Raw genomic sequence first — 144179 nt, forward strand, 5'->3', positions numbered from 1 at the left:
GTAATCTGTGTTGTGGACATACACACACAGTTTTAAAAGGAGACTGTACAGGTTTGAGCATTCTGTTTTAAAAATTTCTTCTAAACATTCACAGAAGCCACTGCACATTTAGACATGTTCGATGGTAGGCTTTCTATTGCAGTACAAAACAGAAGGCCCTTGAATAATACTAGACAGTTTCTTCAAGGCAGCTGTGAGCGTACTTTTGTGATAACTTTAAGTATAGCAAAAATTTTTACTTGTGTTCAAGATGTACAATTCGGGCTTGTGAAACACATTAGGTGCCAATAGGTCACTTGGGACATAAGTAAAACTTCTGTCTGTGAATACAGGTTACTGGGAAGATTTCACTAAGTTTTACATGACGAAGTACATAATACTAAGCTTAGGTGTGATGTTGCATGAGCAATTGCAAAAGTAAAGCTTTTAACTAGTTTGAACTAGTATGCTAAATGATTGGTGATCTCTTTTTGCACTGCCTCAACTTATGAACAAGATCCAAAACTAAGGAAGTATCCTCGAAACTTCTCAGAATAACTCCGAAGACACCCAAGCACTTCTTATGAGTTGCGAATACAAAAGCATTATAATGTCCAGTTGATCACCACTGAGTGATCCTTTGAGTTATGGACTCCTCGCGGGCAAGTAAGCGCGTTGAGACGCTTTCCTTGTTTTGATTTCACCTTACGGAGGCGCAGTTAGAATGCAAGCGATAGCTTGAAGGGACATGGAACACACGGATAACACAGGCTTCTGAGAGGGATAGTGACGAGGCATTGCAGCATAGCCCTCTCCCCTCACGCACCTGGCACGCTATCACAACAGCAGGAGTTCCCTTTTACCCGCTCTGCTCTGTTGAGGCGCGCTTGTGATGTGGCGTCGCAGCCAAAGGGAAATTCGTTGGGACCCACTCGTGGCACGGCAGCCAAAGGAAATTGACAAGACGCTGGCTTGTCAAGACAAGATGACAAGACGCTGGCTTGTCAAGACAAGATGACAAGACGCTGGCTTTTTCACTCATTGGGCCATTTGACGCCTTCGCATCAAAATTATGTGCATTCAAAACTTAGATGTGATTTCATGTTTGAGGGATAAGTACGTATTATCATGAAGGAGACATTAAAATCTTGGAAGTGCTAAAATTTCGGGAATGCATACATTTCTATGTTGTATTCATTAGTGCTCTAGACACAAAGTCTCAAACTGGCTCAAAATAGAGTCACATTTACAAGGACATTTGACTGTTGCAAGCTATCCACACCTTTAGCCATTATATCTTAAGTTCATCAGGGTGCGTCTATTCCTACCAGGAAAGAAAAATGTTGCTATATTCTGTGTATTATATTTATGCCATGCAATATGCTATGCAAATTTTCTTGTTTACGTGTGTTGCTTTTTTGCAATTGCTATTTAGCCGTTATGAACATTGAAGCTTGCAGATTTATGTCATGTGATGTGTAATATGTGCCCGATTCTGTATTTCCTACAACCATTAAATTAATCTTGGCCATTTCCAGTTATATAAATGCATAGTTATGTGTCAATTTTTCCACATGTTGTCTACTGTGTAAATTAGGAATACTGATTCTTGAGTTGCAGAGTTGAGTGATCTGTGACATAGGCTTGTTTCCCTCACTGACAAAGACAAAAAGTAAAAAAAAAAACAAGAGTGAGGCATTATTGGTACTTCACCTATATTTTCTACTCTTAAAGCTGAAAGACTTACTTTGCAAATTTATGGCCCTATCAAAACTAGCTTTGTGCTATGTACTTGGACTTCTCTTTTTATGCCATACATTAATGATTTTCCTTCGGTACTGAGGAGTTCACAAGTCTTAATGCACGCAGACAACACCACATTGATTTTTCTTTGTCTGTGAGGAACTGAACAGTGTTCTGTCATGGTTTATGAAGAATGTAGTAAGAATTTCCACGAAATGAATTCTTTCTTTTTACTGTAAAAAGAAGCAGGTGAATTATGTAAACTTATGCTTTTATCTAAATAATACAGAAGTACATTGCGCAGTTTTGCTTAAATATTTGGGGACAACATTCGACTCGGACATGCACTGGCAAATGCATATCAACAGGTTATCCTCCAAATTTGCAACGAGTTGCTTTGACACACATTTTTTATGCGCTATCTACTTTGCATTTATACAAAGTCACTGCATCGAGTCTTGAGGCAGCACATACAGTACATATCTGTTCACAGTGGCTCGTTTACAGAAATGGGTGAAAAGAACACTTCTTTTCTGAGTGTATTGATAGCAACCAGTCTCTATACTATAATGTTTGTGTGCTTCTTTTAGACTTAATTTACACTTCAAAACAGCTTAGCACATACATAGGGTAATCTTGGATAATTAAATATTGCCAATTACTATATTTATGCTGCCAGTGCGTAGCACAAGGGCTGCAGATATGTTTGAATGTGCCTTATGCCAGAAAGACACGTGGCAGAATATTGTTGAATTTGCAGGAGCGTTCACCTGAAGTTGTGTACGAAGTGATCTCAACATTAAAAGTAATTTTAATTTTCGGTTTAATTTGTTAGATTCTCAAAAAATTGTGTTTGCAAAACAATATCGCAGTTGTTTTATGAATGTTTGCAATTTTAACATTCTTTTGTGTTGTTTTCTTGTTGAAATATGAAACTGTTGCTTATCATATTGACACACGTACTTATCTTTATCGGGCGACTACGTTTGGCCGCCGAACAAATGTTATCGCGCAGCGCAGGACGCGCACGCATGTAAAAGAAGGTTCTGGAATGTTATCGATCCACTGTCTGTGACCGATACTTGTGTAATCGGATTGCATGTGTGAGCGACGCGAATGATGTGGAGCTTTGTGGAAGGCACGCGGGTCCCAGCGATTACTCTGGAACATTCGACGATTGGTCTATAAAAGCCGACGCGCTTGACCCGCTGATCAGATTTTCGACGATCGCCGACAGTGTTCGCCGCTATCGTTGAGCCATAAGTGTAGCCTGTTTTTGTGGGCACAGGTTCGCCCAATAAAAGGTAGGTTTGTCTTTCACAGTATTGCTACTGTGTTCTTCAACGTCACCACCACGTTACATCTGGTGGAGGTGCTTGTGCGTTCATGTACCGAACGCCCCCGCAAAGCCGCTAGCCAAGCCCAAAGCCCGAGGACAAAACCAACATCGCCCAAGACCAGCGTGCTAGCCGCCGACTGCAAGGTCTGCCCCCAGAGCACGGACTTCTACCTGAGACGAGCAGGAAGATTGCCACCAAGTCAACCCCAATGGCAGCCCCAGCGTCCCCCGTCGTGCTGCAGCAGCCCACGGAGCCCCCGACGTTCCGCGGTTCAACATTCGAGGACCCGGAAAGCTGACTGGAAACGTGTGAGAGGGTCGCTACGTTTAACAGCTGGAACAGTGACGACAAACTGCGACATGTCTTCTTCGCATTGGAAGACGCCGACAGGACGTGGTTCGAGCACCGCGAAGCCACCTTGACGACCTGGGACCTGTTCCGAAGAGGCTTCCTGCAGACATTCGCGAGCGTCGTACGGCGAGAACGAGCCCAAGTGCTATTGGAATCCCGGGTGCAGCTACCTAATGAGGCAACTGCGATCTTCACGGAAGAAATGAGCCACCTATTCCGCTACGCCGACCCGGAAATGTCCGAGGAAAAGAAAGTCCGGCTACTGATGCGTGGTGTAAAGGAGGAACTTTTCGCCGGTATGGTACGAAGCCCACCGAAGACTGTCGACGAGTTTCTGCGCGAGGCCACTAGCATCGAGAAGACACTCGAGATGCGAAAGCGGCAATTCGACCGCCGCACCAACTCTACAAACTATGCCAGAGTTCAATCACTGGCCTCCGACGACCTGCGCGAGGCTATCAGGGCAGTCGTACGAGAGGAGCTTCAGAAGATCTTCCCGTCGTCGTAGCCTCTATCGCTGACATCGTCAAAGATGAGGTTCCGCGGTCGCTTGGAGTTCCGGAGCTGCAACCTCAATTGCCGCAACCCCAGCCAGAAGCAATGACCTACGCCACCGTCGCACGCCGTCAAGGTCCTCCTCCGCGACCGCGCCAGGGCCCTGTAACGCCACAATTCCGTCGACCACCACCACCGCCGCCGCCAGCACGCCCACCCGTCGCCCAGCGCAGCTACCCGAGGAAGACAGACGTTTGGCGCGCTCCTGACCACCGCCCTCTCTGCTACTACTGCGGAGAAGCCGGTCACGTCTACCGACGATGCCCATACCGGGACTGCGAGGTTTCGCCGTCAACGCTCCGCGCCCGCAGCAAGGTGAACGCCCTCGCGATATCGCCGACTACCTCGCCGCTACTCAGTGGAGCTCTCGACGACCTTCGCGTTCGCCATCACCAGGCCGCTACCTGTAGCCGCAGTGCAGGCCATACACTGGCCCAGCCCGGGGCCGGTTAGCGAGCCCATATCCGGAAAACTAAAAGCAGAAACCGATGGAGGTGAGGTTGCTGTTCGTCGAACTGACGCAGATCCTCCGCCGCCGACGAAGACGCCGAAGAAAGTACCTCGACGACATAATGACACGCCGCCATCCCGGCGAAGTCTGGAAGCAAAGAATACGACGACGATAGACGACTTGACGACGCGGCGTTCCAGCTCCAGTTCAACACGACGCAGTCGTGATCCGACGCCAAGACCTAACTTCAACGCCAGGCAAAGAACCACCGGCCTCGACGTGCTTCTCCACGGCCACGCAGTTACCGCCTTAGTGGACACAGGGGCTGATTACTCCGTAATGAGTGGACACATCGCCGCCCAGTTGAAGAAGGTTAATGCTGCATGGGAGGGCCCTCAAATTCGGACCGCTGGAGGGCACCTCATCACGCCGACTGGAATATGCACGGCAAGAATAACCATTGATGACCGGACTTACCCTGCCACATTCGTTATCCTCCAACAGTGTTCACGAGACGTCGTTCTCGGTATGGACTTCCTGAACCAACACGGCGCAATCATCGACCTGAAGTCGAAGTCAATAACGCTGTCGGAAGATAAAGCGACACCGCCGGAGAGCCCTCGTAGTCGCCTCGCCTTGAGTGTGCTCGAAGATCAAGTGAGCACCCCGCCTCGCTCCAGCATTGTTATTTCAGTCGGCACCGAAACACCTGCTGACGTAGAAGGCGTCATCGAATGCGACCAACGTCTACTGCTAGACCGTGAAATTTGCGTCGCAAGAGGGATCGCTCGACTGCATGGAGGGAAAACTGAAGTGTTGTTGACAAACTTCAGCCAGGAGTTCAAGCACATCAACAAGGGCACGACGATCGCGTACATCGAGGAAATTCTGGAAACCAGTAATGCGTTTGTCCTCTCGGATTCCGCCGCACCTACCCCGTCGACGATGGTTCCCGAACCAGACTACGACATTAATCCAAGTCTCCCCGTGATTGAGCAACAGCAGCTCAGAAGTCTGCTCCGACGATACAAAGGCTGCTTTTCGACGTCATCGAGGATTCGACAAACACCAGTCGCCAAGCATCGCACAGTCGCCGAGGAGTGCCCTCGACCACTCCGCCAGAGCCCTAACCGAGTTTCGCCGCAAGAACGTGTAGCTATAAGAGAACAAGTCGATGGAATGCTCCGCAACGACATCATCCAGCCGTCGAAAAGCCCGTAGGCATCCCCTGTTGTCCTGGTAAAGAAAAAGGACGGAACCCTACGTTTCTGCGTCGATTATCGTCGTCTGAACAAGATCACGAAGAAGGACGTATATCCCCTCCCACGAATAGACGACGCATTGGATCGGCTCTGCAATGCTAAATACTTCTAGTGGATTGACCTCAGGCCTGGCTATTGGCAAATAGAACTCGACGAAAGAGATCGCGAAAAGACGCCTTCATCACCCCAGACGGCCTCTACGAGTTCAAGGTTATGCCATTCGGACTGTGCTCTGCGCCTGCAACGTTCCAGCGCGTCATGGACACGGTGTTAGCAGGATTGAAGTGGCAGACCTGTCTCGTTTACTTGGATGACGTCGTCGTCCTCGCCTGAAATTTCGACGATCACCTCAGGCGGCTTGCGACAGTACTAGAGGCCATCAAGTCGTCAGGGCTTACTCTGAAGCCGGAAGAATGCAGCTTCGCTTACGATGAGCTTCTGTTCCTAGACCACGTAATCATCAAATCTGGTGTCCGCCCAGACCAGCAAAAGACAACTGCTATCGCACAGTTCCCGCAACCCATCAAGAAGAAGGCAGTGCGTAGATTCCTTGGCATGTGTGCCTACTACAGGCGCTTTGTCGACTTTTCACGCATCGCCGAGCCGTTGACACGTCTAACTAAATGTGATGTTGAGTTCAAGTGGGAAACGCCGCAGGCCGACGCATTTGAAGAACTCAAACAGCGCATGCAGTCGCCGCCGGTACTTGCGCACTTCGACGAGTACGCCGATACAGAAATGCATACTGACGCCACTAGCCTAGGCCTCGGTGCCGTTCTAGTCCAGAAGAGAAACGGAATCGAACAGGTGATAGCTGACGCTAGCCGGTCGCTGTCAAAAGCGGAAGACAACTATTCTACGACCGAAAAGGAATGCCTCGCCATCGTTTAGGCTACAGCTAAATTTCGCCCTTGTCTTTATCGCAGGCCATTCAAAGTCGTCAGTGACCATCACGCGTTTTGTTGGCTAGCGAATATGAAGGATCCTTCAGGACGACTGGCGCGGTGCAGCTTCAGACTACAAGAATACGACATCACTGTAACCTACAAGTCCGGACGAAAACACTCCGATGCCGATTGCCTATCACGCGCCCCCATTGACCCGCCGCAGCAAGATGACGAGAATGACGATGCCTTCCTTGGAATGATAAGCGCGGAAGACTTCGCTGAACAGCAAAAGGTAGACGCGGAGCTAGAAGGCCTCGTCGAATATTTGGAAGGGCACACCGACGTTGTCCCCAGGGCATTTAAGCGCGGATCATCTTGCTTCACGCTTCAAAACAATCTACTCGTGAAGAAGAACTTCTCACCAGTCCGCGCCAACTACCTTCTTGTTGTCCCGTCAGGACTTGGTCCAGAAGTATTGCACGCCCTACATGACGATCCGACCGCTCGACACCTCGGATATTCCCGGACACTATCGAAGATACAAGACAAGTATTATTGGCCGCGCCTGACCGCCGACGTCGCCCGTTATGTCAGAACATGCCGAGACTGTCGGCGACGCAAGACACCGCCGACAAGGCCAGCCGGATTACTACAGCCAATCGAGCCTCCTTGCCGACCATTCCAGAAGACCGGGATGGACTTGCTGGGACCCTTTACTACGTCAACAACCGGAAATAAGTGGATCGTCGTGGCGACGGACTACCTCACCCGCTTCGCTGAAACTAAAGCACTGCCGAAAGGTAGCGCAGCCGAAGTGGCGAAATTCTTTGTCGAAAACATCCTGCTGCGACATGGCGCCCCAGAAGTCCTCATCACCGACAGAGGAACGGCCTTTACAGCGGAGCTCACCCAAGCGATTCTGAAATACAGTCAGACAAGGCATAGGAGGACAACGGCCTACCACCCGCAAACGAATGGTCTTACGGAGCGGCTGAATAAGACCCTCGCCGACACGCTAGCAATGTACGTCGACGTCGAACACAAGACCTGGGATGCCATCCTTCCGTACGTAACATTCGCTTACAACACGGCGGTGCAAGACCACGTCGTTCAAGCTGGTCTACGGCAGGAAGCCAACGACGACGCTCGACGCCACGCTGCCACACGTCACTGACGAGGAGAACCTTGACGTCGCTACCTATCTGCAGCGCGCCGAAGAAGCCCGACAGCCAACACTACAACCTCCGACGACGCTTCGTCGAGTACCAGCCCGGCGACCGTGTTTGGGTATGGACCCCGATACGCCGACGAGGACTCAGTGAGAAACTACTGCTACGCTATTTCGGACCCTACAAGGTCATCCGACGTATTGGCGCACTGGACTATGAGGCCGTGCCAGACGGCATTTCGCATTCACAGCGGCGCCGCGCACGATCTGATGTGGTCCACGTGGTGCGCCTTAAACCCTTTTATGGACGCTGACGAACTTCCTTATTTTGTTGTTTTCTTTGCTACGAGTGCTTCTTTTTTATTACTTTCGTTTGTTTGCAGCATCGGGCCGATGCTTCTTAAGAGGGGGGTGATGACACGTGTACTTATCTTTATCGGGCGACCACGTTTGGCCGCCTAACATATGTTATCGCGCAGCCCAGGACGCGCCTGCATGTAAAAGAAGGTTCTGGAATGTTATCGATGGTTCCATCCACTGTCCGTGACCGAAACTTGTGTAATCTGATTGCATGTGTGCGCGACGCGAATCATGTGGAGCTTTGTGGAAGGCACGCAGGTCCCAGCGATTAGTCTGGAACATTCGACGATTGATCTATAAAAGCCGACGCGTTTGACCCGCTGATCAGATTTTCAACGATCGCCGACCGTGTTCGCCGCTATCGTTCAGCCATAAGTGTAGCCTGTTTTTGTGGGCACAGGTTCGCCCAATAAAAGTTAGTTTTGTCTTTCACAGTATTGCTACTGTGTTCTTCAACGTCACCACCACGTGACAATATTGTTTTGTTTATATCCTAGATTCTCATTTGCCTTTACGGCTATGGTTTCAATCATGGTCAAACTGTGCTAAAAATACATACTGATTCTTGTAAAATTGTTCAACCTAAAGGTGCGCAATGAAAAAGTTCATTCATGCTCTTTCTGGATAGTCAGTGCATTCTGTTGCTTTGATTTGTACACATAATTTGCATCACAAGTGAATCCGGTTGTAAGATCTCTAGTTTCTAGATAATGAAAGCTGTATGATGTGACTGTAGATTGTTATGCACTGTTTTGTGGAAGCAGTTAACAATGGATAAACATTTCAGGATTCTAAGGTGTTGTGAATGTGCGAGGAAGATTGTCTGTAAACGATGCACACAGTCATCCACTTTTAAAGAAAACTCAAGTGGCCGTGCTCCAAGGAGCGTCAGATGCGGCCATTGCACAAACTGCTTGCATATGCATGTTGAGAGCCAAAGGTGAGGCATGTGGCTTGTCATCTGCTACTGTTCTGACACGTGTGAAACTCACGCATTGAAGCAATTCCTTCGATGCTTGACAGCACACTTCTATTAAAGATTAGTCTCGGACAACTTGTTCACCATTTCTAGCAGTTTGTTGTGCTGCTTTCCATAAAACACTCGGTGCTTTATGTAGGGCGATATGAAAGACTGACGTTTGTGTGCTGCAATGCAAGCAAAAGCTTTGATTCTAGTATCAGGTGAGGCTGTGCACATGCTGGCACAGTAGCAGATTGCACGCTAGACGTGCTCCCTCGGGCTCAGTGCACCTGCATAATTAGTACTAGTGGCCACATGTGGCGCACCGTAATTATGCGGGTACTCGCATGTTTCGGTTTATAGCTGATGCCCCTGTACATGTTCATCATAGCTGTACATGTTCATCATAGCTGTACATGTTTATCATAGCTGTACATGTTTATCATAGCTGCGCTCAAATCTCATTATTAGGGAGTATCGTAATCGTAGGCGAACGTTTCTTTACATACAGGGCAGAGGTGTAGCCAGGGAGTATGGGGGTGGCTTATGGGGCTTCAGCCCCCTCTCCACCAAAATTTTTTCGTGCTGTCATGCGCCGCCGACTAAAATGTCGCCGTAAATCATGCTGGATTTTGTCTAGGATGGTCCTTTTCACTTTCGAAACGACATTTTAGCGCGAACATAGCGAAATTGGGCTCGACTTCGCGGCAACGCCAATGTACCCGGAGTCACATATCGTAACGCAAGGAGCTCCATCCGAGCACGAAGTTTCAAAGGCGTTTTGATGACCAGCGGTCTTGTGGCGGCATCTCGCGGAGGCCGCGGAATCTAGGGAGCGCTTGGATTTCAATTCTCAAACTATATGGGTTCTTTATGGGTTCTTTAACTTTATAGTTCTCCTAAAATTTTTATGCGAAGGGTGCATTGACTTTGCAAAGCCATGCTTTAGGTTTCAAATTCCGGAACTTAGCGGGTTTAATGTTCTTATGAACATATCACGCCAAAGGTGCATTGAGTTTTATGAAGTCTTACGTCGGACCATACAATGAGACACACAAAATAAACACACTAGTTTGTAAAGTACGTAGCGTGGTACGTCGTGGTGGTTCATTTGTGCGGTTACGTCACGGAAAAGAATATCAGCATTTTTTCCACCTGCGCCAAAGCATCCATGTCAAGACACTAAAGCCAGCAAAGGTAACTACGTTCTTGTTCATTTTTCGACTTTGACTTTTATTCGCGAGTACACATGGAGCCTCTTCAATTTTCTCGTTCTCGCTACCCACGGGCTGCCCAGCCAGAGCGCATGCGTTTTTCTCGTGTTGATCCGACCACCGCGCGGCGCAATTCGGTGCGCGTTTGTTTGTCTGACCGAGTGGATTTTTGCTGGAAGAGTTTTGCACGCTTTCCGGCTAGCAGACAAGTAAAAGAAACAATGGTCGCTCGCCGCCATCAATGTCGGCACTCGACGGATTGCAACGCGTTCGTTGAGCGCAATCTGTCCGGAAAATCTTGTCTCTCCGGTGTACGATGACGATGAGTATGCGTATGGCTCTCTGTCAGCCAAGCGTCTCACACTTTCTTCGTTGTTATTTCGCTAGCCACATGAGGTGCCCAAAGTTCGCATTCGATTGTGGCCAACATGCTTTCCTGTGCGTCTTTTTTTCTTCACTTCGGTGCTCTGGCCCCACAAAGGAAAGAATGACATTGTTGCGGCGCAGCGAATTGCCGCATGGTGAAAGTTCGATTTCGTGACTTCTTTTGCGGAGGGTAAAGGGCCACGGGACGCTTCAGTTGCCGGGTACTCTTATTATATTATTGCGATACCAGATATATGGACCCTCCAGGCGTATTCCTGCCGTCGCCGTCGCCCTCATGTTCCGTGTTAAGTCCAAGGGCAATAACATCACGACCGCGCCCCGCATGCTGTATGAGCAAGTGATAGAGTAAGGGTGGAGAGGGGCGGCATGGGTGAGCCGACGATGGTGGCTCAGTCTAGTGTGCGCAAGGGACAAAATCGGGGAGGAAACCCGCCGCCTTCCGTCGAGGAAGATGCACCAGGGGGAGTGTAGGGAGAGGGTGGGGGCTCTGATCTTTGAATCGGTGGTTGCTCAACATGCGTATTTGCCTTGTTTGACGCATCATATGCGGTGACTTTTTCTTATACACAAAACCTCGCAACAAGATACTTAAATATACGTATAAGTCTCCAATAAATCTACGTGTCTATGTGCTGTGAACATTGTTTCCAGTGACACTTTTTCTTCCTTTATGAAGCTGTATCTTCGCATTTGTGCATTCCATTGTATCTTCGTATTTCTAATGCACGAAGGCGAGTCAAATGAAAGTGAGCCAACCCACCGTGCGCAATAATGGCTCGGTTCATTATCTATGAGCCATGCGCGTGGCACAGGGGCATCTCTCATTTATAAAAGGGACACGCAGGTGTGAGAATCAAGGTTCTTTATTGCTCTCATACACTGGGTTGAACGTGGTTGCGTGACTTAATGCTCACTCCAAAAGTTGCACAGGGGGTGTCGTGAGGTTTCTGACAAATGAAGCTGTTTCCCCAAAAGAAATTAGTCGCCGTATGGCTGCCGTGTAAGTTGAACATTGTATTTCATTGACGACTGTGCAGCGTTGGCGCAAACGGTTGAAAGGAGGACGTGAAACATGCCAGGACGATCCAAGATCGGGCCAGTGCCAGCGTGCAATCACCCCCAACACAGCTGCAAAGGCTGATTAGACAAGAACCGAGGATAAGCATCGATGAATTGTCAGGGCGTGACGATACGGGTCCATGAGTCACGATACGGGTCCATGAGTCACGATACGGGTCCCACCATAATTCATGAACATCTCGGCTATCGGCTCTTTTGTGCGCAATGGAAGACCGAGATTTTGAACCACCTCCAGAAGACGGAGAGGTTGGGCGTAGCCTTGACTCATTTAATCCGGCATCACGATGAGGGTGACGGCTTTTTGTCTGCATTTGCGACCAAGGACGAATGGTGCCACTTCTACGAGCCTGAAACACGACGGCAAAGTTTACAGTAGAAATAGTTAAATTCACCACCCCCAAGGAAAGCAAAGGCCGTCATTTCTGCCGGAAAGGTGTTGTTGACTTTTTTTTACGATCATCAGGGGACATTATTGATCGGATTTGCTAAACCTGGAGAGACTATCAATTGGTTCCGATATTGTGAAACGTTGGATTGGCTGCGTGTCACAGTCAAGAACAAACAACGCGGAAAATTGAGGAATGGGGTCATTTTGCTCCACGACAACACCCGTCCCCACGTCGCTGGTGTGGTTAATACAAAACGGGCAAAGTTCAAGTGGGAAACGCTGCAACATCTGCCATACAGCCCAGACTTGCCGCCTTGCGACTTCCACATTTTGGAGCATTCGAAAAAAAAACAGCTCAATGGCACCAGATTCGTGTAGGAGAATGACGTGAAAGAGCCAGGCGCAGACTTTTTGAAGAAGCAACCCAAGGAGTTTTATGGCACGGGAATCACGCGACTTGTTAGTCAGTGGGATATATGTCTAAATGCTCATGGAGACTATTTTGAAAGAAGTACCCCGTTTGTCATATATTCGCATTGGCTCACTTTCATTTGCTCGCCCTCGTATATGCTGCAGAACTCCTGCTTTTTATGGTGCTCGCTGTTGCGATTATAATGTCGGAGCAATTACAATACACAGCCGGTGACACTTCCTCCTGCGCAATACATTCTGACAAAGGACAGCGTCACTGACAATTTTCCGTGGTCGTTGCATATGTACAAAAATGTAAACATGGTTCTTGAATGACACAGAGTGAGAGAGATGCAACTGTGAGAAAGGCAGGGAGGCTAAAAAAGTTTTATTGAAACATATGTCATCAACATGTTCATTTTATGGCCCCTACATTTTTCATATCAACGGCATGCGCTGCTTTGGTGGTTTCAAAATGATATAGTTGTAAGTTCGTGTGATATTTTCTTTACTTATTAAGTACACAGAAAACATGGAAGCGTTGATATCAGTTATTTCAGGCAGAATTTTTGAGACAGAAATGTATGTTCTCTCATGAACAAATACATATTTTACTTGTCTTGACAGTGCGCAGCGTTGAAGAATTCACTTGCAGCATCTTTGGCAATGGCAACGCACTTATTAATGTTTAATGTATTTGATCGCTCGACAATTTCTCTCTGATACAGGGGGCAACAAAACATGCTTTCGAAATCACCTAAACATAGGCAAGCTGTATTAACAGAGATCTCGTCGGCCCTTTTTTTATTATAGATGCATGCATTCTAAACTTCATAACCACTTCCAAAAAAGCAAGTGCTTGCTACTGCAAACTTCTGCAACGTCATTCCAGCCACTTTGGTTCAGAAAATTGAAACAGAAGTGCTGAAGAGCAGGAGAACTGTATCCCTTGTTAGTATTAAACCTTAAGTGCGTTTTCAAAGTTTTACAGTAAGAAAACATAGTCTGAATATGATCTTCGTTACCCCATGCGATAACGTAATGAAAAATACAGGTTATTAGACCGAGGACCTACATATGCAGAGATCAGGGGCCCTATAACGTAAAATTATTCCAATATGTTTTTATTCCAATCTGCTGACGTCAAATTTGCGTAACCACGGACGCAAGCATCGGGCGGTAGCCCGCAGGGTTGTCTGAACAGACCAATCAACCGCTCTCCTCGTTCATAGGAGGTCACATTTGTTTGCTTGAAAAACGAATAAAATTGCCTACGCTGAGCGGTTTGTCTTATCTAATTGGCTGACAAGAGGCGAGGAACACACTCAAGTGGAGAGGGATTCAGTGGGGCTGAGCCAGCGCACTGAAAATCGATAACTGCATGAAGAGTGTGGTGTCGGCGTCTGCGATTGGTCCGCTTTCCTTTACTTAGCTTATGGTGGCTGGTCGAAAATCGCGGTGGCATGCAACGGAAGCTTAAGAGTGACGCTAGAACGGATTCTAAGCAAAGCAGAATTGTCATAACGAGGTTTTAAACGTACCGAGAGTGCTCGAAAATGGTACACGGTCACGCATAAAGCTTTATTATACGTAAATAAACCCATGATCTGCGGCAGGTACGAGTAGCCAATGCCTGAGCGATGGGCGGCAGCCAGCTTCCTTTCGGAACGGGGCAGCCTGCGGCTATTCAGGAGAAAATTCAGTTTTGTTCGGCATATCAATGCATCGTTAACGCGTACACGTCACTTTGACGCGTTGAGTTCTTGTGGTTTTGTGACGTCGCGTGACAGGCAGGCGCAGGTGAAGTTGGTGCAGGTGACCAATAGCCGAGGGCTAATGGCGAAAAGGCGTCGAATCAGAAGTAATAATTTTCGTTTGGTTCGGTGAAATAATCTATAAGCAGTGTCTGCACGTCATATCAGATGAGGAGCTATCGTGGTTTTTGTGACGTCGCGTGATAAGCAGGTGAAGCGGGTGTGGTCTAAAAAGTTTTTGACCAATCGGGGAGGGCTGATTGCGGAATTGTAATAAAAAAGTTTAGAATAGTTTTACGTTATAGGGCCCCAGGTTGGTGGAATTTGAGTTAACGTGATGGAGACATTCAAGGAATTATAGAACGGTTGCTTTTCATTTTAATCGTCTGCGCGTACACTCCTTTACTACGCCCAGGAGTACATTTCCCTTATTTTCTTTTGCTGGCGTACAAAGCCTGTAAACTTTGTTTCGTGGAATAAAAGAGCGCTTTGTTCCGTGCAATTTATTCGTAATCATATGCGCAAGTTGAATAACATAAGATTCTTGGAAGCACTGCAATCGTTGGAACACGTTTCCCTTAAAGTAGAGGCATGGCCAAGTTCGCAGACTTCAGGACGTACCGTACTGCACCCAGCATGACAGACCCATCCGTGGAGATCATGTCGTCCGTTGAGCAGTGCTGTATTTGAAGGGAAAGACTAAGTGTTACAAGGCATGAAGTCCAGGACGCTCAATACAATCGCACAAAAACACTGCCGTGCACGAGCTAATATCTGGCCTCTTGTTGGACAGCAAAGGCGTTACGCGGTCCCAGCAGCGAGATGCGGCAACGATGGTCACATGTACATGTCCATTATCACTGAAATAAACTTGTAATAAACTACAAGTTTATTAAGCACACTAGCTGTGCTTTGCAAGTTACAAGCACACTAGCGTTGCAACTGATATGCTTGTGCTGTGTCAAAAGGGAATTTAGCCCTAAGTAATGTAAGCCCAAGTGTTGCTTAGGGCTAAATTTACGTTGGGTGCACCACAAACGCAAACATCTGAGCAGGAACCCTAAGAGTGTACTGAGTTGCTTGGCTTTGATTGGAAATGCTTAGAAATGGACTAAGACTTAGGGAAGAAAACGCAGCACGCGCGCTTATTGCGCAGGCGTCTGCGCGAATAACGTCTACGGCGTCAAAATGTTTGTCACATATGCGAACGTGTTCCCAGTAAAATGGGAAGCGTATAATCTATAGTCTCGCCCGATGTAAGCCCGGAAGGTAGGTTTCGGTCCCGAGCATGCGGAACACGTCTGCATTGAAACGGGAACCGGATTCTGCTGCGACTGACAACGGCAATAACGGTGAGTCGTTTAACTTGGCTGCTTGAATCGTTATGGAATATTCGTCTCGTTAACTTATAGGCGGAGACAAGTTAACGAACTAGATCCTGCATTACATATGGGCAGTGAGGACCCTCCGTTGATGTTTTCGAAATATACCTTTAGTTGCGAGGCCGTCGTTACACACACGCGTAATCGCGGAAGAAAGAGAGAGCGATACCTCAATGCGCGTCACATTTTTCATGTTATTGTAACCGTGTCCGAGGCGACTAGGTAGTTTTGCAAAATATATATATATATATATATATATATATATATATATATATATATATATATATATATATATATATTCAACCTGTCTCGCCCAAAAGAACGAATAACCCTTTCGTAAAATGAAGTGAAAGAACTGAATGTAATGTATTAAACAGTTGCACGCGTGATAACCCATACATATTTCGTACTTGTCGGGTCCAAATATTCTTGCTGTTCAGTTTGGTTTACCTTAGGGCATTATTTTTGCGTTACTAAAGCGGTACATCACGTTCGCACAGAAAGATAGCGAATCAGTTCTATTAGCTTCATGTCTTTCAGGCATTTCCTTGTGGAAGCAGCAGCGTGATCCCTTCTAGTGTATAAATGAGTGCACAAATGCTCCCATTTATGATCTTAATAATACAGAAGTCTTGACATGCATTGTAGTTACGCAGACATCAATTTTATGGGCAGTAGTAATGCTTATTTAACATGTTGCTTATGCACCCTAGAACAAGCAGCATACATTTGCATGAGTTCTGCGGTCACAAACCATTACAATATAGGTCACACCTTTTTGCATTTTATATTGGAAAATTGTGCTTTTTCAATTTCTCATGTAGTCAAAATTCCTGTTCACGAAATGCAAGAAGGAGGACGGGACCAGTGTAAAGCAACACACTCCACGCACTAAAGAGAAGCTACTGCCTGCTATACTAAGGTCATTGTGTGGACTTTGGATGTGCTTGCTAGTCTTGAAATACATGCCATTTGTTTTATAAAGTGTAAGGAGGTTTATTCGACGAGTCCAACAAACGGGCACTAGCTCTGGACAGTACGTAGGGACAGCAACATGATGGCGTTCGAGCGCCGATCTCGTGCCCTCCGCTCTTGATGATGATTGGGATGTCATGCTCTTCCTTTCTTCATTACAATTGCCCCCGTCGAGAAAAGTGGAGACATCCTGGCGATATAACAGGTGGGGACAAGAGGGTCGAAGTACGGCTTGAGGCGGTCTACGTGAACAATATCACGTCCACGTCGACGGCGGTCGCCTTGCAGCGTAAGAGGTTCGATGACGTAGTTTACGGGGGAAGTACGCTCGACGACGCGGTAGGGACCATGATAATTTGGGAGTAGTGTGGACGACACGCCAGGGGCGCAAGGTGGTACAAACAGCCACACAAGTGCTCCAGGAGCGAATGTTATGGTAGGAGAGTGGTCATCATCGCGGGCGTTTCTCTGGCATTGTAGTAAAGCGCTTGGCTAGTTGTCGGCAATCCTGGGTACCGGACGGATCCTGGATACCGACACCTTCATAACCAGCATTCATGAAACGCCACATTGAGTATGTCTTTGTATGTTGCACAATTTTTTTGTTATGCTCACCCACTCCTTTCTGTAATGCCTTCGGGCCTTGAAAGTATCTTAAATAAAATAAAATTTAAAAAATCTTCAGCGTAACGGGCGGCTTCCGACACGGGCATGCACTCTGAGGCATCTGGTGCGTATGGCAGCAGCGTGTCGATAGTGTGCGTCTGCTGGCGACTGTACAGAAGGAATAAGGGGAAAAACCCGGTTGTGACTTGCGTAGCGGGGTTATACGCGTATGTGGCAAATGGAAGAACCAGGTCCCAATTTGGTTGATCATATGCAAGCAACATGTTTCGCCAGCATGTCGCCCAGTGTCCGATTAAACCGCTCAGTGAGACCGTTCGTCTGAGGTTGGTAGGCAGTACACGTCCGATGTACAATGTTGCACTGGTGGAGAAGTGCTTGAATTACATCGGAGAGGAATACGCGGCCACGGTCACTGAGGAGTTCGCGAGGAGGACCGTGTCGAAGGACAAAACGCTTGAGGATGAAAGAGGCGACGTCCTGTGCTGTCGCCATGGGAAGAGCAGCGGTTTTGGCGTATCGTGTAAGGTGGTTGACAGCAATGATAGCCCATCGGTTTCCCGCCGTGGTCAAAGGTCAAAGTCTATAAAGGTCAATTCCAATGCGGTCGAATGGGCGGTCTGGGCATGGAAGGGGCTGTAATGAACCTGCGGCAGGATGGGGTGGTTTTTTTCGTCGCTGACACTCGTGGCAACCGCGAATGAACTTATGAAAAGCGAAACATTCCGCGCCAGTAGTACCTATTGCGTAAACGTTCATAGGTCTGGAAGACACCGCCGTGAAGACACTGCAGGTCGGAGTGAAAGGAAGCGCACATGGTAGAGCGCAGCGTTCGGGGGATAACTAGGAGCCACTTCCTACCATCTGGCAAGTAGTTGCGCCGGTACAAGAGGCCATCACGGATGCGGAAGTGCAAAGCTTTGCGTCGCAGTGTTTGAGTGGTCGAAAGGGTGGGTGCCTCGGATAAAACGTCAAGAAACGAAGCGATCCAGGGAATGTGGCGCTGTGCAGAGGAGACGGTGGCGACTTCAAGAGCTGACAATGCGTGGTCTATAGTGGATATGGACGCAGTTTCGGTGGATCGTGGTGACCGCGACAGTGCGTCAGCATCGATCGGCATGCTTGCGTCCGGAACGATACGTAACGCGGACGTCAAACTCTTGAAGTCGAAGAGCCCAGCGGGCAAAGTGACCTGACGGATCCTTCAACGAAGACAACCAACATAATGCATGATGGTCCGTAACTACATCAAACTTACGGCCATATACGCAAGGGCGGAACTTGGCAAGCGCCCAGACTATTGCCAAGCATTTTTTCTCGGTGACGCTATAGTTTAACTCAGCCTTGATGAGCGTTCTGCTGGCGTATGCAACGACAAACTGTGCGAACCCAGGCTCTCGTTGTGCGAGAACAGACCGAGGCCGACACCGCTGGTGTCGGTGTGAACCTCAGTTGCGGCTGTAGGATCGTAGTGGCGCAGTATAGGTGGCGACGTCAGGAGACGGCGAAGGGTGGAGAAAGCCTCGTCACACTCAGAAGACCATGACGAGAGATTGGAGGCAATGCTTAAAAGTTGGGTCAAAGGCGCAATTATAGAGGCGAAGTTGCGCAGAAACCGACGAAAGTAGGAGCATAACCCTATGAAGCTTCGTAACTGCTTTAGAGTCGTAGGTTTGGGGATGTCGGTCACGGCACGTAGTTTAGCTGGGTCCGGAAGCACACCGTCCTTTGATACGACGTGACCGAGATTTGTAAGTTTTCGCGCAGCAAAGCGGCACTTCTTGAGATTTAGTTGCAGCTGAGCGGTTTTCAGACACGTCAGGACATGGCTGAGGCGTTCGAGATGGGTTGCGAAATCTGGTGCAAAGATAACAATGCCGTCGAGATAGCACAGACACATGTGCCACTTCAAATCCCGCAGAACCGAGTCCATCATGCGCTCGAAGGTGGCAGGCGCATTGCAGAGGCCGAAGGGCATTGCATTGAATTCATATAGACCGTCAGGCGTGACGAGGCTGTCTTTGAACGGTCGGCCTCTGCTAAACGCACCTGCCAATACCCGGAATGCAAATATCGCGACGAAAAAAACTCGGCACCTTGTAGGCAATCAAGGGCATCGTCAATTCTGGGTAAAGGGTACACGTCTTTTCGAGTGACCTTGTTTAGGCGCCGGTAATCCACGCAGAAGCGAATCGAGCCATCCTTTTTTTTTTAACGAGAACTACAGGGGATGCCCACGTACTTTGTGAAGGGCGAATAACGTTGCGTTTGAGCATATCGTCAACCTGGTCGGTAATAACTTGACGTTCCGCGGTGGAGACACGGCAAGGGCGTTGTCGAACTGGCGAATTGTAGCCAGTGTCGATGTAGTGAACAATGGTAGAAGTTCGGCCAAGTTGGGCAACATCGGAAGAGTCGCGGAACTGGTAGAGTAGCTGGAGAAGAGCAGAACGTTCAAATGGTGACAGTCCGTCTGCGATCGACGAATCGAATAGGTCGGCAGCTGGTACATCAGAAGGATTAAGAGCACTGACGACGTCGAGGTAGCGTCGAGCTGAATCTTGCTGCTCGGAAAAGATATGGCCGATATCAATGGGTTTCACGCGTCCAAGGGATTCACGTTTAAGCACTTTGATCAGATACGGAAGAGGATTTGTGAGGCAGAGAGTGCTTGTTCCATTAGAAATAGAGAGGGTCGAATAAGGCAAAAGAAGTGGCTTCCGACTTAGAAGGAGGCGTGATGGTTTAAAGAATGCAGCTTCATCACATATGCTGGTGCAGAACTTCTGTTACGACTATTTTGTGTGCGGCTTGATGAGCGGGGCTGTAGGAGTGGTCACACAACGTGAAGAGCTCAAGTTCAGATCTGGCACAATCAATAACGGCGTGATTATACGATAGAAAGTCCCAGCCAAGTATGATGTCGTGCGAGCAGGATGAAAGGACGATAAACTCAACAATGTAGTGCTCTTTAGCGATAATGCAGGCAGCTATAGGCTGAACAGGGTCTCCATTCGCTGTACGTAAGGGCACATCATCTCAAGAGGCGTGGTCACCTTCGGAAGCTTGCGGCAAATTGTGGCGTCTTTAACAGAAACGGCACCACCGATATCGACAAAAGCATATGCACGGGTGCCTCAGCATACGGGGCATCGGGGCTGCAGCATACGACACACCATGGGGCGGTGAGGGCTGTTGAAGCTGGTGGCGCTTTACTACCTCAGCGTAACTAAGAGGCACGGTGACAGGTTGGTGCTGAATGTGCACCGGCATGCCCTTGGAAATCTGCTCTTGAATGACGTGTCGAAGCACGGGAGCCAACAGGATCGGTCGCTGCAGTTGCTGCTGCTGTGGGAGCTCCTGACGCTGAGCAAACGGCAGGAGAGAACTGACGGGCCAGCTCCTCACGCACAAATTCTTTCATTTGTTCGAGAAGGTATGACTGGTCAGGCATCATGTCCAGTGCAGCGAGTGGTTGATTGTACGTCTGAGATGAACGTCGGGTGAGAGCCCGCTGCCTTCTCAATTTGTCATAACTGTGGTACATAGTTGCAACTTCAGACATTGCCAGGAGACTTCGCAAGAAGCATTTGAAAGACATCGTCGTTGACACCCTTCATAATATGCTGTATTCTCGCACTTTCGCTCATTGAGGCATGGGCGCGCCTGCAGAAATCGATTATGTCCTCAATATAGGAGGTAAAAGTTTCATTCGGTTCCTGTGCCCGTGTGCGCAGCCGTTGCTCGGAGCGTAACTTCCGCACGGCAGGACGACCGAAAACGGCTTATATTGCCTCCTTGAAAGCGGACCAGTTCTCAAATTCCGATTCGTGGTTCGTATACCACAGCTTCGCCACGCCAGCCAGGTATAAGTTCGTGGTACTCAACTTAGCGGCGTCATCCCACTTGTTGAATTCACCAACTTTTGCGTAAGACGACAGCCAGTTCTCGACGTCCTGTTCTTCCGTACCTGAAAATACCGGGGGGTCTGGCTGGCGAACCGGCCCGGGGCAAACGGCGGCCGGGACAGGTGGCGGCGGTTGGGCTGCGTCAGCTTGCATGGTCGAGTGCAACGTGCGGGATCGGAGTTCCAGGGTGCCGGCGATGTGCGTACCCAGCACGATCCACCAAATGTAAGGAGGTTTATTCGACGAGTCCAGCAAACGAGCGGTAGCTCGGAACAGTACGCAGGGAGAACAAGATGGTGGTGTTCGAGCGCCGATCTCGTGCCCTGCGCTCTTGATGATGATCGGGATGTCATGCGCTTCCTTTCTTCATTTCAAAAGGTTATAAACAGGGATAAGGTACCTCAAGAAGGCTGGCCAACGTTTCGATAGGAGGACCTATTTTCGTCAAAGGCGACCTCGTCATCCTCGTCATGTTAGTTTTAAAGGGTTAGTGCAGTGACGTCAGGTGCGGTTGTTGCCGGTGGCGGCTGGTTGTAAAGGGAGAGACTTCAAAGAGAATGAGCGCTGTCGCCTGACGTCTGTGAGCGTGGTTTCCAAGACGAAGGGACAAGAGCGGGAGAGTGGGAAGGCGGAGAGAAAAGAAAAGAAAGAAAAGGAGAGAAAGAAGAAAGGTGGAGGGACACCGAAAAAGAAAGGAAAGAAGAAGAAAAGAAAAAGAGGGGCATGGGAGGTGGGTGTTAGGTAAGTGAGAGGTTAGGGAGCATTCAGGGATGTCGTAGGCGGCATGTTTTTCTGGCTTTAGAAGAGCCGGTCAGGCGGTCAGTGCGCGAGTAACAAAAAAGACCCAAAAAGACATCAGTTGAAAGAGTGACTTTAGTAGCGTAGCAGAAATGCAGCGAGCAATCTTAAAGGATTTAAGGTGGCGACAAGGAGTCTGCGATGAAATGCATGGGGTAACTGGAAGGCAGTGGCATGGTCTTCTAAGGGAGGTTAGCCCCAGTAGTTCAACGTAGGTGTCGTTACGACGCTATACAGAAATGGAGATACCCTGTGTGGCTGAGGCGCCGAAAAAGGTATACTGGCGTCTGGTACTTTGGAATTTGTTGGTGAGGGTGTTTAAAAAATATAACAAAAAACAGACAAAAAAGAGGGGGAACCGAAACCGGTATAACAAATGGGTTGACGTGCGCAGAAGCAGACGGGGGCAGGTGTATTTGGGAAAGGCGGCTCGTACAGTTGATATAGCCGTAAGAACATGAAAGAGTGTATTAAATTGAGTAGTAGGCAGGAAAAAAATATTTTGAATTGGAGGAATAGGTGAGGTTAAGAATTAATGTTAGCTGGTGGCATAATGTGTTTTGTGCCTTGTTTGATGAAAGGAGAATTTGAGATTTAAGTTACCACGCTTAAACATTCTACGTTTCCACGTGCCAAATTAATTCCCGTCGGGTGTAGGCAGTTAAACTTGTGTACGAGGTATGATTCCATATATTTCCTTTCGCGAGGCTTTTTTAGAGCCTTGCTTTGTCGAATATATGACCATGTTCATTAAAGTGGCTAGCTACTGCTTTAGTTACATTGTGTTTTGTATCCGCGAGGTGGCCGTTCAGTCTTGTGTGAATTTGTTGTCCAGTCTCACCTATGTATTGTTTGCTGAAGCGGCACATTCTAGACAGCAGACTACGTTGCTTGATGTGCAGGTGAAACCCTAAGTTACCTTGTGTGAGTAATTCGACGTTGTGCTTTTTACTGTAGTAGCAGATTGAATATGTTTGCATGTAGAGCACCTGGGGCGGCCATAGGGCCGGTTCCCAACTTCACCCTTGTCCTTAGTTTGGTATGCACACGAATATCTGTGAAATGAGTGTTGCGTCTGTAGCCTACTCTGGGCGGGTCGGGAAAAATCTTACTAAGTTGCTGGTTACTGGTGAGAATTGGGTAGTACTTACTGAAAATGTTCACGTTTGGGAGTGCGTTTGAGAATTCAGTAGTAAGAAAGGGCGTTGTTGTTCTTGTGATCTCCGGGCGGGGCTTGAGGACCTCGGCTCGATCAAGTTTGGTTGCAGCGCTGTAGGCTTTTGAAGGTCACTGTTTGGGTGATTCCTGTTTCATAGCGTTTCTTTAAGGTGATCGAGTCTATCTATGTAGTCATGGTTTTCAACGCAAAGGCGACGTAGTCGTGCGGCTTGGCCTTTAAAGATGCCTTGTTTGCAATGTCTGTGATGGTGGCTCGTATATTCTAGGTACTGTTCTTTGGCGAAAGTTTCGTATACAGCGTTGCCTTTAGCGCCCCATTGTCAATGTACATTGTTGTGTCTACAAAGTTTATACGCTCAGTTAAAGATTCTGATGTGAATTTTATTGTTGGATGAAAATAGTTAAGATATGCTATATATTTATCCAGACTGTCTTGACCATGTCCTTATATGATGGATATGTCGTCTATGTATCATAGGTTTGTTTGGCGCTTGTCAGTGCAGCGTGATAGGAAATCTGTTTGTAGAATCCCCATAAATATGTTCGCGTAGGTTGGTGGAAAAGGCGTACCCATGCTTGTACCATGTATCTGTTGGTAGTAACTCTCCTCAAATTCGAAGTAGTTATGTGTTAGAACTAATTCAAGGAGGGACAAGTAGACTTCAAAAGAGTGTTGTGCATTGTGTTTCGACAGGGTTTGTTTTACAGAAGATAAACTGGGATTGGAATGTTGGTGCACTGGGCCAAGTCGTCTAGTGTTGCGAGAATTATGTTGTGGAGTAGTGCTAAATATTTAGTATTAATGTGCTCCATATTTCTCAGCAAGTGGGGCGTATCTTGTACAAACGACGGAAGTGCTCTTGGTAAGTCACCAAGGAAGTAGTCAAGGAACGTGGAGATGTTCTCTGTCGGGGTGTTGTTGTTAGGTACTATCGGGCGACCTGGGATAATAGCCGTGTTTGAAATGTTTGTTCAGTGGATGGAATTTTATGTATTTTTGGAAGAAGGTAGAAGCGCCCGGCAGTTTTGTTGCTTGGTTTAATAAATTTGTATTCTGACGGTGTTATCAATTCATCAGCCAAAAGTGATTTAAGCCTCTTGGTAATTATCACTGTGTAGGATAATGTCGGATCGTTATCTAGCTTACGGTAATGTTCTGGGTAGTTTAGTTGCCTGTAAGCCTCGTGCTTATATTTTTCTACTGGCCAAATAACTACACTTCTACCCTTATCTGCTTCTTTTATAACAATGTCATTCCGGAAACTAAGATTTGAAATGATGCGACTCTCCGGCGCAGTTATGTTTTTAAGTCGCTTAGGTGTCTTGGATTGGCTTATAAATTTTTTAGCGACAGTTTTAAGGTATATGTCAAGTTCGGTGGCTTGTTCTGGTTCGGGAGTCCAAGTGGATTGGGCTCGAAGTGATGTCTTCCCGGTGTCTGGTGTGTTGTTGTCTGCGAAAGAAATGTCTGATACACATTTGTCGGGAAAATTCTGAGAGGTCCTTGTGAAGCTCGAATTCATTTATTGCGTTTTTCGTGGGACAAAAGTATAGGCCCTTGCTGAGCACGCCTATATCATTTTTACGTAATGTTTTTGAAATGTCTAGAACATTGGACTGGTTTAATTTTGTGGAAGATCCCATCACGTCTGCTATTTGCGGGCAATGGGCAGTGATGTCGTGAATGATGTTGTGAAAACCATCATTGGCGATTTCTTTGTAGCAGATGATATAAATGCTTGTTCATATTTACGGTCCAGCATAACTGCTTTAAACATAAAAGAAAACATAACATCACAACAGTTAGGCTAATCTGTACTATATCTATTGTGTTACTCTTCGGCCCCAACAGTCTGCACCAAGCCCATCTTGGTCATCACAGGAGCCCCCATCTACACCAACAGCAAAGGCCTGGAGCCGGATTTGCAAGGCTTTTACACCACGAACAAACAAACGGATGCAGAAGTATTTGGATGAGATGTCAAGTGTACGGTGAACTGTGTCAAGACTGAAAAGTGCTTCAGCCATCATTCCGCCAGGACAGATATTGGACAAGTCATCGAGATAGCCCAACAAATACTTTGTAGACATTTTGCGTGTTCAAATGCACCTGCAACCTTTGAACAAGCACCGACGACGCTGGCCAAAAGAATTCCGTCAGTTTGCCCTTCCTTGATCAGCTTCCTGGCCATGCCAAATCGCATTTGTGCCAAGTATACATTTTTTCTACGAATGTAAACTTTTTGATTGCCCATTCTTCTTAGAGATCATTCTTCTTCCTCATGCAAATATAGAGGTCAATCAATTCTTCGCTCATACTTAATGACATGCAGGCACTGTCTAGCAGCATAACATGTCCGTAGCGTTAGTTCTAGTGTACGTTGCCATGTGCAGTTCCGCTCGTGAAATAGCTGGTGCAGCATCATGATGTGTTTTGTATTAATCTATGCATCATGTGCTTCGCAGAATTTTACTTTCCTTAATGTTTTTAGCCTTCAGTGCTTCGAGAGAAGAGTGGCTTTTTCTTGAATGCAAGCTTTCTCATTCCCGTATTTAATTCGTAGTCTCGTTTAGGATTGTATTCTCACTCGATAGCCCAGGCCTTTGCGCAAGCTACGCTGAAGGGATTTATTGCAGGATCTTGGGCCGCTGCCCTACTTGGTCGTGGTCGCCGTGTCACGTTTCTTGAATCTGGGATCCTGGTCACTTGTATTGGGAGCCAGTATCTCGAGGTAAGTATGTGCGCCTGCAGTCTACACAGCGACATAGATTCGTAATATATACGCACCATGATTGGTGATCTCCGTTCGTTCTTTCCTGCTGCGGCCGTGGGCAAATTGTGATTGTGGCCTTGCTTGGCTGCAATTTGGCATGCATGGCGACCAGTATATGCGCTTACATGGTCCGTCGTGCGTGAAGTTGATACCCGCATGGGTGAAAAGGCCTGCAAAAGTGGCTGCCTAAGGTGATGCTCACGAAACCGACCACGTTCATATTAAGACGAAATGGGACTACAAGTGTGAGCGCCACATTAGCGGCCCCCCGAAAGAAAAGAAACGTGCACTTTGGAAAGGAGTTAACGATAAATTGTCAGGTAGTCCATGCAGCTGATGCATGCACCACCAGGTTTGTTCGCCACGCAAGTCACTCAGCTTCAACGGTGACTGTAGGTGCAAACAGTTGGGCACGGTTCGATCTCCTTGCGCTGCTGGTTGTCGCTGTTTACCAGACCGCCGTGTGGTACGACGAAAGTGAGACGTTCACGAGCTCGCATTAATTATTACAGCGTATCTCGACATCCAAATTTATTTTATACTCGTGTGCCAGAAGGTGCAGTGCTTGTCTACTGGCAATAAAGTCGCACGTTCTATCCACTCAGTTGCGGTATGTTTGTATCGGCGTCAGTAGAGGCTCTGTGGTCTCCGGACAATTACAATGCACCAGCTACGTGACAGCCAACGCAATGAGTCATGCTGTAACGCCAGCAGAGCGAGCACGACGTGTGCCAGCGTGCGCTGTCGGCGGAAAGCGGCCATATTAGATTTTGCTATATATATTTTATATATAAAAAAAGTTCATTTCCGCTTCGTGTATGAGCAGCGCCATGTATCGTACACCTGCTTAAGTCCCATGCACTTCCGCTGCTTTTATTCCTACCACTGGGGAAGGTAGAGCAGAGCGTGAGCAGTGATAGTCGGCTTCTTCCGAAAGCTCGTAATTATTACAGAAACTTGAAAGCAGGGTTTCGCTCACGCCAGCCTGTTTAATAAGCTCCGTGAATAAATATACTCAATAGCAGTAGGAAGAAGCGCACTGATCCAAATGCCCTTCTTGATTGACGTCAGCTGTTGGCACATACAGCTGACGTCATTCGGCCAAGCAGCTGCGTATAGGAATGCGCCATATTACCAAATAAGGCGACCAGACAATTTTCAGGTGCAAGCTTCTGTTAAAAAGAGAGTCTTTGAGAGAAAGGTGACTTCGCGCTCCGCTTGCGAGCTCCACGCGCCGCGCACGATTGCAAAACTTGGCTGAGATGTTCACTGCAGCGTATCGCATCCGCGGAGACTATGTCTTCAAGCCCGAAGGGTGGTTAAGGACTCCTTTGAGGTTCAATCCTTGGGCCTGCTTTATTTTTATTATTCGTTATGTTTGGATCGCACCGCTGGTACGATCTGTTGGGAACTCGGCGCTGGCGCCCGTGGTTGTACCTGGGTCGCAAGCCCCAAGGGTAGCGTTGGCCTGGCGGCCTGGGGTACAACTGGAAGCATCCGAAGGTCCCGGCAAAGCATGAGTCGACTGGTAACAACAAAACAACTTGTTTATTTTAACATCGCAAAGAGTTGGCGGTCAGGTTGACCGAAGTAGAGAGACGGGAGAGCACTTTACTCAGCAGAAGAAATCGGAGCCCTCCTTTTGGCGTCCGGGGGCAGCTGTTTTTATACTCTCGCAGTTGAGGGCAAGAAGGAACCCCTCAAAAGACGAGCACGTGAATGTACAATGGGCTAATGGTGACGCACACTGTCGTAGCGCTGCCGTAGCACCATGTCGAGCACGATCTCGTAGCACCCTGTCGTAGCGCTGCCGTAGCACCATGTCGAGCACGATCTCGTAGCACCCTGTCGTAGCGCTGCCGGTCGGGCACAATGACTGTAATGAGAGGATGATCCCTGCTTTCGCATCGCCTGGTTCGGGCACAATGACTGGAATGAGAGGGTGATCCTTTGCGGTCGCATCGCCGCAGTCGCGCCTGGAAACACCTGGCGATGAGCGTTGCGGCGACGACGATCGGGCCAAAATGTCTGCCGCCCCGCCGCAGTCGCGCCGGCAAAACCACGTGTCGCAGGCGAAACGCAACAGACCGCCCCGCCGGGGGAAGGAGATCCCGATGGACAGGGGACTGCATCCGCTGTCCGGAGGGATGTCGCTCGATGATGCTCATAACCGAAGTCGGGCGTCCCTCGACGTTTCTTGAGCGCAGCGCACAGAGAAGGCCTCGTTCTCTCGTTCAGGTTCGCACGGGACACTGCAAAGTGACTTCGGGAGAGTTCACATTTTTGTTCTCGTTCCCGGCAAGCGTTAGAACTACGCTGAAACTCAACCGCTCAGTCAGCAAGCACGGCACAACCCTCACTAAGCCCTGCCAGGCTCTTTCCCCTTTTTATACCACTGCCTAGTTCCTTACAGTAGTCTAGCATCACTCAGAACGCGTCCACAAATTGAAAAATTGCACTAGAAAGCATATCATCACTTTGAAACACTAAACAAAAGCAATATGTTAAAAAAAATCCTGCCTCAGGAAGAAAAACATCAGTAACAAGCAATTTTGAGGCTGATTCCTACGTTAGGGGCTTCGACTTAAGCCATCGGCGTTACCGTTGAGACTCCCCTTTTTGTAACGCACCTCAAAGGAATATTGTTGTAAAGCGAGGCTCCAGCGCAGGAGGCGGCCATTTTTGGGAGAGATGGTCTGCAGCCATTGGAGAGGGCAGTGATCCGTCTCAATGATAAACCTCGAGCCGGCTAGATAGCATGACAATTTCTGAACGGCCCACACGAGACACGCACACTCTTTCTCGGTGGCGCTATACGCCTGCTCACGACTGGACAGCTTACGACTAGCATACAGGACGGGGTGTTCTACTTCTCCATTTTCCCGTTGGCACAGTACAACGCCCATGCCTCGCTCACTAGCATCGCACTGAACAACGAACCCTTTTGTATAGTCTGGCGATCGTAGCACAGGCTGGTTTGTTAGGGCACTCTTTAGGGCGCTAAAAGCTCTTTCCTTTGTCTCGTCCCAGACGACTGTTTGAGGCTCTGTTTTTCTTAGAGCATCCGTCAGGGGAGCCGCGATATCAGAGTACCTGGGAATGTACCTCTGATAGTAGCCGGCGACACCTAAGAACGACCGAATATCGGTCTTCGTGCGCGGTTGCCAAAAGTCTCGCACAGCGGCCACTTTTATCTCAGAGGGGCGGCGACGACCCTGACCAATCACGTGACCGAGGTAGACAACCTCGGCCTGTGCTAACTGGCACTTAGGAGCCTTTACTGTCAAGCCCGCTTCGCGCAGGCGGGTTAGCACTGCCCGCAAGTGTGCCATATGCTCAGACCAGGATGCGGAGAATATCGCTACGTCGTCTAGATACGGTAAAGCGAATTCTTGCTGTCCCCGCAACACTTTATCCATGAGGCTTGAAAAACAGTATGGCGCGTTCCTCAAACCAAAACTCAACACTTTAGGACGGAATGTTCCCATTGGTGAAATGAACGCCGCATACCTACTAGCCTCTTCTGTAAGTGGAACCTGCCAATAACCCCTGACAAGATCTAGGGTGGAAATAAACTGAGCGCTACTAACTTTCTCAAGGCGCTCCTCGATGTTAGGGATCGGATAAATTTGATCCTTAGTGATGGAATTAAGCCTGCGGTAGTCGACGGAAGGACGAGGTTCCTTGCCCGGTACCTCAACTAAAATCAAAGGGGAGGTATAATCACTCTCACCTGCCTCAATAACACCGAGCTGTAGCATTTTCTTTACCTCAGCCTCCATAATATCGCTCTGGCGGGGTGACACCCGATACGCCTTGGATCGTACTGGCTCTGGGGAGGTAAGTTCTATATCATGAGTAAGTACAGAAGTCCTACCAGGCCTCTCAGAGAACAGACCTTGAAACTCTTGTAATAGCTGGTGTAGTTCGGTTTTCTGCTCGGGCGACAGCGGTGCTTTACTGATAAGGTCACTAATGACTTGACCGGTGTCTTCCCTGTTCGTCACTGAGCCTAGTCCCGGAAGCTCGACCGGAAGCTCTTCAGGAACGTTTACCATCATGCACACCACTGCTTCCCTTTGTCTATAAGGTTTGAGCAGATTACAGTGGTAAACTTGCTGTGCTTTCCGCTTTCCTGGCAGACTTACCACGTAGTTAACGTCCGACAGTTTCTGAACAATTCGTGCTGGGCCCTCCCACTGCACGTCTAGTTTGTTGTTTAGCGATGTGCGCAATATCATGACCTCATCGCCCACCTCAAAACGACGGGCCCTGGCTGTCCGATCATAATAAACCTTGGCCCTCTGCTGGGCCTTTGTCATTGCTTCACCTGACAACTCCTGTGCCCTTCTTAAGCGTTCGAGGAGCTTAAGTACGTACTCCACCACGACTGGGTCGTCGCCCCTACCTTCCCACGATTCTCGAAGCATGCGAAGCGGAGATCGAAGCGAGCGACCGTACACCAGTTCAGCTGGCGAAAACCCCGTAGCCGCATGCGGCGCGGTCCTTAAAGCAAACATCACCCCAGGCAGACACAGCTCCCAGTCAGTTCGATGTTCAAAACACAACGCTCTCAACACGCGCTTCATGACGGAGTGGAGCTTCTCAACGGAATTCGACTGTGGGTGGTACACTGAGCTGTGTAACAGCTTTACCCCACACCTTTCGAGAAAAGTTGTCGTCAAAGCGCTAGTAAACACTGTGCCCTGATCTGATTGGATTTCCGCAGGGAAACCAACTCGCGCAAATATGGACAGTAGTGCATTAACTATCTCAACTGAGCTGAGTTCTTTAAGCGGCACTGCTTCAGGGAACTTTGTCGCTGGGCAGATCACAGTCAAAATGTGTCTGTACCCCGTGGCTGTTACCGGCAGAGGTCCCACAGTATCAATAACGAGCCGTCTAAAAGGCTCCGTAATGATAGGTACCAATTTCAACGGCGCCCTCGATTTGTCCCCTGGTTTGCCCACCCGCTGACAAGTGTCACATGTCCTCACGAAATGGTCTGCGTCCCGAAAACACCCTGGCCAATAGTACTCTTGCAAGAGACGGTCCTTAGTTTTCTTAACTCCTAGGTGTCCGGACCACGAACCCCCGTGTGACAAGCGCAACAGATCCTGACGATAGCATTGAGGCACGATCAGCTGATCGAACTCCACTCCTCGGCGGTCTAGATACTTCCGGTACAGGACTCCACCTCTTTCCACAAAACGCGCAGTTTTCCTGGCGATACCTTCTTTGACATTGCAGCGCACGTTTTCCAGGCTGCCATCCTTTTTTTGCTCGGCTATCAAAGCCGTCCGGCTGACTTTTAGCAACCTATCAAGTCCGTCTGACGTAGGCGCGATGAGCAAATCAGTAGATAGCTCTTCTCACTTTCCCGCGTCGGGCGTTTCCTCTCCAGTATCTGGCGCCTTTAACGTTACAGACTCAAGTTTATTCAGTTCGGGCGTGCTCTGAATATCAGCTTGCTGCGCCTCTGACCCTTTTTCGTTGTTTGATAACGTCGGCCCCGCAACTACCGCCTTTGCAGCGAGCTCCCGAACCTTCGACCTGGTTAAGGCCTGAACACTAGCTTCACCAAACAAAAGCCCCTTCTCGCGCAGGAGGTGATCGGACCTGTTTGAAAATAGGTACGGGTACTGGGGTGGCAGCATAGATGACACTGCCGCCTCCGTCTCAAGCGCTCCGAAAGGTCCTTCAATAAGCACTTTTGCTACCGGCAGACACACGCTATGAGCTTCCACGGCTTGCTTGATCCATGCGCACTCGCCCGTGAACATATGGGGTTCTACGTAAGACGGGTGAACTACATCCATCGTAGCTGCGGAATCGCGAAGCACTCGGCACTCTTTCCCGTTCACGAGGAGGTCTCGCATGTAAGGCTCGAGAAGCTTCATGTTCTCGTCAGTGCTGCCTATTGAAAAAAACACAACTTTTGGTGTTGTTTCCGGACACTGCGCCGAAAAGTGACCCGGCTTCTGGCACGTATAACAAACGCCCGCTCGCCTCATCTCGAACCGCTTTCTGCGTTTGGCTGCCGCCGTCTCTTTACGTCTGGTCGGACTGCTTTCACTCGCATCCGCACTACGCGTATCCCCCTTTAATCTCATGGGCGTGAATTTCGGCCTCTCAAACTTCGAGCCAAATTCACCCTTTTGACCGTCCTTAGCTCCGCGAGCCCGACGCGTCACAAACTCCTCGGCTAGCTCAGCGGCTTTAGCCACCGTACAAACGTCTGGCCTATCCAAGACCCAGTATCGCACGTTCTCCGGTAACCGACTATAAAACTGTTCTAGCCCGAAGCACTGCAGAACTTTATCGTGGTCACCAAACGCTTTCTCTTCTTTGAGCCACTCCTGCATGTTCGACATAAGCCTATACGCAAACTCTGTATATGACTCACTTTTGCCTTTCTCATTTTCCCGAAACTTCCGACGGAACGCCTCCGCAGACAGCCGGTACTTTTTTAGAAGACTCGATTTCACTGTGTCGAAATCCTCTGCCTCCTCTCTATCCAAGCGAGCGACTACGTCGGCCGCCTCGCCGGGTAACAAAGTGAGCAAGCGCTGTGGCCACGTTTCCCGAGAGAACCCCTGCTTCTCGCACGTTCGCTCAAAGTTAACCAGGAACAAACCAATGTCCTCTCCAAGCTTAAACGGCCGCATCAGGTCAGTCATTTTGAACAATACGCGTTCTCCTGCACCGTGTGCCTGACTTCCATTACGAGCGCGTTCCATCTCTATCTCGAGACGCTTCATTTCCAAAGCGTGTTCGCGCTCTTCTTTTTCTTTCTGCTCTTTAAGTTCGCGCTCCTGTTTCTCTTTTTGCTCTTTAAGTTCGCGCTCCTGTTTCTCTTTTTGCTCTTTAAGTTCGCGCTCCTGTCTTTTTGACCTCTCCTCAATAGTGTCAAGGCATTCCGACAGCTCGTCATCCTCAGCCTCTAACTCAAGAATAGCCTTTAGCAGTTCAGGTTTTCTGAGTTTGTCCGAGACATCCAGACCCAACTCTCTTGCAAGCTCCAACAATTTCGGTTTGCGCAACGACTTCAAATCCATGGCTGCTCTGAATGCTGCTTTCTCTACTGCTTACTATTGTCTTGCCGCAAACTAACCCGGCAGCAACGACAACCACAATTACCAGCTCTGTTTCTGACACTAACAAAAGCCTGGCAAAGCTCAGAAGAAGAAAGTCCCGCACTCACCAAACCTCGCAGGCAGGAATTCCGCGCAGTCGTTCCGCTGCAGGCAACCAGTCGTCACACAGGGCTCGTTGCACTGCTCCCGGATCGTCGTTGAGCTGCTCAGCATACAGTCAACTGCATCTCTTTGCTGCTGGCCTCCGTTGTCGCGATCTCACCGCTGGCAGACAGTTGTTTGAAGTCGGAGGCGATCTCACCGCTGCCAACCAGATGTTTGGATCGCACCGCTGGTACGATCTGTTGGGAACTCGGCGCTGACGCCCGTGGTTGTACCTGGGTCGCAAGCCCCAAGGGTAGCGTTGGCCTGGCGGCCTGGGGTACAACTGGAAGCATCCGAAGGTCCCGGCAAAGCATGAGTCGACTGGTAACAACAAAACAACTTGTTTATTTTAACATCGCAAAGAGTTGGCGGTCAGGTTGACCGAAGTAGAGAGACGGGAGAGCACTTTACTCAGCAGAAGAAATCGGAGCCCTCCTTTTGGCGTCCGGGGGCAGCTGTTTTTATACTCTCGCAGTTGAGGGCAAGAAGGAACCCCTCAAAAGACGAGCACGTGAATGTACAATGGGCTAATGGTGACGCACACTGTCGTAGCGCTGCCGTAGCACCATGTCGAGCACGATCTCGTAGCACCCTGTCGTAGCGCTGCCGTAGCACCATGTCGAGCACGATCTCGTAGCACCCTGTCGTAGCGCTGCCGGTCGGGCACAATGACTGTAATGAGAGGATGATCCCTGCTTTCGCATCGCCTGGTTCGGGCACAATGACTGGAATGAGAGGGTGATCCTTTGCGGTCGCATCGCCGCAGTCGCGCCTGGAAACACCTGGCGATGAGCGTTGCGGCGACGACGATCGGGCCAAAATGTCTGCCGCCCCGCCGCAGTCGCGCCGGCAAAACCACGTGTCGCAGGCGAAACGCAACAGTTAACAATGTTCCGTCTATCGAGCCTGTCGCACTCAGGAGCATTGGTATACACAGACGCCATAGCGCTGGTTTGGTCGCTGACACCTTAAGCGAATTCCAGAAAATTATCAACGGGTAACTAAGGAGAATCGAGTCGTTTCTTTTCGAGCAACAGGTTAACATTAGCAGTGTTAATAGGCCAGGATATGTGCTTTTTCATGCTAGACCATGAGAGTTAAACTACAACTTGTGCTTGTACACATATAGAGTTTGCTGCTCTAGCCTGCTTCGTTTTATAGCTACATTTGATTTCGATATCAGCTGGCAAACCAAAATTATCAACCTAAGGGATGTCACGCTCTGCCAGGGGCTCTTGAATGTTTCGATACGCATTTTCTGCGCAGTCTTTACAAACACTCTTTGCATTTCTGCGCAGCCACCTTTATACAGACTCATTGAACAACCACATTCACCATATATTCAAAACCGGCAGGAACCGATTACGGACTGAAACCTTCTCCTTCTTCTGTTGAGCTGGTTGCGTGTAATACACTCATACGGTAGCAGCTGAAATATGCTTGTGTTGTGCGGGACCCGTTTACTAAAAGCGATATTGAGGAATTTGAAAAGATTCAGAGTTGCACTTATGTTTATATATAACTCTTATTCATGCTACTACGATTATGTTTCTCCAATTCAACTAATGAGATAAAATAAGATCTCGTCATTAGATACTCGTAAGAATGTACGTGGAATAAAATTTCTGTGTACCTTGCTAAATTGTATTTTGAAATATCATCACTCGCCCACTTGCAGCCATCGTCAATGCAACCCACGAGACATTATCATCCTCCCAAGTTAGCGCCAATTTGTTCACGTACAAATTTCTTCAAAGAATCATTTTTTCCCGCAAGCAATGTCTCACTGGAACTCACTGCCTCATTAACTATTTAATGCAGATGACATACTTCAGTCTCTCGTACAATTTTCCAGCCCTTAGGCCCTGAACCACTTTTTATCGAAGTGGAGGAAGGTATTTGAGGTGAAAATAGGATGTTCCAGAAATACCTTGCCGAAAAAGTACTTGAATGCGTGCAGCAGAAGCGGAGTTATTGGCAATCAAACACGGACTCCGCTGTGCTCCCACTCCTTCTTCAGTGCCTTGCGCTGCGAAGGCTACGGTGTAGTGGGGCGCGCCCACAACGCTCCGCCTTCTAAATGTCACCGTGGCGCGGAGTTCAAATTTCAATTGTGATGTTAACATAGACGCCACGACTTCCGATTTTGTTGCCTACGACGCGCTAAACAAGCCAAGCGCGGTTGCCCTCAGCGAGCCACAGTGCGCCTAGCTAGTCGACTCGTGACGGCAAACTGCGGCGGCCACGGTAACGCTACGTAGCCGACCGCAGCTACCAATAGCAGCCGCGCATGGGAGTCTGTTTATTAGGATATGAAGCGTAAACCTGCCTCGTTAAGATAGCAAGGAGGCAGGCTTCAGTTGAAAAGAGAGCGTTCGAGAGAAAGGCGACTTCGCGATCCGCTTGCGAGCTCCACGCACCGCGTATGGCTGCAAAACTTTGCTGAGATGTTCGCAGCCGCACATGCTACCCGCAAGATATGTTATTTCATCAAGCCCGAGGGATGGTTTAGGGCCCCTTTAAAGTTAGCAAGTTCGTGTAATTACATAGTGCATTATGAAGCGTTGTTTACTGAAATAACATATCGAGCACTAGAGGCAATGAAATAGTTCCTTCGCGTGCGCAGACCTCTTGAGAGAGCGCGAATAAACGCTGCAGAGCCTGTAAAGTATGGCTATATAAGCGACATGGCCTGCTCCACTTCGCAACTTCTCATGTTTTTCTATACTATTCCTGGGGTGGTGAAGATTTGCCGTATTTTTTGTGCAATTATATGTTTAATTGGGGGCGCACTTGACGTTTTTGAAATATTTGAAAAATACTCGCATCGAAGTATAGTGACTATTCGATTCGTTATTCGGAAGTTTCGAATATTCGCACACTCCTAACTACTAGTCATGGTCGCGGTCACGAAGCGTCGCTGTCACCAGAGTGGGAGAGATACAAAGAAACGGACCGGCACATTGTAGGTTGCGCCGACATTGTTCATACGCCGATTATGATAGTCGACCTTTGTAGACCGTTGCAGATTATTTCGCGTACTCGGCCTACGTACGGAACACCTAGCGTCTGGCGTCCGCTACTATGTGCTCCCTGCTAGAGGGCCTTCAGTATGCGGCAGCTACGCTATGCGCCCATTGCAGGCGCTATATGCAACAACATATCATAGTTACTGCGGTCGTTTGATTACCAGAATAACACGCGTATCAACCTTAAAATCTGATATCTATGTATTTGAATGCCAATGTGTTGTATACAATAAAACACGCTGATTGCGCGTAAGAGTCGCTGATTGCGCAAACATGCGCAATCGATTGCGCATGTTTGCCGTGTATATAATCGTCAAATGTATACTAAATATTGGCATACACATTAACTCTGCTGTAACTTTGTAGCCAACGACTCTCTGCAATGGATAATAGACTGGTAGCACACCATTTCGCGAGATATGTAGTCGACTTCCTTACGTTCAAATGTTCCAGCATGGCATTCAACTGTTCCACAGTAACGGAGAACATCTCCTAAAGATAAGTAGAAACTGGGTGTTAAACATGAATCGACTCCACATTTTATAGAGACCACCACCAGACAGAAAATAAATCACTACTCATTGCTCTAGCGCCACCAAAGCATGTGTTGACAGTGCTCATGCTGCACATCTACAAGTAAGATGGGATTGGTAACTGGCTATAGCAAGGGCACATCTACTGGGACGATTGATCCCATAAAAAGAAATCCGAGCAGGACAGAAACATTGCAGAAATCCGTTGTGTTGTACTTCGCAAAACAACAACAACAACAACAACAATACACGAGAGGTCACACAGGTTTAGAGAAATGTGAGGATTCAAAATAAACGGTTCAATTTCCCTGTGGGACATTTGTAGGTTTATTTGAAACTTTCGGACATAATATGAATAAAATGTCGCGAGTTGGTCCTTTTAGGGATGTACAAAAATAAATGCTCCCCCAGTAGCAATGGGTAACAACAAAGCTTTAAATTATATTTACGTTGCAATGCTATCACCATAAGCAGAAAATGAAAAATAGGAATTTCAAGCTTTGTATAAGTAACAGGGAACCATTTCTTGCGCCTATGTTGTGATTAAAAATTGCTTCACAATATCTCAAATAACAATCGGGTGCTAAAAGTAGTATAAGGTATTCAGAACCACTTCCTGCAGAGAAACCACGTAGTTGCCTGTGTGCTCGAACCGAGAAGTGTGTTTTATAAGGTGATAGCTTTATCATCGCTTATGCTTGTACCTGGTTAGCCTTCAAAAGAATGCCATAGACTGTAGACTAATTTACTAATACAGTAATACGCCATTATTTCATCTCGAAAGCTTCGATGATTTCGCTAGTTTTCTTGCTTGTGTGTCGTGACCACACTGGACCAGCCTTTCCAAGGGGCCGTTATAGGGTCAGCACTGCGATATAATTGATACACACAAACTGCAGAGAAAGGCACAAAAGAAGAGAGAGTAAACTTTATAGAAAAGAGCACACGAGTGTAGGTAGCTCTTCCGCTGTGCCTTGAATCCAGGAGTCGAGCGGTCTTCCCTTACAAAAATGACTTTAGACTGTCTATAGAAAGTCTATAGACTTCTCATAGACGACCTTTCCTTCCTATAGATTTGGACTTTTGTTGATATAAAGTCTATAGACTGTCTATAGACGAAAGTCGATAAAGTTTCTATTTCTTTTTGTCTATTCGCAGTCTATAGACGGTCTATAGAAAAAAGTCGATAAGGTGTTTGTTTCCTTTTTGTCTGCTTCCCCTCTATGGACTACTTTTAGACGAACGTCGATACAGTGTCTATTTATTTTTGTCCATATACTTTGTATATAGACTTTCTGTAGACGAAAGTCGATAAGATTTCTATTTCTTTTTGTCTACTCGCAGTCTATAGACGGTCTATAGAAAAAATTCGATAGGGAGTTTGTTTCTTCTTTGTCTACTTCCCCTCTATATGGGCTACCTGTAGACGAAAGCCGATACAGTTTCTATTTATTTTTGTCCATACTTTGTCTGTTGACTCTCTATATTATGGACAATAGTCGACAAGGTTTCTATTTTTTTCTCTACTCCTGGTGTATTGAATGTCTATAGAAGAAAGTCGATAATATGTAATTCCGAGTTCCCATACCCCACGCCCTCTGCGAACGCGATGATATGGCACTGGTTCATGCACGACGGCACCGCAACCCCGGCGCGGCGGGCAAGCCGTGCAGACTGCTAGTCTGCGTTCGGCGCAGCTGCACCGAACGAGGATCGCGGCGGAGCAGGCACCGTCCGAGTCACCAAGGCCTTCCAGGCACCCGAAGGCCCTAAACCTGGCTGCTTCCCGGACGTACACTTCGCGAAGACCAGGTGGTGAAGGTCAGATGGTGAAGATGTGGCAAAGGGGGTGAATAAGTGGCGAAAGCCCGCAGACCAGGTGGTGAATTCACCACCTCTGAGTTGTCGTGGTCTTGCATGTCTATAGATTAACAATAGACAAACATCGTTAATCTGGGCCCAACCCGTGTACGCTGTAACGAAGCGCAGGTACCGGTGGATAATACATAGCTGCATTTGACATAAGCCACTAAAGTTGTATACTGCTGAGATTGCTATAGAGCCTATTTGTAGACTTTAGTATACACATAGTGTATACCTCCGCATTTGTTGACCACATATGATCTACGTAGTCACTCTCGGCAATACCAAGACAGTCTTCACAGTTGTCGCATCACTTTTGCGGCGGTAGAATAACGGAAGCAAAACGCCGATCCAATTGTTAAAATATATGTTATGAACGCCAGCTTCAGATAAAAGTGGATTCGAAACAGGCATCAAGCTAACAGCAAAGGCACTCGTAATGTTTGTAGCTGACAACGCGGACTTTGTGAATGTGCCATGAACCGATGTCGCGCATGTGGTGTTCGCGTTGTGTGTCGTCCGATTCTCGGATACTTTTCACATTGTCTTCATATCTCGGCTGCGTCACTAACATCGGGCGACTTTTGTTGCCTAATATCCTGCACTATAAACTCATCAACGTTTCTCATTCACTTAAAATAGGTGCCAAATTCTCTGAGCCCACCCAGTATTTCGCCGGCGGTATGCCTGCGCAGCCACGCATATGAGTACCTCAATGCTGTACTGATTGCTTTGACCTATCATCGGAACAGAAAATTAGCACTAACATACGTGCGGGCATCACATTTAGCGGTACGCTGGAAGATATGCTACAAATACGCTGTATTACTCATCGACGCTGACAATAATGCGTCTAAAACGTCTGAAGGGCACCGTAACGGCTTTTACAAACTGCGCATTCATGTTAGCGTTCCAGTCTGATACGATAGCCCACAGCGTTTGTCTTGCAACCTGCCAGCGCATATCCTTCGTCCACGAAAAAAATGCATAACGGAAAAGAAAAGCCACCCGTTCCGGCGCGCATGGCGCGCAGAGAGAGAGAAAGAGACAAAGAAAAAAATGAAGGAGGAAAAGGCGCTCACACTCCTCCGAGCGCGCACGCCCTCCGCGCGGAGCTCCTGCGCATGCTCGGAGTTCTTGCGCATGCGCGGCGGTGCGCCGTCTCAACGAGCGCGCCAGGCACGTAAACGGTTGTGCCGGTGTGCGGTGTCTCCCTGAACGTTGATGTCTGTGTATGCGTGTCTTCTTTGTGGCATCACAAGTCAACTACATTGAATGGTAAGCTTTATCAAAGACGTTTTGCGTCAATACCTCATGATTATGTGAGCGCATTTCGTAGCGCGAAGCGGCTGCACGTAGCGCAGGCGATTCGGGTATAGTGTCGGTTTGTCGTTGACCTGGTTTGATAACGCGCACCTGTTCTCGCTTCTACTATACGGAATGTTTTACGTCGAGCGATCGCTCGTGCTTGTTGATTTTATCATTATAGCTTAGGTGCGTAAAAAAGGAAGTACACCATGTTTTAACTTGATACTGAGCTACCACTAAGCGGATTGTGTGTGTTGGGCAGCCAGTGTGGTAGATCTCATTTAGTGGCGCTTGATCCGGCCGCGATGAATGCTGCACCGTATGTGTAGCGAAATTCTCGTGACACGCTTTACGCATATATCTCGAAATTGTGTTAGCATCAAGAATTTTCAAACAGACAGGCATAGTTGAATAACTGCTAGCGTACTAGGATGAAAGGCCGTGTTTGCGGGGCATGCATCAGCAGTGTGTGCGCTGCCGTTTTCGCATAGTTTAAAAGTAGCAGTATTTTTAAGTTTCCTGGCAACTAATCTAAATAATTTTGGGAAGTTACAGCAAGCAAAACACGAGACTTGAAGAAATATCTAGTAGAAATCTCTAGATTCACCCAATCTATATATACGCAACCACAAACGCTTTTGGAGCATGAAACCTGCGATAAGCTTAGTCACTTGCAGCTCCGCAACTTAGCCGAAAAAATTAGAGAACAATAAATTAGTCGCTCCGGGAACACCTTTACACGTTTCAAACTGAAGGCATTGCGTTTGACGGTAGTTGGAAGATTTGTTTTTTGTCTCTTTTTTAAACAATTTAGCAGCAGAAGTTATCTTTCGAGCTATATGAAAAGCGTTAAGCGGCTTCCGATGCTTCGGCGTTCTGTAGTTTACGTGCTCTTAATCACAAGGCAGCTGCTGGCGCAGATTCGCATTGTGCTAATCGTGCATGGTACGAAGCCATTGTCGTGCGTAATAAGTGTTCCGGTTTTCATTACTGTTGCATGTAGCGCCGTCGTCTTGGACAGACTGCATACAATATGCGCTGTACAAAAGAAAAAAAGAGCCAGATTATCAATTTGGTGGTCTTTTCTAAGTAGATAACGCACAGATTATTCAAATAATTCAGTGGGCATTGCATTTGTTCTACCCTTATCAACACACCTAAGAGATCGTAACATGTTTTAGTTGATAAGTAACCTGATCAGTACGCCCCAATTCATGTGCATTCTACTGAAAGTGTGGCAAATGTATTCATCTCGAAGTATGAGAAAAGAGACATTGCAGACTGTTCTAAGCGGAAGTAAATTGCAAATCTTAACGTGATTGTTCAAAACTGCAGTCAGTATGCTGAGCATGTTCGTTCGGCACGAGCATATTGTATTAACACCTGAAAAATGTGCACAGTCCAGCCGGGTATCTTTGTTTCAACAAGTATTATTATAGGAATCGTTTGGGATTCTCGCATTTCTTTTATTTTTATAAGTACACTGTGTGTCACATGAACCTGTCCTAAAACGAAACGTACCGTTGCTGGCACCGGCGACCATTACGGTTGTCTAACTGCTTATCATACTGTAGTATAACGAAACATCATAATGGTACTGATTAATATTCCCATGTAGTCTTTAGTCAGAGGTAAACAAAGTTAACTAGAGGCATAAGTGATGAGAGCAAATTATATTGAAAACTACTACTGAAGCGTAAAAATAACTAATTGTATAACTCATTGTATAGTTTTTCCTCACATTGTTGCATTTGCTTTACGTGTGTCTCTGTGTCTTCCGTGCTGTACTCGTGTGGCCATAAATTACGAACTTGCCGAAGCCCTTGTCAGCTTTATTAATCAAGGGATTCAAGTCAGTTGAATCTAACACTGCATGTCAAGTGACTGACGTGTTATTCGTTTTATCTAAATATTATGGACTGGCAGTACTTGGCAAGCATTAAACCACAATATTTTTTTATTACACTTTAGCTGCAGGCGTCATAGATTGCGAGAAAATTTTCATGAAAACAGCCAGGGAAGGCTTGGAAAAAGATCGGGAAATTTTAAAATGGCCACATAGGTATGCTGTCTTGTTATATGTCATACAATGTTTCCAGAGAATCTCTGAGTTAAATATATTTTTAAAACGTTTCACCTGATAAAAATTGAAGGAAATTGGTTCCATTTATTGAAAAATAAAAGAAAGTCAAGCTTACTGACAAGGGATTTCTTACTCAATATGTGTTTTTTTTTGCGTTAACTAAACGTCCTGAACCTCGATAGCCTAGAAAAAATTTTCATCTTTCAAAGCACCTTAAATAATTTACTGTAATAGAATTCATTCGAACTATACTATCAGTTCTGTTTCCTAGGAGGTGCATATCTGTCGTGCCATGACACAAAGTGCTCGTGTGGTATTTCGGGTGCTCATGTGGTATACCTAACTTGGAAACCTGTTAGCACGCCCAAGAGGCCTCATTACCTGTAACAAATTAAGTGACCATATCGATACAATCAGCCCATCTGCCTTCCGTTGAAGTTATGGCCAATCACCCATTCATTTAAAAGTATGAGAAAGACATTTAAATGTGTATTAAGCAAAATAAATTACAATCTTAGACATGATACTGTGAATATTCCAGTCACGTCTTCTGAAAATATCCCTCTGCACGGGCATACTTAACTACCAGCCAAAAAAATGTACAGACAGCCCAACTGGGTAACGTTTCAGCAATAAATATAGAGACCATTTGGGATAAGTACAATAATGCATCATATATGAACGTGTCATAAAAGGGAACATACTGTTGCTGGCACGAGCAGCAGTTGTGACTGTTTAATTGTTCACCATACCATGCAATAAAACATTCTATAAAGGTGCTGATTTGTATTGACAAGCAGCCATTAGTCATAGTTAAACCGCATTAAGTATTGACTTCGATGGTTTGAGCAAATATATTAAGCTGCTTAATGAACACACAAAGAATATACACTTGTTATTTTTGCCTCTTATTGCTGCATCTACTTATTTGCAGCATACACCTGCAGCACCTTTGGGACTAATGACACAAAGGTCAAGGCCAGCCTGGCGACCATGCTTGCCAAGGAGTAGTGTAAATATTTAATCTGTTTCCATAATAGCATACGACATGAATTTAAGGAATTCATCTATTATATCGAGCAATAAAAACGGTGAATGCATTGCTGGCGCATTTGTTTTATTTTTCGCACTGCATGATTCAGCACTATATAAATTCTTTCTGTTTGTGCAACATATATGAAAGTACAGCTGGTTCAGAAGCATTATTAATCTTCTAACGGTAATGCATAAGTGCAGATGAAAAGGAACAGGTGCACATGCATAAATACATTCAAAACTTTTTGCTACCGCATGTAAACAAAAATGTAAACTAACTTGTAGATAGCCGCTATGGAGTTATGGCCTTATACACTCTTTGTAGACTTGTCTATAAGATGTCTGTGTATATAGAGTGCCTATAGATTAAAAAAAATTCATATTTGTTAACAAATGTCTGCAGAATGTCATAGAAAAAAAGTGTATCGGACTATAAAGTTCTGTTTTTGTAGACTGAAGTCTATAGAATGTCTATAGACTATGTATATACATTTGTATATAGACATTCCATAGACTTCAGTCTACAAAAGTAGAACTGTATATATAGTTCTACTTTTGTAGACTGATGTGTATAAAATGTCTACGGACAAATCTCATCTGTAGACATTCTATAGACTTCAGTCTACAAAAGTAGAACTGTAAGCCTATACACTTGTCCATAGACAGTCTATAGACAGTCTATAGACTCAGACTTCTTATAGACTAGTCTATAAAAAGTGTATGGCCATAAGTCTCTAGACTGTCTATAGGCAGTGTATAGACAGTCTATAGACTCAGACTTTTTATAGACTAGTCTATAAAAAGTGTATGGCCATAAGTCTGTAGACCGTCTATAGACAGTCTATAGACTCAGACTTCTTATAGACTAGTCTATAAAAAGTGTATGGCCATAAGTCTATAGACAGTCTATATACAATCTATAGACTCAGACTTTTTATAGACTAGTCTATAAAAAGTATGGCTATAAGTCTATAGACTGTCTATAGACTGTGTATAGACAGTCTATAGACTCAGACTTTTTATGGACTAGTCTATAAAAAGTGTATGGCCATAAGTCTATAGACTGTCTATAGACTAGTCTAAAGAAATGTCTATAGACAGTCTATAGACTCAGACTTTTTATAGACTAGTCTATAAAAAGTGTATGTCCATAAATCTATAGACTGTCTATAGACTAGTCTAAAGAAATGTCTATAGACAGTCTATAGACTTCATAGACAAATGTCTATAGACTGTCTATGGACTTTCTATAAAAATTTTTGTAAGGGTTAGCCCTTCTCGCTCGGTCGACAAGCTGGTCCGTCAAGTCTGAGCTCGGCAGCGCTGCATTCCATTGCCGTGTGGTGGGATGTGTTAGGGGCGTGAGCTGCGGTGTGCTTGCGCAAGCCCATACCATGCGGCAAAGCGTTGCGCATTGATCGTAGTGTGGGCATTCATAGGAATACAGTGCAGGTGTGGCAGAGACTCAAATATGGATATGTGTTTGTTTGGAGTTTTTTTTTCATATTATGGCTTCCTCTCGCGTCAGAGCATTATGAGACGGCGGTAGTGTTCTTCGTGAAAGGCGATAGTACTCTATGTTGGAGGTGCGTGTAGGTTAATGGCATGAGCTCGGGTTAGGACTGCTCGGCGTAACCCTATCGCGGCTACCGGAGTGCATGCGCTCGGGCGTAGGCGTGTGCCTGCTCGTTGACGCGTAAAGACTCATGCCCCAGAGTACACACGATTTGTATGTATGGCGGGAGTTGGTGCGCCCCAATCAGAATGCCATGTGTGGCCCTGGAAATCTTGGCCCTGGAAACGTTTCTGCATGCCGTCTGAGAGTCCGTCCGAACTGTGATGCACTCCCAGTGTGGTCTCGTCGTGATGGCTAATGCTATCACGGCTAACGCTAGTTACTGTGCCTCTGCAGCGCTCGTTCCGGAAACCGACGACGCATTTATTTCGGTCCCGTGATTGTCGACTGCACTGGTGACAACTGTAGTGCTTATTTCGGTGCTCGCGGCGTCTACGTACAAGGCATTGCGGTGTTTCTCATACTTCCTCGCGAGCGCCTGCGCTCGGGCATGTCGCCATCCGATATGGAAGCTCGGGTGCATGTTTCTGGAAATTGGTGAGACGTGCACAGTTTCCTGTATTCGTGTTGGAATTTTTGTCAATGCGCTGGTCTCCCGTACGGAATGCCCAAGACGTTTCAAGACGCAGTGTCCAGCTGTTGTGCGTTGTAGCCTTTCCTTCTCGTTTACCAGGTTGGCCTCTGTGATTTCCCATGCGTTGCTGTACACCCCTCTCTCCTCGAGCCGAAAAGTAACATTTCCGGGTGGGAGTCCGAGCGCTTGCTTATACGCCTTGCGTATCAGCCGGTCGAGTACCTCCACTTCCGCATTGCTGAAATTTAAATATGGTGTCGAGTGCGCAATGCGACTCACGACAAGAGCCTGCACAAGTTGGATCAGGTCCAGTTCTTTGAGTCCCTTCTTCTGGTAATTCATTGCGCCATGCGCAAGATCTGGGTGGTTGTGTATGTTAGCTTCTGTACGGCACATCCTCCGCCCCCGTTCTTTTGTAATTAGAAGCCGAGGATACGAAGTCTGTCTTCCTTGGGAATTATTCTAGGACCTATTCGCAGGTGGGTGGTTGTTCCCTGGGTTGTTGATCGTCTTTGTGAGCGCTTCTCAATTGTGAGGAGCTCCAGCTTCTCCGGCGCGCATTGCAGTCTACATGTCTCCGCGTATCTTGCTACGACGTCCACTACCTCCTGAAATGCCCCTTGTTCTATGGACCGTCTGACCGTCCATATCTTGATGTCCAATGTGTACAAGGCAGTCACCAAAGTTGCTCAATAGTCTGGACTACTAGGTATGCGTTGATGATGAATTTGTTGTTTTACGGCGCAAGGGCCAATTATGACCAAAGAGCGCCAGGTCAGTGTTGATGCGTTTGCAGTGGGTAGATGAATTCCGTGAGTTATTGTGACGTAGCTGTAAAGGGGCCTAAAAGCGATCTCTGTAAAGTGCATAAAAGCTATATGTAATAAAATTATGGCAATCACTAATGAGTACTACTAAGAGCACAAAAGATACATTGTGATAGAATGATGATATTTTAAAGCACATGAAGGCAAACTTTTGCAAGGCGCACTGCTGCCTAAGAGAGCCTTTGAAACAGAAGAGCCTGAAGGCATGCGCTGTACAAAAATAAATTATCGCAGCGGCATCCTCTGGAGGGAGGATGTGCTACAAATTTGTAGTGCTAACAACATGTAAGACAACATCGTTTCAGAAACTTAGGACTGGTCTGGTGTCAAACAACGGTTTTGTACCAAGAAACATTGCAGGATGAAGGGGGATGTGCTGCCGGTATGCTAGCGGAAAGTTTTTTTCTCTCTGTTTCGGCTTCCCGACACTCCAGGAGGGCGTGGAGGACAGTGAGCCTTTTACCGCATCTACCACAAGATGGTGGCTCATTTACAGTTAGCAGAAAACTGTGTGTGGCATATGTGTGTCCTATTCTGAGACGACAGAATAGGACTTCTGTTCCACGGGTTTTTGTTGCGGAGTGCCGATAACCCAGTTTTGGCTTAATCAAGTGAAGCTTATTATTTGTTTCAGCATCCCATAAGCGCTGCCAGTGGCTTCTCAGTTTCTTTCGGATGAAAGACTTTAGGTCTAAGGCAGGTAGTGCACCGGTGGAATAGATATCTTGTGAAGCACTTGATGTGGCAATTTGGTCAGCCAGCATATTACCCTCAATGCCCCTTTGTCCAGGTACCCAGCATATTATGACTTGCTGCTGAGACATGTACGATATGCAAATAACGGAATAAAGCTCGATAAGTACAGGGTTTCAATGATTGCGGAGGAACATTAGGGCTTTTACGACGCTTAGAGAGTCGGTGTATATAATGGCTTTGTGCAACTTGGCTTTCTTGATTTGTTTAACAGCAGATAGAATTGCATAAGCTTCCGGGGTGAATATGCTTGTTTCCGGTTGCAGTCCATCGGACTCGGAGAAGGATGGTCCGATTGCAGCATAAAACACGCCGGCATGTGACTTAGTAGCGTCAATGTAAAACTCTATGCACGAGTACTTCGATTGAAGTTCCAAGAAGTTCATTCCAATAAGTGCCTCTTGGGCGTGTTTTGTCACCTCTACGAGTGATGTATCACATTCTAGGGGCTTCCACTAATACGGCGGCAATGGCTTAGCTGGGACCATCAGGTTTTGCTGAAGAATTGGAACTTGCATTTCCTCAGCAAGCTTTCTAATGCGCAGAGTGAATGGTTCTCTTGCTGCAGGTCGATTATTAAAGAGAATTGCAGATACCACGTCGTTTATGCTTACATAAGAGGGATGGTCGCGGTTCGCGTTCACTTTTAGAAATTACATGAAACTGGAGTATTACATTTGAAGATGAAGCGACCACTCATTAGCTTCAACGTAGAGACTCTCTACAGGACTTGTCCTGAAGGCACCGGTCGCCAAGCGGATACCTAAGTGGTGAACAGGGTCAAGAATCTTCAAAGAACTTGGGCTGGCAGATTGATATACTATGGCCCCATAGTCTAAGCGTGTGCGTATAAGACTTTTGTACACGTTCATCAGACACTTCCTGTCGCTGCCCCATGTTGTATGTGATAAAATTTTAAGAATGTTCATTGTTTTTAGACATTTCTCTTTTAGGTGCTTTAAGTGTGGAATAAAGGTCAGTTTTGAATCTGATATGATTCCTAAAAATTTGTGTTGTGTGACAACTGCTATGTGCTGTCCATGTAGTTCTACACTGGGCTCTGCAAATAGGCCTCTTTTTCGTGTACAAGGGACACATGAGCTTTTAACAGGATTCAGTTTAAAGCCGTTTTCCTCTCCCCATTTACACACTTTGTTCAAGCCAAGCTGGACATGTCGCTCACAAATAGAAAGGTCACATGACTTGAAACCTAATTGTACTCATCTACGTATACCGAATAAAACATGCTCTGCGGTATAGATAAACTCAAGGAATGCATTTTGATTATAAAAAGGGTACAGCTTAATACGCCTCCTTGCGGCACCCCAGTTTCTTGTGTAAATGACCTGGATAGAGCATTGCTCTCCCTAACGCGATATGTGCGGTTCGATAGGTAACTTTCAAGTACATTAACCATATTCCCTCGAATACCCATTTTTGAGAGGTCTCGCAAAATCCCATATCTATAAGTCGTGTCTTATGCCTTATCCATGTCTAAGAAAACAGAAAGAACTCCTTATGGATAAGGGCGTTGCGAATGTCTGCCTCAATGCGCACGAGCTGGTCAGTAGTCGACCTACCCTCTCTCAAGCCGCACTGATAAGGGTCGAGCATTTTATTCGATTCAAGGAAACGTAAAAGACGACGATTTATCATTTTCTCGAAGAGTTTGCATCAGCAACTTGTCAGTGCTATTGAACGGTAACTTGAAACGTCGGATGAGTCCTTGCCTTGTTTCAAGACCGGTACTACGATAGCTTCTTTCCATCAGGATGGGAGGTATCCAGCAGCCAAAACGGAGTTAAAAAATGCCAGAAATGTCATCTTTGTATCAGTGTGTAGGTTTTTAATCTGGTCATATATGATTTTGTCAACTCCAGGTGCAGAGATCATACACGAGCTCAACGCAGCTCTAAGCTCGGCAATATTAAAAGGACAGTTGTATGGTAGATTTGGTCTTCATCTACTGTTTATTGACTTAAGTTCTGCTATTTGCTTATATTTAAGGAATGTTTGTGAATAGTTTATGAAACTTGACACATGCACAAGATGTAATCCAAGGGCATCGGCCTGGTTTTCCAGGGTATTGCCTCGCTCATCAATCAAAGGTAATGGGTTGATCTGCTGCCCTCTTAGCCTTCTCAGCCCATCCCATACTTTAGCCTCCTGGGTATAGGAATTGATGCCTGAGAGAAACCTCTCCCAGCTTGCTCTTCTAGCCTGCCGTCTCGTGCACCGTCCTTGTGACTTGATGTGTTTAAATGCGATGCAATTTTCCGTCGTAGGATATTGGCGCAATCTGCCCCATGCCTTATTTTGTCTTTTTCGCGCATCCCTGCAGTCTTCATTACACCAAGGAACACGTTTCTTAGATGACTGACCATTTGTTTTTGGAATTAACTTTTCAGCTGCATCAATAATAAAAGCGTTAAAATATGCTACAGCATTGTCTATGCTAAGACCACGTATAAAATTTTGTGATAAATAAGTAGATTCCTTAAAACGCTTCCAATCAGCGGACTCAAGTTTCCAGCGAGGTACCTGTGAACGAATGTCGTGTCGTGTTAGTAAGTTTAAAGTTACCCGATAGTGGTCGTTCCCAAATGGATTTTCTATACTATTCCAATCTAAGTAAGAAAAAAGTATGGAAGATGCAAGCGCTAAATCAATCGAGGAGTACGAATTAAGCGCAATATTATAGTAGGTGAATTTTTTCCTAATAAATAGGCACACACCGGACGTAACAAGAAAGGATTCGATCAGTCAACCCCTCGAATCAGTCCTGGAATCTCCCCAGACGCTGTTATGAGCATCATAGTCCCCGACAATAAGAAACGGCTCACGAAGTTGATTAATAAGTTCGTAGAATTCTATTTTGCTCATGTCATAGTTTGGAGGTACCTAGAAGAGCAGACGGCTACTAAATTATTAAAAAGAATTGCGCGAACTGCAGTTGCCTCGAGGGACGTCCGAAGCGGCAAGTGTTGGCAAGCAACAGTTTTATTGACAATCATGGCTACACCGCCGGATGAGGTGTTGACCTCGTCACATTCTTTACAAAAAATAATGTGTTACCAGAGAAAATTTGTCTGTGTAGCTCTTAAGTGCGCTTCCTGAGCACACAGAACCTTTGGATTAAGTTTGTGTAGAAGTTCGGTTACGTCGTCAAGATTGTGGATGAGACTTCTCACATACCATTGCATAATTTGTGTATTTTGCGTGTATAGAGTTTGTTACTGTGTATTCTGGAAAGGAAAGGTTAGTTCACGGGCCCTTCGCAGGCGCCCTGATAGGAGTTTTGTCTTTTTTGGAGCAATGGAGAGAGCCTTGCCGCTCCTTAGGTGCTGATGGCGCCGTCTTGCTAGTGGTTGTGTCCATCGCCTTTTGCGAGGCGCTGGATACGCGCTCTTCCGAGCGCTTTGTTTGACGTGAAGGCCTCGGAAAGTTGGACGAGACCTTCGAGGCCAGCTGCCCGGAGGTGGATGGCCCCTTCTGCTGGGGTGATGGAGCAGCGCTAGCTGCAACCGCCGCGGGGGCAGGTGGCGTAACTGCCGACTCACTCCTTGTGGGTCGCACAGCCGCCGGAAGCCGTTGTGTCGCTGCCCCATGACGCGTCACATCGGCAAAGCTGCTCTTAGGCAGGTATGACACCTGCCCAAGCGCCTCCTTGAAAGATATGTTTTCTTTGACTTTGAATGTCACAATTCCTTTTTCTCTTTTCCAAGACAGTTGACATCACAGTTGACACAATGTGGAGTGTTCTGGCACGTTTCGGAGGAATGTTCATTGTCACTGCACTTGGCGCATGGTAGCCGGCCTCGACAGTTCTGTGAACTGTGCCGAACATTTGGCAGTTAAAGCATATAAGAGGATTGGGCACGTATGGCCTAACACGAAGTTTGATATAACCGGCCTCGATGGACTCGGGAAGGACACTCGAGCCGGAGGTATCAGGTGCTTCGTCTTGATCTCTTTACCATCTCGCCTCATCTTAATTCGTTTACCATTTATGATGTTCTGTTCACTGAAGCCCCCCAAGAGTTCAGCTTCAGTGAGCTCCAGCAGGTCATCGTCCGAGACAACGCCGCAGGTGGTGTTGATTGTACGGTGCGGGGTTACTGTTATTTGGGTCTGCCCAGATGACACTAGTTTCGGTAATTTATCATATAACTTCTGATCGCGGAGCTCTAAGAGGAGGTCACCGCTTGCCGTCCTCGACGCCTTGTAACCTGGACCAAAAATATCAGTCAAGGACTTTGAAACAAGCAACGGTGAAATGGTTCGCATTGGTTTGTCTCACTTTTCAGAGTGAATAACGTGAAAGCGGGGGAAGTTCTGGATTTGGCGTCAGAAAAACTGGAATAAATCTTCGGTGCGCCCACGTTTCTGAGGGCAATCAGGAAGGAGTGGAGGAAGAAGTTCCCATGAAAATATATAAGCATTCGGCAACAGCGCCGACCGCCCACCACGGAGCCGAACGAGGGGATGCGGCAGGGCTTGCATACAAGTCTGCACGACGCCAGTCGTACGCCGTCACTATAATCAAATATGGTGTACCTAAGGTTGGATAGCCACACGGGATAGCCCCTTGCCACCAAGGAGAAGGAAGTAAATGGAAGAGAGAAGAAGACAGGAAAGGTCAAAAAGTGAGAGATAAAGATGAACATTTTAGAAAAGAGGGACAGGAAAGGGCGACTGCCGATTTCCCTCAGGTGGGTCATTCTGGAGGTGCCGTCTACGTGAAGCCGAGGCCAAAGGGGTGTGTTGCCGCCGCCAAGGGGCGTAAAGGTCTCAACACCCAGCATTGGCTCAACCCCCAGGAACCCCTTTTCCCCGGACACGGCTAGGCCGCGCATGGCTACACGCGGGAGGGTCCAACCCTCGTGTGCTCGGGTACGTGGTGTCGCAACACCCCAAACGCCTGCTGACGCAGACGCCCGTGCGGGTTAGGTATGCGTTAATGGTCGAGATGCTCTAATGTTCGTTGCATCGTCATGATTACAGCTTTGTCTTCCGACACTCGCAATGCCGTCGTCACTATGGCATTGTCTTCATACAGTTGTCATGCACACGTTGCCACAAAAACCACGTGATGCCATCGTCATGCACCTTCGTCATCCGAATTTCGTCATGGCATCGTCGTCAAACTGTCATTTTACACCGTCAGTGCTTCACTTACATGATCACATTGTCATTGTGCTTTGTCGTCATAGAGCCGTTGTCGTTAAATCGACGTCATTCCTTCGTCATTCTACCGTACTTACGCTGTTGTCATTCAATCGTGGTTATCCCGGCATTGTCCTGTCATCGTGCTCATTGCGCCGTCGTTAGGCAGTCACTATGGTGCACCTGTTGTAATACTCTCGTCGTTATCCCATCTTAATCGTGCCATCGTCGTCAGTCCAGCTTCGTCATCCGATTCTCGTCACGCCATGTTCATCACACAGGCTCCATGATACAGTGGATAGAACGCCATCGTAGACACCCACTCGTCGTCACACTATTGTCCTTATCTTGTTTTTATGCGATCGTCGTCATTGTGTCGTCGTCATGCATTCGTTGTCTACCGTGGTCGTGATGCCCTCGTGGTCGTTGCATCGTTGTCATTCTAACTTCGTCATCAGCGTTAGGTCACGTTGAGTTAAGCCGTCACACTCTCACAGTTGTCATACCATTTTTTTCATGCCATCGTCAGCACACTGTCGCTTTACCATCGTCAGTATTTCAATGACGTGATTTTATGGACATCATACCACCTTCTTCGATCCAACGACTTTATACATTCGGCATATCATCGTAATCATGCCGTCATCATTCAATCGTTATTGTGCCTGCGTTGGCATGTCATCGTCGTCATTGCGTCATCGTCAAACAGTCGCTGTCATATACATCCTTTAATTGTCATACCGTCGCGGTGGTGCCATCCTCGTCATTTCAATTTAGGCATTCGGTTGTAATACCGCCGTCGTCACATAACCATCGTTATGAAGTCATCATCCCATTGTACTGAAGTCGTCGTCGTTGAAGCCCGGAACAGGAAGAAGACAATAGACTTTGAAAGATATCGAGATGGAGAAAATTACAGCTGTAATGAGTCTGCAATCTGTGGAGGCGAGTGTCTGCTAAAAGAGGCAGGAGCGTGCTGTTGTGGTTATGTGCCATAGTATGGAAACCACAGTCATCATCAACATGTGGACACAATTTTTTGCTGATCGCCCTTTGTGGGTATGTGCGAAAGTATCAGAATTATAATCATCAATACGCAGCAATAAGCACCAATACCTAGTTGCTGCTAGCACGAGAGAAGTGTGCGCGCGGTTGCGGCCAATAGTTAGAGCATTGGATTGCTCACTGATCTTTACTACGCTTTGGTTGCTGCGATGAGGGGCAGAGGTTCAAATCGAGCTGGTAGACACGCTTATTTTTTAAAAAGTGAATGCGAATCTATTCGGCGAGCGCCCGACCAACAGACCGATCGCCCGACTCAGGCAAAACTATGGAATCGTAGGTAAAGAAGCCTTCGCTTTGAAAACTATCATGGCCTAATAGTTACGCCACTGAGCTGCTGTGCTAAAAAACACTAATTCAGTCCGGCCATCGGTTAGGTATTTCTTCACAGCAGTATAGGCTGATCTCACCATATTTAGAAGTATTTAACGGAAAACTTGGTGCGTCGAGCGTACTTAGAATCTTCGCCTTCGCATTCGTCCCTTCGCCTTCGCATTCGTCCCTTCGCCTATTTGTTCTCCGGGATGGTGTATTATACCGCCACAATGTACGCCCCGACCGTCCTGCCCTAATCCTCGTCATTCCTAAGCACTTTCAAGAACTACACGATTTACCGATGGCAGGTCACCTTGGCGTCTCCCGCACCTACGACCGGTTTCGCCGACGCTTCTTCTGGCCAGGCCTTTCCTGCTCGGTCCGGAAATACGTTGCGGCCAGCGCCGAAAAGCACCATCGACACTCACTGCCGGATGCCTTCAACCGCTCGACATTCCTTCCGAGCCGTTCTTTCGCGTTGGCTTGTACTTACTTGGCCCTTTCCCTCTATCCACGTCTGGCAACAAGTGGGCCGCTGTTGCTACGGATTACGCCACGTGCTACATCACCAAAGCGCTTACAACAAGCTGCGCCACAGATGTCGCCGATTATCTTTTACGCGACGTGATTCTGCAGCATGGTGCTCCACACCAACTGCACACACACCGGGGTCGGACACTTCTTTCTAAAGTCATCGCCGACATGCTGCAGTCCTGCTCAACCAAGCACAAGTTGACTACGTTTTACCATCAACATACTATAAAGGAGATTTATTGGGGTTCGTAGCGACCGCCGGTTCTAGCATGCTCTGAGCAGTTCCCGAGCTCGAGCCTCTGCCGCGCGCTTGATGCTGCCGATGCTGCTGACTCTGTCCGCACGTTGGTTATCTTCCTTGCAATGGCCCCTCGCACTGTGCCCGTGCGTCGCTTCCAGGAGCCGGTGCAACGCCCTCCCCCTCCCGTCTCCTGGACCAACACTGCCGCCGCTAACCCGTGGCGTACGTCGGGGCCATTGCAGCTACCGTAGCATAAGTGACTAGTGTAGTCACGACATCCTGCTGGTGAACAGCCGGCAGCGCTTCCGCGACCTCTTCATGGATCACGTTACGGAGATGCGACGGCAAAGTGCTGGTAGACTCCTGAGTAACGGACACCAGAGATAGCTGTCGTGCGACTTCTTCGCGGACAAAATCCTTGATTTGGGTTATCAAGGAGGCTTGTTCTTGGCCGGTGGTCAGGCTGCAGAGTGACGCCGGATTCAGTGTGAGATGGCGCCTTGTCAGAGCTCGCTGCTTACGTAATTCGTCATAGCTCTGGCACAAGCTGATGACGTCGCCAACAGTGCGCGGGTCCTTGGCCAGAAGCATCTGGAACGCGTCATCATCGATTCTCTTCATGACGTGCTTGATCCTTTCCGCTTCCGTCATGGCAACGTTCACTAATCTAGAACGTCTTCGATATAGCTGGTGAATGTCTCACCCGTGTCCTGTGCGCGTGTACGCAAACGCTGCTCGGCTCGGAGTTTCCTGACGGTGGGTCGGTCAAATACTTCGGTAATCGACGTCTTAAACGCCGACCACGTTCGGATATCCCTCTCGTGATTTCTGAACCAGAGACCGGCCGCACCCGCGAGGTAGAATGATACGTAAGCCAGTTTGTCCGAGTCATTCCATTTGTTGTGAACTCTCACCCGTTCATAGGACAACACCCACTCTTCAACGTCGTTGTCGTCGGTTCCGCTGAAGATGGGAGACTTACGCTGGCGAACGGTGCCAGCGCAAGGGACGGGTGGCGATGGAAGAGTCTGCTGGTCGGCGTCCGGCAGGGCGGAGGGTAGCGTCCGAGAACGGAGTTCCAGGATGGTGGAATGGAACGTTACCCAGCACCTCCCCTACTTATAGAGGAGGTTTATTGGAGTTCGTAGCGACCGCCGGTTCTAGCATGCACCGAGCAGTTCCCGAGCTCGAGCCTCTGCCGCGCGCTTGATGCTGCCGATGCTGCTGACTCTGTCCGCACGTTGGTTATCTTCCTTACAATATACTAATGGTCTCACGAGGCGTCTGAATCGCACACTAAGAGACATGATTTCAAAGTACGTCTCGTCCGACCATAGTGATTGGGACCTTGCCTTACCTTCTGTTACTTTTGCATATAATTCTTCGCTTCACGACACTGCCGGTTATTCCGCGTCCTTTCTTTTTGTTCGGCCGAGAACCCAAATTTCGACTGGACGCAGCCCTTCCATCCGCCGCAGCAGAGGCCAGCGAGTATGCACTTGACGCCATCACCAGGCCAGCCCAAGCACGCGAAATTACCCGCGCTCGCTTCCTAACCTCGAAAGACAAGCAACGGCGTTTGTTCGATCGCCAACACAGAAACGTCCATTTTCGCCCGGATTTCTGGTTCTCCTATGGTCCCCGACTCGTCACGTTGGCCTGTTAGAAAAACTGTTAGAAACAGGCCCATGTCGAGCTCTGCGTGTCGTGACTCCAGTTACGTGCGAAATCGCCCCAGTCAGTACCAGTGCCTCATCTGCCCCGAATTCCACTGACGTTCTGCATGTCGCACACCTCAAACCGTATTACTCTGCTGTTATCATCGATATTTAGACGCCCCAGGACCGTGCTTCTGCCGCCGGGGATAATGATTCATGCATATTGCGTGTTTCTTGTGGACGATGCACGTGGACGCTCCGACGAAGACGACGAACGCTCTCTGGCTCTTGAGCTGTCGGCTCAACTGGCCAGCGCTGCAGTTATACTTTGTAAATATGCCTCGTAAATAGTTTCAAGTTCTGAATCCTTCGTTTGCGTAACAACATTCAGGGCGGTCGACAGGATGACGGGAGAGGCAGTCGGCGTCCTTGTGCAGACCGCGTGACTTATAGAAAACAGCAAATTAATATTCTTGCAGTACTGGCGCCCATTTACGCCATTGTCGAGTTGGCTCTTTAAGTGAGGAGAGGCAGCAGAAGGCGTAGTGATCGGTAACCACAGAAAATGTGCGGCCATACAAGTACGGGCGGAATTTGGCAACTACCCCAACTAACGCCAGGCACTCCCGTTCGTTAATTAAAAATTCGTCTCGGCGGGTGACAGAATTCGGCTGGCGTATGCAATTACGCGCTCTGCGTTACACTGTCATTGAAAAAGTACAGCCCCCCCCCTCCATGGCCAATGGCATCCATGTGAAGTTCAGGTGTGGCAGATGGATCATAATGAGCCAGCAATAGGGGAGCCGTGAGCAAGCGTACGAAGGCGGAGAAGCTTCGGTTTGAGCAGGGCCCCACGTGAAAGCAACGTCCTTCTTAAATAAATTTGTGAGCGGGCCAGCGGTGTTGACGAAATTCTTGATAAAACGGCGGAAATACGAGCATAGTCCAGCAACGCTGCCAAACTCAGCGGGGGAAGACGGAACAGGAAATTTCTGAAAAGCGCGAATCTTGTCAGGGTCAGGTTGAACGCCAGCGGCACTGACGAGATGGCCAAGAACGGTAACTTGACGGCTTCCAAAGTGGTACTTGGATGAGTTCAACTGCAAGCCGGTGCATCGGAAAACAGCAAGAGTAGCCGCTAGACTCGTGAAACTTAATGGAAGGGATTACGACATCGTCTAAATAACATTGACATGTGGACCTTTATAGCTTCGAAGTAAGAAGTCCATCCCTCTTTCGAAGGTTCCCGAGGCATAACAAAGGCCGAGCGGCATAACCTTGAATTGGTAGACTCCGTCAGGTGTTACAGATAGTTTTCTAACAGTTCATGTCGTCTACGAACATTTGCCAGTAGCCTGATCAGAGGTCTATCCATGAAAAGTAATTGGCTCCGTGCAAGCAGGCTAAGGCGCCATCAACATGCGGCAAGGGGTTGACATCCTTGCGTTCGATTTGGTTGAGCTTTCTATTGTCCACACAATAGAGCCAACTGCACTCCTTCTTTACAAGGACAACAGAAAGCGCCCACGGACTGCGAGATGACTTGATAACGCCCTTAGTCTTATAGACTTCTCGTTGTATGACTTCTCGTTCAGCATGTGAAACACGGTACGGCCGGCGGCGTATCAACATTGGCGTCTCTGGTGTAAATACGATGTGTGACCACCGATGTCTGGGCTAAAGGGTGGCCGTCCAGGTAAAAAATGTCGCGGTAAGTTTCCAAGCGACGGTGTAGGTCAGCAGCTTCTGCCGGGAGAACAGGTGCAATCATCTTACTAAGTCCGTCTGTCAGGGTCGGGTGAATCGGAGGTTCCTGTAGAGGGTGGCGGAATTTCAGCGTCAAGAGGAGATATCCGGCAATAGTTCACAGGCGAGATGTCACCCAAATACATGCCTCTGGGAAGAATTTGGGTCGAGCAGGAAAAAATTAAAGAGAGGGAGCGAAGTCTGACTGCCTGCAACAGTTAGCACGGTATGGAGAACGGCCAATTTTCTTTCAAGCAGTATGTCAGCGGTGGGACATAGTACACAGACGCCGTCAGGAACAGATGGCAACGACAGTATGGTTAGTTCCGTACGTAGCGGCTTGAGGCGACAGGTGCATGTCTTCGGGAGAGCATAACCGTGGTTGTTCGACTGATGGAGAAAAGCAGCCCTGGGGCAGTTCAAGCTGAATGACACCAGACGCGCAATCAAAGAGGGCTGAATGGGACGATAAAAAGTCTAAGCCAAGTATAACTAAGGCATTGCTCCAAAACGGCATACAAAACAGTCGTTAGGCGCCTCGCGATGACAATGCGATTGGTGCACAAACCAAGCACGGTAGGCGTTCCTCCGTCGGCGACGCGGATGGTGCGTGACGCAGCGGGTGTGAGAACTTTGTGCAGGCGTAGGCGCAGTTGGGCACTTATGACGGTTACGTGCGCGCTAGTGTCAATGAGCGGTGGGAGACTGACGCCATCAACTGAAACGCCCATCAAGTTCCGTTGGATCAGAGTGATCAGAGGGTCTTGCGGTCGAGCCGTCAATGCAGCGTCGCCTCCGGGAGCTGCGCCGCTTAGTTTTCTGGAGACGGGTGTCGTGGCTGCATGCGCAACGGTGGGCGACCAGCGTGCGGTGATAGGGACGATGGTCGACGAGCTGGTGGCGAACGGGATTGATGGCGTCGGAACGATGACGAGGGACTGTTTCAAGGAGCATGAGCGTGATTGTTTGGTTGTTGCGGTGCCAATGTAGGCTGGTAACGACGCTCGCTATAATAACTGGTGAATGGAGGTCGCAGAAAGGAGGCGACAGTAGTGTTGTTACAATGGCGACCAACGTGACCAATACGCCAGCAGAAAAAAACTGATTGGCTGATCGTCTGCGGCTCGCCACTCGGCTGGATTTCGGTAACGTGCAGGCTACCGCGGATCAGTCGATGGACCTGGAGCATGAGGCAGCTCTGAAGTGGCAACGGCACATACACAATAAACTCCAAGATTAGTGAGTTCTTCACGGACTATTGCCTGTACAAATGGTGCTGTAGGCAGGTTGTTCGGTTCTCTGGGAGGGGAAGAAAAGGCTGCAGGAGCCATGGCTTCAAGTGTTTGCCACACTATACGTGCCGGGTCATTTGATGATGATGGTCGTTGCACTGCTAGCCTGTCCACACAAGAGGATGTCGCACAGGTGTTGGGCAGACGTGCGAACGGCGTGGAATTGCGGCGGCTCTTGGCCTGCTCGAAGTGTTGACACTCTTTCATGATGCCCTGTACTGTTTCACAATTTTTGCACATGAGCAGGTTGAAAGCATCGTCAGCGACACAGTACAGTACATGCCCACCCTTGTCTGACTCAGCCATATCGCTGTCGGCCTTAAGGCACAGAACCAGCACATCCTGGATGTGAGAGAGATATGATTCTGTGGACTACTGACTACGGGCGGGCCGCTAGTTCTTTCGCAGCGGTGTTCTTCCGCCCGGCGCGACGGCAGAATAACTCCCTCAGCTTCTGCTTGCACGTGTCCCATTCGTTCAGCTGTTCCTCGTGGTTGTGCCACCGCTCCTTCGCCGTGCCTTGTAGGTAGAAGACCAAGTTAGCCAACATCATCGTCGGATCCCGTCTGTTGTGGGCACTTACACTCTCTTACGTGGCGATCCAGTCTTCCACGTCGAAGCGGTCGGTGCCACAGGACGTTCCTGGATCCCGGGGCAGAGCCAGCACGACCATCGGAGTTGTAGGCATTGACGTGGGCCGCGCCATGTCGGGAGCTGTTGAGTCCATCATGTCCAGTCCGAGGCTACGACCACTGCGAAACTCCGTTGCTGTTCCCGTGGGTACCCCGCACCTCTCACCAATTTGTTACGTTGCAGGCATCACATATAAAGATGTATTTGTCATATTTACAAGACAGACAACGGTGCATAAGCAAGATGGCTGTCGATACCGAGTCCGCCTTTACACGTCAAATCGTCTTCTCCTGACTGGCGCCGCTCTTGGTTGCGCCGTAACAATATGCTTAACGGCCGACCGTACTGCGTGTGCCTCAGTCGTAAAGGTGCTCGTTTCAATATGTAGAAGATAGGATACGGAAATAAATGGTCCGAGTGCTGCATAAGAGATACCAGCATGCGATCTTGATGTGTCAGTGTAGTACTCCGGGCATGAGTATTTCGCCTGATGCTCCAGGAAGTGCATTTTAATATGCGTTTCTGGGGCGTGCTTAATGACCTCAATAAATGATGTGTCACATTCTATGAACTACCACTGCCACGGCGGCAGCAACTATGCGAGACGCATGAGACGTTGTTCAAGGTGTGGAACATCCATTTCTTTGCTGACACTTCGCGCACGCAACGAGTAAAGCTCTCTTGCTGCAGGTCGATTCTGAAAAGGTGTGGTTCTGGTCAGGTCATCATTAGTAGTCGATATAAGGGATGTTCAGAGTTGGAATTTACTTCTAGAAAATACGTGACGCTGGAATATGTCCGTTGTACATAGAATGAGCACTCGTTTGCATCTACGTAGAGGCTTGCCACAGGACCTGTCCTAAAGGCGCCTGTGGCCATGCGGATGCCTATATGGTGGACGGGATCCAGCATCTTTTGGGCGCTCGGCGTACCAGACTGGTACATTATGGTACTGTAGCGTAATTGTGTACCAACGAGGCTCTTATAGAGGTTCATGAGGCATTTTTTATCAGAACCCCATGTTCATTGCGACAAAAGTTTAAGAATGTTCATTGTTTTGAAGCATTTGTTCTTAAGACACCTCATCATGGGTGGGATGATAGTAGGCTTTCTGTATAGTATTATGCCTAAGAGCTTGTATTCGGTGCTTACAGGCATGCGCTGTCCACGCAGTTCTACGTCAGGATCAGCGTTCAATCCTCTCTTTCGTGTTAAACGAACACAAAAGCTTTATTCGGGCCCAGCTTAAAGCCGTTTTCATCAGCACATTTAAAGACTTTGTTCAGACCAAGCTGAAGCTTTCCGTCACCAGACGGCCAGGTTGCACGATCTAAATCCTTTCTGCACGTCGTCTGCGTAACCGAATAAAACATACTGCATGGAATGGGCGACTGCAAAGGCTTCATCTTTACAGTGAAAAGCGTAGAACTAGGTACTCCAATAAGCTAACCCCACCTTGCTGGATAAAAGGTATGGACAGGGCATTGCCAATTCTCAGTCGAAAAGTACGGTTAGACCGAGAGCATTCTATAACACTAAGCATGCTTTGCCGCATACCCATACGGACTAGTCCCGTAATATACCAACGCGCCACGTCGTGTCGTAGGCCTTTTCCATGTCGAGGAATACGGACAAGAACAATTACTTATGAGCAAAAGCGTTACGGACATTTGCCTTAATGCGTACTACAGGTTTTCCCGCTCAGTTTAGTCCAACCACCAATGAAAATAATCCAGGCGCCTGCCAAGTACCAATAATTTAATGCATGCGCTGCCACATTTAATCCCAGAGCCATCCGAATTAGTCCGCGTGCCAACTGATTTAATCCTTGCGCCAGCCGTTTTAATGCAAGTGCCACAGATTTTAATCCGAATTTCAATCAATTTAATGATGTTGGAAATTGATTGAGGAACGAATAATTCTCGCAAAAGGAGGTCGTAACAGGCGCTATGAATGCCGTCTATTGCCGTCAATAGGCGCTATGCCGTCTATTGGTGTCAGCTCAGTTTCCACGCTACCAGTGTCGTCATGGCTGCTTCAGAAGCACTTCCGTGTGGTATATCACTCATTTACTCATTTGTGAGTCGCATTTCCGAGTGACCAGATTGACTCACATAAGTGAGTCACAACCTTAATGCACATTAAGCTAGTTGGGTTGCGATCCTGACATGCGATTTCCGTCCTATCTTCATGAATATCGACCGGCATGGTTCGCAAGGGTAAAAATTTGCTCACCATTACTCAGGCACTTGACACAATCACTAGGTGACTCATTATAGCTCACTAAGTTTTTATCCTGCGTGCACTCCTATGCTTCTAACATTCATATTAAACGATATAGTTCTGAAAGTGCAGCAGCTCATTCTTGAGTGACATAATCAGCTCACTAGTGACTCACTCGAAGTCACCGCCGTCGCACCTCTCCTAACCTGCCTGCTAAGCATATCAAACGAAATGACTTCCAAAGCTGAAAACCTGCTCACTATCACCCACTCAAATGACGTGACCGCTAGTGACTCTCTTGACTGCACCGCGCATCTCGCGCATGCACTCTCCTAACCTGACGACATGTATTTCAAACAAAGTGGCTTATGTAGGGTAACAACCGGCTCACTATCACTCAGTCAAACGAGGTGATCACTAGTGACTCGCGTAACGTCACCGCGGTTCTCACCTACGCATGCATTGTCCGGATCTGCTGGCATGCATATAAAACGAAATCGCTCTCAAAGAGCAACAACCTGCCCACCACTATCACAAAGTCAGTTGAAGTGTTCACTAGTAACTCGCGTGACGTCACCACGGTTCTCAACCAATCATGCACTCTACTAAGCTACCGACATGCATTTCAAACCAAATTGGCTTCAAAGAGTAACAACTTGCTCACTATCACTCAGTTCCATGATGTGATCACTAATGGTTCACGTGATTTCTCCACCCTCCTTACCCAACCATGCACTCTCCTAACCTGCCCACGTCCATATCAAGCAAAATGGCTTTCGAAGGGCAACAACCGGCTTACTATCACTCAGTCCCATGATGTGATCACTAGTGACTCACGTAACGGCACCACGCTTTTTACCTAACCATGCCTTCCCTTAACCTGCCGACATGCATATGAAACGAAATGGCTTTCAAAGAGTAGCAACCTGCTCACTATCACAAAGTCAAATGAGGTGATCGCTAGTGACTTGCGTGACGTCACCATGGTTCTGATGCACGCATGAACTGTCCCGACCTTCCGACATGCATATCAAACAAAATGGCTTTCAACGAGTAATAACCGGCTCACTACCACTCAGTCCTCTGATGTGATCACTTGTGACTCACGTGACGTCACCACGCTTTTTATCGAGCGATGCAGTATCCTAACCCTCCGACATACATATACAATGAAATGGCTTTCAAAGAGCAACATCCTGCTCATTCTCGCGAAGTTGAATGAGGTGATCACTAGTGACTCACGTGATGTCACCACAGTCGTATGCGAGCACCATGCCGACACCTACATAAAAAGAAATTCGTTTGAAAGAGCAGGTAGCTGCTCACTATCGCTCATGAACATGACATGATCACTAGTGACTCACGCTTCATTGTTCCGAGTAACTCGCGCAAGGTACCGTGCTAGAGAAGAGGCGAGTCGACAGGCGCATTCCGTATTACCTTGGTGACTTACATGACGTCACCTTGAAGAATACCTAGCACGCACTCAAGTAATGGCGGTATTGATGTTAGAATAATATTTTTAAAGGGCGAGATATACACATTTATTCACACCTTTTTCTTGCAAATGAATGAACTGGTCGTAATAGAACTATTCTTCTATTATGAACAAGAACTTTTTTAAGCTACCGACTTGATAACAAAATATATTGCATAGACTTACACTTTGATGATTATCGCGCGTTAGTCAAATATTAATGGAAAGCTGAAGAGTAGCTGAATCTTGGATGCTTGAGATTCAGTGCGCGTTCTTGCAAAGCTTAAAGAGGGAGTGCTCGAAGGAGAACCTGCAAACTAGAGTCGTGATGTGTTTAATGGGGCATCTCGCTCAACACCAGATGTACAAAAATCCTGATCTCCTGATCGAAACGATGTAATTTATTCGATGCGGTATTTGATTTAACAAGAGACCAGGGCACTTCTTGGATGGGTTATTAGAAACAAAAAGAAAACGACTACATGGTTTCCTGTCTGAGCGCAGCCTGAAAGAGAGAAAAGTGCCTATCGAATGCCGCGCAATCCACGCGTTGAACAAGTGGCATTGCGTCTTGTGCAGCATTCAGGAGCAACGAACACGTGTGATCCTTTTGTGTGACCCTTTGTGGAGTCACCAACACTGCGTCGCGCCGCTCACTGAGGTACTTTTATTGCGAAAGCAATACTGCTCGCACTTTCGGCTCATCGGTGGTCGTGGTGCCTTATTACACAGCTGCGCGTCACGTGACCATGTGACGTCACGCCAAACCGAGAGACGGGGCCCCAGCTCGCGACATCGATGGTGGAGGCGAAGCCTTGCGCTCCGCTGCTGCGGCGCCACCGAGAGAGGGCGCTCGCTGGTGTAACGTCACGCTAGGAGGATAAATGGGGCTACAGCTCGGCTCCTCGCAGTGGTCGGCGCGGTGCCTTGCGCTATGTCGGATGATGTGTAGCCATAAATTTAACAAAGGGAAACCATGTCCACACCATCAGCCGAACCAAGGCTGGGCCTTCGTTCGGCTGATGGTGTGGACATGGTTGCCCTTTTCCAGGCTTAGCTTGGTTGAAGGGAAGCTGAAAGCTTTTCCAGAAAAAATGAGTGAAGAGCAGTACGCCGTGGTTTTCAACCTTCTGAATTCGGATATCGCATCGAAATTGAGCGAAAGAAAGCGCAAACATATTTTATTTCGACGAAAAGTGCAGCAGCAGACACGCCCAGCTCGCGCGCCTCGTTTCCGCCTGTGATTGGTCGGGCGCCTCGTGACGACAACAATTGTGTTCGTCCGGACCGACTGCTGCCGCTACACACGAAGCACGGTACATAGTAGTTTGGTGGTGTTTTGCTGAGACGGTCATGGAAATTTTCGAGAGCTTGCGTTTCTCTGAGGAGTTCGGCGTTAAGTCCAAACTCTACGAGAGCGATTTTGCGCGCGACGGTGACGGGCGCCGGCTTCGAGCGACAAAACGGGCCTTCACTTGAACAAATCGCTCGGTGTTGTCGCTCGATCGCTCGTTTCTGGAAATCTGGAACTCGTCGCTCGTCGCCCGGAAATGCTATGAGCGACAAGCCAATTGTGCGAAGCCGAAACTGAATGTACATAACTCAAATACTACTGTTTGTCGCACGGAACGAGCAAACTATTGAATTTTACACGTGCAAGAATAAGAACCTAGTGCAAGACCTTCAGAAATATATTATGCTCCTTCTTCAGTAAAATACATCAACTTAAATTGATAAAGCATGCGTCACGCTTCGGCGCGTATATTGCTGCCCTCATACGGCAAAGTCGTCGCTCAAAGCCGTCGCTCGCGTGGAGTTCGGCTTGCAGACGACGAGTGAACGCGACAGCCATCGCCTCGCTTGTAGCGCTGTCGCTGTCGCGTGCAAGATCACTTGTAAGGGGTTTATACTTGTACATACTACACGTACGTACATACTTGTACGTACTACATGTACAAGCCGATTGGGAAGAGCCGGCCTCTCCAAGAAGCAAAAAATGCTGGTGCAAGCACTGCTTTCCACGCGAACGAAGGCGAAGTGTAAGCATCTCCTTGTGTTGGAAATGTTCTTTGGCGAGTATGTTTTTTGCTGAGCTGCATTCAGCGTTCCGGTGAGTACGTTTCCGGGCAAACAACTGTAATGTTAGGTTCCTGCATGCCTCCTCGTAGAACGTAAGCGGTGATGCGATATTCAGCATTTGTGCGCTGTCCCAAAGCTGTCGGCAATCTACGCAGTCGGTTTAAACGCGGGAAAAGTTTACCGGCTGTTGTAGCAGGTGTAGTATAGAACCTTCATCTGCGCGCCATCCGCACGCTACTCGTACCGGCGAATTCCGTCGGCTACGTGAGATGGTCGGTTTCTTGTGTGTGCGAGAGAGGGGGGAGCGCAGCGTCTTGGCGTGAGCAGGCTTTCCAACACATGCAAACTTTACGCTTGCACTGCGTTATGGTAGCTGCATGCAGGCTGTTTCACAACACACGTGCGAATAGAAAATTCGCGGCGCTTAGCATGAAACCTGCGTCAAGGGTGGGCGATAAACATGCACCTTCCGTTCAGCGTGCTAACTATTTTTTTATGAGAACCAAAAGCACGCATTACTGATAAACTCCGGTAGTAATCGTCACGATAGTAGTTAGAGCACAACACTGTTGTTCTTGAGCGCCTGAAGTTGTTTCGCTTCACAGCAGCCTCCCACTTAGCTGAAAGCTTCTCGTCTTGCAGGAACTAACGGAACATTGGAACGTCGTCGCGGCCGCTGGTGTTCGTGCAAGCGTAGGCTGCACAGAACGCCGGCATGATCGGCCTACAAGTTCAGTTGATGCTGCGCACGTCAACTACCACTCCTATATACAAACAAATGAAGGAATGTAGGGTTGAGCGAAGCAGATTAGGACGGCACGCACGCAGAAATAAGCCCGGTCAGGCACGGTCGCGGAGACTGCGAAGGAGCGGAACACCAGTGTTGACGTCACTAAGCCGCGGTTTCCGGTCTCCGCTCGCATCGTCAGCGTCAGCAGCAGCGCGCGTCGCTCCTAAGTGAAAAATCCCCCCCCAAAATTTTACCTCATGGTTTATAAGGTTCCCGCATCCGTATATGGGCGTCTTATTGAATTGGACAGACTCTTTAACTTCCCTTTAAGCCTGGAAGATTGCGAAAGCAATCTTCCAGGCTTAACCAAGCTAAGCCTTCAGCCAATTGTTTAATTTGACATTTCAGCTTGGAGGAAACTTCCTCAATCGGATAAAAAAAACGACTGTATAGAAGCAGGCGTTTGATGGAATGATTCGAGCTGACCAGATTTGCCTATTCCGCGCGCTTGTGAGCGGAAGCGTTGTCGAAAATAAAGACCGCCTCTGTATACGGCTCGGCAAAGTGAACCTGGACAGAAACGTCGGCGAGAAAGTCATTGAATACGATCCAGTGGACCCTTTCGACAATTCACCAGTGCAGCACGCCGTTTACCCACATGCATGCGATGATGTTAATATTCGCTCCTTTCGTCGAAGTCGTCATCTGGAGCACTGCCTTGCTTTTTTCCGCGCCGCCAAATTTTCTTGATCACGATATATTGTAATTTGTTTTGTCAACGTAAAAGCGGCAAACCCGGGGCCCATTGGCTTGCAAACATTGCGCATACTCTTTCGCTTCTTCACGTCGGAGCGGTTGCGGTCCACCGGCTTCTAGTTCGCTAATTTTATGGAGTAGGTGTGTGCGTCGAGGAGGCGGTTAACTGAACTGGTGCTGATTGTGAGGCCACGTATTTCTTTTTCAACCGTTCGCTTTAACTGTTTCAGCGTGAACACTAGGTTTTCGTCGACAGTTCGTTTCCATCGCGACGACGTCGGCACCACACTTTCTAACGGAGCGTTCCGTCTTCAGAGACACTTCCTGTTCTGTCGCTGAAATTGACCTTGCAATTTTTAAGTTTATGCCCAGCGTTTCGGCGAGTTGTTTTAAATCTCTGAAGCGACTAGAGGCATCGACGATGCTTTCTCGGTCGACATCAGGCACCCTGTTGTTTTTCTTTCGCGGCACATTTCGATCCTTGAAAGCAGGACCCCGCCTTCGCTCAACGCTCCCCTGTTCGTCTGCAGGAGGCCCATGTTCCATGGTGGTGAGCTGAGGCATAGATCAAGCACGGCAATAGCACCGGGAGCACAAAACAAAAGGTCAGACCGCCACTACTACAAAGGTGCTGTGGACACCGTCTGCTAAGTCCGCTAGGTTACGAGACGGTATCGTCTGCTTTTCAAGCGGAAAGTTGAACGTGCTCGCAGAGGATAGATAAATTGTGGAATTACTAAGAAAAATCTGTGCTCTTTATGATTACATTAGGGGAAGTATTTCTGAATCACATACAGCAGTACAACGAAAAGGAAAGCTAAAGCAGACAACTTACCGTCTGCGTCACCGCAGGCGAAACTGCACATGTCATTCACCCGCGATGGTAGTCAATCAAAAACAGAGTTAGCATATGGCGTTCACGGCGCCTCTGTAATAGTGGCGCTCTGACCGTTTGTTTTGTGCTCCCGGTGCTACTGCTGGCTTGTTCTTTACCGGAGCTGACCACCATGTAAGATGGGACTTCTTTACCATAATGAGCAGGTCGTTACTCTTTGAAAGCCATTTTGTTTGATATGCATGTCGGCAGGTCAGGAGAGTGCATGGTTCGGTAAAAAGCGTGGTGGCGTCACATGAATCATTGTTGATCACATCATAGGTCTGAGTGATAATGAGCGTGTTGTTACCCTTTGGAAGCCATTTCGTTTGATAATCACGTAAGAAGCCTGGCGACGTCACGTGAGTGACTTGTGATCACTTGATTTGATTTTGGGATAGTGAGCAGGCTGTCACTCTTTGAAAGCGATTTCGTTTGATATGCATACCGACAGCTCGGGACAATGCATGCGTGGATGAGAACCGTGGTGACGTCACGTTAGTCACTACTGATCATCTCATTCGACTTTGTGATAATGAGCAGGTTGTTACTCATTGAAAGCTATCTTGTTTGATGTGCATGTCTGCAGGTTAGGGGAGTGCATGGTAGGGTAAAAAGCGCGGTGACGTCTCTTGAGTCACTAGTGATCACATCATGGGATAGTGAGCAGGTCGTTGCTCTTTGAAAGCGATTTCGTTGGATATGCATGTTGGCAGGTCGGGACAGTGCTTGCGTGCGTGAGAACCGTGGTGTGGTTACGCGAGTCACTAGTGACCATCTAATTTGACTTTATTATAGCAAGCAGGATGTTACTCTTTCAAAGCCATTTCGATGGATATGCATTAGGTAGTATGGTTGGGTAAGAACACTAATGATGTCACATGAGTAACTAGTGGCCACCTAATTTGACTGAGTGATCTTGAGCCGGTTGTTACCCATTGTAAGCCACCTCCTTTGATATGCATGTCGGTAGGTTAACAGATTGCATGGGTGAGAAGCGTGGTGACGTCACGAGAGTCACTAGTGGTCACGTCATTTTAGTGAGTGATAGCGAGCAGGTTTCCAGCTCTGAAAATAATTTCGTTTGATATGCTTAGTAGGCAGGTTAGGAGAGGTGCGTCGGCGGTGACTTCCAGTGAGTCACTAGTTTGCTAATCATGTCACTCAAGAATAAGCTTCTACACTCTCGAAACCATTTCGTTTGATATACATGTTGGAAGCATAGGAGTGCATGCAAAATAAAAACTTAGTGAGCTATAATGAGTCACTTAGTGATTGTATGAAGTGCTTGAGTAATGGTGAGCAAGTTTTTACCCTTGCGAACCATGCGGATCGATATTCATCAAGATAGGGACGGAAATCGCATGTCAGAATCGCAACCGAAGTAGCGTAATGTGCGTCACGATTGTGACTCATTTATGTGAGTCACCCTTGTCACTAGGATACGCGACTCGAAAAGGAGGAAATGAGCGATTTACCACGCGGAACTGTTTCTAAAGCAGCCATGACGATGCTGGTAGCGTGGAAACTGTGCTGACACCTATACAGTGATGACATCAATGAATAAAAGGCATTCATGATGCCTGTTACGACCTCTCTTGTAATAAATTTCGTTGCTGAATCAATTTGCAACAGGATTAAATTGATCGGCACTGGGATTAAAATGTATGGCACTTGGATTAAAATGGCTGGCGCAGTGAATAAGTCAGTTGGCGCGCGAATAAATTCGGATGGCGCTGGAATTCATTCTGGCGGCACCTGGATTAAATTATTGGTATTAAGATTAAAAATGCTGGCGCTCAGATTAAATTGGCTGGCACGAGGATTATTTTGAATGGCTATTGGATTAAACTGAGCGGGAAAACTTGTAGATCGTAGGTTGCTGACCGGCCTTCTCTAACGGCACACTGAATGGATCCAGCAATTTGTTTGGTTCGAGAGAACGTAGGAGACCGCAGGCAGTCATATTTTCGAATAGCCTGCAAAGGCAACTTGTGAACACTCTTGCGCGATAGCTCGTCCCTGCAGAAGGTTCATTTACGTGCTTCAGAACCGGAACAATTGCTTCTTTCATTGTAATTGGCAGGTACCTAGCTGCCGATATTCTATTAAAGAGTGTGCGTAGAGTCATTTTGGTGTCCGTGTGGAGGTTTTTGACCGTACCGCACATTAGTTTTTCAGGTCCCGGAGCAGAGCTGTGACACTTCTTTAAGGAGGTTCTTAAATCAGCAATGAAAAAGGGCGACTGTAGGGTTCGGTCAATATGCACTGATTACCCAATAATATGCGTTCTAGTTGTTCTTTGCGTTTAAGGAATGACTGTGTATGGTTTATACACAGTCATTGCTCGAAGTGCTCTCCGAGAGCGTTAGTCTCTACTTCCGAGCTATTTTTATGGTCACTTACCAGAGGCTTAATTGCCCTTTTAACCATTCCACACTATTGTTTCCTGTGTACAGGAATTAATTCCCGAGAGAAACTTCTCCCAGCTGTCACTGGTCGCTAGTCGTCGCGCTTTTCGCCCTTGTCATTTATTCTGTTAAGTCGATTAAATTTTCCACATGAGGGTATCGACGCAGTATAGACCAAGCTTCATTTTATGTATTTCCCGTATCTCAGCAATCTTCATTCCACCAAGAAACACGTGTCTTACTTCAATAGCCGTTTGTTTGCGGAATGAACTTTTCTGTTGCATATATAATAAAAGGTCTAAAATATGCCATGGCGCCATCTATACTACAACTGTGTGTAAAATCCTTTGATAAATACATGAATTCTTTAAAATTATCCCAATGGGCGGAGGCCAGCTTCCATCGAGGGGCATGCGGAGGAGAGTCGTGCTGCCTCATCAGGCTATAGGAAAATGGAAAATGGTCGTTTGCAAAAGGACTGGCGATAGGATTCCCTACTGCCAGCAAAAAGTATAGAAGATACAAACGATAAGTCGATAGATGAGCAGCTATTGTCAGGGAGATTACAATAGGTTCGTTCTTTCTGAGCCAGAGTTTATCAGAAAATTTTCTATAAGGCGACCTCTCGCGTCGCACCGGGAGTCTTGCCAAAGAGTGTTGTGAGCGTTTATATCCCCTGCAAGTATGTATAACCCTGGAAACTGGTCAATGAGGTCGTAGAAATCTTTCTGAATGAGGTTATAAGTAGGACTCACATTTAAAGAGCAGACACTAACCAATATATTCAGGAGAATTGCCCTTAGTGATAATGCTTCGAGGGGCGTCTGTCACCATAGGATGAGGCGTTAGCCTCGTGACGGTATTTGTGAAATGTGGTATAGTGCCAGAGAAAGCTTTTCAAGCCAACGTTTTATTTGCTCACAAGTTTCGATGAGGGCGAAATGCGAGAACGCCCGTGTACTTAGATTTAGATGGACTTTCAAGAACCCCTGGTGATCCAAATTCGCAGATCCCCCACTACGGCGTGTTTCATAATCGTATCGTGGTTTTGACACGTAAAACCTCATAATTAAATTTTGAGGCTATCCAACGGATTTAATTTATGTGTATAGGTCATTACTGGGCTTGTCATACTTACTGCACCCAGTGACATGCAGAAGGCGCTAGATTATTGTGTAACTTTGACGCAAAAATTCGCTTTTGAAAACATCGAGGTCGCAGACAGACAGACAGACAGACAAGAAACTTTAATTGGTCCTAAGGGACTACGTTGTCGTAGTCGCGGGCCGCACCTGCGCCGGGGGCGGAAGACCGTGATCTTCAGCCCTGTCTCAGGCCCTTTGGACAGCCCGAAGCTGGACTTGAAGGTCGTTGCTCTTGACGGCTTCATCCCAATCTTCTTGCCGGTTTAAAGGCGAGTTGCGCAACGCAGAACATTGCCACAGCATGTGGTTCAAGGTCGACCGTTCCTCGCCGCAGTCTGGGCAGCGGGGATCCACACCCGGAGTATAGTGGCTCAGCCTCGAGCGAGACGGAAAGGAGCCCGTATGCAGCATTCTCAGCACCGAGGCTTGGGGTCTGCCCAGCTTCGGATGAGGAGCCGGATACTGTCTGCATCCCAGTTGGTAATGAGTGATCTCGTGGAAAGTAAGCAACGGGTCCGTGGTTCGGTCGACCCCCTGCGAAGCCGGGCCCCTCGGACTGGCGCGGTTGATGAGACCTCGCGCCTGGTCGTGGGCCAGCTCATTAGGGTTGATCGAGCCGGGGGAGACGTTCCGGCCCATGTGAGCCGGGAACCAAGTGATGACATGACGGGCCGTGCCAGTCTTGCAGGTCCTCAGCACCGCCGCAGCCTCGACCGAGACCGAGCCGGCGAGAAAGGCCATCGCCGCCGACCTGGAGTCCGTGAAGATCTGCGTGCGCCCAGGTTCGCACAAAGCCAGCGCCACTGCGACTTGCTCTGGGACAGACGCCGTCGAGCGTTGGATAGACGCCGCATTCAGGATCTTGCCCCTGGGGGTCATCCACCGTGGCCACGTACGAGTTTGATCCGGGATACCGCGCCGCGTCTACAAAGGACGCGAGCTCTGGGGTTTGCAGGGCAGTCTTGATGAGTGCTCGGGCTCTGGCTGCGCGCCGGGCCTCGTTGTGTCGTGGATGAACATTCCTCGGGAAGGGGGAGACTCGAAAGGTTTCCCTTTCACTCTGGCAAAGCGGGACGACGCACGACTCCTCGGCCATGGCTGCCAGACCCGTCATCTCGAGTATTCGGCGGCCGGCCTTGGTGGTAGAGAGGCGAACGATCTGTGCCGTTTTCTGCGCTTCGACGACTTCGCTCAGGGTGTTGTGGACCCCGAGTTGCATCAACTTCTCCGTGCTGGTCGTCATGGGGATGCCGAGGACTCGTTTAATACCCTTCCTCATGAGTGCGTCGATCTTGTTCTCCTCCGAACGTGACCAGTTTAACGCAGAAGCCACGTAGTTGATATGGCTCATGAGGAAGGCGTGGTAGATCCTTATGAGGTTGGCTTCGCTGATGCCCCCCTCCTGCTGTTCACTCGCGAAACAAGTCTGAGCATGTTCTCCGTCGTCGCACTCAGGCGCGCGATCGTTTGCGCGTTGCTGCCCTTTGCATTGAGGACCAGTCCCAGCACCCTGAGAGAATCCACCCTCTGGATGCGCTGACCTGTCTTCGTTCTGAGTTCGATCGGTACTTGGTCCAGCGTCGTGTCGAACTTGCGGCCTTTTCTGTCGGATCGATACAGCAAGAGTTCCCACTTAGTCGGCGAGAGGACCAGTCCCGTGCCCTCGAGGAATTCTTCCGTGACTTGCAAGGCCTCTTGCAGGGCCCGCTTCACCGCTGCGTCCGACCCACCGCCGCACCATACGGTGATGTCGTCCGCGTAGATAGCGTGAATGAGCTTGACGGCCCCGATTCGAGTCGGACTGATAGGTCTCTCATGGAGATGTTGAAGAGCAGTGGAGATAACACCGCACCCTGCGGCGTGCCGCAGGCTCCCAGCGTGTATCCGTCCGACTTGATCTGGCCCAATTTGATCGTGGCCTTGCTATCCCTTAGGAAAGAGCTCACGTACGCGTGAAAGCGTTCGCTGAGGTTCAATCTCGTCACAGAGTCGAGGACGTGCTTGTGCTTGACCGTGTCGAAGGCCTTGGCGATGTCCAGGGAAAGATGCCTCGGATGTCTCTCGTGACCACGTCGACTATCTGCCTCTTGATCGGCAGCATGACCTCTTGAGTGGACAGCGAGGGTCTGAAGCCGACCATATTCGGCGGGATGAGGTGTCGTTCCTCGACATGCCTCGATATTCTGTTGTGGATGACATGCTCCGCCACCTTGCCCACGCAAGACGTGAGCGAAATGGGTCGCAGGCTGTCTATGGCTGGTGTCCTGCCCGGCTTCGGAATTAGGATCACCGAGGCTTCCTTCCAGGCATCCGGTACCATGCCGGCCTCCCAGACATCGTTTATTTCTTTGGTGAGCAGTTCGATCGAGCCTTCGTCTAAATTTCGAAGTGGTCTGTTCGAGATTCCATCCGGCCCGGCCGCCGATCTTCCGTTGAGGCCTTGAAGGGCCGCTCTGACTTCCGAGGCGGAGAAGGGCGCGTCGAGCTCCTCGTCCGCCTTGACGCCATAGGCCGGGTAATCTTCTGGCCCGGACTGCCCAATGGGGAGGTAGCGACGCGCGACTTCGTCCATCACTTCGTTCATAGATGCGCCTTCGCTATTAAGCTTGTGGACCAGCCTATCGATAGCCAGAGTGTGGTTTCTCTTAGACTGGGTGTCGTCCAATAACTGCTTGAGGAGGTTCCACTTGCCTCCTGCACGCATCTGGCCGTCGACGGACGCGCATACTTCGTTCTATTGCTGCTGGCCGAGCTCTTTGCAGTGCCATTCGATCTCGCGGTTGAGGGCGGCAATCCTCCTCCGAAGGTTGCGATTCAGTTTCTGCGTCTTCCATCTGGCCGTGAGGGAATTCTTGGCTTCGAGCAGGTGCGCCAATCGAGCGTCCATGCGATCAAGCTTGAGGCCCGTTTCGACGGTCCTGGTGACCGCAGCTACATCCTTCTTGAGCTGCGCTACGAGGTCCGCAAACGACTCGTATTTTTCGTGGTCGTCCTTCTTTCTCTTTCGGAAGGCGTCCCAGTCGACTATTTCGAAGGCCCTCTGCGGGGCCGCGCTGACCAGTAGGGAGATTTCCACGATGTAGTGGTCACTTCCCAGGATCTCTTGTAAGTTGTGCCACTCCGCTCCCGGCGCGTTCTTGACGAAGGCCAGGTCTGGGGTGGTGTCTCTCGAGACCGAGTTTCCCATGCGCGTGGGGTAATGGGGGTCGGTCATCAGTTCTAGGGAGCTGTCATTCGCTGCCTGCAGGAGTCTGCAGCCTTTGGGAATGCTTCTCACGTAGCCCCAAGCTTCGTGCGGCGCGTTGAAATCTCCAGCCATAACGAGCGGGGTCTCCTTCGCCTTGGACGATGCCTTGGTTGTTAGGCTGTAGAAGGTCTGCCGGTTGTCCCTAGGCGAGCAGTACACATTGATACTTGATGATGACTTGAGTACACATCATGAGTACACATGATGACTTCGAGCGTACCGGAATCTTGGAAAAACGCTAACATACTCCTAATCCATAAGAAAGGGGACGCCAAAGACCTGAAAAATGATAGACCGATCAGTTTACTGTCCGTTGCCTACAAAGTATTTACTAAGGTAATAGCAAATAAAATCAGGAACACCTTAGACTTCCGTCAACCAAAGGACCAGGCAGGATTCCGTAAAGGCTACTCAACAATAGACCATATTCACACTATCAATCAGGTGATAGAAAAATGTGCGGAATATAACCAACCTTTATATATAGCTTTCATTGATTACGAGAAAGCGTTTGATTCAGTCGAAACCTCAGCAGTCATGGAGGCATTGCGGAATCAGGGTGTAGACGAGCCATATGTAAAAATACTGAAAGACATATATAGCGGCTCCACAGCCACCGTAGTCCTCCATAAAGAAAGCAACAAAATCTCTATAAAGAAAGGCGTCAGGCAGGGAGATACGATATCTCCGATGCTATTCACAGCGTGTTTACAGGAGGTATTCAGAGACCTGGATTGGGAAGAATTGGGGATAAGAGTTAATGGAGAATACCTTAGTAACTTGCGATTCGCTGATGATATTGCCTTGCTCAGTAACTCAGGGGACCAACTGCAATGCATGCTCACTGACCTAGAGAGGCAAAGCCGAAGGGTGGGTCTAAAAATTAATCTGCAGAAAACTAAAGTAATGTTTAACAGTCTCGGAAGGGAACAGCAGTTTTCAATAGGTAGTGAGGCATTGGATGTGGTAAGGGAATACATCTACTTAGGACAGGTAGTGACTGCGGATCCGGATCATGAGACTGAAATAATCAGAAGAATAAGAATGGGATGGGGTGCGTTTGGCAGGCATTCTCAGATCATGAACAGCAGGTTGCCATTATCCCTCAAGAGAAAAGTGTATGATAGCTGTGTCTTACCAGTACTCACCTACGGGGCAGAAACCTGGAGGCTTACGAAAAGGGTTCTACTCAAATTGAGGACGACGCAACGAGCTATGGAAAGAAGAATGATAGGTGTTACGTTAAGGGATAAGAAAAGAGCAGATTGGGTGAGGGAACAAACGCGAGTTAATGATATCTTAGTTGAAATGAAGAAAAAGAAATGGACATGGGCAGGACACGTAATGAGGAGGGAAGATAACCGATGGTCATTAAGAGTTACGGAATGGATTCCAAGGGAAGGAAAGCGTAGCAGAGGGCGGCAGAAAGTTAGGTGGGCGGATGAAATTAAGAAGTTTGCAGGGACAACATGGCCACAATTAGCACATGACCGGGGTAGTTGGAGAAGTATGGGAGAGGCCTTTGCCCTGCAGTGGGCATAACCAGGCTGCTGATGATGATGATGATGACACATTGATAACGTGGACGCTGTTCTTGAGCCAACTGTTTGGTATGATCTCGACGAGCAACGCTTCCAGCTTGGTGTTGCCAAGACGGAGATCGTGCTCCTGGAAGGCGCACTTATTTGCAATAAGTATCGCGATGCTGAGCCCGTTCTCCGCCAACGAGGAGACAGCTCGGTACCCCTGGAGGGAAATCGTTTCCATTCCCGTTTCCTGTAGCAAAATCACGCGGGGCCTCTCTTGCGGCTCCCGGGCCTTGATGAACTGCACCAGTTGAGGCTTGCGCCTCCGGAAGCTGGCGCAGTTCGACTGCCAGACGATGAGCTTACTATCCGGTCTGGCTATGGTTGGGCATGTTGGACTGGAGCTGGGCTGAGATGCCATATTGCTCGTCAGCCCACGACTGCTGGTTGTCTTGTAGCATTTCACTGGACACCGCCTCCGGCCTGGCGGCGTCGCCGCAGTGTACGTCACATCGCTTGGCAAGCTCGTTCTCAAGCAGTTGCACTCTGAGTAGAAGCGCCTGGTTACTCTGTACCAGCTCGGCAAAGGATTTTTGCATGCGGTCCAAGGACCTCTGCATGGCAGCCTCCGCCGTGCTCACATCCTCAACAGTACCCTGGGAGGAGGTGACTCTGCGCTTGACCACTCTTGCTGTGGCCCCTTCTTCCGTAGACGTTTGCTTTGGCGCGGCCGCTTGAACGGCGCTGGCGTTTCGGAAGGCCTCAAAGTCGGCCTTCATTTTCCGGATTTCCTCCTTGAGACTGGCGTTTTCGTTAATCAACTGTGCGATCCTGGGATCATGCGCCCGCTCGCTCTCCTGTGCGGCGGCGTGTTGCGTCCGGCCCGTCTGCTTCGTCTGTTTCACCTTGTCGGCCCAGGTGGGACCTCCTGCGATGCGCACGTTGGACTTGGAGCGGCCCCTAGATTGAGAGCGCCCTCGTTGCATGGAGCGCTCATGTGAGCGGGAGCGCGTTCTAGATCGGGAAAGACTGCGCAAGCGGGAGCGCCCCCTCGAAGAGCTCCTCTTCCGTAGTGCTGACGTCAGTGTCTGGCTCATCTCGCGTGCCGCGTTGCCGCCCTTCTTGGCGTCTCCAGTTTTCTGCCGCCGGCGCCTTCGGCGTCTCTGCCTGACGACATACGGCGTTTGGAAGCGTTGCTCGCACTTACGATCAGCCGTTGCGTGAGGGCCTCCGCATATGCCGTATTTCGCCTCACACTGGTGGCCTTCAGTGGGGGACGCAGCTCCGCATCCCCTGCACTTCTTCACGCTCGGGGTCGGACATACAACGGCCCTGTGGCCCGGTTCCCCACAACCGTAGCACACATCAACTTGCCTTCTGTATAGAGAGCAGGGCAGCATGCCCGCTCCACACATGACAAAGTTCGGCACCCTCAGTCCGTCGAACAGGACGATAACCGTAGTGGCGGTCTTGATGCGACGCATCTCCAACGCGGTGGGGCACCGGCGGTGTACGATCATTGCGCGGACCTGAGCGTCGTTGAACTCAACGTCGACTCCTCTCACAACACCCTTGCATGTATTGTCCGAGGCGGCCATGTACGCGGCCACTTCAAAGACCCCTTCGCGCAGGTGTATCTGTTGAACCATCGCGTAAGCACGCGCGTTCCTTTCTTCTGGTGTTGAGACGACGTAGATGTTTTGCACGTTCTTTGGGCAGACGATGTCTTCGCCAACCTCGTTGGGTGAAAGCGCCGCCGCCATAGCCAGCGCCTGTGCCACTCTAATAGTGCTGATCTTGTTCACGTCGAGGCCACCCCTTGGCCTAACGATGACTCGAATATGGTCCCGTGGCAGTCTCGGGAGCCTTGAGGCTGCGGCTAGCTTCTTCAGCGCGTTCCGCTGGGCGGCCGTCCCGCTTCCCTGCTTTACCGGGCTCAGTGTCGACTTGCCTTGCCTTCTTAGTCTTGCCCGTTGCCGTGGTCCAGCCGGGGCACCTTGCTTCTTCGGATGTGATTTGTGCCCCCTCCACCATCTCGACTTCGGGCATGATGCCCCACCACCCCGGAGTTAGGCCAAGGCCTAGCCCGTACTCCTCACCAGCGTTAACCCGTTAGGGTTAGCTCCGCCCGGCGTGGCGAAAAGTTCAAGGTCGTATAAAAGTTCCAGAAAAGCACCTACCGATATAAATCCGGTATCGGCTTGATCCCCGCAACAAACTGCGTCGAATGATGCACAGTGTTCAAGCGTTTTCGCGGGCTGTACCATCGAAAACATTTGAGGAAACGGGAACCGATGTTTGCGCGTCCGCACTTCTCGGCGCCCCCTGGCGATCCTCATCGAGGTCGCAGAAATCCAGCAGGAGATAGGCATTCAGTGTGTCTGGAACAGTGTTTGAACGTCAGCATGAAAAAGTATTAAGCGTGAATAACTGTCGTCAATTTGTTCGTGCCTGCTACCCCATGAAACTCTACTGTACACGAAAGGGGCTTTGGTGGAAGGAAACGGAAGATTTTTTCAGAGAAGCTTGATAGTTTTGAAACAGCCGAGACGGGACGGTACTTACAGAGTTTTGAGCGAACAGAAACCTGGCGCCTTTAAAGATGCAACTTCGTAGACGCTCTTTGATGTCCTTTGTGTTCTGTAGAAAATTCGAACATTTCATCACCACATTGAATCTTAAATAGGATAGAGAGGCAACTGAAAGGAACTTTCTAAAGTTAGATTTGCAATAAGCGACAAGCCGTCCTTTAGTGGCTATAAATTGTCTTAAGTGGCAATCCATCTTCAAACATTTTGCCACAAGTGTCTCTTATATAATAACGTTCTATCACACCCGCAACACTCCTTACTACAGCAAAAATGAAATATGTATCTACAGTTCTTTTATTATTCGTTTGTATTGACGCGTGTACATAAGTTATTGTCTATTGGATATTTATCTCTCGTTATCGCGCCTGTTAAATTACTTTCTGCACGCTTGCGTGTCGTATGCTAACGCGAGTGTTTCTTCGTAGAAAGGAAGACAATGTTACGGTACGAGTGCTCCTACCGCGGAAGCGGAAATGTGATAATCTCAACTATGATACATATCACAGCTAAGGCAAATTATCGTACACACAGAGGAAAACAACACCCTCGTCTGAAATATTGCGAAGTTTGCTGAAGACCGCTGGCGACCTTTACGAACAGCAAAACTTCACTTGTCATGATTGTTGCTTTCATCATGTTACTATACGTTTTCGTACAATCTACCAAGGGTACCAATGTCGTTTTCGTATGTCAAATCTTTAGTTACCTTTTGGACCCCGGGATTTACGTAAGCGTAGCAAAGTCTGTATCCCAGGCACAACTTCTCAGCAATCTGAAACATACGAATAATATAAGCAATGAACTGCCACCTCGGGCCCCCTAGAGTGCTAAGGTCTATTAATACTTCAACGCGCCACGTGCTAAGTATACGCGCAAAAATGGTGAATGAATTATATCCGTTGTTGTTATCGTCCTCAAGTCGTTAAAATTTGTGCAGCCAATTTCTTCGGAATGTAAGTGCATGTCTGAGAGCTTGAGAAAGTACATTATAAGGGCTCTTTCTGGTAATGTAACTCTCTATTCAGCTCTAGAAAGCAAGAACAGCAAAGATATGTTGACATTTCTAGTATCGAACTTGAGTGAACAAGGTTATTGTTGTGCAGGGGCCGCTTGATTTTCAAACAAAAACGCATAATGTAATATTGGCAATGGCTGGGTTATCCAGAATCAGCTATGCTCATGTAGCGCGTTGTGGATGATCCTCTGAGAAAAAACATTTCAAGCACATTCGCTTTCAATAGGGAGCGGCGTTGAGAAGCAGAAATGAAATGGTTCTTGTCTACAATAGGCACCACCGCCCAAGTTGTGCTGTGGTGCTAAACTCCTGGTTTCAACAATAGAAAATTTGTCCTCCATGATAGACGACGAATAGGAGAGGTAGCAAACATAGATCAGTCATAAAAACAATGTTTGCGATAGTACTATACCCTACATTACTATCTTTAGTGAGCACTTTCAAACTTGCATTCTTACCGCGCCTCGAATATAGCTGTCAAACTGGTGGAAGGAATGGCGAGCGTCTTATGGTTACATGTAACTGGAAACATGTCTACATGTTTTGTCATGTACAGTTTGCCTGCGTTAAGACACCCTTACAAGGAATTCTTCTAATTCATGCCAATATAGAGAGTACGCAGCGAATAAACTTCGTTGCCTGGCCACTGCCTGTTATGAGACAAAAACGCAAGCCACCTAGATGTGCCACATCAAGTTATTGACCATACTCTACAGAGTGCTCAATTTTCGAAACACTAAAGAGAGAACATTAGGTTAATATATAATCGGTGATGGAAAACACACTATGGGTAAGTCTATGGGTTCAGACGCCGCGGTACACATGCTAATAGGTGACTTAATTCACGGCAGGGGTTCCTAATGGAAGGCTTGCAAGTGCTATACAGCGCGTTCTACGAATTCTTTAAGTAACATGTAAAAATAACAGTACGGTTCCTTCGGAGACATGCCGTCAGCGGTGGCGACCAAGGGGTGACGGTTTATAAGACGTAATGAGCGTCTAATTAACAAACACATTATTGATTAAATTTTAATCCTTTAGTGTCAGGGCGCTCATTGTAATTGAGAAATTGAGCCGAGCTCTCGCTACAAACCATTACAACTTTTCGGAGGCTGCAGCGAGCGCGAAATTGCGCTCCTCCAGGCGGGTATTTAACAGCAGGTATTTTAAGCCCTATATAGCACTCTGTTGCACTTTTAACACTTTTCCTAATTATGTGATGCTAAGGAGGTGTTCATGCCTTTTTTGGCGCCGGCTACTCTTTCTCTCGTAGAAATCCAAGTAATGAAGGCCACAGACATGAGAAGACTAATGAAATAATACTCGAACTTAAAGTCAGCTATTATAAATAATTCAAGCATTCAGTCTTAAACCATCTCACATTGTGAAGACAGAAAACAGAAAGTCCACTCACATATGCGCGATAAGTTCAGCGTAAAGTCCAGTCACACAATTACGCAAAAGAAAGGGTGCATAGGAAAACACGAAATGAGCTAACACGAAGGTACATGATTCAATGCATAGAATCGAAGAAAGTCAACTGAATGTTTTCGGAAAATATTGCTCTTAGCCAGAAATATCTGCAGCGCCATTGACGCTCGCCTTTCGAATCGATGTGTGGCTATGCACACAGCGTAATGTGGAAAACGACAGCCCAGGCGCTAACAGCACCGGTAACGCAGGTTTTCAGACAGTGCCCGACTTCAACCAGTGCTGTTCGCTGCGGACCTTTCCGGATCCACGGCCCTCATCCAATAGCCTTCTTTTGTGTTTGGGTTAAGATGGCTAAAATGGCTAAGCCGAAGGCTAAGATGCGCCAGCCACAAGGAAGTGTTCAGTGAAAATAAAAAATTAACGGGATGAAAGGAACAAAACCATCCTTTACGGTTTATTTAAAAGGATTGTTGTCTCAGAAAACCTAAAGACGTCTTCTTGGGAAACTAGTGCATGCTCTCATAAAATTAAATGTGGATGGAAAGGTTTTAGCGTTTTTGTAGTGTTCGTGAAAATAAATCTGTCTCTCCCTCTCGAAAGTTGCACATGTTATTGAAATGTGATTCACGATAATAGGTTCTTCGCATTGTTCACAGTCAGGTTTTTGTTCTCTCAGTAGGGAATTGTGGATCAGGCGTGTGTGTGTTCTATGCGAAGAAACATAAAATTACTTCGATGTATCCTTCTTGTGTCAAACGTTATCGAAGTTTCTGTGGAAGGTGTTGTTCGCACATGTGCTTTTGCAGACACAGGTGCTGTCGTTTCTGTTCTTAACGCAACTACTTGGAGTACGCTCCTAGAAAGTGGCGTATTTTGGGGCGTAGCCTCTAGCCGCTTGTACTGCCAGTGTCATTATTTAATGAGTTCCCCTCATCGTTGACTTCATCGTCCTTGTAGCCTGCTCTCACGACATCACACTTGTCTGAGATTTTCTCTCTTGTAACAACGCCTTTATCGACTGCGGCTGCGCTGAACTTGGGCTCTTCCGCTATATGATGAGTCCATCAACAACATTAATCAGTCTTTAGGCAAATTCTGCGTCAACAAAATCATACATATTTCTCCGACCACGTCAGTTCTTGCACCCGTACTCTGCAGCGACCTTTCCGACGAAATTGTATTCTTTGAGGCGCCAAACTTCTTTCTGACTCGGAAGGCTCTTTTTTGGCCTCATGCGACCGTCGACATTTTCACCAGTTCCTGTACCATCTTTGTTCCCAGTCCCCTTCCGTTTCCCATCAAGCTGATTCGGGGTGAATGTCTTGCATGCGTGCAACCCGTTGATTCCTGGGACATCTTAAACGTCCCCCGTGAGTCGTCTACCGACCTCGATGCGCTGAGTGGCCTTAACTTTTCCGGCGATCGGTTCATCTATCGCCAATGGACTCGCTGCTCCTCAACGATCTAAGCTTCTCCAGCTGATGTGCTAGTTCAGCAAATATTTCGACGTTGCTCAGACTGGTCTTGGCTGCATCTCAACTGCTCTTTACTACACCGACACTGGCTGTAGCTCAGCGCTGGGTCAACGACCGTACCGTGTTTCCGCCGAATAATGCCCCATTATTACAAATCATGTCGACGACATGCTACGGTGAGGCATAATCCGTCCGTCATATAGACCATGGGCTTCTCCCGTAGTTTTTGTTAATAAAGAAGAGGTGGTTCCGCCCACTTCTGCATGAATTACCGGCGCTTTAACACGATCACTGCAGAAGACGTATCGACGGTCTCCTTATTTGCTGACAAGGCGCCGAGTAATTTTGGTCTTTAGATATGCGCTCCGGGTGTGGGCAGTGATCCGTCGCAGACGTTGATCGTCCCAGGGCTTCCATCATTGAACCTGACCGGTTATACGAATTCAATGTCATGCCCTGTGGCCTTTGCAATGCGCCCGCTACCTTCGAGCGCATGATGGTCTAAGTGCAGCGTGGCTTAAAGTACCACATATGTCTCTGCTACTTGAACGACATAGTCGTCCTTGCTCCCGATTTTGCAACGCACCTGAAGCGCCTCAAATACGTCCCGATATGTCTAAAGGATGCTGCGCTGCAACTCAATCTCAAGAAATACCGCTTCGCTGCGCGGCAGCTGATGATTCTCGGCCACGTTGTGTCCAAGGACGGCATACTTCCCGACCTCGCTAAAGTCCATGCTGTCGCCGACTTTCCTAACCGGATGACGATCAAATATAAGGGCTCTGCTCCTACTTTTACCGGTTTGTTCGTAATTTCGTGTCTATCATGTCACCTCTGACACAACTCCTTCGCAGCGCCAGCGAGCTATGGTCGTGGTCTTCAGAGTGATACCCCCGTTCTCCATTATCCGCCGTCTCCTAACTTCTCCCCAATACTGCGACATTGCGACTCCATGGTTGCAAGTGAAGTGCCCATGGATTCCAGCGGTGTCGGTCTTGCTACTGTTCTTGCACCATGGGAAGCTGGTTTTCCAACTATGTCGTCGCATATGCCACTCGAACGCTCACGAAAGCATAACCAAACTACAGTGTTACCGAGAAAGAACGGTTGGCAATAGTTTGGGCGCTAGGCAAGTTTTGTCCTTATCTATATGGCCGTGCCTTGGACGTTGTCACAGACCACCTTGCGATGTCTTGGCTGTCTTTATTATATATTATATATTTATTGCGATGTCTTGGCTGTCTTTATATAGCCGCTATAGCTATACAAAATACTCAACCAAACTTATTTCTTTAAAATGTGCCGCATGTTTTTGAAGAAGCCGGATACGCGCATGTTTTTTTTTCTTCGAACACAAATGAATCAGTACAGAACTTCCGGAACCAGTTTCAACCGTTACAATTTTCATTTCGGAGCGTTCGCCTTAACCGTACGGAAGTGTGGGAACCGTAACTGAACACGAATTTTTGTTCGGTACCCTTCATAGTACCATGCAGCAAGTCGTGTTACATGGATATCAGACGCCAGCGGCTTTGTTATTACAGGCGCGCAAACGCCACATAGGTAAGGACAGTGTATTCGCACGAGCCGCTCTAACCATTCTGCTAATACGCTACGCAATAGCGACACCGCATAAACAGCAACTGCAAACCACGCGCACCATTAATCGATGCCCGTTAAGCCATTACTAATTACGTTACATAAAAGTGAGTAAACTTTATTCACCCGAAAATTAAAGCCTTAAGAACTGCTACTGCTCGAATAGAGCGAAGGTATCACGTATCAGAGTTACTTACGGAGCTTTGATAGACGTTTGCGAACGCCTGCACCATGGCTACACTACTCGCTTCTTATGTTCGGTTCCGAGTCGTACTGCATAGGAATATTCTTGCAGCCGCAGAGCACAGCGACCAAGCCGGCCGGTAGGATCCTTGAGTGAGGAAACCCAGCAGAGTGCGTGGTTACATGTGCGTGGTTACATGTGCGTGGTTACATGTGCGTGGTTACAGAGTGCGTGGTTTCTCCTTCGTTACAGAGAAGTGGGTGCCATACAAGTACGGGCAGAATTTCGAAACCGCCCAGACGACAGCCAGACATTCACGATCTGTAACATAATAGTTGCGGTCCGCTGCTGTGAGGAGGCGGCTAGCGTAGGCGCTAACACGAACTTGACCTTGTTAGCGCTGGGCTAAGACGGGTCCGATACCGTGACCACTGGCATCGGTACGCACCTCTGTAGGAAAGGACGGGTCAAAGTGGGCCAGTATAGGTGGCGTGGTGAGAATGTTGGTGAGGTGGGCGAATGCGGCAGTTTGAGCGGCGCCCCACGTAAACGGCGCGTCCTTCAGAAGTTCAGTAAGTGGTCGGGCACCGCTACAAAGTCTTTAACGAAGCGTCGGAAGTAGGAGCAGAGTCCTACAAAACTTCGGACGTCTCTGACAGACTGAGGTACAAGAAAAGACGTGACAGCAAGAATTTTCTCCGGGTCTCGTTGAATACCGCAAGCATCGACGAGGTGGCCCAGCACTGTAATTTGCCGACGACCGAAGTGACACCTCGATGAATTCAGTTGGAGCCCAGCCTCGCGCAAGACTCGAAGAACAGCTGATAAGCGCTCAAGGTGTGTCTCAAATGTAGGCGAATATACGAGAATGTCGCTAGGTACCAGAGGTATGTTGGCCATTTGAACACTTGAAGCAAAGAGTCCGTCATACGTTCGAACGTTGCTGGGGCGTTGCATAGACTGTATGGTATAACCTTGAATTGATATAGACCAAGGGGTGACGAACTCGCTCTTATCTTGGTCTTTTTTCTCCACAGAAATTTGCCAGTAAACAGACCGAAGGTCTATTGATGAAAGTAGTTATCACTGTGGAGGCAATTGAAGGCGTCGTCAGTGCTAGGCAGGGGGCTGACGTCTTTCTTGGTAATGCGGTTTAGATGGCGATAATCTACCCAGAAACGCCATGTGCCATCTTTCTTTTTTAACAAGCACCACGGGCGACGCCGAAGGGTTCGACAAAGGTTCAGCAATGCCTTTGGCAAGCATCTGGTTCACTTCATCTTGAATAACCTTACGCTCTGAAGCAGAAACTCGGTATGGCCGGCGATGAATAGGATTGGCATCACCAGTATTTATGTGATGGTTAACAATTGAAGTCTGGCCCAATTGGCGATTGTTGAGGTCGAAAATGTGGTAGGAAACCAAAAGGCGACACAGAGCTGCTGCTTGTTCAGGTAATAGGTCCGCAGCAATCATGTGACAAAATGTTGCGTCAGGGCAAATAACATTCTGCGTACATGGTGAAGACTCTGAGCAGGCGTCTACTAAAAACGTCGTGACGTGGTCATCCCCTATAGCACACAGCGTTGCAACCGATATGTATTGAGTAGAACTTCCTTTGTGAGGTCAAAATTGACGACGGGGAGGCATGTCCGGTTATCGGCGATGGTGACGACGGAGTGGGGCACAGTGATACTGCGCATCAAAAGAACATCAGGAACAGGTGTGGCAACCTATTCACCATCGGGCACAGAAAACATGATAGCAAATCGACGAAAGTCAAGGCTTTAGGCGGCAGGCGGACGAAGGCGGTCGTACTAAAGTCGTTCGGCAGTTCGGCGCGAATATGCGCGAGTAGAGGAAGTTCGAGGCAAAGGGTACCGGCAGAACAGTCCATCAAAGCTGAATGCGCCGTGAGAAAGTCGTTGCGAGGATTAGGTCATAGAGACAATTGGTCAGCGCTGTGAAAATAACAGGAACGTGGCGGTCGGCGATACTTACACGGGAGGTGCACATTCCAGTGACGTCAACAGTGCTGTCATCGGCCACGCGTACAGCTCGTGTAGTAGCAGGCGTGAGAATCTTCCTCAGCCAACGACGGAGGTTACAACTCATTATGGAAACCGGGGCTTTAGTACCTATTAACGCCGTCGAAGGGACACCGTCGACGTGAACATAAAGGAAGTTCTGGTTCGTTGGGAGATTTCGACGCGACGATAATGCAGCACTACCCCTAGGAGCTGCATGGACTAGTCTTCCGTCCCCGAGGGTCCATAATTGGTCGGAGACGAATAGCCGCGTGGTTGGCGCGACGGGGACTGATGGCGCTGAGGAGACGGCGAGCGAGCAGGACGACTGTCATCGACGGATAGGTGATAGGTAAAAGGCATACGACGAAGCAAGTAACGGCGCGGGTCGGCATATGGGCCAGGAGACGGGGAAAAGGAGCTCGAATACGGTGACGTCCAGGAGGTGCGGCAGTGGCGAGCGACGTGGCCAATGCGGAGGCAACGGAAGCAAATGGGCTTGTCGTCTGGAGTTCTCCACTCAGCAGGGTTGCGGTACCTAGAAGGGGAATACAGATCGCTGTGAGGTGTGGCTGTCGGCACCGGTCGGGCGTAAGGTCCGGAGATGGAGCAGGAAGCAGGAAAACCAAGGTTTGCAATTTCTTGCCGCACAACTGCCTGAATGAGACAGATCGCTGGAGCTGGTTGGTCAATGGTGGGGTCAAGTGGGCGTGGATGGAACGGCGCAGGACTTGCAGCCTCGAGCTCGCGCGAACAATACGTGTGACGTGCTCACTTGAGGGCGCTGAAGCGGGAAGATCGACGCAAGACAACGTCGAAGCCGTGTTAGGGAGCCAGGAAAATTGTGGAATGACGCGGCGGCTTTTGGCGAGCTCGAAGCGGCCGCATTCTTTGACAATGACGTCGATGGTGGACACAAAGTTGAAGGCCAACAAGTTGCGCGCGTCGTCCACGATACCTTTGAGTACGTGGACGACTTTGTCAACCTCGGCCGTTTTCTCGTAGACTTTCTGGCAAAGAGCGAGCTCGTCTTATATGTACGAGACATATGATTCAGTAGAAGATTGAACTTGGGTACCAAGCTCTTATGTAGCAGCCAGCTGCCGACCGGTTGGATTTCCAAAAAGTTCGCTGAGCTTCTCCTTGTAAGCATCCCAGCTAGAGATCTCGTCCTCGTGTGTCCGCAACCAGACACGAGGACTTCCGGCCAAGTAGAAAAGGACATTCGCTAGCATAATGGTAGGGTCCCAGCGGTTGTGTCGGCTAACACGCTGATAGAGGATGAACCAGTCCTCAACGTCGACATTATCTTGGCCGGAGAAAATGCCAGGATCGCGGGGATTGGTAACCGTGACGTATGTTGTTGACGGGGTCGCAGGAGTAGAAGCAGACGAGGTGTCGTCACTGGGAGCCATGGCTGAAAGTAGGACGGTGCGGCTGCTACGCAGCTCCGTGGCGAGGACGGGGAGCCACACCCTCCACCAAAATGTTACGTGAACGAAGGATTCATAAGTGGAGAGTATTTACAAAGCATAATTAGAAAGGATAACTGCAGCGCTGGCCAGTTCAGCCGACAGCTCGAGAGCCAGAAAGCGTTCGTCGTCTTCGTCGGGGCGCCCGCGTGCATCGTCCACAAGAAACAGGCAATATGCATGTATCAATATTGTTATGAATAGGTGACACGCGCAAAACAACCAACAAATCCACCAAGACAGTGGTAGGAGGGTAATTACACTTGTAGGTGAACCGGTGGAGACCAGCCTGAGATCTCTTTTTTCTTTGTCTTCATTGACTGTTCCTTTAAAAGGAAGCAATAGTCGTTCTGAATCTGTCGCTTTTTATATACTTAAGTGTACTTAAAAAGGAAACCACAGACACCCGAGTTACCTGAGGTTCTCAGATCCTCTAGCTTGTGCATATTCGCAATAATAAAATGAAGCTTGTCAGTGCAATGTTCTGTATAGGCTTCTACATTTTTGAAGCAAACAGCGACCACCAACATGGAGTTGTGTGTGCGTTGTGCGTGTGTTGTGTGCGTGTGCATGTGTATGTTGCGTGCGTGCTGAGTGCGTATGTGTTGTGTGCGTGAGGAAGGGCGTGTACAATATGCCCCATGGTGAGTGCTGATTGTTTCAAAGTGTATGCGGTGCCACTGACTGGCCACGTAGTAATATTCTGTGGTTACCTGAAACGAAATTTACATCTGGCTTGAATAAACATGATCTGGAAGTGGCCTCCCGCACGGTAGTCACATACACACACACTGCAGAGCTTTGTTGACCACTCTTCAAAAGAAATGCATTGTGCTTCACTGAGTTCTGTACAATCATGCTACTGCCATATGTATATTAAATCACCTCTGTTGTTTTTAGGTCAATCACAGCATGACACCTTGAGAGATGAAGCAGGATCCAGCGCCCAAGCAAACAGCACGGCCTTGCACCAAAAGTTTTCTCCGTAATCAGGTGTCTTCATGATTGACTTTTAAAGCAAAAGCCTTCATTAACCTAATGCTGAGGCCACTTCAACGTTTTTTTTCCCGCACCAATATGGTTTAGTATAAGCTGGCTCTCTTTCACTGTAGTAAGCAGTTCGCGCTGTTTCTGTTTCGTTTTCATGTGGCCTATTTACCTGTCAGTTTTTCTTGCTTTAAAATAAAACACTTTTCCATTTTTGTACGACACAAACTGTAGATTGCTTCGTTGTAGCAGCATTTACCACAGTGTTGGTGCTGCCACGTGCTCTTTGTCACGCATGAGTCAATAAAGTATCTGGTTCCTTGGTTTATCGAGAAAAAAAAAAGAACACCTGTCGCAGTGTCTAAGCGGCTGTAATGTTGTTCTGCTAAGCACGAGGTCGCGGGATCGAATCCCAGCCGCGGCGGCTGAATTTTGATGGCGGAATGCAAAAACGCCTCTGTTTCGTGCATTAGGGGCACGCTAAACATCTCCTAGTGATCAAAATTAATCCGGTGTCCCTACTACGGCTGACCTCATAATAATAGCATGGTTCATACACGTAACACACCAGGATTCATTCATAGAAAAAAAAAAACAAGCGTTGGAGTGAAACAATTTTCCGGTGAGAGCACTCTCTATTTTGCGACTCAGCTACGATGGTTAAACAAATATCTGACTTTGCACAGCAGTTTCTTCTTATATCCAAAAAGCATTCGATTGTATCTGCATTTTGAAAGTACTCACATCTCTTCAATGTGCACTTCACAGTATCTTGACACTGTGGCATTATGCACACCTACCATAATGCCTCATACACACTGCACACACATCTTCATGATATGTCGCAAACTTGTGCTTGAATACCTGCCGTGACTAATTCAAAACAAATTTACTGACAGGGTCGGGGGAGTTCCGTAACTTGGCCAGCAGTGTGTATTACACGCAAAGATGTGCGTATTTACTTCGCTTGCCTTGCTTTGAAAGGGCATGTATGCGCTTTTTTCTGTTCTTCCTTCTCTATGTATGTGTGCGATCCATGGCAAGCGGAAGCTCATCTATAGCCTGGGAAATTGACTTTTAAGCTGTTAAAACAGGAAAAGCGATGCTGGCTGTTTTCTGAACCAAGTGCGCATAAACAGTGCTATTATTATCCCTGTTATCATATTTATCTGTCCAGGATTGTTTTGATGTAAGATAAAAGAAAAATTTACTTTCTTCTACAAGATTACTTCTTGCAGCCACTGAGAGAAAAAGTGTTGACCACGTTTAACAGCAGCTCAAGAAAACTGAGTAAAGTAAAAACGGAGACACACACGAGTGCTACGTGTGACCTTTCTCTTTTTGCGCTGCAGTTGAACATTTTCAGCTTTGAGCGCAGAGCCTCATTTTCGTTTTCAGATCAGCTGAATATCTACATGATATTTGTTATGTTAGAAGGATTATGTGACGCCCGATACTAATACTCAAACATGAGAAAGGTTCACATGAAAATGGAGGCTAGAAGTGACAAACCGCGGTCGAACAAGGAATATCGACTGCAGTCAACGTTTCTACATAGAAAATTCTCTTCGTTAGGGCGGCAACTGCCTCACGAAGAGAAATGCCCTTTTGAAGCGTTGGCTTCAGCGACGTTCGTGGTTCGCCCGTTATTCATCACGATAAAAAATTGTCTTTACACGTCACACTTCTGTACAGTGTAACAGAAAAAAATGTGAAGTGACAGAAAAATTTTGAACAGAAAACAGAACTTTTCCTGTAATACAAAACACATAACTGTCTTTAAACACAAAATTTATCTTGATATAAAACAGAAAGAACTTGTTAAGTAATAGAAAAAGAAAAAATAGAGAACACACCGCTACAAAAATTTTCTGGCAAACCAGTTGCCATAAAATTTGTTTTTTTTTAAGGAAATATTTTTACAGTGTAGATGGGTGATCACGACACCATGAGTGACTCGGTCTGCCTGAATCGTGGGCAAGTCGGAGCTGGTCATGGTGTCATAGATAGCCTTGGAGGTAGAGCTACTGCCCACCGTGATACACGAGCTAACCTTCTTATGATCAAAGTCAGTAACTTCGATCAAAGGGCACCGCGTAGCCTAATGTCCAACGGCAACGTCCAGGAAAATGTTTCTGGGGTTAACTCTGGTGTGTATAATTTGACTTGGTACCGCAGTTTCCTGAAACAACGAGCCAGATTGCCTGTTGAGTCGTCTCAAGCTATCGCTTAATAGTTAAGATACAAAGATATGGCAGCCATTCCACTCCGTGAAGAACGAATGGCGACGAAAGTTGACGATAGTCAAAGCTCTCAAAAGAAAATAAATGTGCTTTCGCTGCCATTCCATCTTCACAAAGTGGAATGGTTGTCATTTTTTTTTTTTTTTTTGCGTTACGAGTCTGGCGTCGTCAGTCGTTACGAGGTACCCGGGCTCACCATTGCCGTTTTCGTTCAGCATCGCGGGAACGTTCTTCGTCGGTGGTCGTTTCGCGCCGGTGCCGTTTCTCGTTGCTTTTCCCTTCGGCGCTCCTCGTACCCATATTGTTCTTCGGGTGTACGAACTATACGTGTACCCCCCCCCCTCCTCCCATCGATAACGCAGCTGTTTTTAGCGCCGACACCTCTCATGCGTACTGCGATAATCTTGACGTCACATTATCGTTTACGGGAAGCGCATCCTAATCTGTTGTGCGTTTTGAAATCTGTGCCGCCGCAGTGCACCCGTATGGGTTTGCTAGAAATCGCTAAGTCCGTTTTTGTTGCCGGACGCTGAAAAAAAATGCCGAAGTTTAGTCATATACAGCTTTCACTGTAAAAGGAGTGTTCGTTTTAGTACTTCGCATAGGTCGAAAAGTCGACGTGCTTGAGAACAGGGTGGCGCTGGTGCTTCTTCGCATAGCCGCGTGACTCCGCGCAAGTTCATAATCGTCACAGGATAAATCCTCCCTGTAAGCTCGAGTAGACACGAGTGTCTTCGCTGTCGCTACCGCTCTGTAAGCCGGTTTGTTCTTTCGAGGCCGGCGCCGCTGAAGTCGTCGTTTCCCCTAGCACACATGCGCGGTCACGTCCACTTGGATTCGCAACAAAAAACAGGTGGCCATCCAAAGATATAAGCATAAATGAGGGGGAAAAAACTCCCAAAGACCCCAATGAGACAGTCTAATAAAGGATCCAGGTTCGTTTACACCACTTGCTGCTGATACCTGAATTTAGAGCGCGAAAACTGCACAAGGACGAAAGAAGAGAGAACGAAACGGCGCTGTCTGTTATCAAAGTAAACTGTTATTACGCGGAAGCGGGTATATACGGGGGCAAACCTGCCCTAACCATGAACTTCTTTGCTGTCATATACGTTACCTTTATCATCGCGGGCGGAGACAAGGTGAAACGACGAGCAAATTTCAACCCGCAATTCTGTAAAATTTTGCTCGCCAGTGCTGCGCTTCGGGATGCTGTCACGACACCTGTTTAAGGATGAAGAGAATGGAATGGCATTATCAGGTCATGGATAGAAAGAGTCCTTCTCCGCTACCCCTAACGTGAAAATATTCGTACGTCCTATGTTTAGGCATCATACATAATTTCACCACACACACACACAAACACACACACACACACACACACACACACACATATATATATATATATATATATATATATATATATATATAATATAGGGTGTTTCAGCGAACACTTTCAAAATTTAAAGGTTGCCTGGGGCAGATAGTAGCTCGATTCTAGTTTATGAGCCGGTCTACTCGAAGCGGCATACACTACTTACACAACGAATTTAAATGCAAAATTGACCATCTGTCTAGCCCGCATTTCCTTTCTTGAATACGCTGCTCTCGTGACTTTCCCGTCGAGAATGCTCTGTCATGCTGATAACGCGCATGCCGTTCCCGACTTGGAAATACCGGACTGGCAGCGTTAAAGAAAGGAAATGCGGGCAAAACAGATGACGATTATTGTTCTGTGGCAAATATACACTCCAAAGGGTGCAACTGTTTTTACAGTGTAGGCATGACAGGACCCCTGTCGCGATTAACTGAGCTTCCTTGCTTGTCGGAGACAGCAAACGCGCGTGAACACGGGCTCGTCTTAGGATCCGGGAAAAAAAATCAAAGCCCCTTTCTTAAATAAAGATGGCTGAACACCGCGCTATCCAGACGAACTGTGTATATCTGCATTGTATTACGCGCGTCACGCAATGCATTCCCGGCCGCCACCATGGGTAGGCTGCGGGTGCAGGGCACGGCCTAAGAAGCTGCCGTACGCGAACGTAAGCGCGAGCGCGATCGTGCCCTTCAGGCAGATCCCGTGTGTCGGCAACGGCATGCAGGAGCCATGTGGGAGACGCTTGTGCAGTCGAGATGCCTGCTGGTCTTGTCATCGTCAGCCTGTACATCAGATCGAACTCGTCTCGTTACGACACAGAAACGTTCCTGGCAGAAACGATGATTACCTTAACGCCACATTGTACGCCGATCCTCGTGTGTGGTGACTTTAACATCGATGTGGCGAAAGAGCACGGCAAATGGATCGAGAGTTTCATGGTAGATCGCTACTCGTTGAAACTGAAGACGCTACACTCTTGGGCAAAGTTACACCCTTTGGGGTGTATCTCTGCCACACAACGATAATCGTGATCTGCCTTGCTTGCATTTCCTTTCTTGAAAACGCCGTGCCCACTACTTTGCTGTCGGGAATGCTATGACATGCTGATAGCATGACACGCTGATAACGCGCATGCCGTTCGTTACTGGAAAGTACCGGGCTCGTCACGTTAAAGGAAGGAAATGCGGACAAGACAGACGACGATTATTGTTTTGTGGCAAAAGGATGTGATTTTGCTTAAGAGTGTACAGATACCCACCATAGAGTAACATAGTAAGCGTAAAGAGTGGACACTTCCATAGGCGCCTGCCGCCGACTTTGGTTTCAGCGCACCTAGCGGAATCGGCGAAACGCGTCAGCCTCCAAGATAGTCGCACACACCGCCGAATCTCGGAGACCCTAATTTCAGTTTCTTTTTTTTTTTTTGCGTAACCCATGTTGTTGCTTAAATCGAATGATTTCTTGCAGGCGCTTGTGCCGATGTTTATATGTGTTGACGACGAGCGCACAAAGGTGTTTCACTCATGTTAGTTTAATTTAATTCATATTTGCTGTTTCAAGCTCTAACTTAGCGCAACAATCATGCCAACTGTTGAGGAAGTAGAACTTTGTCGCTTATGATATTATACGTCTAGTAACTCACGATAAAAGGCGTATCGTAAATAAATGTGCCGTGTTCCTTATTAAATATAAATCAACTTGCTGCACAGTGAAGAACACGAAAATAGCCGACAACAATTTATTGCAGCAAGATTGTGAGGGGCAGATACATGAAAACGGGAAGAAACAGCGAAATGGAACTAATACGGGTGTCACACGGCGCACTTTAAAACGCGATCAAGCCCAATCCGATTTGAATTGGTCGGTCGCGATTGGTTCTTTTGCGCAAGCTGCACGATGGAATCAATAGCAGTCGAGAATTTCAATCTGGATCGGACTTGATCGCGATTGAAAGTGGTCGTGTGACACCCGTATAATGGACAATAGTGGGAAATTAATGGCGTGATGGCAATAACTTTGCACATGTAAAACACATAGAAGACGTGTTGCAACTATCCAGATAATGATAAAAAAAACTGCACATACACGACAGCAATTAATTTGCTCAAAATGGGATTGTTTTAGGAGGAAAAAAAATATGACGTTTTTTCTTGTACTTCTGCGAAGGAGGGTGAATTAGGGCACCAAAATTATGTGAATGGTAGCGTGCCGAAATGAAATGGCTGCAAAAATAATTGAGCACGCACCAACATATCATCTGGAATGTGTAAGCCAGTGCGTCCGTCATTAAACAGCTGCAATTAGGCACTTTGTGTTGGTGGTCTTCACCTGCTGTCTTCGAAGCCTTGCAATCGTCTTCTGATACTTGGAATTTTGCCCTTGAGTATGCATGATGTCCTTTGGCTGTACAGTGTATTTTGATGAAATGCTGGAGATTTCTGCAATACGTAGAATAACAGACAGAAGGTAAGCAATGCTGGAGGCTTCAAAGCTATTGTACGTAGATGCTACGTTCCTTCGTATAAACAACACTGGAGCCTGCAAAGGTCTATAATGGTGATGGTGCGTTCCTTCATATAATGCGTATTTTTTTTCGGTTAAGGAAGCACTGTTATAAATGCTAAGAAACAAGGAACTTTCTACCGTAAGGACTCCATACACAATTAAAACATGAATTCACGTATCTTCAGCCCAATGCAGAACAGCTAACAACGCTCGCGCGCACATAGCCTGCTACAGAGGTTGAGAGAGCGCATTATCGCAATACTGCAAATATTGCACCTGTACCGCTTTAGAAATAGCTACATTTCTTTTGCGAAAGTAGAGCACCATACCTTTTCAGCAGTCGCTGCGCGTAACATAAAGCTCTCTGCCCCGAACGGCATGTGTTCATAGGCCGCATTTTTTAACAAGCCATCTTATTTTATTTTCTAACTTCGTCATTGTATTGAACGTGCCTCGCAGCTCGGACGCTGCCGCATCGCTGTTATCACCGCTCATTGCTCATTAGCACCACCGCTCATTGCTGCGCATAAAAAAAAACAGAATACGAAATGAAAGTCAGCGTAGCCAATGGGCAACAGCTGTTCATGGCTGCAAGGCCGTCGTCACTCGTTCATGCGGCTAACTGTGACATAACGTCATGCGAAGAGAATAAGACGTTAACAACGCGCAAAAGAACTTGCTGTGGCCTTACCATGAAACGGCGACGACGCAGACGCTGGCAGAAGAACCCAACAACGATGCTCAGGTGCAAGAAAGAGCCTGACTAGGCTTCGCACATGTTGGGTCGTGCCCAGTGGTCGTGCCGCCTGTCAAGCTGGTAGCCGCAGCCGCAGCCGCATTTTTTTATGTGCTCTGCCACATAGAGGAATCGGCGAAGCTCCATAGTTCGGCCGTGAAATGGCTCGAGTGTCCGCTCTTGTCGTTTACTATGTTACTCTATGGACCCACGACGCAACGTTCCTGCATTGATCTCACCTTTGCAAGCAGGCTGTGTCACGTTAGGATGGCAGAGCCTCTGACCATCTCCCACAGCGATCACAAGGCAATAGTGTGCAAGTGTAGAGTCGTCCGTGAAAGTGTGAGTGTGTGCGTGTAATCAACGGCTACATGATCTTAAAGGAAGCCTACACAACTTAACGAAATGTGTTTTCATTCAACTTCAGCGTTCAAAAAGTACAATCCTAAACAACCAATGAGATCACCCATGCACAGCATTTCTTGACTTTGTTATGTGGTCGTTGGCTTCAGATTTTGCTTATGTTTACATTGGGGGAAAGCTTCGCGTTCAACCTTCCTTCTTTAAGAAAGGGGCTTTGATTTTTTTTTGTGTGTGTGTGGTGTATGATCTTAAAATCGTGCTTCGAATCTGTGAGCTGTGAGTGTCCTTCGCTGAACTCACTTCACGAAGAGTTAACGCGGGTCGGCGCTGCTTCTGGCTATATCGACGCGTAATGTGCTGCGCGTTTTATTCATCAAAATTGTTGCAGAAGCTTCGAAGATCTCGTTCTGAAGCGGCGCTTCAGCAGCGCGCTCTGCCGGCGGCTAGTCGCAACGCAACTTCGCACCTTGCACCGATTTCGCCATACGAGCTAATCGTGTGCCGAAAACGGAGATGGCACACCGAGGCGTCAGGACCTCTCCTGCTTTGTTAGTTTTGCTCCATGCGCTCAGTGCACCGTCCGGTTTCATATTGTTGAATTAACTTCTTCGCGCTCAGCTGCTTCTGTTGCCGGCTACTGCTTCACTGCTCTCTAGCTCAGTACTCTCTCTCAATGCTCGCATTGTTGTTCCATTTACTTCTTTCTCCTTTACTGAGCTGTTGTTGCTCCACAGCGGGTGGTGATCTGGAGCCTGCCACACCTATGCGTTCCTCGGGGCATTGCGTGGGCTGACAGGCGGACGGGCTGGCGCTGGCGACAGAACTGCCGCCTTACCGGGCCCTGGCGTGGGCGCGGAGGAGGGACTGGATGGCGGGCGATGGCTGCGTAGCTCATTGTTTCAGGCTGAGGCTGCGGTGTTTCTGGTGCTGCTAGCCACTGCAGAATTTTTTCCCTGACAATATCAGCAATCAACGCAAACTGGTGCTGCTAGGCTTCAAACATCCTTCGCAGTTCTTTGGGCACAAATGCTCTTGTATTCTCCCTCAGATGCTTTTAGAGCACCGTGCTTGAATTTTGGTGCAGTCTGTCTTGAGGATGTGGAGGTTCTGCTGCCTATTCCGCACTTCGAGCGCTTTCTTGATGCTGGTGGGTTCCGTATCATTGTGGCGAAAAGTTCTTGCTTCACACTTCGCCTGAGTAGAGGAACTTTGTTCTCGGACAATTCCGGCTTGGCTTGGTGGAAAAGACGGGTTATCTCTTCCATAAAGATAAGAACGTTATCGTTAGGTAGCTGCACTCGGGATTCCAGCAGAAGTGCGGCCCTTCATTTTCAGACAAAGCTCGTGAAGGTACTAAGGAAGTTTCTGCGGAGGAGGCCCCACGTTGCATGTGGGGCCTCCTCCGCAGATTCGGTAACGATTTTCCTGATCGTTTTTGGTAAAAGCGCGTGCTCCGAGGGCAGGTTTTGAAGTTGCGGATTGCTCGATGGTCCGGGGCGACGCTGGTGTTGTCTTCGGGAAGTGGGTTTGACGGGGGCGTCCGATGCAAGCACGCGAATACGCCTCCTCCAGTTGTGACGTTGTAGTGACGATGAAGAACACATTAGCAACACTGTGAATCACGCAACTTTTATTGGGTGTACTTTTTCCCATAACAACAAGTAACAGGGAAGCACAAGGATAGCAGCGAGAGCTGAGGGCGATCTTCGAAAATCTGATCTGCGGTTCAAGTGCGTATCCTTGTATACATGGCTCGTGCAAAGTTCCAAGGTAATCGCCTGTGCCCGTGTGCCTTCCAGGAACTGCTACACAATTGGTGTCGCGCACACAATCTGATGATACGAGGTTCGGTGAGAACATACACAACCAATAAAATGGAGGACGACATTCGAGAAAGTTGCAAATCATGCAGGCACACCTTGCGCTGAGCGATAACCTTAGTTGTGAGTGGGTGAAATGCAGTACCCGAGAAAAGGATAAGTACACGCGTCAATATGGACGTACCGGCTTTGCGGGTTCGTCGCCACATTCGAAAATGAAACTTCGGTCGTCGATTTCTATTCCAGTCCATTTCTATTCTACTCCGTAACACTTCGCTCAGCGTGCTCCTTCGTAGTTTCCCCGGCGCGCTATTCTCTTCTCCGCCTCCAGGTGCCTTCCTTCCAGGCGTCATCCTCCTCCGGCGCTCGCTTACCTCGGGCCTTCAAACATACCTTTGCTGATTTCAGTGGCGGGCCATGTACGCTTGCGAGTAAAAATGCTTTTGCGTCAAGAAACATGACAGGACGGAGAGGGATGTGCTGGTGGTATGCTAGCGGAAAATGTTTCTCTGAGCTTCTGTTTCCCTACACTCTAAGAGAACGGTGGGAATCTTGCTAAACAAATTTTGCTGCATAAGATTGGCCAGTTCGGACAGTGCTCACGCCTCAACAATCTAGAAATAAGTTGTGTTCCAACGACTCAAGATGAAAGTTTCAGAAAGATTGTCGAGCTTCTCCGCTATGAAATTGGTTGCCCTGTCACGCTTGAGGACATTGTCACTGAGCACAGAGTTGCAACAGGAGACGCATATAACAAGGACATTATTGTTACCTTGTGTTCGCGCGACAATCGCCCAGAGTTTACAAGGAAACGTCGCAACGCCTCGGTTTCTCTGGCGCACAAGAAAAGTCTACGTCAACGAGCATCTGACGCCTGGCAATAAGCAACTTTCTTCTAAGGCACTTGCCCTCAAAAAGCAAATGAAATAGGCCTTTCTGTGGACTTATAACTGCGTTACCAAGACAAGAGGAACCCTGACGGTGTTGTTCACTGAATAACCTGTGACGTTCATTTCGACGTATTCAATGCTTAAGCTTTCGTGCCGCGATAGAATAGGAATAAAAAGGAGATGGCTTATTCTCTTCCGAGTGACTTTAGTAACAAAAACCTCGCGCCGCTTCTTCTTTTTCTTCCACGCTTCTCCGATGCGGCGCTACATTTTCCTCCGGGGCCGACGAAGCTCACCGAGCGAGTCAGAGTGCGCGTTCATGGTGCGGTTTCAATTGTGCGAGGTGCACAACTTGCGTCTTGCGTGAACGGCGGTTATCAGCCGTCACTTTAACGATGACATAAGCCACTTCACTCAAGCATTTGACAACGACGAACCGGGCCGAATACATGGAGGGAAGCTTTTGGCAACGTCCCCTTTTCCGAACCGGTGTCCACAGCCACACGAAATAAACGGTGGCGAATCTGACGGGCAGATGTTGGGCGTCGTAGCGAGCCTTAGCATGAAGATGCGACGAGAGGGTTCTGAGCCGGGCAAGTTGACGTGCTTATTCGGCACGACAATATATCTGCGTGACAGAAGCATCGTAGTTAGATGAAAAAGGAAATATGGTGTCGAGAAAACTTTGAGGATGGCGAGCGGAAAGTAGAAAGAAAGGTACGTATACTGTGACTTTATGCTTGGCTGTGTTGAAGGCATACGTGATGAACGGTAATGTGGCACCTCAGTTCTTATGGTCCGCTGAGCATTGAAAGCATGTTCACGAGGGTACGATTGGTGCGCTCGGTTAGACCGTTGGTTTGCGGATGGTAAGGCGTGGAATGGCGATATTGAGTCCCACAAAGGCGTAGCAACTCTTCCTCGACGTTAACGGTAAACTGCCGGCCGCGAGCACTTATCACCACACAAGGAGCTCCGTGGCGGAGGAAAACCGAATGCAGAACAAACGCCAAAACATCGGATGCTGTAGCTGAGACAAGTGGCATTGTTTCAGTATAACGCGCTAAATAATCCACGCACACAATTATCCAGCGACAACCAGTGGAAGACTTGGGAGAAGAACCGAGTAAATCTATACCCACTTTCTCAAAAGGTGAAGTCGGCGGTATAACCGATTGCAGAGTTCCTGCAGGAGTTGTAGTCGGTTGTTTGTGGTGTTGGCAGACATCACAGCTGGCGACCTACTGCTTGGTTGTCTTCCACGATTGAGGCTAGTAGGAACGTTGTCGGAGGCGGTGGAGCGTTCGAGCCAATCCAAGGTGACCGGATGTAAGGACGTCGTGCATGGCCCGAAGTACAGCAAGGTGCAGGCATTTTGGGACGACAAGTAGCACCGTTGTTTTAATAATTATTGTGTTAAAACAGACCGTCACGAATCACAAATGGCGTAGCCCGTTCAGATCAGTGGGTCGCATCAATAATCGGCTTTAGTGGAGGGTCGCGCTGTTGTTCGTTCTTGATGACGGCAAAGTAAGGAAAGTCCGACGAGATTGTAGTTTAGTCGTCGAAATAGTCATCATCAGTACTTTCGCTCTGAGAGGAAAGACAAGATAAGCAGTCGGCATCTGTGTGGCACCGATTGCTCTTATAAGCAGCAGAAGTATCGTATTGAAGACGCAAGGCGCACCGAGCCAACCCCCCAGCTGGGTCACACTGTCCAACGAGCCACCAGAGAGAATGATGGGTGGTGACAATCTTGAAATGGCGGCCATACAATTAAGATCTGAACTTGTCGATGACAAAAATGACAGCAAGACATTCCAGTTTCGTGACTGTATAATTGCTTTCTGCTTTCGTCATAGTACGACTGGCGTGCGCAATGACGTGTTGGCATCCGTTATGAAACTGGACGAGCACAGCACCAAAGACCACACCACTTGCATCAGTATGCGGATCGGTGAACGCCTCCGGATCGAAATGGCGAAGAAGTGGCCCAGAGGTGAGCAAAAACTTCAGCTGCTGGAAAGCAGTATCGCACTGAGCGGACCATATGTAGGGAGTTTCCTTGCGGAACAGGTCAGTCAGTGGACAAGCAAGCTGGGCGAAGTCTTTAATAAACCTGAGAAAATAAGAACAAAGGCCCAGAAAACTTCTGTGCTCCATCACTGTCTTCGGCTGCTTAAAGTTGCGAACAGCAGAAATCTTTTGGGGATCTGGCCGTATACCGTCCTTGTCCACGAGATATCCTAGCACAAGGGCTTTACGCTCACCGAAAGGACACTTCTTAAAGTTTAAAACGAGGCCAGCCTGTTGGATGCAGTCCAAAACAGCGGCGGGCCGCTGGTTGTGCTCGTGGAAAGTTCGGCTGAAAATAATCACGTCATCTAAATAACACATACAAATCTCCCATTTGAGACCACGGAGGATGGAGTCCATAAATCGCTCGAAGGTTGCTGGGGCTTTACATAACTCAAACGGCATGACTTTAAATTCCGCCAGGCGTAACAAAAGCGGTCTTTTCTATGTCAGACGGCTGCATCGGTATCCGCCAGTACCCGGACCGGAAGTCAACCGACGAAAAGTACGATGCGGAGTGAAGGCAGGCAACAGTATCATCAATGCGTGGTAAGGAATACACGACTTTCTTTGTGACGGCATCCAGACGGCGGTAATCGACACAAACTCTCCTAGAGTTGTCTTTCTTTTTCACTAGTATAACACGAGCTGCCCAAGGACTGCAAGACTGCTGAATAACGCCTTTTTGCGGCATGTCGTCGACCTGTTCGGCAATCACTTTTCTTTCCGTGGCAGGTACGCAATAGGGTTTCTGACATATCGGAGGCGTTTACCCTGTGTTGACGCGGTGGTGCATACGGGATTCCGGCAACATCCGAGAACGCTCACGTTGAGTAAAACCAAATACTGACTTGTAGCAGGCGAGCACTTGTTGGAGTACGTCCTGCTCGGAAGACGACAACGACTTGTTTGTCATACGTTGCAAGTGATCCGAATAGTTGCGCAATGGTGGACTAATGTCTGAAGAAGCTGCAACTGTTCGTACAGCAATTGTGGCTTGCTCCTCAAATGTTGCCAATTTAAGTCCGACTGGCAGGGTAACAGACACTGAGAAGCGTTCACTGTCCACAAGAAAGCGCGCCCGTAGATGGCTTGATCGAGAGACCAACACATTCTTCTTAATCGCATTGCTATGATGTGGCTCGACAAGAGCACTGCATGATCACATCCGGACACGTGAAGAACTCACGGGAACAAATATGGCTGTCCGACCATGCAGAAACATATCTTGCGACAGCGAAAACACGTCGGCTTGATCGGTCTGCAAATCATCAAGTATGGCGATTGGCAACGTGCTCCTTAGTGAAATGTCAGTCAATTGTAGCGCTGCATTCACGTAGGAAATCTATGCCTAAAATAACATCATGTGTTGCGTGGACTAATACATTGAACTCGGTTCTAAAGCTCTCTCCTCCTATCGCAACCAAAACCGAACACCAGCAATGCGCAACATTTCACCTCCGACTCCACAAAAAGTTTCTTTGCGATCCCACCAGTAGCGTAGCTAGGTCATCTGGCACCCGGGGCCCGTAGGTCTTCTGTCACCCCCCCGCCGAGTGTAGTCGAGGAAGGCGAGGATATCGACAATTACCGGTTTTCAGCACGGGTAAAATCGCCTTGGATACCGCGCACGTCCCCCGGGTCCCCCTCTCCTTCGCTTTGTTTCCCAGAGATCGCGAATGCAGCAGGTATTGGCGGCGAGGAGTTACGGAGTCGCCATCTATGGGAAGTGCCTCGCTGGCGTAGTATGAGGGATCACGCGGCGCGCTCCCTATAGGGTTTGCTGTCAGCGGTCACTAAAAACACCACGCGGGAGCACTCCCGGACATTTCTGCAAGTACTTTCGAAACGACAGAAGTTTCTCACTGTCTAAATAATAATTTTGGGCAAACTGAAAGCACAGAATCGTTTAGAGACGCTATCTATTTACCGAATATGTACAGTGAACGCCACTGTGCACGGTCACCGCGATGGAGTCTCCCGAACCGGCTTCTTGCGTGAAAGATAGGCAAACGCTGAGAGCAAACTATGTGAAATATGTACTTATAGTGTTTGTATAACTAAATGGAGCGTAATAGAATGAAGCCTCAATGCAGCGATCGCACAGCTTCTCAGCGACCGACTGCACGTCTGCATGCTCGTCCGCGTACTGTTTCGCTTTCGCCGCGTGCGCGTTTCCGCACCCTGCCATGAGCTTTAGACCGCATCATATGACCATTTGACAGTATACAGGCAACCATTGTTGCCTGGGCGCTATCAGAGCTGTTCAAAAATAATTTCATTGTAGAGACTTCGACGCCTACAGGGACTGTGATGTGCCGTCGCGACGATTCAATCTCTTTTGTTTTCTAAATTCTTGGACGTTTCAATATTATTTCTCGAGTTGCGTCGCACTATATGTTTATCAGTGCTCTCAGCGTGCGATTTCCCGCTGCTTATTTTTTTGTAATCCAGTGCATTAATTCATAACACAAACATGACCATATGCCATGCTTCTTTTTTAATGTGCTTCTTACCGCCCCCTTTCCCCTCCAGTGAACTTGCAAGTATCTATAGCATCGACAAGTTCATAGACCTAACCATCATGACATTAGTCGGGCAGCGGACTCGGGCGAGCGTCTCAGTGCGCGTTTTCTGCTACTCACTGAACATCGCAGACCCGGCGCCGTAGCAGGAATCTTCCTCGGGTTTGTTCTTGCCGCATACCCGAGTTGTAGCCGACGACTGTGTGCCGGTTTTATGTTTCGCGAGCCAAGCTTCACGCAGCTTCTTGTCCTGCGACTGCGTGTGAATAACGCTGACACCGGGCTCCGTTGCGTACGTCTGGCACTGCGGCGCCGAGAAGTAGCCTACTATGTTGCGCGCCTTCAAAGGCAGCCACTACCTATTGTAATGCTTTCAAGCGTTGTACAGGAGACACTCGAAGCGGGAAAATTTCGCCACTAAATGAGGACCGCAGCGTACGAGGGAATTTAAACTCTTTGTTTTCCGCTCGCTTCGGCGCCCCCGAAGCAGCCGACGCGGCCGCTATGTCCACGTGATCCATAATAGCACGTCACGCCGACGGTGGCGCCAGCTTTTCCAGTGGTGGAGCTCGAGGCCAGTACACGCTGTTTTTGCGCGCCAAATAACACAGGGTGCTGCAATGTTAACTTGTGATAAGCGCATGCGCACATCTGTCAGACTATAAGGCTTGGCAACCAATACAAATGCGGCATCGTAGAAAATACGGGTCGCATCACAAGTAAAAAAAAATTTACCAAGTTTTAACCATGTTTTAACTACCAATTTTGACGGAAACATTTCATTTGCAAAATTGAAGGCCGACATTCATGTTTTGCCCAACAACAACTTCACAAAAATTGTCGTAGGTACTATGGCCCGGGCTATTTTGGCTGTGGGCAGCCCTGAACGAAACAGACAGACAATCAGACAAAGAACTTTAATAACAAGGTCCTGAGAAGCTTTGCCCTAGGGCAGAGCGAAAACGAAAATTAAATTGTGTCTGAGTGACGCTGATCTCCCCACCATATTAGAAAAACGGAAAACGCCACCTGCCTCCCTGCTTCGCGGGCGCCAATGTTATGACAATAACGAGTTCTCTTCATTCTGATCAATAAAGCCTTGTTTTTATTTGCTGCTATACGGACAATCGTGATTATCCGAGCTGCGGTACCACCAAAAGATTGGGAACAGAATAGAGCACGCTTCACGTCGATTCTTGGCGTCACCATAAAAAAAAAGTTGGAGGACGCTTAAGCTTCGCCTTCAAGAGCGGAACGCGACAGCGTTCCCGTCGACCCCGCCAAGGGGTGTAAGACAATGGGCTACGGCGCAGCGACTACGCGCCCCGCATCGGACGCGGTGAGCGTCGAGCAACGCAGCGTTCGGCGCGACAACGAAATGTGCGCCTGAGCAAGCGACGCACGCCTGAGCCTTAGAAACAGCTCGTTTCTAAGGCAACACCGCGTTCACTAGAGGCGCTTTTGTACCGCTTTGAAGAATCGAGCTCGTGGCTCAGTGGTAACGTCTCCGTCTCACACTCCGGAGACCCTGGTTCGATTCCCACCCAGCCCATCTTGGAAGTTGCTTTTTATTTATGAAGTGCCTGCCGTGATTTATCGCTCACGGCCAACGCCGCGGACGCCGACACCGACGACACCGGCTTTTCTGCGACACGAGCTCCTTAACGCTATCGCGTTAAAAAGTAGACCGCGATGAAGCCCGTGCCAGCGAAACCTGTTGGTCTGCACTGGCAATGGAGAGGGTTGAGGGATCAACCTCACTGGTCCACTATTTCATATTTCTTCCGCTACTGCCATACTGGGCGCCGCCCGCAGTGGCAAAGTACTGTAGGTTTTAGCAACCAAAACGGTTTTGTTTAAGAAGCTTTGAGCTTCTTATGATTTTGAGTCCTCAATTCTGGAATTGAAGTGCTTCCTCTGTAAGTATAATTTATGGATTGTTAAGGATATGGTTATTACTTATCTGCCATATTTTTCACGCTACCGAATTCCTAGTAATCACAAAGACACATAACTTCATAGAATATCACCTTACAAAATTCACGTTGTTATTTTTTTTGTAAAATTCTGTGCAGCTGACACAGACACTGCACTTGTGACATGAAGTCACACAACCACGACAGTTTTCTTAACCATTCGAGGGTAAGAAGGAAAGCGTGAAACATAACGGCAGGTTTCGCAGCGGCTTCTCGGAGAGAGCGGGAGAGGGGAAGTAAAAGCGAGCTGAACATCGCGGCGCCCGCGACTATATACAGCCTGTCGAGTCATACGCCGCCAAACTCTTCGGCCGCACCGAGTCTGAAGACGATCCAGAGAATCCCATTCGCGACTTTTGACGGCCGCACTTATGCAACGTCGCTCTCAACGAACAACGCGATCGCCGGGCGCGCTGGTTGAACGCCCTCTTGCTGCTGTCCTTGTTCGTCTTCGCTGCGCATTCTGAACGGAAAAGGGGCCCAAGAGCCTTAACGGCTTACAACGCCTCACTGTATGTCTAGCGACTCCTGCTCCCAGCATGAACGCACGACATGAGCGCACCCCACACGAAACGTTCCACTAAGGCGAATAGTTTAGCGACCATTTTGCGAAATAAATTTTTTAGCCCGCACATTCGTGCAATTATTTCGTGGGGTGTTAATAGAGTTGCAGCCGGCAATTCTTCGGCGCAACGCATCGGGTAGCTCGGGCTACTGGATACCGGAGCATTCTTTGCCATTTGCGCCCAGTCAAGCCGGCGGAAAGAGGGGAGTCTTCAGGCTTATGACACCCCCCCCCCCCTCCACTGGCCCCTTGCACCCGGGGCCCACGGCCCCCCGGCCCCCCCTGTTGCTACGCCACTGGATCCCACTCGAGCATAACTTTCTGTCCGAAGCGACTTTCAAAGCAAAGGCTCACAACAGAAATAGCGCCACCTGTATCAACAATAGCAGTAATATTTACACCGTCTGCACACACACACACACACACACACACACACACACACACACACACACACACACACACACGCGCGCGCGCGCGCACACACACACACACACACACACACACACACACACACACACACACACACACACACACACACACACACACACACACACACACACACACCTTGTTCTTCAGTATAACAGACGGAGGAATTGGCGAGTCTGACCGTCCCGCGACCGCACCTCCATCGGGCTCACCAGCTAGTTTTCCAGCTGCGGCGGGCAAGGCCACCGACGGCGGCGCGGGGATGGCGAACGGCGCAGTTGGGTCGGCGGCGGTGTAATGCTGCGCTCGGAAACAGGGGACTCATCGCAAGATTGGTACGACCACTGTAGCCGCAGAGGATGGACTGCAAATGGCGCGGGCGCGTCTTGTGAACACGAGCTGTGTACGCAGAAAAACGTCGCGCTCGCTGCAGGCGGCGGTGACAAAAGCGCGCAATATGTCCTCGGGAACCGCAGGTAGATCGCAGTTGAAACTAAATGGAGCAGCTACGCGTGGCGCCGGGTATGATTCCGCGAGAGCATGTCGTGGCATCGGGTATTCCGCAGGAACACATCGTGGTGTTTTGTAGTACTCCGTAGTATCACGTCAGACTGGTGAGGACTGGCGGCGACTGTGATTCGCCGGGAGTGACCAAAAGCTCGTGCTATTTATGTGTGGCTCTTCAGAAGGCTGTCGGCGCTCGATGCGATGTTCCCGCGACCAGGATCGCGGTTCGGGAATGCACTCGTCAAACGCGCGCTGATAATCAGCGTCCACTCCCTGAAGTCGTGCTAGCTCTTCCTGAACCACTCGACGCACGATCGAGGCGACGTCATCGCAGGCACCGACGTCCATACTTGCAACTGTGGTGATGTTGCCCAAACGCCCAAGCTTCGGTAAGATCCTTTGAGTCTTCAGAGCTTCGAAGACGCCACGTTGCTGCCTGAATTCGGAAGGAGCGTTCAGGGTTTCTCTCGTTATTAAAAAATTGTAGGCGTCTTCAGCGATGCCTTTTAACAGATGTCCTACTTTGTCTTCATCCAACATATTCACGTTTACAATTCCGCATAGCTTCAATATTCCTTCAAGATACGTTGTACACGTTTCACCAGGCAATCGGGCTCTGCGCGAAAGCGTGTGTTCCACTTTCTTCTTTTTGGAAGTGGAGTCCTGGACAAGAATCTCCCAAGTGGTCAGCACGCGTTCATGATTGTCAAACCAAAGTAGAGCAGTACAGGCGAGAAAAAATGCAACGTTCACAGGCTGCGCTGACGTACTCCACCCGTTATGCCGGCTCACTCTTTCGTAGTGTTTCAGCCAGTCATCCACGTCTTCATCTGTTTTTCCTGAGAATATGCGTGGTTCCGCCATCCAGCAGCTAGGTTGCCTTGGTCTTTGGCTGGCTTGAACGATGCCTCCTTCGACGGTGTTCGTTGACCGGTCTGCTTGGGCGTTGGCCATGCTTGTTGGCTCCGGTGTTAGTCCAGCCAGGCGTCTGCTTCTGCGAAGATTTTGTAGGACTGGGTTGTCGAGGGCGTCCAGTACCCAGCACTTCCACTCTTATTACGGATGTAGAATGGATTTAGTTACAATGACAAGGGTAGAGCAGACATGGGACTGTCCGAAACAGCCGATCACCCCAACACCTCGCGCTGCTTCTGTTTCTTCCACGCTTCTCCGATGTGGCGTTACAATATTTACGACTTTCCCATATGACTTAACCTTCCTTCCTGTTTACACTGATTACACTACTATCTTTTCCCATCATTATAATCCAGTCTCTCGTATCTAATATTCAAGCTTACCTAACCTCTCGCGAAGAATGATGCAACTCTAATAGACTCCCGATTAATCAGTCCAAAACTAGTTTCACGATTTTTCATTGAGCCAACAAAAAACTACTAACTATTCCCATTCTTTATGTCAATTCTGTAGCCATTCTTAAGTGATCGTACATCGTTTTTAGGAGTTATAGGTGACACCAATTTCAAGTTTCACCAATATATCAATTTCGTTTGTAAAATGATTTCATATGCAATTAGGGTTTTGGTAAAATCAAGAAAGTGTTTTAAAAAGCATAAAGACTCTTAAAAAACTGTATTACGCATTCATACACGGCCACCTAGTTTTTGTATTACATCATGGGGTAATTCATATTCAGCTCACATTTGGCCTCTGAATGTCTCGCAAAGGCAAGCCGTGCGATTTAGCACTTCCGCTGCTCGACTGACGCAATCACATCCTATTTTCGTCCAGCTTAACAAACTACCTATCCCTGAACGATATAATTACAGTATCTGCGTTTTGTTTTTTAAGGTTTCTCATCGCCTGCTTATAATGGGCATTTATCCTTCCGTGACGTTATATAATTCTAAAGAAAAAAAAAACTAGATTAGCGCTCCATAATAACCGTCTGCTGCCTAGAGTACATACTAATTACGGGAAAATGAGCTCTGTTTTCTCATCTATTTCTTTATGGAATTTACTCACATCTGAACTAAAAGAAATAATCTCTGTTTATGCATTAATGCGAGAGCTAAAAATGTTTTTATTCAATGTGTAATTGTTGCGTTCCCCTAAGTTCGTTAACTCTGTGTGTTTCATGATGAGTTTCTACTTCATCACTTAAATGTTAGACGCTGTCTTTGTTAAGAGTAACATTCCTAAGTTGTTTATATTGTTATATCTTCGCTTTATCAGTTGTCTTATGTACTAACGTTAGAACTTATTATTAATTATTAACACTGGGACGTGGTACCACCTGCGGTTTGTAACCTTGCGACCTCCTGCTGCATATTTACCTGTATTGTATACTCCTTAATTTACTACTAATAAAGATTGCTTGATGGATATAAAATGCATATGATATAGGGATTTGGCGTTTATATATTAGTTCGTTATGTAGGTCATTTCGTTGTAGACCCGTTCGACTGTATTGTCACATGGTAGTGACGGTTAAGAAGGCAGCAAAACTGTGATTTACGAAGCGAGCGTTTTAATGGGCGAACTTGTGCCCTCAAAAACAGGCTACACTTAAAGAACAACGGTAGCGGCGAACACGGTCGGCGGTTGTCGAAATCTGATCAACGGGTCAAGCGCGTAGGCTTCTATACATCATTCGACGAATGTTCCAGGCTAATCGCTGGGAGCCGTGCCTTCCACAAAGTTCTACATTCGCGTAGCGCACACATGCAATCAGGTTACACAATGTTCGGTCACAGACAGTGGATCGAACCAACGATAACATTCCAGAAACTTCCGACACATGCAAGCGCGTCCTGCGCTGTGCGATAACACTTGTTATGCGGTGAAACGTGTCGCCCGAAGAAGACAAGTACACGTGTCAATACCCCCTCTCAAAAAAAGCATCGACCCGATGCTTCAAACAAACGAAAGTAATAAAGAAATGCACTCGTAGCAACGAAAACAACAAAATAAGGAAGTTCGTGAGCGTCCGTAAAAGGGTGTAAGACGCACCACGTGGACCACTTCAGATCGTGCGCGGCGCCGCTGTGAATGCGAAATGCCATCTGGCACGACCTCATAGTCCAGTGCGCCAATACGTCGGTTGACCTTGTAGGCTCCGAAATAGCGTCGCAGTAGTTTCTCACTGAGTCCTTGTCGGCGTATCGGGGTCCATATCCAAAAACGGTCGCCGGGCTGGTACTCTACGAAGCGTCGCCGGAGGTCGTAGTGTCGGCTGTCGGTCCTCTGCTGGTTCTTGATCCGCAGCCGGGCGATCTGTCGGGCTTCTTCGGCGCGCTGGAGATAGGTAGCGAAGTCAAGATTCTCCTCGTCAGTGACGTCCGGCAGCATGGCGCCGAGCGTCGTCGTCGGGTTCTTGCCGTAAACCAGCTTGAACGGCGTGATCTGTGTTGTCTCTTGCACCGCCGTGTTGTAAGCGAATGTTACGTACGGCAGGACGGCATCCCAGGTCTTGTGTTCGAAGTCGACGTACATTGCTAGCATGTTGGCGAGGGTCTTATTCAGCCGCTTATTAAAGGGACACTAAAGCGAAACAATAAATCAGTGAGGCTAATGAAGCATTGCTTGAGAACCCTGCAGGCAATCATTTCAAAAATATAGTTTGATTATTAGATGAGAAAATGACGGTACCAGTATCAGTATTTGAATTTCGCGCCGAAACCCCAGCGCCGAAACGTCAGCGTGACGTCAGGGATTCCAAAGTATGTTTTCGCATTTGGGCAGCGTTGGCTGAATAAAGGTTCCCGAAACTTGCCATGTTTAATATTTGGTTCCTTTGGAACACAATGTAGTCAATGTGTACCGCTATATATAGTTAGTAGGCCCTAGAAGATGACATCAAAATCCAAGACGTCACAGCCCCCAGGTGCGGGAACTTAAGTAGGCGTCACCACCCGCATTTCGTTAGTGCGCTTTTTCTGGCTTACCAAACGTCTTATCGTTGTAAGAGCGGTGTTCTTGGTGTTTTAGAACGGTAATTTACTGATGCAGAAGAAATAATTTTTCACTTTAGTGTCCCTTTAAGAGCATTCGTCTGTGGGTGGTAGGCCGTTGTCCTCCTATGGCTTGTCTGACTGTATCGCAGAATGGCTTGGGTGAGCTCCGCTGTAAAGGCCTTTCATCTGTCGGCGATGATGATTTCTGGGGCGCCATGTCGCAGCAGGTTGTTGTCGACAAAGAATTTCGCTACTCCGACTGCGCTACCTTTCGGTAGTGCTTTAGTTTCAGCGAAGCGGGTGAGGTAGTCCGTCGCCACGACGATCCACTTATTTCCGGTTGTTGACGTCGGAAAGGCTCCCAACAAGTCCATCCCGATCTGCTGGAATGGTCGGCAAGGAGGCTCGATTGGCTGTAGTAATCCCACTGGCCTTTTCGGTGGGGTCTTGCGTCGCTGACAGTCTCGGCATGTTCTGACATAACGGGCGATGTCGGCGGTCTGGCGCGGCCAATAATACCTTTCCTGTATCCTCGACAGTGTCCGGGAAAATCCGAGGTGTCCAGCGGTTGGATCGTCATGTAGGGCGTGCAATACTTCTGGACGCAGTCCTGACGGGACAACAAGAAGGTAGTTGGCGCGCACTGGTGAGAAGTTATTTACGAGTAGGTTGTGTTGAAGCGAGAACGAAGACAATCCTCGCTTAAATGCCCTAGGGACAACGTCGGCGTGCCCTTCCAAATACTCTAAGGGGTTTTTCAACTCCGGGTCTGTTGGCTGTTGTTCAGCAAAGTCTTTCGCGCATAAAATGCGAAGAAAGGCGTCGTCATGTTCGTCATCTTGCGGCGGCGAGTGAATGGGGGCGCGTGATAGGCAATCGGCATCAGAGTGTTTTCGTCCGGACTTATAGGTTACAGTGACATCATATTCTTGCAGTCTCAGGCTCCACCGCGCCAGCCGTCCTGATGGATCGTTTAAATTCGGTAGCCAACACAAGGCGTGATGGTCGCTGACCACTTTGAATGGCCTGCTATATACGTAAGGGCGAAATTTCGCTGTAGCCCAAACGATGGCGAGGCATTCGTTTTCGGTTGTAGAATAATTGCCTTCCGCTTTTGACAACGACCGGCTAGCGTAAGCTATCACGTGTTCATGTCCATCTTTTCTCTGTACTAGGACCGCACGGAGGCCTATAGGCTACTGGCGTCAGTGTGGATTTCGGTATTGGCGTGCTCGTCGCAGTGCGTAAGTACGGGCGGCGACTGCATGCGTCGTTTGAGTTCTTGAAATGCGTCGGCCTGCGGCGTTTCCCACTTGAACTCGACATCACATTTAGTTAGCTCTGTCAGCGGCTCAGCGATGCTGAAAAGTCCTTGACAAATCATCTGTAGTAGGCATACATGCCAAGAAATGTACGCACTGCCTTCTTGTCGATGGGCTGCGGGAACTTTGCGATGGCAGCTGTCTTCTGCGTGTCGGGGCGGACTCCAGACTTGCTGATGACGTGGCCTAGGAAGAGAAGCTCATCGTAAGCGAAGCGGCACTTTTCCGGCTTCGGAGTGAGCCCTGATGACTTGATGGCCTCTAGTACTGTCGCAAGCCGCCTAAGGTGATCGTCGAAATTTCCGGTGATGACGACGACGTCATCCAAGTAAACAAGACAGGTCTTCCACTTCAATCCTGCTAACACCGTGTCCATGACGCGCTGGAACGTTGCAGGGGCAGAGCACAGTCCGAATGTCATGACCTTGAACTCGTAGAGGCCGTCTGGCGTGATGAAGGCGGTCTTTTCGCGATCTCTCTCGTCGACTTCTATTTGCGAGTAGCCAGACTTGAGATCCATCGACGAGAAGTATTTTGCGGTGCAGAGCCGATCTAATGCGTCGTCTATCCGTGGTAGGGGGTATACATCCTTCTTTGTGATCTTGTTCAGTCGAAGATAATCGACGCAGAAACGTAAGGTTCCGTCCTTTTTCTTCACCAAGACAACAGGGGATGCCCACGGGCTTTTCGACGGTTGGTTGATGTCGTCGCTCAGCATTTCGTCAACTTGTTCTCCTACAGCTTCATGTTCTCGCGGCGAAACATAAGGGCTCTGGCGGAGTGGTCGAGCGTACTCCTCGGTGATTATGCCAATTATGCGATGCTTCGCGACTCGTGTTCGTCGAATCCTCGATGACTTCGAAAAGCAGCCTTTGTATGGTCGGAGCAGACTTCTGAGCTGTTGTTGCTTAATCATGGGGAGACTTGGATTAATGTCGTAGTCTGGTTCGGAACCATGGTCGTAGGGGTAGATGTGGCGGAATCCGAGAGGGCAAAGGCATTGCTCGTTTCCACAATTTCCTCGATGTACGCGATTGTCGTGCCATTGCTGATGTGCTTGAACTCTTTGCTGAAGCTGGTTAGCATCACTTCCGTTTTCCCTCCGTGGAGTCGAGCGATCCCTCTTGCGACGCAAATTTCACGGTCTAGCAGTAGACGTTGATCACCATCGATGACGCCTTCTACGTCGGCAGGTGTTTTGGTGCCGACGCAAATGAAAATGCTGGAGCGAGGCGGGGATGCTGACTTGACTTTCTAGCACGCTTAAGGCATGCTGACTACGAGAGCTCTCCGGCGGTATCGCTCGATCTTCCGGCAGCGTTATCGACTTCGACTTCAGGTCGATGATTGCGCCGTGTTGGTTCAGGAAGTCCATGCCAAGAATGACGTCTCGTGAACACTGTTAGAGGATAACGAAGGTGGTAGGGTAAGTCCGGTCATGAACGGTAATTCTTGCCGTGCAGATTCGAGTCGGCGTGATGAGGTGTCCTCCAGCCGTCCGAATGTGAGGGCCTTCCCATGCAGCTTTAACTTTCTTCAACTGGGCGGCGATGTGCCCACTCATTACGGAGTAATCGGCCCGTGTATCCACTAAGGCGGTAACTGCGTGGCCTTCGAGAAGCAGCACGTCGAGGTCGGTGGTTCTTTGTCTTGCGTTACAGTTAGGTCTTGGCGTCAGATCACGGCTGCGTCGCGTCGACCTGTGGCTGCTATGTGGCGTCATCAGGTCGTCTTTCGCGGGCCTAGTCTCTGCTTCATTATTTCGTCGGGACGGCGGCGTGGCGTTATCGTGTCGTCGAGATGGTCTCTTCGGCGTCTTCGTCGGCGGCGGAGGATCTTCGTCAGTTCGACGAACAGCAACCGCACCGCCATCGGTTGCTGCTTTTAGTTTTCCGGATATGGGCTCGCAGACCGGCCCCGGGCTGGGCCAGTGTATGGTTGGCGCTGCGGCGACAGGTAGTGGCCTGGTGACGGCGAACGGGACGGTCGTCGAGGGCTTCACTGAGTGGCGGCGAGGTAGTCGGCGATATCGCAAGGTCGTTCTCCAACCTGTGGTCGCGGCGTGTTAACGGCGAACCCTCGCACTCCCATTTCGCGGTATGGGCATCGGCGGTAGACGTGACCCGCTTCTACAGTGTCATTATTATTGTGTTTTCATGCCAAAACAATGCTATCGCAATTAACAATTAGGACAGTGTGGCATAAGATTTTTCGTTTTGTAGAATTCACAGTGCCTGCAGGCTCTATTTTGGAATAGCTGCGTGCCACACAATTTGTGAGGATTGCTGAAGTACCGGAACTTTTTTTACCTTTATGCGAATGCTACGGCACAAAGTACGTTGCTATAGCTAGTATTTTTTTTTAGTAGGTAGCATGTAATTCCTATTTTTCGGTTTCCCAAAGACGCGCAAGGAATGACGACTTTTAAACATTTGCTGCCATGGTATTATGTGTTGCTTTCATTTGGGCGTATCTCTCTCGAGGACAGAGCTGACTGAAAAGGCGTTCTTACTGCATAAGCCAGTGTCACGAGATCAAAAATTATGACGCGTTGCCGTTTAGCGTTTGTGGCGTCTCCTAGTTTCGGTTTAGAACGTACACGCATAATCGTTTTCTGCTGAATTGTAGAGCTCCTGTTTAGTCAGGCTCTGAGTGGCCAGGCTCACTAGACGAAAATAAAGCACAAGTCCCGTTTATCGAACCGCCATGGTAAGTTTCATCTGTATCGCAATGCCGTGCGCGTTCGTTCAGTGAGTCCACTATGCAACTTGTGTTTGTCTTGTGTCGCAGCCTCTACGGTATTCTCTCTCCCACGGCCGAAGGGCTGTCACGCAAAGATATAACCTCATAAAGTTGACGAGGGCTGATACATGCAACCGCGTGACTTGTTCTTTACAATGGGCAGGTTGACGTAAACAACTTTCCTTATGTACACCTTACGTTCCGGAGATGAAAAATGATCCATCGGGGCTGATTAAAGGGAGAGGCTGCCAACTATGGCAGTGCCATGGCCTGGTTATGAGACGCACGCAATGAATTATCACTCACCAGGGCGTTTTCCGCATACAGCAAATTTTCCGCATCTCACAGTCCCAAAGCTCAGACAAACAATCACAACGCTGCTCCACAAAATCGTTGTCCGATTTCCTGCATCCATGCCCTTTTGTCGCTTCATCTGAATCTGCGTTGGCTTTCTACTGCCCGAAGGAGAGTAGCAGTAGCTGTAGGGCATCGGTCACGCAGCTGTTGGACATCGGTTCGTATTAAAAGCAACAGAATAACACGACTTTCTGGCGTTTGCACAGCTGAAAGGGAAGAAAAAAAAAACCCTGCGATAGCGCTCTGCGAGAGCAACCAGTTATGTGTCGCCAGCTGACGAGGAAATGGATCTGAAGTACACCCTACTTTTACCATTCTAATTTTGTTACCTGTCCGATGTATGATCATTTGCGTTTATGATTAGTGGCACGGAAGTTGAAGCTCTTGGTGCAAGTAATCGATAAGCCAAAACAAGCGCGAGGTTTTGACCCGGCTTCTGTGATGCCCAGGGCGAAAGAACGCGCGGAGATCCTCAGCGAGGTTGCCGATACGCAGCCTCCAGTGTCGCATTTTGTAGCCAGCCTACTTTCCCATAGCAATTTCATGGAGAACAGTTGTGCTCGTTTGCTGCCACGTAACTGAACTTAACCAGCACGAAATCAGCAATGAAGTAGACAGTAGGGCGAAACCAGAAGCAAGAACTTCGCATAGAAAAAAGCAAGTAAAATAAGAAAGGGCACGAGTTGTAGCCTTCGAAAGACGTACGTTCATTTGGTCGAGGAATGTTTTACTATGGTGAGTAATTTTCAGTACTCGGACATTGGTAATTTCATAGGAAGTTAGCGCAGTTTCCTCCCGACGCTGAGATATATCTGGCTGGCATTTGTGTGATACGTTATACTTTTCTGATCGCGGTTTGTAGGTACCGTACACGCTGATGATCGATAAAGGTGTACGTGCGGTTTATGTTAATGATGCGTATGTAACTGCGGTATATTCATGAGTAAAATTCAACCCTAGGATTTCGTCACTTATAAACTTTGAATATATGTATTGATCATAGATAGAGAATTCTCGCACTGTGAATTAACTTTTGAATGCTAACGTGTGTGTATATATCCATATACCATCTCACTAAACTTCTCACAAGTTGAATGGTGCAAGTACATTTACTGACCAAGACCTCTTCGGTGGTGCTCATGCATAAATCCTACGTGTTACCGTGCAGCGTGAGTGGTATTATTTTGGCTGTTATGGATCTTACTTTCTTGTTTTTCCGGGGTTTTCACCGACGTTTGATATTTCTCTCTCTCGCAGTGGTTTGGCAGTGCACACACCGACGTGATATTCCCTTTGTATATTTCTCCAACGTTACTTTAATGAACATAAGCTGTACAGCCGCTTGTCTTGTCCGTTTCTCTCTCCCCGCAGGAGTGTCTGAGTGAGCAAGCGCTTTGTGTGCTGGAACAGCACGGACCAAAGCACATGGCATTCGTACCCTCCCGTGCTTAACCGTGCTTGGCTTAGCCATGTCTGGGGAAAACGGAATGCTGGTCGTTGAGGCTATGCTGAGTGTTTGGAACTTTAGGGCCCTTCGGCTGAGGCAACACACTTCACGTAGAAGGCAACGTCAGACCTACCCAGGAGAACTTGGTAGTTTCCTTTTCTTGTCCTCCTCTCCAATCAGCGTCTTTGTCTCTGAGTTTTAATCTTCCTTGTCCTTTCTTTACTTCCCTTCATTCCAAACAAACGCATTCCACAATTCCCTCCATGTATGCGATCGTCGTGCCCTTGTTGATGTGCTTGAACTCCTGGCTGAAGTTTGCCAGCATCAATTACCCTTTCCCTCTGTGCTGTCGAGTGATCCATCTTGGCGCGCAAATTCCACGGTCGAGCTGTCGATGTTGGTCGTGCTCGATGACACATTCTTTGTCTGCGGGTGTTTCGGTGCCGACGGAAATGACAATGCTGGAGTGAGGCGGGATCCTAACTTTACCTTCGAGCTCACTCAGGGCATGGTGACTGCGAGCGCTTTATGGTGGTATCGCTTGATCTTCGGATAGCCTTATCGACTTTGACTTCAGGTGGATGGTTGCACCGTGCTGGCTCAGGAAGTCCATGCTTAGAATGATGTCTCATGAACACTGTTGGAGGATAACGAAGGTGGCAAAGGGGATCCGGTCATGAACGGTAATTCTTGCCGTGCAGATTCCAGTCGCCGTTATTGCGCGTCCTCCAGGTGTCCGGATTTCAGGGCCTTCGCATGCAGTATTTACTTTTTAGACTGGGCCGCTATGGCTCCACTCATGACGGAGTAGTCTGCTCCGGCCTCCACTAAGGCGCTGACTGCGTAGCCATCGAAAAGCACATCGAGGTCGGTGGTTCTTTGTCTTGTGTTGCACTTAGCTCTTAAAGGTAAGCTGAAGAGTCTGTCGACCTAAATAAGACGCTCATATACGGATGCGGGAGCCTGATAATCTATGCACGTAAAATTTTGGGCGGGATTTTTCACTTTGGAAAGACGTAATCGCCGGTTAAAATTGCGCTGTCGCTACGCCCCCGTCAAGCAACGCGCGCTGATGCTGACGATGCGAGCGGAGACCGGAAACCGCCGCTTAGTGACGTCAGCACTGGTGTCCCACTCCCTCGCAGTCTCCGCGACCGTGCCCGAACGCGCTTGTTTCTGCGTGCGTGCCGTCATAATGTGCCTCGCGTAAGCCTGCATTCCTTTGTTTGTGTTGTTTGTGTGTATGTAGAGTGGTAGTTGATGTGCGCGGCATCAATTGAAGTGGTGGGCCGATCATGCCGGCGTTCTGTGCAGCCTACGGTTCCACGAACACCAGCGGCCGCGACGATGTTCCATTACTTCCCGCAAGAAGCTTGCAGCTAAGTGGGAGGTTGGTGTGAATCGAAAGAACTTCAAGTGCTCTAGAACAACGGTGCTGTGCTCTAACAACTTCCGTGACGACGGTTACTGCAGAGTTTATCAATAATGCGTGAATAAGTTAGAGTACGACTTTCTGCTAGCAGGCTTTCTAAACGCAGCGCGAAAAGGTCGCGGCAACGAACGCACAAAGGCGGGACGGGTGCGGGCGGACGGATGGTATAACTGGTCTTGGAAAACCTTATGAATACACTGACTCGTCCAAATCTGGATTTTGATCTATTGCTAGCTCCTTCGTGTTAGCACGCTGAAGGGAAAGTACATGTTCATCTCCCATCCTTGACGCAGGTTTCGTCGTAAACCGCTGTTAATTTTCTATTCGCACGTGTTTTGTGAAACAGCCAACATGCAGCTACCATAATGCAGTGCAAGTGTAAAGTTTTCATGTGTTTGAAAGCCGGCGGCACGTCAGGACGCTGCGTTCCCCCTCGCGCACAGAGAGACACCGCCTGTCTCACGTAGCCGACGGAATTCGCCGCCTTTACGGCTCCGGTTACGAGTAGCGTGCGGATGGCGCGCTGACGAAGGCCACTACACGTACTACAAGAGCCGGAAAACTTTTCCCGCATGTAAACCGTCTGTGTAGACTGCCGACAGCTGTGGGGCAGCGCACAAATGCCGATGATCGCATCCCTCCTTATGTTCCACGAGGAGGCATGCTGCAACATAACAGTATAGTTGTTTGCCCGCAAACGACCTCACTTGATCGCTGAATACAGCTTTGCAAAAACATGTTCACCAAAGAACATTTCTAACACGAGGAGATGCTAACACATCGCTTTCGTTCGCGTCGAAAGTACTGCTTGCTACCAGCATCGTTTGCTTCTTGGATAGGCCGGCTACGTATACATGTAGGGAGCAACGGCGAACTCCTCAAAGAAACGCAAGCTCTAGAAATTTACCATTACCGTCTCACCAAACCACAGCGCCAAACCACCTTGCACCGTGCTTCATGTGTGGAGGCAGCGGCCGGTCCGGACGAACACCAATGTTGACGTCACAGGGCGCCCGACCAATCACAGGCGGAAACGAGGCGCGCGAGCTGCCCCGAGTCTGCTGCTGCACTTTTCGTCGAAATAAAATCTGTTTGCGCTTTCTTTCGTTCAATTTTAATGCGATAATAGAATTCGGAGGGTTGAAAACCATTACAACTCTTCAGCTTTCCTTTCAAGTCAGGTCACGGCTGCGTCGTGTTGATCTGTGGCTGGAACATCTCGTCGGTAGGTCTTTTGTCGGTGTATTCCTTGCTTCTAGGCTTCGTCGAGATGGCGCCGTCTCGTTGATATGTCGTCTAAATAGTCTTTTCGGTGTCTTCGTCAGCTCGACGAACCGCAACCGCACCTCCATCTGCTGCTTCTTTTAGTTTGCCGGACATGTGCTGACGGACCGACCTCCGGCTGGGCCAGTTCAGTGTATGGTGTCGACACGGCGGCGACAGATGGCGGCCTTGTGACGGCGAGCGAGACGGTCGTCGAGGGCTCCACTGAGTGGTGGCGAGGTAGTCGGCGATATCGCGAGGGCATTCACTTTGCTACGGGCGCGGAGGGTTGAAGGCGAATCCTCGCACTGGCGGTAGATGTGGCCCGCTCCTCCGCAGTGATATTAAGCTGATGGCGGTCGGGGGCGCGCCAAACGTCGCTCTTCCTAAACGCGGAACCGTATGGCGCGATTGCAGGCGCGATTGACGCCCGGATTGTGGGACGCGCGCGTCATTTTGACGCGTGCCCAGCATGATCCGTCACGAAATCGCGAGTAGTAAAAAACGCGTCGCGCGGCGCGTCCACCAATCAGAGTTCAGGTAAGTCACATGGCATTTGGTCACGTGGCATTTTGGTCCTTTTTTTGCCACCAGATGGCCCTGCTCTCTGCGCATCTCGACGGAACCTCCTTGGCGGAATTTTTTTTTTTTTCTCGGCAGAATTGGCGCGCGCGTCAAGGAAAACGTGTGCTACCGTGATTTCGTTCGCGCATCGTGTTCACCTAAAATGAACAAAGCAACCTTCAACGAGGCCCTAATAACTAAAGTGGAGAAGCGTCGCGTCTCATCGCTAATACTGGCAAGACAATTTCCTAATAATATTACTAGTGTATGGTGCTTGCTCTCTTCTCAACCAGGCAGGCCGCACCCACAGGTACCTCCTGATCGGCATTTTTTCTTGCTTCAGTATCAGCATCCCCCTTAATAGTAGCAATCGCCTCTTCTGCTCGGTAGTAAGCGGCCGACCCTCCTTTTGATATGTGAAGTTGTAAACAAGCAGCGGCTTCTCAGCATGCGGAAGGTACATAGTCGCAGTTTCGCACACAATGTTGCTGCTTCAAATTAAGCTTGATAAATAGACTTCGGAAAGAAATGTAGCTGTCTAATTACACTCAGATTATTTTTATGGTAGTTTTCTGTAAGTTTAAGGGCATATTATATATGCGGTAACAGAGACAATACAGGTCGTTGAGAGTTATGTTGTCTGGCAACCCGGAAAACGCGGCGCAAAAGCTCCGCTACTTTTTTTCGTACGGGTGCTCGCGCGTCGGCGGCAACGCGGGCGTTTGCCGCCCGCCGCGTTTTTCGCTCGCGAAAAACGCGCCATGCGGTTCCAGCTTTAGAATTCTGCGTTGGGCGACGGTCGGGCGTGCTGGCAACGGAGCGGTGGTTGACGGAATCGCGGCGCTACGGGGCTCTGGCGCGGGCGCGGAGCGGTACGATGGCAGCGAGCGACGGCGGCGGATGTCATCACTTCAGGCTATGGTTGCGGCGATTGGGGCTGCACCTGAGGAACTCCAAGTGATCGGTGTAATTTCTCCTTGACGATGTCACGACAACACCTGAGGTTGCGACGAAGGGAGCATCTTGCGCAGTTCTTCGCGCACAATGGTCTCTTGAGGTCGTCGAAGCCCAGTGCCCGCATGGCGCTCTGCGGCGTTAGCACTGGCGGTTTTATTGCCAGGTGCGCCTTATCAGAGTTTTCTCAATTGCCGATGCCTTTGTCGAAAACGAAGCTAGGACCTTCGGCGGGTTTCAGGTAAGTCCATTGAGAAATTCCTGCTTGGCGCCCCGCATCAGGAAGCGGACTTTTTTCTCTTTCGACATTAGCCTTTCGGCTTGGCTGAAAAGACGGGCCATCTCCTTCGTGAAGATCGCGATGGTCTCGTTGAGCATCTGTATTCGGGTTTCTAGTAGAGGTTGGGCTCGCTCTTTCGCACTACGCTTGTGAATGTTTGCAGGAAGCCGTTTCCGAACAGCTCCCACGTCATTAAAGTGGCTTCTCAATTCTCAAACCACACCTTGGCATCGTCTTTCAATGCGAAAAAGGCACGGCGCAGCTTGTCGTCGCTGTTACAGCTGCTAAATGCAGTGACCCTTTCATACTTCTCCATCCAGCTTTCCGAGTCTTCGAATGTTGAATCGCGGTACGTCGTGGCTCCATGGGCTGCTCCAGCAGGATCTGCGTTAGAGTTGAGTTGAGTTGTAGGCTACTGGTGGGATTAGCCTTGCAGTTGCTGCCGACAATTGCTCCATCGTAGCGACACCTAAAATAAATAAATCACATAAATCAGACACAGACCTCACAATTACATATAGTCACTCCTAAGGTCACCATGTGGAGGCCAAATCCGTGTCCTGGAGGTAATTTAAAGGATGGCGAGAAATCTCCTTCCTCCACAAATGGTTCCCGCGCGGGAAAACAGTGCCCTGAAGAGAACTGTGACGATCTCCTGTCTTCTTGAGGGACCCGAATGACACACTCCTTTCCGCGTTATACAGAGTACAGCACGTAAGGTAACGTTCTATGTCACCGCACACACCACACGTTGACCCCGCAGGGGCGTCTGCGTCAGCAGGCGTTTGGTGTGTTGCGTCACCACGTACCCGAGCACCCGCGTCTAACCGTGCGCGGCTTAGCCATGTCCGGGGAAAGGGGGATCCTGGGGGTTGAGCCGATTCCGGGTGTTCGGACATTTAAGGTCCCCGGCGGAGGCAACAACCTCTTTGGCCTCTGCTTCACGTAGACGGCACCCCCGGACTGACCCATTCGGGGGAAATCGGTAGTTGCCTTTGTCCTGTCTCTCGTTCTCCCTCCAACCTTCGTCTTTCTCTCACTTTCCATCTTTCCTGTCTTCTCCTCGCTTCTCTTTACTTCCAATTTTTCCAGGCAGCAAGGGTTAACCTTGTGTGAATAACCAACCTAGGTTATTTCATATTTGGTTATAGTAGTAATGTACAGCTGGCGTTTGCAGGCCGTGTTTCACAGGCCCTGCAGCGTCCCCTTGTAGGACTCCACGGTGGGTGGCTGCGTTACTGCCGAAATTACAATCTCCTATGGCTACTTTTTTTCCCCCACTACCTGATCGCTCCCTGAAGAGGGGGCGCACCGATGATGTCTTAGAATTTTTTGCTCGTCAAAAAGAAACTTTCCCTCGATTCCATGTAGTCCACTCTGAAACGCCAAACAAACCAGTTCGAACAATCTCAGCATTCCTTGTGTCTAATTCTCTGACCCAAGTTTTTGGTACCGGCTACAAAGCATCCATAATGGCAAGGGGTGATCTCCTCTTGGAGCTCCGCAACCTGAAGCAATATGAAAAGCTACCCAATCTAGTGTCATTTGGCGACGCCAAAGTAACAGTAACACCGCATCGTACTATGAATACCAGTCGTGGCGTAGTCTCCGGTGATGATCTCTTGGAGCTGACTGAGGCTGAGCTCTTGGAGGGCTTCAGCGAGCAGAACGTCATCAACGTTAAGCGAATTAAGATGAGGCGTGATAATAAGGAAATTCAGATCAAACACCTGATACTTACTTTTGGCACAAGTGTTCTGCCCGAGTCCATCGAGGCCGGCTATATCAAGCTCCGTGTTCGCCCATATGTTCCAAATCCCCTGCGTTGCTTCAAATGCTAGCGTTTCGGTCACAGTTCACAGAGCTGTCGAGGCCGCCAAATCTGCGCGAAATGCAGTGCTCATGAGCACACCTCTGAAACTTGTGAAAACTCTCTCCATTGTGTAAACTGTGAAGGGGAGCACGCTGCATACTCGCGGTCGTGCCCATCGTGGAAGAAAGAAAAGGAAATAGTTACAATTAAAGTAAAAGAAAACATAAGTTTCAAAGAGGCACGCAGACGGGTATCCTTCCTGGCAAAGCACAGCTTTGCCGATGTGGCGCGTCAGGGGGCAGCGCCACAACGGTCTCCGGCGGCTGACCGTCCCACACCCAGTGAGGCGGCAGTGACGCCATCCGCCCCCTCGGCGGCTGCAGCTAACGCTGCTACGCCAACACAGCAGACGGGGCCATCGACCCCGAAGGTGGGCGCAGCCGAGGCTGCCCCAACCTCCCCGGCCCCATCCAACGCTGGCAACAGCCGGCACAGCCAGATCCCTCAGGGAGCCCCATCGACCTCCGGGCTGGTGGGCGCAGGGGTCTTGCCTTCCGAGGCAGGACCCTCAAAAACTTCTCGCTCGCAAGAGCATGTGTCCGGCGCCTCACAAGAGGCAACGGACACTACACCTATTCTCAAGGCGCACCAAGCGCCTAAGGAGCGGCGAGGCTCCCTCGAACGCTCCAGAAAGGGCAGAACCCCCGTTACAGGGCCTCGAAAGGGCTCTGTAATTTAATCTCTGTAATTTCCGTAATCACTACTGTTTCTGTACACACAGCACCTATTTACTACCAACATGGATACACCGATAATTCAATGGAACGTCAGAGGTCTCCTTAGAAACCTTGATGATGTGCAAGAACGCATCCACAAACACAATCGGAAAGTGCTGTGTTTACAGGAAACACACTTAAAATCTATACACACAAACTTTCTCCGAAAGTATGTTACGTTTCGCAAAGACCGCGAGGATGCTGTCGCATCATCTGGCAGTGTAGCCATTATTGCTGACAGAAGTGTAGCGTGTCAGCTTTTAAAGCTCCAAACGGCCCTTGAGGCCGTGGCCGTTCGAGCCATACTTTTAAATAAACTCATTACAATCTGCTCTCTGTATATACCACCACATTATCACCTTCACAGACGCGACCTAGAATCATTAATAGATGAGCTCCCGGACCCCTATTTGATTCTTGGTGATTTTAATGCACGCAGTACTTTGTGGGGCGATTCACGCTGTGATGCGCGAGGTCGCGTCATTGAGCAGGTGCTTAACTCCTCCGGAACATGTCTCTTGAATACGAAGGAGCCCACATATTTTAACCTAGCCAACAAGTCATACTCTGCCATAGATCTTAGCATTTTATCGCCGACGCTTTTACCCTATTTTAAATGGAATATGCTTAACAACCCGTATGGGAGTGACCACTTCCCAATAATCCTAACTACGCCGAAACAAGATCAACTTCCCCCGCAGGTCCCTCGGTGGAAGATTGACTCAGCCAATTGGGAACGGTACCGAACTCTTACTCACATGACGTGGACTGAGATGTCTGGTATAACCATAGATGATACTGTTGCATATTTTACAGCTTTTATACTGGATGCCGCCAGTAAATGCATTACAAAAACGAGCGGCATGGGTTCCAAGCGGCGTGTTCCCTGGTGGAACGATGCATGCAGGCAAGCACGGAGGAACCAGAACAAAGCGTGGGCGATATTTCGCGATTCTCCAACAGCTGAAAACCTGGAAAACTTTAAACTTGTCAAATCCCAGGCAAGGAGAACGCGCCGACATGCAAGACGAGAGAGTTGGGCAAACTTTATATCAAGCATCAACTCCTATACAGATGAGAGAAAAGTCTGGAATAGAGTGAAGAAAGTTAATGGGCAACAAACGTATTCCTTACCTCTGGTAAATAGCCACGGAGAAAGTCTTGAAGATCAAGCCAACTTTCTTGGAGCACATTTTGAATACATATCGAGCTCCTCACACTACTCCGAAACCTTCCTAAACTACAAAACGCAAATAGAACGGCGAAAGTTGGAAACAAAATCTGCTAAAAGTGCGGCGTACAATGAACAATTCTGTATAGCAGAACTGCAGGCAGCACTTAACTGTTGTAATACATCCGCCCCAGGTTCAGACCGCGTAATATATGAGATGTTAAAACAACTACCATCCGAAACACAGAAAACCCTCCTTGACCTTTACAACGTTATATGGCTTTCCGGCGAGATCCCCTCTGTTTGGAAGGAGGCCATTGTAATTCCAATTCTAAAGCAAGGAAACGATCCTACCTCTGTGTCAAGCTACAGACCCATAGCATTAACAAGTTGCCTCTGCAAAGTTTTCGAAAAAATGATTAACTGTCGCCTACTACACTTCCTCGAATCAAACAATTTGCTCGACCCATACCAGTTTGGGTTTCGGGAGGGTCGATTTACCAGTGACCAGCTTATACGCATCGAGGCACGTATCCGTGAAGCTTTTGTCCATAAGCAGTTTTTCTTATCTGTATTCCTTGATATGGAGAAAGCTTATGATACTACGTGGCGGTTTGGGATATTGAGAGACCTCTCACACTTAGGTATACGTGGTAATATGTTCAATGTTATCAAAAGTTATCTGGCTAATCGCACATTCCGTGTTTGAGTGGGCAATGTTTTGTCACGGAAATTTGTACAGGAGACTGGAGTGCCGCAGGGCGGGGTGTTCAGCTGCACGCTCTTTATAGTAAAAATGAATTCTCTCCGTCTACACATACAACATAACATCTTTTATTCAACATATGTTGACGATGTGCATATAGGATTTCAATCAAGTTCTCTCGCAATCTGTGAGCGACAGGTCCAGCTTGGTCTTAACAAGGTCTCCAAATGGGCTGATGAGAACGGGTTCAGACTGAACCCACAAAAAAGCATCTGTGTCGTTTTCTCTAGAAAAAGAGGCCTGCATCCTGATCCTGAAATTGTGTTGCATGATGAGCGTCTGCCTGTAAACGGGGAACATAAATTTCTAGGCATAATTTTAGACGCGAAATTAACTTTTATACAGCACATAAAGCATCTTAAAAACAAATGTATGAAAACAATCAATATCTTAAAGGTTCTCTCACGCACAACCTGTGGCAGTGATAGAAAATGCCTCATGAACTTGTATAAAAGCCTTATACGCACACGACTAGACTATGGAGCCATAGTTTACCAGTCGGCTACTCCAACTGCTCTAAAGATGCTAGACCCTGTCCACCACTTAGGAATTCGCCTGTCCACAGGCGCCTTTAGAACAAGCCCAGTGGAAAGCCTGTACGTTGAATCGGATGAGTGGTCTCTTAATCTGCAGAGAACATACTCGTCTTTCATGTATTTTCTGAGAGTGAACGCAAACAGTGAGCACCCCGCATATTCCACTATAAATGATTTGTGTGTGTGTGTGTGTGTGTGTGATAACTTTATTTGGAATCCGGCGATTGGGAGGCCCGGGCCTGGGGCCGCCTAGATGGCCACTGGGAGCTGCTGCTCCCGTGCGGCTTCCTTGGCTCGCTGGACGGCCCAAAGTTGGTCTTGGAGTTCTGAGCTGAGCAGCACGGCCGACCACCGCGCCCGTAGATTTTCTGGGGAGACTGCCATTTTATTTTGGTATATTTCACATCCCCACAACATGTGTTGAAGGGTGGCTCTAACAGACTTGCATAGCTTGCACATATCGCTCTCGTATATATCGGGGTAGAAAGTTTTTAGTTGCACGGGACTCGTATAAGTTTCTGTTTGTAGTCGCCTCCAAGTAACGGACTCAGCTCTGTTCAGTTTAGTGTGGGGCGGTGGTAACACCCGCCTCCGATTTTGATAGAATTTGGTAATATCACTAAATCTTGTTAATACATCTTTTTCTCTCCAGATTTCCTCCTCCGCGTTCTCCTGACCGATGGAAGTCACTCTTTGCTCAGCTCGGCGATTAAGACCTCGAGCTTCGCGGTGTGCTACCTCGTTGAGGTTGACTGCGGGAATGTCTGGAGTCGTATGCGCTGGGAAGCAGATCAATTGCCTGCCGTTCTTCTCTGCATTGGAGAACTTTGCTTCATTGACTCTGATGATGTGCCATGCCTCAGGGGAGATCCTACCCTTTGCATAATTTCTAATGGCCGCTTGAGAATCGCTAATGATGTACTGAGCATTCGTGGAGACCAATGCTAGTGCAATGGCTACCTCCTCTGCGGTCTCGGAATGTTTGGTATTAACTGATACGCTTGTAAGGGGTTTTTGGGTGTGATCTACGATTACTGCTACATAGCTATTTCTGTCTGGGTATTCAGCCGCGTCTACGAAGGTTGCTCTGTCGTCTGACCCAAAGCTTCGGGTAATTTTCTCTGCTCTACTCTTGCGTCTGCCGTCATTGTAACCTGGATGCATGTTCTTGGGTATATTTGGTACTAGGAGTTTGTCACGAATTTCTCTCGTTATCGTGCTCTTTTCCCCGTATAGATTGTGATAATTCATTCCTAGTTTGCTTAGTATATGCCGTCCCGTTTTGGTTTTGGTTAGTCGCTCTGCTTGAGATGTTTGTTGTGCTTCTATGAGTTCGTCCAGGGTGTTGTGGAGTCCTAACTTTAGCAAGAGATCCGTGCTCGTACTGATGGGAACCCCTAGCGCTAGTTTGTATGCCTTTTTTATCATGTTGTTAATTTTACGCTTTTCAGCTGCAAACCAATTGTGGAAGGCTGCTATGTATGTGATCTGACTGATTACGAATGATTGTATCAGCCGTATGATACTTTCTTCCTTCATACCTTGGTGCTTGTTAGTAATTCGTTTGATTAATCTCATGGTGTTTGTTACCTTTGTGTCTAACTTCTTTACGGTTTCCGTATTTGTGCCTTTGTTCTCGATTACCAGACCCAGCACTTTGAGCTGGTTGACTATTGGGATATTCCGCCCGTTCTTGGTGTGTAGCATGATTTCCTCATGAGCCTTGTTTCTGTCGTATCCTTTGGGAGGCCTGCCTCTAAGTGTGGGGCGGTACAATAGAAGTTCAGATTTCTCTGCAGAGCATGTGAGGCCTGTTCCTATGAGGTGTTCCTCTACTGTGTTAATTGCTGTCTGGAGTCGTTGTTCTATTGATCCGTCGCTGCCATCACAGGTCCAGATAGTAATATCGTCCGCGTAGATTGTGTGATTCAGGGACTCTATGTGATTTAATTTTTCGGGGAGTCCCATCAAGACGAGATTAAACAGCATCGGCGAGATGACAGCGCCTTGCGGCGTGCCGGCCCCCCCTATGTCGATCTCGGGCGACTTGAGCCCTCCGACGGAGATGACTGCTTTCCTATCTGATAAGAAGTTCTTGATGTAGTTATACGTCCGTTGCCCTAGTCCTATTCGTTCGATGTTTTCCAATATGGTTGCGTGGTTGGCATTATCGAAAGCTTTTTTAAGATCAAGGCCCAAGATGGCCCTTGTCGAGCGCGTGTTATAATCGAATATCTGATGCTTAAGTTGGAGCATCGCATCTTGTGTCGAAAGATTTTTGCGAAATCCTATCATTGTATCTGGGTATATGGTATTATCCTCTAAGAAGTTGTCTACTCTGTTTAAAATTACATGTTCCATTAATTTTCCGACGCAGGATGTTAGGGAGATTGGTCTGAGGTTGTCTATCTCAAGCTTCTTACCAGGTTTTGGAATAAGCGTTATCGTCGCTTTCTTCCATTGAGCTGGCACTTCTCCTTTTACCCAACACTCGTTTATGTATTCTGTTAGTTTGGCTATCGATTCATCATCCAGGTTCCTGAGAGTTTTGTTGGTTATACCGTCCGGGCCTGGGGCGGATTTGGTGTTTAACTTTTGTAGGGCCGCGCGGATTTCTGCCTCCGTGAGTTCCTCGTCTAATTTTGCGTTTGTATTCCCGTTGTAGCTAGGATAGATGCAAGGGGGTGCCTGTGTTAAGTATTTCTGCTGTAATTCATTGAGAAATTCCTCTTCTGTACCCTCATATGCGTGTATTAACTTATTAATGGCTTGCATGTGATTTTTCTTGTTATTGTCATGGTCAAGCAGGAACCTGAGCATGTGCCAGGTTTTGCCGGTGCTTAATTGTCCGTCCATGGAATTACATATCTCCTCCCATTGTTGCTTGGTCAATTGCTTAGCATGTTCGTCTATTTTTTTGTTGAGGAGTGCTGTGCGCTTTCTTAACTTTCTGTTATGCTTCTGACCGCTAAGTCTATTCTGAAGCGACTGCTTAGCTTCCCACATGTGGAGAAGTCTGCTGTCGCATTTATCCAAGTTAGATTCAGGTGGTGCTATTTTTGTGGCAGCTTTGACGTCATCACTGAGCTCCTTAGTCCATTGTTCTATGTCTGCGATTGATCGGTGATGTGTCTTCTCTCGCGTTCTACGAAATAGGTCCCAGTCTACTAATTTGATCTGTCGTTCCTTGGGTCTATTCGGCCCTTCTCTGACGTGTAACTCCAATATGCGGTGGTCACTACCCAAATCTTCCAGTGTGTTGTGCCACGTCGCCTTTTCAATATTCTTGGTAAAGGTTAGGTCTGGGGTTGTGTCCCTGTTTAGCGCCGTGCCTACTCTGGTTGGAGTGGCGGGGTCTGTGACAAGCGTGAGGCCTAATTCTTGCGAGTCGTTCCATAAGTCCCTTCCTTTTGCTCTGGTATATAAGTATCCCCACGTGGTGTGTGGGGCATTAAAGTCTCCTCCTATAACTACCGGATTTTCTCCAGCAAGTCTGAGTGTTTTCTGGAATAGGTTCTTGAATTTGTGTTTATTTAGCATGGGGTTACTATAAATGTTGAGAATAAATAAGCTACGTCCTGTCTTCTTTTGTGGGATGAGTTCCAATAGAATATTGTCAATGTGCGTTATGCCTGTGTTGTGCTGCATGCAAGTTATGTTTCTTTTTACCAGCGTAGTTAATGCCCTGGTGTCCCCTTCGGCATAGCCAAAAGATCTGTATCCTGCTAGCTTTGCAATCCCGTGTGTTTCCTGCAGAATAATGACGTCCGGTGTATCCTTGTCTTTCAAATACTGCTGCAAAACTGACTTTTTGTTTTCGTAACTTCTACAATTCCACTGCCATATCCTGAACCCTTCTTTAGCGCGCCTCATTTCGGGTGCGACCATGGGAGGGAGACGGGAGGTTGGAGAGAAGCTGATCTTATATAATTAGGTGGTTGTGAAGTGGGTAAGGATTGTGGTGCTTCTGACGCAACAGAGGGGAGTCCATTACCTGGTGACTGGTTTGCCTCTAGGATGTCTAATCTACTCATAATTGCTGCTATTGCCTTAGCCATTTCAGTCATCATTGCGTCCCGTTTTTCATTTGACTTTTGTATTTCTGCTAGGCTCTTTTGAATATCGGCTAATGCTTTATCTACCACTGCGTTATCTTGTTTATCACTGATGGCTTGGGCCTTGCGTTTGAGTGGAGGGGGCTCATCCCCTTCGTCCATCTTATTGTCCGGGATTTCAAATGGCTCTTTCGTGCTCGCGTGTGGAGTGGAAGTTACCGGATTTATTTGGTTTTTTCCTTCCTTGAGAATTTTGATTTCATCGCTCATACGTGCTAGCAAAATCCTCAACTGAGCGTTCTCGTGTTTTAGTTGCTTGATCTCGTTATTAATGGCAGTCTCCCCACCAGCCCCCGGGCGCACGCCGTCGACCACGTCTGCCCAGCTCACCGTGTTAGTCTGGTTTGCTGAAGAGGATGTCCTAGTTCTGGACCTGGATCTGGATCGTGTGCCCGGTGTCCTGGAGCCGGACCGGGATAAGGATCTGGTGGTGGATGGAGACCTTGTTCTCGATCTGGAGCGTCGTTCCCTGGCGTTTAGGAGGCCAGGAGTTCCGCGAGACTCTGCTCTGTCTTCTCTTGAGATAGCGTCTTCATGGTCTTCTTGTCGTTCTCGTTGCAGTCTGTGCCATTGTCTCTGTTTAACGATGAAGGGCTTTTTGAATTTGGCTTTGCACGTCTTGTCTGCGGTCGGATGGTCCTCGCCGCATAACTGACATTTAGGTTGGCACCTGTGGTCTTTATCTGGGTTTGATGTTCCACATCCCGCACAAATCTTGTTGTCAGGGTTGGGACATACATCTCCTCTGTGTCCAAGTCTGTTGCATTGGTGACAGAAGTCCACTTGTTTCCTGTACAGGGAGCAAGGGAGTAGCGCTGCCCTGTATCGGACGTACGTGGGCACTTTGTGTCCTTCAAAGAGCACAATCACTGTGGTAGTATTACTGAGTCTCTTTGCTGCTATCGCCGTTGGGTTTTTACACGTAACCACCGCTGCTGTGATGTCTCTTGGGCCCTCGTCGAGTGGGATTCCTCTGATGACTCCTTTGGCCGTCATGTCAGGCGCTGTCTCGTAAGCAATTTGTACAGTTCTCGACTTTTTCGCAACCGACCCACAGTCGCACAACCTTTTTCAATGCGTGTTAGAGACACAGCTGAAGAAACAAGGGTTCCCCTGCTTGAATACCACCTTATGTCCCCTGCTATACGGCCCCCACCGTGGCAGTGGCAACCAATAGAGTGTGATACATCCTTCATAACTGTTACAAAGCGCGCTCCTCTCGCGCGTATACGAATGTACTTCCTGGAATTACAACACAAATACTCCTGTCCTGAATTCTTTACAGACGCATCAAAGTGTAATTCTGGCGTATCTTACGCAGCAGTCGGTCCATCCTTTTCGGATACCGGTGTTCTGCACACGAGCACAAGTATCTTTACAGCAGAGGCCTACGCCATATTGGCTGCCGTTAAACACATTAAAGAACTGAATATCCCAAAGGCAGTTATATATACAGACTCTTTGAGCGTCGTAAACGCATTGAAAACTGTGAAGAAATATAAAAATCCTATAATTGTATCTCTCTATTCAGCATTATGCACCACCTATGCGTCCAGGCAGCATATCGTATTATGCTGGGTGCCGGGGCACCGCGAGATTGAAGGAAACGTGTTGGCTGACCAGCTAGCCACATCCGTCCACACAAACGCTGCAGACACTTCCACGACTGTCCCTGTAATTGACCTCAAGCCCTCAATAAGAAAAAACCTAAGGGCTTTCTGGCAGCGCTTCTAGGACAAACAAACAGAAAATAAACTACATGTTATCAAGCCGTATCTTGGTAACTGGCCGCCGGTAGCAAAGAACCGCCGCACGGAAGTAACACTTTGCAGACTTAGAATAGGACACACATACAGTACACACGCATACCTCTTGTCAGGTGGTGATCCACCCACGTGTGATAAATGTGGTGAGCCACTTACCGTGGTTCACATCCTGATGCAATGCAGAGAATTAGATGCAAATAGGAAAAAGTATTTCCCATTACCTCACCGGCAACAAATTCCACTTCATCCCCAAATGATTATAGGTATGGAACCTCTCTTTAAACATCAATCACTGTTTCAATTTTTAAAAGCTGTACATAGTTTTCATATTATAGCCCCAGGAAATCCGTAGCACAGCCTCTTAATAGAGGTTTCTGCTCCGGTAGACGCATTAAAAGAAAGCACCTGCCTCCCAGCCTTTGGGCTCAAAGGCTTTAAGGAGACATATGTGCTATTTCCATATCCATGCATTTTAGCCCCATGATCACTTGTCATTCGTAATATACCCACAGACCACTCCACGTATAACTGTCATAATTTTATACCTATATATCGTTTTATGCTTTACGATAGCGATTAAGTTTAGGCCACTTTACAGCCATGTTACACCCCATCATCGTGACTCACCAATCAGCGCTTAACACATCATTATCAGTCATGGCGCTCTTTGGCCACACCTGGCCCTTGCGCCACTAAACAACAGACATCCATCCATCCACCACACGTTGAACATAAGGGAGACAACACCAGGCCAGTCTTATACATCCGCACAGGGGTACGAGGAGAGCCCGTGCGAATGCGGAGCAGTAAAGTGGCTTTGTTTCTTTTGAGACCCTTGGTTACACTTGGCTTGTGAGGTGAGCTTCACAAAGAACTGAAGTGGCACAACACCGCTTCTCTGAAGAGTCTCTTGTCCTCTTGAAGCACTTTTCTCAGTGGATTCCCAGAGCGCTCTATGGGCGAAGCTGTCCGCCATCTCGTTGCCTATGATACCTATGTGCGAAGGCACCCATTGGAAACGTATGGACAAGCCTTTGATATGGAGAATGTGAACCGAGCGTGGGGAGCTAAGACGTAAGGCATCAGTAGGGACCCGTGCTTTAACCTTTGAGGGGCAGATTTTGAATCTGTAAGAATGACAACAGGTTGAGGCGTACAAAACCGTAGCTTCTTTAGAGCTGCCTCAATGGCAACGCTTTCGGCCGTTGTGGAGGACACGACTGCAGTGAAGCGAACAGAGAAATCATACTTCAAAGAGGGAATGTGAAAAGCAGCTGCACTAGATCCTCTGACCTTGTCCACATAGCCATCAGTAAAAATTTGAAGATGACGTGCATATTCAGTCTCAAGATGTTCGAGTAGGAGCGAACGCGTTGCCGCCAAAGGAGAACTCCGCTTAACGCGAATGTGAGGAATTGTCAACGAACAATCAAGGTTCGCGAATGACCAAAGTGGTTTCAACCTCTTAGTTGGAACTCTAGCGTCAAGACCCAGGTACCCAAGAGCATTAAGGGCCAAGTACGCTCGGGACTCAGATCTCTTTCGAAGGCGCTATAGAAGGGCTCGCTCAGCTACCGTCTGTTTGAGGCAGCCAATTTGCAACATTAACCTTTCTGAAGCGATTAGGCTAAGAAGTGTCGATAGAGGCTCATAAAATACTTCATTGTTAGGAGCAGTCTTCGGAACGCCAAGAGCCCTCCTTAGGCCCTTTCTGTGCAAAACCTCAAGTTGTTCCAGCTGTTATAGTGAGGGGGAAATTAAAGGGAGCTGTTACATTATTGGACTCGTCACCAGTGCATCGTGCAACCTGATCATTGAAGAAGGGTAATTTCCCCATTGCTCACTTCCAACTCTACGCATCACATTGGGACGCGAAGATAGTGATGCCACAATCGAGTCCACAGATCGTCGCCACTGTAGACGGTAGTCAATAATGACCCCCAAAAAGCCCTTGTATTTCAATTGACGAAGGCAAGATTGATCAAGGTCTATTTTCAGCCGCGCATACCGTCTTCCTCCACCTGGCAATATGATGAAGCCATATTTTTCCACCGAGAGAGTCAACCCAACACTTTGAAGGTAATTTTGAACTGAAAGTAATGCCTGTCGGGCTATCAGAGCTAAACGCTTGTGTTGATATCCAGTTAACCAAAGACAAATATCGTCCGCACATACCGACATATGGGCATGCCTGCAATGTGTTTGCACTTCAGCGGTACAACATTAAAGAGCGTTGGGGAAAGAACACTTCCCTGAGGCACACGTCGCGATACCGCCCTTTCGGTGCTTATGGTACTTCCTAACCGCATTTGAATTTTACGATCACTTATGAATGAGTGAATTAATCGCAGAAGATAATGAATCGCAGACGCATGACTGCATTCCGGACAGGTTTAAGCGCGCAAGATAGCGTCTTGAACTTGATAAGCCACATTGAACATCACAGAGCTTTCGGTATTTCAACACTAGCTATTTGCATAGACGGATCAAATGCTTATGATAGCGCCCATCAGAGCTCAATACTAAATAGTTTGCAGGCCGTAGGCGTACAGGGATCTCTGTTCGAGACATTGGGGCTGTCATTGCAGCTACTGTCGTGGCCGTGTACTTCCTGCTCTTCTCAGGCAGAGGCGCGTAATGTGGTAGCAGTCCCTGCAGCCTACACCTTGCTCGCTGGTCCTTTGCGACGTTGGTGTCCTCAGGTGTCGGGCTTGGGTCACGGCTTTGCGGGGGCGTTCGGTACATGAGCGCACTAGCACCTCCACCAGATGTCGCCTAGTACTGATCGTATATGGTGATGGTGGTTTTAAACCAGCCGGGATCCACTTCAATTACAGGCTAGCACGAGAAGTGGGCTGGCGACTCGGTGGTCGCGCTGTTGCTTTTTTAGGGGGCCCGCTGGCGCTCAGGAGGTCATAGTAGATAGTAATGAAGAAGGTCTTCTAGGGGAAGATCAGAAGAGCATCGCCGTCGATAACAGAAAAATGAGGAAAGCAAGAAAAAGAGCTCGCCATGCAGTAGGCTACATAAACATGCAGGGCGGCAGAAGAAAGGAAAAGTGGGCAGAGATTCAGGAACAGTTACATAGAGAAGAAATAGGGGTGTATGCGGTTACAGAAACGCAGTTTAGAGACTCAGAAGAGCCGCCTGTTATTGAGAATTATGTTTGGGAAGGGTGCAACCGAACTAAGTCAGAAAGAAAGGGAGGGGTAGTCGGAACGCTCATCCATGAGGGAGCCAAATGAAAAAGAGTAAATTCACAGTGTCAAGAGAATATTTGGTTATCAGGTACAATAAGTGGGAAAGAAACTTGGCTGCGCGTTACGTATCTGTGGACCGGAAAAATTGCACAGAGAAGAATAAAGAGTTAGTGGAATGCATAAGCGCTGATATTAAGGGTTTCGGGAATGGTGCTGAAATTGTCCTATTAGGTGACATGAATGCCCACATACAGGATTTAGATGGCTATACCGACAATAACGGGAAGTCAATGCTTGACTTTTGTGAGCAACGTAACCTCGTGATCGGGAATACAGGGCCTAAGTGTGAAGGACAGACCACGTGGGAAGTGTGAAACCGGCAATAGACCATTGATTACTGTCTGATGACAGAAGGAATTCATGATAAGTTGAGAGAAATGGTCATCGATGAGGAAGGGTTTAGCAGGATAGGGAGTGACCATAAACGCATCATTGAAAATGGGATATGTAGTTGGGAAAGAGAGCAAGGAGAGAAAAATGGCCAGTCCAAATTTGAACGCTGAACAAATAGCAAATATAGCCACTAGAGTTGAGGAAGAACTTGGCAAATGGCCAAGTAAAGAGTGGGAATATGGTGAGCTTCTAAGTGTAATAACGAAAGAAATACGAAAAGAGATACAACATGTTCGTTGGAAAGAAAAAAAAGAAACCGAAAAGCTGGTGGAACAAGGAGATACGAGAAGCGATCGCCGAACGACAGAAAGCATCTCGAGAGCACAGGCAGGCAAAGAAGGCGCAGTTGCCACAGGATGAAGTAACCAGTAAATGGGAAATATACCGGGAGAGAAAGTCTATGGTTCAAATACTGGTGCAAGCAATATTAAAAGGTGAAAGTGAACGTTGGTTGTCAGAAATACGTGAGAGAAAAAAAGGCCGCACCTAGAATATTTTGGAATCACATAAAATTATTAGGCAGGAAGTCAACAACAATACAACAACATATCCTAGACGAAGATGAAAACACACTGGAAGGAGAAGCGGCAATAAATTACATCTAAAAAGTAACAGCCGAATTGTTCCAAGGCAATCACGAGGCTGTATTTGAAGAAAAAAAGAGCATAAACGAGACCCAAGTGGAAAAGGAGCTGGTGCTGACAAATTTAAACTGGAAGAAAGCGTAAGAGAAAATTCCTAAGCGCACAGCCACAGGGCTAGACGACGTTCCCGTTAGGCTGATAAATGAACTAGCACCAGAAAGTAACGAAGCTCTGGTGAAAGCAGTTGAAAAAACTTTAAAAGACAGACGAATACCAGATAGTTGGTGACAAAGTAGGATGAATATAATTTATAAAAGTAAGGGGGAGAAAGACAGAATTCACTCGCATAGACCGTTGACCATTACATCGGTAATATATAGGCTAGCAATGCAGGCAATGAAATTAAAGCTTTAAGCATGGGCAGAGAATAATGGCATTTTGGGAGAGCTTCAGACTGGCTTCAGAATAGGTAGGCGTTTGGATAATAACTTGGTTTGATCTTACTCTGTGTATTGAAATATCAAAAGCAGAAAGGAGACCGTTGTATGTGGCCTTTTTAGACATTACAGGAACCTACGACAACGTAGACCGCAACGTTTTGTGGGATATTCTGGAAAGGGAAGGCTTAGGTAAGGATTCTCTATAGCTTTTGAGAGAGATTTACCTAGAAAATACCGTTTGGGTTGAATGGGAGGGGTGAGGAGCGAGGAGAAAGTTCATATCAACAAGGGACTAAGGCAGGGGTGCCCTTTATCCCCGCTGCTGTTTATGATGTACATGGTGAGGATGGAGAGGGCGCTAGAAGGCAGTAATATCGGGTTTAATCTCTCAAACAAACAGGTGGGCACAGTAATGGAGCAGTAACTCCCAGGTTTATTTTATGCGGACGACATCGTGTTGCTAGCTAACAAGCAAAGTCATTTGCAACATCTGGATATATAATATTTGTGGACAGGAAGGCAACAATTTAGGTTTGAAATTTAGTGTTAGAAAATTGCGTTATGGTATTCAGTGAAAACAGTGAACAGACAGTGGAGATACAGGGCCAAGAAATACCTCGGGTAACAGAATATAAATACCTTGGTATATGGATCAACGAAGGCAATGGATATATGGAAACACGGGAAGAAACCATAACAGTAAAGGGGAAGAGAAATGCAGCCATAATGAAACACAGAGCGCTATGGTGATACAATAGGTACGAGGTCCTCCGAGGTATTTGGAAAGGTGTAATGGTTCCAGGACTTACTTTTGGAAATGCGGTTGTTTGCTTCAAATCAGGGGTACAATCAGGACTCGACGGGAACCAAAGGTCAGTGGGTGGCCTCGCATTGGGCGCTCACGGGAAGCCTACAAATGAAGCTGTGCAGAGTGATGGGCTGGACTAGTTTTGAAGTGAGGGAAGCTCGCAGTAAAATTGAGTATGAAGAACCGCTGAGGAATATGGAAGAAAGTAAATGGGCTGGGAGAGTGTTCATGTATCTGTACAGGAAAAACATTGATTCACAGTGGAGGAAAATAACTAGGAAGCTTAGCAGCAAGTATGCGGCCTGTAGGGTGGGCAACACAGCAATAAAGAACGTCAAGCGGAAAGTCAGAGAGGCTGAATTAATCTCATTGGTGGCGGCAATGCAAAATAAACCTGCCACGAGTAACTACTTAAGAGGAAAAAATGAAATCAGGAAAGAAACCATTTATGATAACTAACAGGGAAGCTCATTACTTTTCGAAGCGAGATCGGGATGCCTTAGAACACGCACCTATAAAGCGAGATATAAGAAGGAAGAAGAAGCATGTGCTTGCTGCGGTAAAGCTAGGGAAACGACGGAGCATGTTTTATTAGAATGTGAAGACGTCTACCCAGCGGTCGTTTTAGGCACCACTGGCCTCCTTGAAGCCCTTGGGTTCAGCGGGAGCAGTGGTAAAGCAAACATGTCTGCAATAGACATTAGTAAGAGTCGATTGGAGGATTGGTGGAAGAAAAGTAGGGAAACGTCAAAAGACGGAGCACACTTCGCAATAGGGGATCAGAAAATTTGGGCGTTGTAGTTCATGCATGTAGATTATGCTTGTGTAGCAGTTGTCTAATATCGTCAAGGCTATAAAGAAGTCCTCAAATATTCTATTGTAGTATTTATGTCTCCAGAACGACCAAGGTGTTTGAAGGTATTCAAATACTTGAAAGTAATAAACCTGAAGGTATTCTTCATGTTTAAGACATGAGGAATATTTCACGGTGCCCTTTCCAGGCGCCGTTACGCGATGTTTGTCTTTTTAGAGCGGTCTAGGGATTTCCGCCGCTCTTTAGGTACTGACTGTGGCGTCTCAATGGGTGTTATGTCGATCGCGTATTGTGGGACTCTGGACACGCGCTCTTGTGAGTGACATATTCTTTTTGTGAGCATCGCCTTGAGAGATGAGACTCAGGCAAATACCTAACCGTAGGTCGATGGACCTTCTTACTCTGATGGTGAAGCAGCGCTGGCTGCTTTTGCCAAGCGGACTGGTGGCAGAGCCTTAGCCACACTCTTTCTGGGCCGGACCAACGCTGGAATCTGCTGCAACATGCCAACAACCCTGAGGTAGGAAAAAAAATCACATTTCCGCGCTTCTTGGAACGAGATATTTTCTTATATTTTCAATGCGATTATATATATATATATTTTTTCATGTGTGCCAAGTCTAGCATACGCTTGGGTGTCCACCGCCACAGTTTGGACAGTGAAGCGTGTCACTACAGTTTTGAATTCGTGTTCGTGTTCGCCTCATTTCGCACTGGCCAGTCGGCCTCGGTTACTTTGCGAATCGTGGCCCTACCTCTTATACTTGATGTATCTTGGGGGACTTGTAAAGTAAGGTCTTCCTCGAATTTGGTGTATCCTGTTTCTACGGTTTCCAGTAGCAAACTTGACGCAAACGTGACAGTCAGATGTTTTGTTCTAGTATCCTGGTTTTCTCGCTTGATATTCATTCTTTCTACTTGAATCACATCGTGTTCTTTCCAGCCCACCAGGAGCTCTTCCTCGCTTAGGCTCAACAGATAGTCATCGCAGATGACTCCTTATGTTGAGTGATCGATGTGGGTCACAGTTAATGAAACATTACCAAATGCTAGAAGCTTCGATAGTTTGCTGTGTTGAGTATCGCTCCCCTCAAGCAGGAGGCGGCCGTTTCTCATATTTGACACTTTGTAGCCAGCACGTATCGTTTCAGTCAGACATTTAGCCACAATGAAAGGCAAAATATTTCGGACGGTATTTTCGGGATCTTGACTATGTATAAAATGGAACGAGGAAGCGTGGGAATGTTTCTTTTGCGCTGTCTGAAGAGCTCAAAAGTGTTTCGGTGCGACCTCTTTTGGAAAGAGAATGATTGGAAAGAGCGGTGAGCGTCTTAGACATACAGAATTCATTTGATTCCGCCAGCTGCGCCAGCCGCCCAATAGCGAGCCCAACAAGGGGACGCAACGAGTCCCGAAGGAGATGCAAATTCCAGGTACCTCCATGGGGCTACCTAATACAAAATACCCAAGGTTGGTTAGGCTACCCCAGGTTAACCTTTGCTGCCTGTGAAATTGGAAGTAAAAAGAAGTGAAGAGCAGACAGGAAACACTGAAAATTACAGAAAAAGAGAAAGGTTGGATGGAAAGACAGGAAAAGGCAACTACAGAGTAGGCCCTGGTGGGTCAGTCCAGGGGTGCCGTCTACGTGAAGCGGAGGCGAAAGAGGTATGTTGCCTCTGCCGAGGGTGCATGAACGGCCAAATCTTTAGCAATGGCTGAACCCGCAGGATCTCCTTTTCTCCGGACGCGGCTAAGCCGCGACGGTGGCGTGCGCGAGGCTCCAACCCCCGTGTGTTCGGGTCCGCGGTGTCGCAGCAAGCACACCAAACACCTGCTAAAGCAGACGCCCCTGCCTGGGTCGGCGCGAGGATGATGACAGAATTACCGTAGCAGCGCGATGTTGACGGCACGTCAACGACTGAATGATTACGACTGAGTGACAAGAGCATGGTAAATGAGTGACGATGACGAGGTAACCAAGGCGTCATAAGACTAATAATGAATGACGACGATGGGATGGCGTGAACGTAGTCAGGACGAATGACTGTATCAAGTAGTGGTCGACAACCGGATAATGAAACAATGACGGCAGCGATGTTGCAGTGAAAGTCGAAAACGCATACCCAGTGGTATGTACAATTATGCATAGTTGTATATTAGGCTGGGCAGCAACAGCCAGCCCCAGAAATGGCTAAAGAAAAGCAAGCCTCCATGTGGCTTGCATAACACCGCGAAACATTGCACCGCATAGGAGACGGCCGCCGTCTGCCGCACCCTTGCCGACCAGTTCGTCTATGGCATTGAAGTCCTCTCGGTGGTGAAGCAAAACCCCTTGGGTAGTAGACGTGCTGTTAATGTGATTTTAAGCATGAAATGTTTTTAGCTCCCGTTGTCGGCGACAGTGGCGTAGCTAGGTCTTCTGGCACCCGGGGCCCTTAGCTCTTCTGTCACCTCCCCCCCCCCCCGGGGTGTAGTCGAGGAAGGCGAGGATATCGACAATTTTCGGGTGTCTTCAGACGTATATGACACCCCCCCCCCCCTACTGGCCCCGTGCACCCGGGGCCCACGGCCCCCCGGCCCCCCCTGTTGCTACGCCACTGGTCGGCGACCTTCAAGTCTCGTTGAGCCGAAAGCCAGAGCCGTTATCCGGGCACTCAAAGGAGAACATCCGGACAAGTTGCGAGAAGAAAAATTCGCAGTTCCGCCGGAAAGGCGAAGCACCGATTGCGATAACAAATTAGTATGTATGAACTAAAGATAGTAGTTTTATCAGCCGTATAAACTTGTAAACTTTCGCTTATTAACTAAATTATGAATGATACAATATGTAAGCGTGACCCGACTTGGACGTAGAATGAAACAGACTCACAGAGACAGCGTCGTCCTTGTGTGTCTGCTTCTTTCTACGTCCTTGTTCAGTCGCGCTTACACATTCTATCATAGATTCAAACCAACTAGCCCGTCAACGTGTTTTAAATAAATTAACCAGCATCGTGTCACGCGCGCACAGGTAAACATGAACACATCGCTCAATGACAGCGGAAACTGTCTGTGAAAACGCTGCAGTTAGGAATCGCGGCAGGAGCCGCGAGTCAATTGACCTCCGAGCATCTGTCGCCTCAACGCGTACGAAGCGTTGAAAGCACAGTACATACGAACCTACCGGCATTACGCGCACTCTGCAAATATCGCAGATCGAGGTCCGCGCGGGTCTCACTTTAGCCACGTCGCAGACCGCTTTCAAGACATACGAGCGCCAGCAACGCGTCCCTATGGCATCCGCGATTCGCGTGGCCAACGCCCTAGAAGACGCCGCGGTTGTCACCACTCTTTACGGAGCTGCGGGCGAGGAGGACGTCGAGACACCGTAGCAGCCGTCGCTGAAGACCGCCCCTCCTCCCTTGCCTCACTCTGCTGCTTCGTGCGCCACAGGAGAGGGCACTCAACCGGGCCGCGTTCTTCGCTCGCGCACGCCAGATTGAACCGCGTTCGCCGGCTCACCCTCACACGCTTTCACTCATACGGAACCTGACGGCGACGGCAGAAATACGCCTGGAGTGCCCATATAATTGCTATCGCAATAAAACGAGATCATCCGGGCAGCCAGTGAAGACATTAAAAAATGCGGGCTCTGTCCCCCAAGCTTGTGTGCCGGATCGCATTACATACACTAGTTACTGCCAAACAAGTTACAACAAACATTGCGTCTTAGTTCGTCCTAATGTTTGTTCACAATGTCACTCAAGCTGGAACTGGAGAACGCTGAAGTTTTATTTGTGATTTACAATAGCGACGTTCAAAAGGCAGATACAGGGCATTACACATTTCATCGTCACTTTTGGCGCTGAGCGCTGAACGCCAGCGGCCCGCGAGTTCCGCGGAGGGGGGGGGGGAAGGTATCGTGTCGCCCCGAGAGGAGGCGCCATGCTGTGTGGCGCCTGCTTCAGGAGCTTCTACCCGCCGCTGTGCCTTAACTGTTATGGTGTTTCGCAGCTAAGCACGAGGTCGCGGAATCAAATCCGGGCCGCGGCGCCCGGATTTCGATGGAAGCGAAATGCAAAAACACCCGTGTCCCATGAATTGGGAGCACATTAAGGATCCCCTGGTGGTCAAAATTATTCAGGAGTCCCCCACTACGGCGTGCCTCAATGAAATGGTGGTTTTGGCACGAACAACCCCAGAATTCAATTTAATTCTTCTTCTAGATGGGCAGTGCCCTGTGTCGCCGGCGTCTTTCGCTGCCTGTCCTGCCGCCTTCAGCCGGTTTTCTCCTAGCTGGGCATCGTCCATATGGACCAGTGCACAGAATGGTGAAGTGCGGTGTGGTATGGCGGGGTGCGTCGTTGCGAACATGCACTACACGCATTTTAAGATTGTGGCTAGTATCATCTACAACCAAGCGGCTTTGTCGGTTGACATTTCATGTTTACCCTCGATTACGACAGAGTGAGCAGTTTTGTGTGTGTGTGTGTGTGTGTGTGTGTGTGTGTGTGTGTGTGTGTGTGTGTGTGTGTGTGTGTGTGTGTGTGTGTGTGTGTGCAAGGCACATGTTACGGAACATTTCCCCGTTAGTTGACAAGTGCGCATCGAATTAAGTTCTGAGAGCACGGCCTTGTGCAGCACATTACCCCAAGCAATTTGTTCCGTGTACTGTGGTGGCCCTCTGCAGGATACCGTTGTCGTGGGATAAAGTGCGCACAGGACAAACAGGAAGATGTGTTAACTAGAGCTTACTAGAGCACTGGGCATCTTTTAAAAGCAGTTCTAGCTTGCCCGTTGGTTCATTGTGAAAATGGATAAAATGCGGCCGCACACCTGAATTCAACAAAAGCGCAATATTTTATAAAAGCGGGGACTAAACCACCTGTAAACTAGCAGAGGCTCTTTTCCTTAAGAAACAGAAAGGCGCACGCGTCAGCCAAGAATCTCTAAACTTACACCGTGCAGAATAACATTACAATGGTAAATCGCTAGAGACATGTATGCCCATTTACAGGGCTCCACGTGTGATTTTCTTGGCTCTTAGCTCAGTTGGAGCTAGGCTTTCTTGCTAATCTACGCCGTTGTACTTGGCTATGTTGCTGCTTCTGTATCTGTATATATTCCGAGTAGATCCAAATTATGTATGAGTTGCGATATTGCGCTTGTGTCCTCCTTTTCCTTCTTCGCCGCTTGTGCTAGCGCTGTGTTTACGGCCGTCAAACTCCCTCTTATCACGGAAAGTAGCGACGCTCGCTTCGTCGCGCGCATGATTTCCTCCCCTCCAGAGTGTTGCGCACGGCACGCTTTTGCCCTTCCTGCGGCCATCGTGCGCCTCCGGAAGAGCCAACACGTGCGCTCGTTGTTTTGACTGGTTGAGGAGTTATTGCCGGATTATCGTCTCTTGACGCGGTTACGACGTTGTCAAGGTGCCAACATTTTGTTCGCAGGAGTGCTTTTATCCGAGGTTTTCTTTACGCGCCTTAACGCACTCGCCTGACCGTGCCTGCTGGCTCGCTGGGTGCTGCTGCTGCAGCTTCTGTATCGCCGAATGCCTCACACACACACAAAAATAAATAAAAAAGCAAGAGGCAAAATTATTTACGTGTTCATTCTTGCCTAGGTTCCCAATCTAAAGGGATCTAGATAAAGGCACAGGAGTTTCACTGTCACACACGTCCGTACGCAGTCTTTCTTTTTTGGACATTGCTCAAATATCTTTTTGAATAACACAAGTTCAAAGAACCGCATGGCAGAGTGAAATCCCTTAAGATGTTAATTAATTAATTAATTAATTAATTAATTTATGTGTTCATCTACGAGTACCTTAAAGGCCTTTGAGAAGGCATTGTGTAAGGGGGAAATACGGTAACATATCCGCATGGAATCGCTGAAAAGAAAAAAAAATACATCATTACAATGATAGGAATATTCGCGCAACATGGAAAATTAATACGACATTAACAAATACATTATGAAGAGCAATAACAAAAACAGTAAACACATAACATAATGGCACAA

General features: G+C 48.2%; 1 protein-coding gene across 2 annotated transcripts; it reads right to left on the bottom strand.

The window, feature by feature from the left end:
* Positions 1-14198: 14198 nt before the first annotated feature.
* LOC142573071 (uncharacterized) lies at positions 14199-115094 on the bottom strand. Of its 2 annotated transcripts, XM_075682585.1 has the most exons (6): positions 114947-115094; positions 92013-92119; positions 79166-79231; positions 78434-78508; positions 36640-36693; positions 14199-14971 (listed from the first exon to the last, which is right to left on the bottom strand). In XM_075682585.1, exons 1-6 carry the CDS (start codon positions 115071-115073, stop codon positions 14870-14872), a joined length of 531 nt encoding a protein of 176 aa, XP_075538700.1. In that variant the 5' UTR covers positions 115074-115094; the 3' UTR covers positions 14199-14869. The 2 variants fall into 2 exon arrangements, with proteins under 2 accessions (XP_075538700.1, XP_075538701.1); XM_075682586.1 differs by lacking the exon at positions 36640-36693.
* Between the last annotated feature and the right edge of the window lie 29085 nt (positions 115095-144179).

This window comes from Dermacentor variabilis, chromosome 2 (assembly GCF_050947875.1).
Source record: "Dermacentor variabilis isolate Ectoservices chromosome 2, ASM5094787v1, whole genome shotgun sequence".
NCBI classification, from domain to species: domain Eukaryota; kingdom Metazoa; phylum Arthropoda; class Arachnida; order Ixodida; family Ixodidae; genus Dermacentor; species Dermacentor variabilis.

What these genes read in the sequence shown, in the direction of transcription:
- LOC142573071 (XM_075682585.1), bottom strand. Translation starts at nt 115,073, where the DNA reads ATGAAGCGACAAAAGGGCATGGATGCAGGAAATCGGACAACGATTTTG. An exon ending in TGTATGCGGAAAACGCCCTG is followed by an intron (nt 92,120 to 114,946) that starts GTGAGTGATAAT and finishes ATCCTTAAACAG; the next exon opens with GTGTCGTGACAGCATCCCGA. An exon ending in CCATGCTGGAACATTTGAAC is followed by an intron (nt 14,972 to 36,639) that starts GTAAGGAAGTCG and finishes CTTCAAATACAG; the next exon opens with CACTGCTCAACGGACGACAT.